This window comes from Gossypium raimondii, chromosome 10, assembly GCF_025698545.1.
Source record: "Gossypium raimondii isolate GPD5lz chromosome 10, ASM2569854v1, whole genome shotgun sequence".
Classification (NCBI taxonomy): domain Eukaryota; kingdom Viridiplantae; phylum Streptophyta; class Magnoliopsida; order Malvales; family Malvaceae; genus Gossypium; species Gossypium raimondii.
Genome location: NC_068574.1, coordinates 3,121,498 through 3,249,329, shown reverse-complemented (window position 1 = coordinate 3,249,329; position 127,832 = coordinate 3,121,498). Strand labels below are relative to the sequence as shown.

General features: G+C 32.2%; 12 protein-coding genes, 4 non-coding genes and 1 pseudogene across 23 annotated transcripts; 12 read left to right on the top strand and 5 right to left on the bottom strand.

Moving 5' to 3' along the window:
• Window positions 1–21,491: 21,491 nt before the first annotated feature.
• On the top strand, window positions 21,492–24,568 carry LOC105777040 (probable hexosyltransferase MUCI70). Of its 2 annotated transcripts, none has more exons than XM_012600086.2 (4): window positions 21,492–21,624; window positions 21,961–22,164; window positions 22,295–22,855; window positions 23,925–24,568. In XM_012600086.2, the coding sequence occupies exons 1-4, from the start codon at window positions 21,522–21,524 to the stop codon at window positions 24,278–24,280; spliced, it is 1,224 nt and encodes a 407-aa protein (XP_012455540.1). In that variant the 5' UTR covers window positions 21,492–21,521; the 3' UTR covers window positions 24,281–24,568. The 2 variants fall into 2 exon arrangements, with proteins under 2 accessions (XP_012455540.1, XP_012455539.1); XM_012600085.2 differs by having other exon boundaries at window positions 21,492–21,868.
• Window positions 24,569–33,003: 8,435 nt separating this feature from the next.
• Window positions 33,004–33,987, top strand: LOC105775137 (G-type lectin S-receptor-like serine/threonine-protein kinase SD2-5). Its single transcript, XM_012597668.2, has one exon. The coding sequence runs from the start codon at window positions 33,004–33,006 to the stop codon at window positions 33,985–33,987; it is 984 nt and encodes a 327-aa protein (XP_012453122.1).
• A 9,632-nt stretch (window positions 33,988–43,619) lies between these two features.
• LOC105777039 (potassium channel KAT1) lies at window positions 43,620–47,976 on the bottom strand. Its single transcript, XM_012600084.2, has 11 exons — window positions 47,304–47,976; window positions 47,008–47,223; window positions 46,747–46,902; window positions 46,596–46,653; window positions 46,176–46,493; window positions 45,573–45,812; window positions 45,276–45,374; window positions 45,149–45,181; window positions 44,866–45,051; window positions 44,149–44,782; window positions 43,620–43,930 (listed from the first exon to the last, which is right to left on the bottom strand). Exons 1-11 carry the CDS (start codon window positions 47,510–47,512, stop codon window positions 43,788–43,790), a joined length of 2,292 nt encoding a protein of 763 aa, XP_012455538.1. The 5' UTR covers window positions 47,513–47,976; the 3' UTR covers window positions 43,620–43,787.
• Window positions 47,977–71,300: 23,324 nt separating this feature from the next.
• Window positions 71,301–73,659, bottom strand: LOC105778060 (prefoldin subunit 6). The gene is made up of 5 exons (XM_012601640.2): window positions 73,390–73,659; window positions 73,229–73,299; window positions 72,998–73,122; window positions 72,395–72,455; window positions 71,301–71,657 (listed from the first exon to the last, which is right to left on the bottom strand). Exons 1-5 carry the CDS (start codon window positions 73,469–73,471, stop codon window positions 71,601–71,603), a joined length of 396 nt encoding a protein of 131 aa, XP_012457094.1. The 5' UTR covers window positions 73,472–73,659; the 3' UTR covers window positions 71,301–71,600.
• Window positions 73,660–76,344: 2,685 nt separating this feature from the next.
• LOC105777202 (protein DUF642 L-GALACTONO-1,4-LACTONE-RESPONSIVE GENE 2) lies at window positions 76,345–80,181 on the top strand. Of its 2 annotated transcripts, none has more exons than XM_012600320.2 (3): window positions 76,345–76,564; window positions 78,797–79,297; window positions 79,408–80,181. In XM_012600320.2, exons 1-3 carry the CDS (start codon window positions 76,471–76,473, stop codon window positions 79,998–80,000), a joined length of 1,188 nt encoding a protein of 395 aa, XP_012455774.1. In that variant the 5' UTR covers window positions 76,345–76,470; the 3' UTR covers window positions 80,001–80,181. The 2 variants fall into 2 exon arrangements, with proteins under 2 accessions (XP_012455774.1, XP_012455775.1); XM_012600321.2 differs by lacking the exon at window positions 76,345–76,564 and adding an exon at window positions 77,958–78,664.
• A 2,174-nt stretch (window positions 80,182–82,355) lies between these two features.
• On the top strand, window positions 82,356–86,694 carry LOC105777953 (la-related protein 6A). Of its 3 annotated transcripts, none has more exons than XM_052621963.1 (11): window positions 82,357–82,725; window positions 82,880–82,961; window positions 83,980–84,074; window positions 84,287–84,358; window positions 84,436–84,515; window positions 84,624–84,708; window positions 85,340–85,387; window positions 85,486–85,554; window positions 85,628–85,768; window positions 86,111–86,189; window positions 86,295–86,694. In XM_052621963.1, exons 1-11 carry the CDS (start codon window positions 82,477–82,479, stop codon window positions 86,420–86,422), a joined length of 1,128 nt encoding a protein of 375 aa, XP_052477923.1. In that variant the 5' UTR covers window positions 82,357–82,476; the 3' UTR covers window positions 86,423–86,694. The 3 variants fall into 3 exon arrangements, with proteins under 3 accessions (XP_052477924.1, XP_052477923.1, XP_012456941.1); XM_012601487.2 differs by having other exon boundaries at window positions 82,358–82,725; window positions 86,111–86,204; XM_052621964.1 differs by lacking the exons at window positions 86,111–86,189; window positions 86,295–86,694 and adding an exon at window positions 85,947–86,093 and having other exon boundaries at window positions 82,356–82,725.
• Window positions 86,695–87,739: 1,045 nt separating this feature from the next.
• On the bottom strand, window positions 87,740–88,546 carry LOC128033819 (photosystem I P700 chlorophyll a apoprotein A1-like; annotated as a pseudogene).
• LOC105778716 (phospho-N-acetylmuramoyl-pentapeptide-transferase homolog) lies at window positions 88,407–91,750 on the top strand. Of its 2 annotated transcripts, XM_012602471.2 has the most exons (8): window positions 88,407–88,525; window positions 88,653–88,882; window positions 88,953–89,146; window positions 89,473–89,923; window positions 90,038–90,102; window positions 90,498–90,691; window positions 91,055–91,263; window positions 91,481–91,750. In XM_012602471.2, exons 2-8 carry the CDS (start codon window positions 88,655–88,657, stop codon window positions 91,661–91,663), a joined length of 1,524 nt encoding a protein of 507 aa, XP_012457925.1. In that variant the 5' UTR covers window positions 88,407–88,525; window positions 88,653–88,654; the 3' UTR covers window positions 91,664–91,750. The 2 variants fall into 2 exon arrangements, with proteins under 2 accessions (XP_012457925.1, XP_012457924.1); XM_012602470.2 differs by lacking the exon at window positions 88,407–88,525 and having other exon boundaries at window positions 88,569–88,882.
• An 809-nt stretch (window positions 91,751–92,559) lies between these two features.
• On the top strand, window positions 92,560–98,561 carry LOC105776930 (60S ribosomal protein L18a). Of its 2 annotated transcripts, none has more exons than XM_052622151.1 (4): window positions 92,560–92,614; window positions 97,019–97,134; window positions 97,244–97,307; window positions 97,984–98,561. In XM_052622151.1, the coding sequence occupies exons 1-4, from the start codon at window positions 92,600–92,602 to the stop codon at window positions 98,323–98,325; spliced, it is 537 nt and encodes a 178-aa protein (XP_052478111.1). In that variant the 5' UTR covers window positions 92,560–92,599; the 3' UTR covers window positions 98,326–98,561. The 2 variants fall into 2 exon arrangements, with proteins under 2 accessions (XP_052478111.1, XP_012455353.1); XM_012599899.2 differs by lacking the exon at window positions 92,560–92,614 and adding an exon at window positions 96,636–96,745.
• A 2,536-nt stretch (window positions 98,562–101,097) lies between these two features.
• LOC105775004 (cytochrome b561 domain-containing protein At4g18260) lies at window positions 101,098–103,054 on the top strand. Of its 2 annotated transcripts, none has more exons than XM_012597553.2 (4): window positions 101,098–101,431; window positions 101,539–101,700; window positions 102,088–102,236; window positions 102,319–103,054. In XM_012597553.2, exons 1-4 carry the CDS (start codon window positions 101,288–101,290, stop codon window positions 102,683–102,685), a joined length of 822 nt encoding a protein of 273 aa, XP_012453007.1. In that variant the 5' UTR covers window positions 101,098–101,287; the 3' UTR covers window positions 102,686–103,054. The 2 variants fall into 2 exon arrangements, with proteins under 2 accessions (XP_012453007.1, XP_012453006.1); XM_012597552.2 differs by having other exon boundaries at window positions 101,536–101,700.
• Window positions 103,055–104,054: 1,000 nt separating this feature from the next.
• Window positions 104,055–106,289, top strand: LOC105777837 (urease accessory protein G). The gene is made up of 7 exons (XM_012601330.2): window positions 104,055–104,223; window positions 104,317–104,505; window positions 104,926–104,986; window positions 105,161–105,362; window positions 105,443–105,564; window positions 105,642–105,746; window positions 105,925–106,289. The coding sequence occupies exons 1-7, from the start codon at window positions 104,144–104,146 to the stop codon at window positions 106,006–106,008; spliced, it is 843 nt and encodes a 280-aa protein (XP_012456784.1). The 5' UTR covers window positions 104,055–104,143; the 3' UTR covers window positions 106,009–106,289.
• Window positions 106,290–106,585: 296 nt separating this feature from the next.
• TRNAR-ACG (transfer RNA arginine (anticodon ACG)) lies at window positions 106,586–106,658 on the bottom strand. The gene has a single exon. It is a non-coding gene; the product is annotated as a tRNA-Arg (tRNA).
• A 1,233-nt stretch (window positions 106,659–107,891) lies between these two features.
• On the bottom strand, window positions 107,892–112,673 carry LOC105777810 (DNA replication licensing factor MCM3). The gene is made up of 16 exons (XM_012601292.2): window positions 112,454–112,673; window positions 112,273–112,370; window positions 111,973–112,181; window positions 111,592–111,722; window positions 111,272–111,510; window positions 110,946–111,182; window positions 110,686–110,840; window positions 110,392–110,600; window positions 110,137–110,302; window positions 109,860–110,062; window positions 109,563–109,622; window positions 109,396–109,485; window positions 109,030–109,166; window positions 108,756–108,830; window positions 108,485–108,626; window positions 107,892–108,277 (listed from the first exon to the last, which is right to left on the bottom strand). Exons 1-16 carry the CDS (start codon window positions 112,517–112,519, stop codon window positions 108,218–108,220), a joined length of 2,277 nt encoding a protein of 758 aa, XP_012456746.1. The 5' UTR covers window positions 112,520–112,673; the 3' UTR covers window positions 107,892–108,217.
• A 2,038-nt stretch (window positions 112,674–114,711) lies between these two features.
• TRNAK-UUU (transfer RNA lysine (anticodon UUU)) lies at window positions 114,712–114,784 on the top strand. The gene has a single exon. It is a non-coding gene; the product is annotated as a tRNA-Lys (tRNA).
• Window positions 114,785–115,040: 256 nt separating this feature from the next.
• On the top strand, window positions 115,041–115,113 carry TRNAR-ACG (transfer RNA arginine (anticodon ACG)). The gene has a single exon. It is a non-coding gene; the product is annotated as a tRNA-Arg (tRNA).
• Window positions 115,114–115,229: 116 nt separating this feature from the next.
• On the top strand, window positions 115,230–115,302 carry TRNAR-ACG (transfer RNA arginine (anticodon ACG)). Its single transcript has one exon. It is a non-coding gene; the product is annotated as a tRNA-Arg (tRNA).
• Window positions 115,303–118,401: 3,099 nt separating this feature from the next.
• Window positions 118,402–120,600, top strand: LOC105778059 (high mobility group B protein 14). Its single transcript, XM_012601639.2, has 6 exons — window positions 118,402–118,698; window positions 118,830–119,009; window positions 119,408–119,465; window positions 119,563–119,607; window positions 120,155–120,235; window positions 120,335–120,600. The coding sequence occupies exons 1-6, from the start codon at window positions 118,610–118,612 to the stop codon at window positions 120,383–120,385; spliced, it is 504 nt and encodes a 167-aa protein (XP_012457093.1). The 5' UTR covers window positions 118,402–118,609; the 3' UTR covers window positions 120,386–120,600.
• The last annotated feature ends 7,232 nt before the right edge of the window (window positions 120,601–127,832 follow it).

Sequence of the window (127,832 nt, the reverse complement as noted above, 5' to 3'; positions counted from 1 at the left end):
CCAGTTTAATAATTTTTTTTATATTTTTATATTTTTAATTATTGTTGGTCTGACGGTCGAACTAATCAAACTGGAGGAATCGAGAATTGGTGGCTTGATCTGTTCAACCATCGATTCTGTTATTAAAATATTGAATGTGGCATTCTGAGATTGTACCACATCATCCTAGAGTATACAAGTACCAAAGTGAATCTAGTTGTCTATTTCAATTGTCAAACTGGATAAAAATGTATAAGTATTAAAATGAATCTAGTTGTGAAGTTTAGGATAAAAAATTATATTATCCCTACAACAAATCTTCAGGATAGTGAGATCCGAAGAAATTCAATCTAGTACGAATGCAAAATTGAAGAGGCCATTATTTTGGAATAATGGCATAAAAATTGACCTCCCATATTTCGGAATTGCAAGTCATTTTCTGTAAACGTCGGAATTTCTTTACAAATGAATGATATCACTAGAAGCATGCATACAGCTATTTCTTTATCATGGTACAGTCCAGGAAAAAAAAGATTGCATTTGGTCAAAGATCCCGATACCCCGCCAGCTAGCAATGCCAATTTCTGCCTAAAACTCAGCAATTCAGCACCGTTCATAATTGAAAAACAAAATAGAAGGAACCCGAAATTGTTGAAATTTGTGCTCTTCATGCTATTTTTTTGGACAAAGTTTTTCAATCGACGATGATGGTTAATATATATAAAGGTATAAATAATAAAATACTACTTAATTTATATATTTTTGAAGTTGATATTTAAATTCTTTTTATAAAAAATAGTTGATATTTAAAAAATTTCTAAACCAATTATTTTATAGTACGTAACACTTTTAAATTAAAATAATTAATTTAAAGTATAAATATCAAATTTAATTAAATTAAAACTTTTCAATATCTTTTTTACACTCTCTCCCTCCCTAGTCCCTACCACAATTCTTTCTTCTCTTTTAATGCAATTTTTTTTAACTGTTAGATAACTTTTATTTTTGCAATACTCTTCCTTTTTTTTTCTTCAGCTCTTTCCCATTATATGTGCTTTATGCTTCATCTAGGTTTTTTCTCTTAATTGTAGAGATTCGTCCGGCATTAATTATTCTATGCAAAGTTTATAGAAAAGAACGAAGAAAGTTATTTTCAAAAAAAATAATACATGAGTTTTGAATTGGGGTGAGAAATGAATTGAATTTAGGGTTAAAAATGGAAAAGAAGCGTAAGAATCTGGGTTTTTTTCATCGAAAACTAGGTTTGGATGAGTTTTCTGATAGGTTCTCAAAGTTTTCATCATCGAAGTTTTTCGGTGAAGCATAAAAGAGATGAATATGTTTATAAGGTTTTTTTTTTCAAAAAAGCTTAAAGAAATAATATTTAGGTTAAATTTTGCTATTAGACCCTATATTTTGTGTAAATTGTGGATTCAGTACCTGTACTTTAGTTTGATCAATTTAGTCCCTATACTTTTCAAAATTTGAAATTTTAGTCTTGACTCAATCGTAATAGTTAAATCTGTTTGGTTAAATTATGTTATTAGCCATGTATTATGTGTAAAGTTATAGATTTAATCCTCATTTACCAATTGGATCATTCTTAGTGGCTATATTTTTGAATTTCAAAATTTTAGTCTTAATGCAAATGACCGTCGTTAAATCTATTAATTGATTTTTGTGAGTAATATGTGAAAATAATAAACATACATAGCATTACACATGTGATAATATCTTTGACACATCAAATTTTAAAATAATGAACTTAATGTATTTAATAGTTATCATTTGGTTAGGATTAAAATTTTCAAATTCTAGAAGCATAGGGATTGAAAATGACAAAATTAAAGTACAAGTGCTAAATCCACAACTTACACAAAGTACAAGGTCTAATAGCGAACTTGACCTAATATTTAACTTTTTTCTTTTATTTTATTAGTTTTAAAAGTCCCACATGTCACAAAATGATTGGTTAAGATTTTTTTAATGGTTGGAATAATTTGGGCAATAGAGTATAATTTAGGTACAATTAGGGTAACAGAGTTAGTGTAGATATGATTGTGTCAAAAAAATCTAGGTACCAACTTGAGAAAAGAGTATAATTTAGATACTATTTTGTAATTTAAGCCTATAAAGAGATGGAGGGTGAATGCAATCTTAAAATGATAAAATTGTTTTTAAAGGGTTTTTTTAAAAATTATAAAATTAAAATTGAATATAATGATAAAATTACTTTTTAACCTTTCTAGAATCTATAATTTAATTTTGGTATCTTAAAATTTTAATAATTCTAATAAATATTTTAAAATTAGTTTTTGTAAAGTACAAAGATTAAATTCTAATGAATTAAAGTAAAAGCTTAACTTATTTTTTCATAAAATAAAAGGATGAAATTCATAATTAGACAAAAAAACCCTAAACACTACATTAGTGATGAGAATTCAACAATTAAAATTAGCAAAATAAAATGATTGAACCATCAATCGGTGGATGTATTTCCGGATTCTAATGAAGTTATTGATATCTAAGGATTGAACCACAACTCCTAGTATTAGAAGTGGAAATACACCACACATAATATTTTCTTATGTTTCTGTTAGAGGTTGTTCACTTTTAGCATTATTATGGTCATGTGCTTATTTTGTTCATATTAAACATTTATAAGAGAGATCACAACTCTTCTTGTTGAAATAGCACCACTTGTTATGTTTATTTAGGTAGAGTTCTTTTGATGTCTATATTGTTTTAAACATTTAAACAATAATTATTAATCTTAATTAAGAGTATTCAAACTCATCCTCTATACGCAATGGACTGCACTAGTCTCTACTAAACTGGTTTTAGAATGTGTTTTGCTAGTGCATTACAAACACATGACGATAAATTATTTCTCATTGAACTTTAAAATCAAAGGTTACTAATTATATCACTATGCGCTTTCATTCATCTTTTCATTATTTGGTGGATTTTTAATATTATTATCACATTATTAAGAGGCCTCCAACTATTTAACCATTTGATATTTTAAATTTATATTTTTTATAGTTGATTGAGTTTTAGCTCAATTGGCATGTGTATTATTGCCAATGCAAAAGGATGTGGGTTCGAGTGCGCTGAAGCGCATTATCTTCCTTGAGGAGGGGTTATGGATAGTTCTAGGTATTTTTATTTTTTGTTTAGCAATGTTCACATTACTTGTAACAATGATGACTAATACGTAAATGATCTATAAACAATAAATGCATAATTAAATAGCAAACTTACAAGATCATTTGATAAGAAATTAATCTTGATAGCTATCTACTTTTCATTGCCTAAATTCTTGGTAATGTAGAGAAATTCAAGTATTCCTTAGAGAAGATTTATTCTCTCTTACTTAAAACCATATTCTTGATCAAAATCAGATTAATAACTTTTTTAATGCCCCAACCATGATATCTTTGACCAATTACCACATACTTTGTCAATGAGCAAATGGCATTATTGGGCTACTGTCACCTATATATAAATGGTCAAATATTGCCATTTTTCTTTTGCCTCTAGTGGTTTTTTTTAATATTTTAATTACTGAAAGACATTCTTGGAAATCCTCATTTTATACATATATTAATTGCATAGCCATCCATTGATGTTGCATTGACAGAAAACTCATATAAACTAGCCATTGATTGTGCCTTCAAAAGAAAATTCATTTGGCCATTAAAAAAATTCATCCATTTCACTGCAACTCTCAGAATATATAAATTAGTAAATTGCATTCTAGATAACATAAAATAAGATACATGCAATAGAATGAAAGAAATAGTAGGCTTACTTGTGTTAGTAATCGAAGACCAAACATCTTTTGTTATTTCTAACCACAAATTAATTATTGCTTCAAACTCTAACTTAAAAGGATGCATTATGGTGGCAACTTGCTATTATTCTCCTGTCCACCATTACAGCCTTAAAGTGAATTCCCATATGAAATCGTATTAAAGTCTTAAAGATTGTTAAAAAATAAATAAGAAAGTTGAAACTAGAAAATAAAATAAAAGGTTTTATTATGTCTTCAAAATACAAATAAAGTCCTCAATACTCCAACGAGAATAATAAATAATAAATAGAAAAGTCCTTTATATAGATACAAAATAGATATATCTTTAAGTAAGATACCCATTTGTAAGAATGTATTTTTTTGCCTCGTTTGGTTACTAGTGTAATAACATAAGGAAAAAGTTTATTTATCACCTATGTATTGCAATAGTTAGACATAAAATAAACAATAGTTAATACAAATTTAAACTTAAAACTAGTAAGGTAAGTAAAAGCTCATTTAAGAAATAAGATCTCTTCAAACTAACCGAAAATTATTCCTTCTCTTTGTTAAAAATAAGTCATGTGAGTGGTTAAATATTACCAATTGAACTAATTTATTGTTAACTCTTATACTAAAACATGCGTAACAAATAATACTCCAACCAAATGAGCATTAATGAGGTATCCTTTTACAAGGTTGTGTTGGTTTATAAGTCACTTTATATAAAATTATGTCTTTATACGATAACTTAATGTATTAAATAATTATAACATGCTTAATTTTTTAGATAATAAAATATTATTACCTATCAACATTATAAACTACTAACACGGATGCGCATATCTTAGCTTCAACAATATATTATAGATATTAATTGTTTTTCAACTAATAGTTAGTTTGTTAATAATTGGTTAGTAGTTAGGTTGGCAGTTAGTTATCATGGCTATATATACGTTGTAAGTTGCATTCTTCAAGCTTAAGTTAATGAAAATTTCAGAAAATTCTCTCAATCTAAAAATATGTTATAAGTAGCGGCAAGTTCAAGAATTTTGCATTGAGGCTAAGACATAAAAAAAAATTTGTGTTAAATAGCATAAATTAAATTATTAATTTTTTGGATACATCAAAATGTTTTTTTTCATTTAACCAAGATGCTACCAAGGACTAATTTGATTATTATGTTTGAAGAGGAGCTAAAATGCAAAGCCTCTACTCGAGTTTTATTTTCATATTAAGTAAATTATATAAATTATCTCTAGATTTATTTTAACTTAAGTCTCATCATGTGTGGGTCATCTTCAAAACTATTTGTTTTTGACTACGGATATCAAACTAATTACACTTTGTAATGCTTAATTATGATTCTAATTGATTTAGATACGAATAGTTTTTAATCATAATTCCACTTGCAAACTTCAAAAAAATAGTAATAATAACATTTAATTATGAACTACCATATATAAACTTGTTATAACAATTAAGTTATGCATGATTGAGGGGATGACTATGGTGGTGGTTCACACTGTAAGTGATGCGTAGAGCTACTAAAATGATAGTGGTTCATAACGTACGTGGTGCAGAGAGTTATTGTGGTAGTGGTTTGAGAAGGTTGATAACTCTATGAAAAAGAGTTGCTTTACTCTTATTTTAGGTCGGATTTGAGTATTTTCTTTTTTAATTTAATTGTTTTAGTAATAAAAGTTAGTTTATTCCTATTTTTAGTTTAAGTTTAATTTTATCTTAAGTTTGTCTTTCTATGTTTATTTTCAAGCTAATCTTGCAAATAGTAGCTATTTAGGATTGTGATGGAGCTTGGCGATATCTTTTGGAGCAAGTAAAGTGGAAGCAAAACATGAAAAATCGTCCTTAATAGCCTACTCACCGCCTGGATGGCAATGCTTCCCACTTAGATGGCACGCCAAAGAAATGCCACTTGGGTAGCTTCTTTCCACCTAGAAAGCCAAAATGTTAAATTTTGATTAATGATAGTTTTCACCTTTTTTAAACTTAAATTTGGTCCACTTAAATTGGAAATAAGGGATAATTCGAGGAAGATTATCAAGGGGTGCCTCCATGGCCATTTGGGACAAGATTAAAGGATTTTAAAGGCAAAATTCAAGGGAGTGCAAGGAGGAAGATTATTACTCTAGCATTTCATCTTCTTTCTCTTTTGTTTTGGCACTCATGTTGATTTTCAATTTTTGTTATTATTTTGAGATGCTCTTTGCGATGAGGAACTAAACTCCTCTTTTTTTTCTAAGGAACTAATGAAACCATAAGTTTAATTTCTTTATTCTTATTCTTATGCTAATAAAAGTTGTTTATATTGATTTGCGTTTAATGCTGTTCATTGTTTAGCCAAATTTGAAATTGTTTTAGCATAATTTAAGTGAAACTTGGAGAAGGGAGCTTAGATTAGATCCAATCAATATAGTTTGTGATTGATCTTTGAGATATCAATATTTTTATATTACTTGTATGGTATGTGTGCTTCCATGTGATTGAAAATTCTGCAACAAAGGTACTTAAACAGAGTGTAAATTACATATTTTTTATAGAGAGAGGTTGGCTAAGCGTGGGTTTCAATCATTAAGTGCCCTACTCCTTAAGTGCTGGTGGTAGAGCGGCAAATGTGAATCTAGATTATTATTATTAGAGTCGACTTAAGGAGAATGATAGAATAACCGTCAAATCATTGATGTGACAAATCGATAGATATTGATAGAAATTTTTCTTTAAATATTATATATTCTGGATCAGGTGATACCACGAGTACATAAGTAATTACTTTTTAATGGTTGAAGAAATAGAAAGCAATCCTATCAACCAATAATTTCCCGGAAAAATGATCTCCTTCTCCAATTACTCTAACAGACGGATTTGCTATATATCTTATCACAATTATTGTCACAATCGATGGTACAGGGAATTGAATTTTCAATCCATCACAATTCAAGTCCTTTTCGTTTAATAGATAAATAAATTATAAATCTATAGCACACACCCCACAAGAATGGACCCACTGCTTGATTTTGCTTTACTCATTTTCTTTTGCATTCCATACAATACTGATAATTAAAATTTAATACAGTACAACTTAAAAAGTACAAAAAAAAATTACATACGAAGACTAATAAATAATTTCTTTGTCTGAAATCTCCATTATTTGATATTCATAATTGACTTTGGATTAAATTTGAAAATGGAATGAAAATGAACTTTAAATAAAATGGGATACATTACTTGAAGGGGAGGAAGAGAAAGGGTTGAAATTAGACATGATTGAGTGGCGGTCAATAGAAAGAGTGGGAGAGAGGTAGAGGGACTGTGACTGAAATAGACATAACTTTTTAAGTTTACAGGGCCTTTTTTATCCGCTAGAAGAGAGTGGGGGGACTGACCCCCACCACCTTTCTATGCTAACAGAAACTATACTGCAATTTCCATATTATTGACTGTCAATTCTCAGAACAAAAAGCTACTACATACCTGACTTCCCTGCTGCTTCACTAATGTATTATTAATCATTTTCTCAATCATCTAGCAATGTATTTGGGATTTTACTGATCAAAAGAATAAATAAACCTCCCAATTTTTTTTTAGAGAAAAATAACACTCCTATTAGCTAGGAATGAATAAAAACAGTGCTTCCTTCATATAAGGGATTACGAGTATCCTCTTCTAGCAACCGTATTACATACTATTGTGGAACTGGGAACAGAACTACTTGATTTAATTAGCTACCTTGTTACTTACTCGCAAGACATGTCTAAACTTCACTTTTCAATCCTTATTACACCATTCATGAATTAACCGAACTTCTGCAATGTTACTAATTGATGCGAACTCATTACAGATAGTATCTATAAGCATCACATTGTCACAATTAATCTCAACTTGTTTATACCCCTTCAACCAAGCCAGTTTCATCCCTTCAACAATCGCACGTGCTTCAATCCTGAATATCTCATCCATCCCTGTTACCATGTTAAAATCCGTCAACCACTCCCCATCTGAATTTCGCACAGCTCCTCTGATCGTTGCTTTGGTGTTGTTTTTTTGAAACAGAACCATCAACATTAATCTTGACCCAACCTGAATCGGGACGCTGCTATCTTTGTTCAGTTTTAGAAGAGCAAGCCAAATGAACCATCTTGGTACTATACCCACAAGACTTTGCCCAAGCAAGAGCTGATGCAATGAGTTCATGACTGCTGCTACTAGCATTTTAAAAAATGAAAGCATTGCGATTTTTTCAAATGAACCAAGTCACTATTGAAAAGAGGGTCGACCATTCACCACCATCAACATTAAACATCCCTTTATTCATGATATTCCAGTGTATCCATTCCCCAATATGAAAGTTAAAAAAAAAAAACATTCCAAGCATTCTAGGTAATAAGGACTTCCACACCAATTGGGCGAAATCACAATCTCTCATAGCATGGATCGCTGATTCAATTAACTTGCCACACTGTTCACAAAAAGGAAAAAAAGACATACCTTTTCGTGCGCGCTCCTCATTTGTCAAAATCTTATTTCGAACAAGAATCCACAAGAAAGTCCTAACTCTTTGAGGAATTTTCATTTTCCAAATGACTTCATCATCCCCGAGCTGATTAGATGAGATGGGGTGATGGGTGTCGAGTCCACCAATATAAACCTACGCCTAGTTTGCAATTTGAGCAGTATAGGGAGTAGGGTCGATCCCTCAGAGACTGGATTTACTTCAAATTGTTGCTCTCTTGACCAGAGTTATGTCGGGGCAGTTGTCGTGCCCAAGATATTAGGGGGGAGAATAAAATCGAAAACCTAGAACCTGAAATAAATAAATAAAATGCGTAAAAAATAAAAGTTGAAAATGAAATAATAAAATGCAGTTAAATAAGTTTGAAGAAGGATTTTTTCTCGTCTTTGAACCGATCCTCGAAATTAGATGAACCCCTCCTATCCAATAAGCTAGTTATAGCTACCAAGGACGCCTCGGACACCAACTCTTCCTTGTGTAAATTAGTTATGGAACGTCCAATAACTAACCCTTACCGATCGAACAACCACGAAACGTTCGTGATTTAGAACTCCGGCAGCTTTGCGTTCTAGAAGAGCCTAGCTCGAACCAATGTCCTCAACCGCGTGGGACATTTAAATCCGGTTACTACTTCCCTTGATGGAACCAAATAGCTATCTCCACTTGGCACGCCAATGTGTTCACAGAAAACCGATTAGAAACGTTCCTTTCGGAATTCCAACTGTACGTCTAACCACACTAAATCAAATGACGTCTTTTTGACTTAATGTTGATCTGACTTTGTGAGTTGACAAAATCATACTCTTAATCCGGAGAAATAATAAGTACTGGAATTTAGGAGTTAAATCGCTCGGGTTCGTAACTCACGGGTTTTGAAGAAGCTAATTCCGGCCTAAAGCTGAAAATGAGTTTAGTTGGCTAAGGTTTGAGGCATGTTGGTATTGGAATAATTAAATAAGGTAAAATGGATGAAAGGAATGGGAAGCGTGATTTAATTTGGGGGGGTTGAAATTTTGGTGGTGAAATAAAGTAATAAAGTGAATTAGCTACTGGAGATGGAAAGAAAGTTTGAAAAGGAAATTGAAAATGGTTTAAGTGGTAACAAGCTGGAAAAATAGGAATTGAAAGTAAAGGAAACTAAAGACAACAAATAAATTTGTGAGAAAAGAGAGAATGTATTGAAAGATGAATAATTGATATTTCAATTGATTATTAAAATGAACAAATGTAGCCTCTATTTATACTAGTGGCCTTGCTAAATTAAGAGCCAACTAGTATAGAAAATTAAGGAAAATATTTTATAATATAAAAAATATCCCAAAATAATCTCCCACTAAGTCAACAATTTCAGCTAATTATTCTTGGAAAAATTCTGCTTTGGCCCTCCTTCTTTGCTTCTTTCTTCAATCTAGCCCAACTATTTCTTTTTTCTTCTATTTAGCTCCTAATTGCATTCCTGCACAAAATTCAATAAATATGACAAAATTAGTGGTGCATTCTCATAAATTAACCAAATTAATTACATAAAATATGTAACTTTAGCATTTAATCATGGGGCAACAAATATGTTTGTATGACTCACGCATAGAAAATTTCCTGACAGCCATCCACTTCCAAGAGAGATGATCTGTTCTCGACTCCCATAGAGGAGTGTTGCAAGTTTGTATTCGGTTAACCACCTTTCTAAGGAGAACTGTTAAGAGCCAAGTGGAATTCCATTCCCTTTTAGCGTTTATTACATCACAAACGCGAATAGTTTCATCAAGAGTGCCACTACCATTGAAATGGAATTTTAGAGGCCCCAAATCATGTAGCCAAACATCATTCCAGAAATTAACCATCGTCCATCATGAATTATCCAAACAAGTCCCTTCTTCACCTCACTCCAAACATTTGCAATGGATCGCCAGACGTATAAACAATTACTGCGCTGCAAATCCTTAGGAATGATCCCATGAATATTATATTTGTTTCTAAGAATCCTTACCCATAGCGCATCCGTATTAGTCACCAAATTAGAGCCCAATTTAAAAAGAAATAACATATTCTGGTCATACAATCATCGAATACCAAGACCGTCTTCATTAACTGGTCTACAAACATCACTCCAACTTACTAGAGCCACCTTTCTCCTTTCATTATTAGAACCCCAGAGGAAAGTCCGAGCAACCTTTTCAATCTCCTTACAAATCGTAATTGGAATTCGGGCGATTGTCATAAAATAATTTGGGATCGACAAAAGAACAGACTTTACCAAGTGAGCCTTCCAGCAAAAGATAGCTTACGAGCGTCCCATCCATTTAAACAGTTCCGAATTTTATCCAGCACAAAGGAGAAAGTATTCCTCCTAACCCTACGATGAAAGAGAGGCATGCCAAGATATTTTCCCAAATCCTCCACTCTAGAGAAACCCAAATTGGCACTTAAGTCAGCAGCTACCTCCCTTGTCACGTTGGTTTGACTAACTGATTTTATTTTATTAACTATTTATTTTAAAGTGTTTAAGAAAATTTAGCTAATAGCTAAAAGTTGATGTGTGAAAAATGACAAATAAGGCATGACACATTTTATTGTTAAATATTTATTTGTTTACAATATTTTAGTTTTTATTGGATGAAATTACTAAAATAAAACACTATCACCAATGAAAAAAGTTATTCATCCTTATGTTTTTTGTTTTGGAGGTTTTAATTCAACAAGCTATTGCAAAATCTCAATTCACCAAACATTACAATTAGAGGGTTTGATTACCTAATTTTCTATTTGTGTTCAAATTAGCTAAAATAGCTCAAAACTCTATTTATCAAACACTTCACTCTATTTTTAATACGGTAAACCTAAATTTTCTATACAATAATTATATATATATATATATTTATTATTTTAAATATATTCTACGTCATATTCGAGTTCACATCTAAAATTTAATTTATTGATGAATTAATTGAGAGGCTTAATTCACACCATACGAATACTTTCTTAAAACATTTGAAATCTAGATCTTGGAAATCTGTAATGCAAGTAAGCTGAAAGAGATTGAAAATCCAGTGGCGGCAATGAAGAGAAGGACAATGAAACATTTCAATAATTAATTTAGAATGAAGAGGAAGAAAGGCTCCTTTCCAAGTCGTTTCTTTTAGTGGACCAATCGATAATTAATGACGGCGTTTATATGAAAGCAATGAGATACACAGTCCATAATTCAACGACACATGACATTCCACTGCCCTTTTCTCAGTTCTTTTTTCTTTTTCCAATAATTGTAATTAAAAAAAATCATGGAAAATCAATGTCGCTCGCCTGTCAATTGCTCTGCTACCCCTCTCTTTTTGTGATTCCATTTCCGGGCCCTTTAACATATGAAATTCTTTATTATTTAGTCATCCTATTTAACCTAACTAAATTTAGAACTGAGTTCCTATTATTCTAAAATAAGATAAAAATTATCTCGACTCTTACTTTTTCTTTATAAATTTAACTTAAAAATATTAAACTCGATTATCACTAAATTCAATCCATAAGAGCGAATAACAGCAACTCTCATAAAATTTTTACAAAAATTTAATCTCAAAATCCGCAACTAATAACACTCATATCTTTTTATAGACCAACATAAAACCGTGAAAATTTTCTACTATAACAAAGCCCACGTGCCATAATATTAAGCTCAGAATTCATTCCACCCCCAGTCGTTGTGCGCTTGACACGTGGATTGATAGGGAGAGTCCCTGTACTGATTACAAGTGGCAGCATTTCTTCCGTTAATCACATTATCGGTCATAGGACACGCAGCTATCTCTCTCACTGGCTGGCCTGGTTTCCCATTGCCTTAGCTTACATATGATATTGGCATACAGGTTGGCCTCGCCCAGCTGCCAAAAATGTACTCCTCCTACACTCTTACTTGCCTTTTTAACGACGATGAGATGCTTTCCCTTTTGTCGTCGTCGCTAATTATTCTATTCCGTCACTATTTTAGGTCCCAACCCCATTCTATCACTCTCCCAATTTTGTCCTTTAATCTTTCCCAATTCTATACATTAACACCCCCCAACAAGATTCCGTAACCTTAAATAGTTGAAATAAAAGTAAGAATTGAGAATAAACTATATATATAGTAAGCTAGCTATATATATATATATATCTAGTTCATTACTTAGCTGGACTAGATTCCTTTCCTAGGCAAAATAGATGTAATATGGGTTAGATGTAGCTTGGCCCTGGCTCTCCAATACTAATAAATCAACATAATCCATTTTGGACTTTTTATTTAGGGACTTTTCTCAAAAATAAAAATTTTAGGTAAATTATATAATGAGACATGAGTCACTAAACTATGGATAAGTTTTTGTTTTGTTCACTTAATCAAAAAGTTACAATTTTGGTCACTGAACTATTCAAAAGTTTTTATTTAAATTACTAGAATGTTAAAATCGATGCTATATGGCTTTCTCTGTTCGCATTGCTTGTACTAATCGAAAAATCTCTTTTTCTCCTTCTCTTCTACAGTTCATTTTTTCTCCTGAAACGATTTTGAACATCGCGAATTTGCGAACCAAAATTCAAATAATTTTTTTCTCCAACTTCAGCACTAACTGTCAAATCAACTAGGACCTAAAGTATGTTTTTCTTCTCACTGATGGATATTGATCCATCATACCGATCGTTGAATCGTTGCTTAGAACTCGCTGGCAAAAATTTAAAAAAAAACTTAGTAGCCTAATAATTTAAATAAAAACTTTTGAATAGTTTAGTGACCAAAACAAAAACTTACTTATAGTTTAGTGACTAATGGTGTAGTTTATTCAAAAAAATTAATTTTTGTCGAACCCTCACCATACAATTATTGACTTTCTCCCGTGAGCAGCAAGTAGCATTTGTGAAACATTAGTGGGGAGTAATAATAGAATCAAATGGGGAGTGGGGTTGACCATGAAATGTCGTCAGTATTTGATTCGTAAAAGTAAAAGAAAAGGTAGGGATGAATGAATGAATGAAGAAGAAACTATTGACATGTCACTTTCTTGATTCGCTTTAGTTAAAGTAGTTGTCAAAGTTGGATTAAAATGGTGGGATGCGAACATTCATGTAAAAAGGGACCACGGATGGAACGATCCACACGTGGTTTTCTCTTCGGAGGTGTTGGTGTTGACTGTCGACACGTAGGATACCCAAGGACACAGCGTGGTTCGTGTTTAGCAGCTGCACGGCGCTCTCTGCAAAAACAAAAGGGCCACACCCAGGAAAAAATATGAGAGTGGGAGACGGAGATAAGGTCTGGTCAGTTCATGCATTCATACGGTTTTACAGTATAGTTGAAAGAAAATGAAAAACAAAATGGCCCCATATAAAAAACACCTAATCTTTTTCAAACCAGTCACAAATATCTTCATGGTCATTTATTCTCCCCAAATTCTTTTATGTTAGAATGGAGATCAAAATTATTACATTATAAATGTTGACACCATTTTTTATGAAAAATGGGGTCGACTTGGGTTTTGAAAAATGAAAACAAAAACGGGAGTCGCCACCAATCCTTTTTTGATAAGGTGTGATCGGATCACCTTGAAAAGTGGTTGTTTTTAATAAACGATTTAATTTTATTAAAACAACGATTTTGGTCCACGAAATTCAGAAAAACGGGTTTGGAAGTCGATTACGCACGAGGAAGGATTAGCACCCTCGATACGCCCAAAATTGGTACCTAGTTGATTACTTAATGTTTTAGTGTCGAAAAACTGAAAACTTTAAAGAAATTTAAAATACGATCCTAAAAAACTCGAATAGCATAGATTAAAATTCAAGAGGATATTTGGCAATTTGGTTAAACGAGAAATCGAAACCCAGCACCTTAGGGCACGTTCCTCGAATTTCCAAACGCAAAATATTGCCTTATTTTGAAATTTTTGAAAGGATATTTAGCTATTTGGTTGAACGAGAAAAATCAACACCCAGCACCTTAGGGCATGTTTTCTCGAATTTCCAAACGCAAAACATTGCCTTATTTTAAAATTTTTGAAAGGATATTTAGCTATTTGGTTGAACGAGAAAAATCGACACCCAGCACCTTAGGGCATGTTTTCTCAAATTTCCAAACGCAAAACATTGCCTTATTTTGAAAAAAAATTTTAGAAAAAATTCTCATATCAGGAAAACAACGTGTCATATCCAATGCGTTAGGACATAACATATTGAATTCCCGATAATGAGCTTTTTATTATTTTTAAAAGAGTAATCTCGATTATTTAGATTCAACGAAGAAAATCGAAACCCAATACGTTAGGGCTCGATTCTTTCGAAGATTTAAAATACCGAATATTACTTATATTTTTAAAATTTCTTTCTTGAAATCAAAAATTGGGTGTAATGAAATGATGATGATAATGTAAGTAAAATAATCATGCAAAACAAAATATAAATAGGTAATAAGACTAATATAAAAACAATCAAAAGCATCATGACAAATGATAAACAGGCAAAAACTAAAGCAAGAAAAACAATAACAAAAATGTACATAAATAAACGAACAAGACTAACAAAATTATAAAAACAATAAAAGACATGTATACATGTATAAAACTATAAAATAAAAAGATATATATGTGTGTATATACATAAAATTATAGAAATATATAAAACATGTATATATAATAGTATGTATATGTATGTGTATTTTATATATTTACATAAAATATAAAACATATGTACATATAAATATATACTTATAAAAATTTAGAAAATATGTATGTCGATATAAGTATACGTATACAAATTATAAAATATATAAAATAGGAGTTTGTATATGTACCAATATATGCGTATAAAGTTAAAATATATAAAATATAAAGGTAGGTATATATATGTATATTTATAAAAATTAAAAGAACGTATATTGACATATATATGTATATATTAAAAGTATATGTATACATGCAAAATAAATTATAAAAATAGGTATCACAAAAGGTAAGTATGTAAGTATATTCAAAATATATATATAAAATATACATATATTAAAATAAAACTGAAATAAAATAAAACTAATTAATATATTAATATAATAATAGCAAATACATAAAAGGAAAATAAAGCTAACAATAATTAATATTAAAAATAATAAAATTGAAATAATTAACTAAAGTAATGAAAGTATTAAAATGCGGACTAAATCGAACTAATAATGAACATATTGGGCAAATTTAAAATAAAAAGGATTAGATTGCAACAAGAGCCAAAAGCAGAGGGACCAAAAGAGTAAATAAACTAAGACTCCCAAAACGCAAAGATCATGGTGGATTAAATTAATACAAAATAAAATTATGGGGCTAGATTAAAAATAAAAGAAAATAGCGAAAAGGGGCTTGATTGAAGCGTGCTGTAGAGTCGAAGGGCTGCGAGCGCAATTATACCCTTCAAAGAAACACGCGGATCCTCCCCCTGGGTCGGGTCACCGCGCGGGTCGAAGAGGCTAAAACGGCGCCGTTTTAAACTTAATATAAATACTAAAAAATAAACTAAAAAAACAGTATCAACATCATTTTTTTAAAACAGAGAAAAACTCTCTCTCCCTCACTCTCTCGGTCCAGTAACCGACCAACGTCCGGCCAAGGAACCGGCCGTTGGTCGCCGTCCGTTGGCCACCGCACACGGTGGTCGGATGCACAAAATCGGACCCTTTTTGGTCCCTTTTGAAGCCGGTCGCCTCTAAGACACGGATCCAAGGCCGAATCCCTCGAAAGGCAAAGCCAAAGGCCCGAAAACTAGGCGAAACCTTTCGCCTCCTCCTCCTCCGGCGTGGCGCAGGTAAAAAAAAGGTAAAAAGACTTCTCCTTTTTATTTTTTTTATGTTTTCGAGTTAAAGAAAAGAAAAAAAATAAACTTAAAAAAACAATAAAAACAGTAAGCAAAAGAAAAGAGAAAACTGAGCAAAAAAATGTTCAATCTTTTTTATTATTTCTGTTTTTTTTGAAATCGTGAAAAGAAAACCCCTTACAAGTATTAGATTCGACTTTTTATAGCTAATGTTACAAAAATTTCTTGTATTTTCCACTGTTGTGCTATTTTTTTTTTCTTGTGCTATTTTTTTTCTACTTTGCGTGTTTGGTTCCTTATTGCAGGTGGCAGGCGCAAGTGGGTGAGGGGACGTGAGGCGCGGCGGTGGCAGAGCAAGTGGCCGATGTGACGTATGGGGAAAACGGCGGTGGTAGCCAGGCATGATAAGGGCGTACGGCGCTAGGAGGCTTAGGAGGGCTAGGGTTTGCTGTGACTTTTTTAGTTTATGGGCTGTTGTTGTTGGGCTTAATTGGGTTGCTGATTTGGGCTTTAGTTTTGGTGTATTGGGTCTGTTAGGTAGGTTTAGGTTAATTGGGCCCAGTTTGGGTTAGGTCAAAATGGGCCTGTACAATAAACATCTATATAATTTTGATGTTTTAAGAGAATTTTAGGAGTAAAAAGAATAGGCTCTGTCTTGGAGTAGTTTGGGAGTGTGGCTATCCAGAATTCAGAGTTGAAAGGGATCCAAAAATAAAAATTTCAGTTTTTAATGTGAAAAAAAGAAAATCTTCAGCCTTTTAAATTTTTTGATCGATGGTTCATTTCAGGCAAGACAATAGAAAAGAAAAGGGCCCCCAATTTTTTTTTACTAATATATGTTTTTATTTTACCGTGTTACATTTTATAATTTTTTTTAAAAGGGGCTCTAATTTATTATTTTGCCTAGGATCCTAAAAATGTCAAGAATGGACATGTCAGATAATCATAGAGGTTGGTTAAGCTTTATCAACAAGGCTAAAATTAGAAAATTGTTTTAGAATTCAAGGATTAATCATAATTTTTTGAAATGTGAAAATGAAAATTTATTAATTATATTAATTTTAAAATTTTAAATTTTGAAGGAATTACAAGGTAATTTTATCTTTATGGGGATCGTCAAGGCCTTTGCCGCCCTTCAATATCTATCTCTAATTGATATTATTGTTGTTATAATTATTAGAAGGACATGATTCAAATTTACTTAAGTGTGTTTCATCTTTTGATTTAAGGATTCGAGAGATTTTGAGTTGTTTAAAACTTTTATAAAGAATGAATTATTTCTTTATCATTTTTAATACATTTTCTTACATTATTCCAAAGCAAAATTATATGGAAGTAAGTTACAACTCAAGTATATGAAGTATCAACATTTAGCTTAGTTCGTTCTTGACTAAAGAACTGGCTATATTGGGTGATACATAGCTATTAGTTACGTAGTAAGCACATTGAAGCCTGATTTAAAATTTTCAGTTTCTGCAAAAAAGTGTTTTTGAGTCAATTTTTAATTTAGGAAAGACATTTATTTGTATTCCAAATTCTTGTTTCCTAAACTGACTCTAACCTAAATAGTTGACTATCTAATGATAGTTTCTAAGTTAATGTATATACCGAGATACAACTCCTTTCTTATTCTCTACACTCTCGATTTTACTGTCAGTTTAAGCTATCTATGCTCAACTTTACTACCAATTTAAGCTATATCTCATTTCCTTACTCCTTTTCACCTGACTTAAATTTCTAGAAACACAAGTTCCAATGCTCCCAAACTCACATTCAAAAACCTCGAGTCTCCAAACCAAATCCGGCTACCTCAAATATAAACCTATCCATCATTAGGACTACATCAACATTTACTGAGCTCTTAAAAGCTAATGGGTTACAATTTTTTGCTATAAATTACGTGTTATTATTAACCATTTATTACCATTGTTATTTTCTGGATTAAAACCCATTGAGAAATGATAAAAGTAATGTTTGTTTGGGAAAGGTAAAAACCCTAGATATCAAATTAATCAAAGATCCGCACAATTAATATATATAGTATTGTCGATTGAGTTTCAGTTTGATTGGTATGAACATTATTGTCAATGCAGGAGGGTGTGTGTTCGAGTGCGCTGCAACGCTTATCCTCCTATTTATGGGTTGGGAGAGGCTATAGGTAGTTCTAAATATTGTGTAAAAAGAACCAAATATTTCAATTGGCATTGACATTGTTGCTAGTGTAGGAAAATATAATTTTAAAAAAGTAATTGAACAACTCTTAATCAACAATGCATACCCATTATTTCTTATCAAGTGATGGTGAGTAGATGCCTTTCAAAGCCTTTTTAGTAGGGGTCTTTAAATGGGTTTAATTTCCTTACCCAAATTCATTTTGTAGCCCAGATGTTGAAGTACCAAGAATTGCATCAATAAATATTGAATAAGCAATACTGCCATTCATTGGTATCAATTTGACCCTCTGTTTTCTCACAATTGTTGGAAGAGTGGGGGGTTTTCTGTTTAGTAGGTGTTGGAAAGTGAATTATACAATGCAACATAGTTGTATTTTATAAGATCAAACTTTGTTATATATTTACCGAGTGAGTCTTAGTTTGATTGGAATCGGTATTGTTACCAATGCAAGAGGATGTGAGTTCGAATACATTGAAGTGCATTATCCTCTCATAGTGCTATGGATAGTTCTGACCATTATATCAAAAAGAGCAAATATGACTCCTAACTTTGCACAATTCATAAAATAATTGAGTACTGATACCTAAACCTTAAACATATGAAACTTTTAAGAAAAATTGAATATATCTATGTTAGACATATTTACACTTTTAACACTCAAACACAAGTTCAAGAAGCATAGCATGAAGCTGTGTTCCTAAGTAGAAGTATTACTGGGTTGGGCCTGACCTATACATGGTCCACCCATATTATTTTGGTAAAATTCTGCTATCAGTCCCTGTATTTTATAAAAATTGTGAATTTTAGTCTTTATATTTAATTTTTATCAATTTTAGCACCTATACTTTTCGAATTGGTCAACTTTAGTCATTGTAATTTTTTAATTTTGAAAATTTAGCACAGACCTAAACAATAGTGGTTAAATCTGTTTGATTAGATTCAATTACTAATTGTGCACTATACGTACAATTATAGATTTAGTTTGTATTTTTCAATCCAATTATTTCAAGTCGAGATTTTTTAAATTTCGAACTTGTCGCAAATGGCGATCGTTAATATATTAACTGGATTTTTAGTGATTAATATGTGAAAATAACAAGCTGACATGGCATTATACATATGATAATATGTTTGGCACATCGATCTTTGAACTAACAAAACTTAAATTAATGGATTTAATAGTTCATTTGGTGAGGATTAGAATTTAAATTTTGAAAAGTATAAAGTTCTAAAATAACCAAATTAAAGAACATGGATTAAACCGAACTTTCACAAAGTATAGGGACTAATAGAAAATATAACTTTTATTTTTAAATATAATTATTTTATTTAATAAAATCTTAAATTCAATTTGCTTGTTGGTTTTATTGTTTTACTCAAAATTTGTTATATTTCATTCATTTGTGCATTGTTTCAAAATGTGCTAATTGATTCTTATTGTAATGATACGACTATATTATCATAATTTCAACTTAAAAGTTATTCTATCAATTTTTACATACGGTAATTCCGGGTAAAAAACTAGTATATATTATATATTATAAGATCCTTTAAGTTTTTAATTTATTCACGTTATAAAATTTTGACATGTGACAAGAAAAGAAAGTAAGCATTTTGAGGAGAAAATTGCAACATAAACCCTTCAACTTTTTATATAATTTTTAATGGTGTTCTGCAAGTTATATTTTCATAATAAGTCCTTCTAATTTGTTTATATTCAATAATTCAACTTTCAGTTTTACATAATAAGCCACTATAAGTTTTATGACAGTTTAAAAAAGTCTTTTAAGTTTATTACTATTTTTAAAAGTAAATAAACTATTAAAATTGAAATAGATATTGAAAATTTCAAAAATTTTTAGTGGTTACAATATTTAAATTTAATTAACAATCTTCATCCATTAATTAACAATTAAAATTAAGTTAGAAACTATATAAAAAAATTCACACCATCTTTTATTATAATATTTATATTTTACAAATAACTATAAAATATTACTTATTTAATTTTAGTCTAATATCAATTATTATATTTTTAAAATTAAACTTATATATTATTATGTTTTAATTTTATAACCATACTACAAAATTTATGAAAAAAGAAATAATTAAATGTTTATTTAGTTAATATAAATAAAAATTTAATTTAAAATTATTATGAATTTATAAAAATATTTTTCAATAAAAATATTTTCAATGTCAATTTTATTATAATCAATAATATAGCCCACCATTATACTAATAAGATATCTCTAGCAAAAAAAATTATCAACAAATTTAATGCCAATAATTAGTTAATTTATCTTATTATCTGAAAAGGTTGATTATCATCTTAATTAAATTAAAATAATAAGTATAATTTGATATGAATACAAATATAATTCAATTTGTTTTGGTTTTATTTAAAAATTTATTTTTTTAATGTTGATTTGTTTTCATCAATTTTAAAATTTCTCCAAACTCAAGTTTTATATATTATGCATGTATATGTATATAGAGGTGTTCATGGGCCGGATTGGGTCAGATTCGGGCCGGACTTAAGGATGATATTAATATACTTTATGCTTATTCAAGCCCGACCTAGCTCGAAATATGGGATTAAAAATGGCCCTCCATATTAATTTTTAATTTTTTTTAAAAAATATTTATATTATATTATTTTAATATTTAATAATTTTATACATTTTTTATATAGTCTTCTTCATATTATTTTAATGTTTACATTAGAGTAGTATTATATATTTAGTATAAGTTTATTTTTTTAATGTGTTCTAAATTACATGATATATAAAAATAACATAATATAAAATATTATAAACTTTAAAATGGGTCGGGTCGGGCCGGGCTCGGGCCTTAAATGTTCAAGCCCAAGCCTGACTTATATTTTAAGTGGGCCTAATTTTTTACTCAAGCCCATTTTTCGGGTATAATATTTTTACCGAAACCCTCCCAAATTTTGAAAGAGCAAAAGTAACCTAGCCCATGAACTGAACCAATGATCGAATCGATTAAACCATCAATTCGTCAATTCAACTACTCCATACTAATTTTTAAGTTAACTAGTTCAATGCTCTTCGATTTCTGATCAAATGTAGTTGAAACTCTTTGATGGATGTATCTGTATAACTGAATTCATATGGGATACCTCATTCACTTTATAAATAGCAAGTAAGGAGAATTTTTTAAGAAAATAGTTGAAAAAGCAAAAGAAGAAAGGAGAAATGAAAGATGAGGGATGATGACAACACAATATGGGAAAACGTTATAGAAGGAAGGCTCACACACACACTAAATGAAAAAATAATAATAGTGAAGCGCTTTTATGGGGAAGGTAACGGCCACGAGAACTCCTCTGTTCTTCCAATCAAAACTTCTCTGTATTTCTGTTTTGTACCTCTTCACCACTCTCTTCCTTGCTTTTTACCGCTCCGTCTCCCCCACCACTTGCCTCTTTCGATCCTCCCCTTCCGACCCTATTCAATCCCCTCTCTTTTATTACCCTTCTTCCTATGGAGAACACAAGTATGCCATCACCACTCACCGACATTCTTGTTCCTCCCCTGTTTTTTTCTCTGGTATTTCCTTCGATTTCCTTTTTGTTTAATGCTTCGGTTTTCATGATTGTTTTAGTGATTTTGGGCTAAAGGGTATTTTGTTTCGTGATCAGATTATGGAATGGTGGTGGGGGAGATCCATAATTTATGTACGAATTCTTCAGCATTTTTGCCGGCTCTGAGGTATTTACAAGGGAAAGCCGACACTTTTGGAGGAAATTTTGAAACCCAGAAGAGATTTTCTTATTTTAATTATTCCAATGATGAAATTAAAGTCCCTTGTGGATTTTTAAAGGAGTTTCCTGTTAGTGATTCTGGTTTGTTTCTTATTTTAATCTAAATTATTCTTGAAAATAATGCTATAATTATGATCTAACCATGTTTTGTTAATATCCATTGTTATGGTTGATTTCTCTTGTAACTTGTTTGTTTATGGTGTAAATTCAGATCGAATCGCCATGGAAAGCTGCAATGGAGTTGTTGTAGTATCTGCAATCTTCAACGATCATGACAAAATCCGGCAACCAGTAGGCCTCGGATCCCAAACCCTAGTCGACACATGTTTCTTCATGTTCATAGATGATATAACCCTTCAAGGACTCTACGACCATAAATTAATCCCACAAAACTCGCCCGATTATAAAGTCGGTGTTTGGAGAATCGTTAAAGTTTTCTCCGAGAAACTCTACGAAAATCCGGCAATGAACGGCGTGATACCGAAGTATCTAGTTCATAGACTTTTCCCACACTCGAAATTCAGCATTTGGATCGACGCGAAGCTTCAACTAATGGTCGATCCGTTGCTGCTGATACATTCTCTCGTTGTATCGAAGGACGTGGATATGGCGATATCGAAGCATCCATATTATGTTCATACGATGGAAGAAGCGATGGCCACGGCACGGTGGAAGAAATGGTCGGATATTGATGGCTTGACACAGCAAATGGAGACTTACTGTAAAAATGGATTGAAGCCATGGACTACTGATAAGCTACCTTACACCACAGGTAAATAAATTCGCTTTATCTTTCTTTCAAACTAAATTTAATTATTTCTTGATGATTTGTTTTACGAAGAGACAAAATTTTGCTTAGTAGATTCTCATCCTCACACTAAACTTAATTGGTCAATCTAGCTTTTTATTATACAAGCTGAGTTTTATTAGGTTTAGTTTTAATAACCCACCAACTTCGTTATTTTAATTTGTCCCAACCGAATGAAATGCATGAATTGTTATACAAGTGTGTTTTTTTTAATGTGCTTTAGGTCTCTGATCATTAGAAATGAACATTAATTAGCACTATGGTTCATTTTGACAATTTGGTACCTTCAAGATGCAAATCATGACTCCTTTGCGTAGCTGTGACGTTCCTTGTAACTCAATTCATAATCTTTTTGGCTTTAGCTGAGATAATACATGAATAACTTTATTAGAACTTGAGAAAGATACATGTTATCATTAGCATTTCCCTTGAGCTTTTTCTTGGGGATTTTGGCTGCAACTGAGGAAGGTGAATAACTATATATATATATATATGTCATATCATCATATGTTTTACGCTTATGGATAGAATTAACAGAAAACAGTTGACTTGAGGACTGAAGATACACATTTAAAAAGTAGGACTAGAAATGATGAAATAGTAATAAATGGAGTTTTTATAGAATTTAACCAAAAAGGAACTTGGGAAGGGTAGTTTCAACAACATATAGTAACCTCTCTTCATATACTTATATGTTTTTTAACCAAAGTTCTAACTTGGCGGCTAGCTACTACATCAAATACTTTCTAGTAGTCATATAGGAATATGATAGAAAGCCCCAACAGGGTGGTCACACAAAAGGAAAAGATACCCAACGGGGTGGTCACACAAGAAGAAAAGATACAAAAGAAACGTCTTAATCAATCAAAATAAACATGTTACATGCTTCCTTATCAAATACCATTTCAGATATGAGAGATTTTCAATAATGTTAATGTGTGTGGCTTTTGACATGCACACGTAAAACCCTGTCTTATTCATATATTATAACATAATATTTTTGTCTTAAATTTGATTGGTTTTGGGCTTGCAGATGTACCAGATAGTGCATTAATATTGAGAAAACATGGATGGGGAAGCAACCTTTTCTCTTGCCTTTTGTTCAATGAGTTGGAAGGTTTTAACCCTAGGGACCAACTGGGTTTTGCATTTGTAAGGGACAAGATGAACCCAAAGCTGAAGTTGAACATGTTTGAAGTGGAAGTGTTCGAGAAGATTGTTGTGGAATATAGGCACAACCTTAAAAAGACTGGGAACGTTAAAGCTGTTTCGAGTGGTGGGGGCGTATCTAAGAAGACCAAAAGGGAAAGAAGCCATGGGCATCTGGTTTTGACTGACAGTAGTTGTCAGAATTATCTTTTGAAAATGTGGGGTGAATCCCATAGTTGATTTTGTCTTCTTTTTAAGTATCAACACCAACAGTTATTAGTCTGTTCGAGAAAGACAAAAAAGAAAAAGCTAACCAACGAAGGGACAGTTCACAGGGAAAAGCTGACAAAGAGTACAGGTTGGCAGGGTATCGATGATCTTTTAATGTATGATATTTCGGCTGGGGCAGTTGTTTCATTCATTTATGGTGCTTTCTCTTAGGTGGTTCTGCCTTTGGGGTTTATATTATAGTTTGATTTAGGTCAAAATTATTACTCATTTTAAATCCCATTCAAAATATTCGAATTACATATTTAAATTATTGAATTATTAAAATTATTAAATAATATATAAATAATTTTAAAAGTAAAAGATAAAATAAAACATAAAAAAAAGTGGATGATAAAGTTTTTGTATAATTTTGAAAATTTTAAAATTAAGATTTTACATCATCCAATTTTGCAATATTTATTTTTAACTTTTCATTTTAAACTATGTCACATAAGATTTGGCATATCATTTAACCATTATATTAATAACTTTCGTAACAAAATGACATTATCAATATAACCTTGATAGGTTGGAGATATAATTAGAATGTTTTAAAGTTTGAAGACCAATTTAGAATGAAGGTTACAGTTTGGGGATGTATGGTGCAATTAACTCAAATAATTTTTTACATTTTAATGGTTAAATTTTGCTATTAGTCCTTATACATTGTGAAAGTAGTGGATTTAGTCCATGTACTTTAATTTGATCAATTTTAGTCCTTGTACTTTTGAATTGGTAAAATTTTGTCCCATGCTTTTCAAAAATTAAAATTTTAGTCCTAACCCAAATAGTAACAAATAAATAAATTTGTTTGGTTAAATTCAATTACTACTCTTGTACTATGCATATAGTTGTAGATTTAGTACATGTTCTACAATTAGATCATTCTAAGTCCATATACTTTTCGAATTTTAAAGTTTCAACCTTGATGTAAAATGACGGGTACTAATCCGCTAACTGGATTTTAAGTAAAATATGAAAATCACAAGGTAACATGACATGACATTACACATGTGATAGTATGTTTGTCGCATCAAATTTTAGAAATAACAAAAATTACCTGAATGAATTTAATAGTTATTGTTTGATGAGAATTGTAATTTTAAAATTTGAGAAGTATAGGGACTCAATCTACGACTTTCATAAAATATAAGGACTAATAACAAGATTTAACTTTTTTAATTGTTATACATAAATCTTTTAAGTCCCATCTATCACATCCCCCATTTCTTATAGCCATCCTATACATCGTAGGGTATCAGGGTGTGAGCCCACCAAAAGGTCCCCTATACCCTGTACATGCCCTTGAAGGGCCACAGAAATAGAGAATCTTCTTACACTTTTCTATCTTCTTCTCCCAGAGGAGAGCCTTTTGGGGATTTCATGAACACCAAGGAGGACTCATCACATTGGAAAAGCTTGTAGCTTCTCCCTTTCTTCCACCATACTTCTAACACCATTTGGTCTTATGGCTCTCTTCCAAACTATTGCTGCAATGAGTTTGGACTAACTCTGATCTCTAAAAATTAGTAAAAGTGGCTCCTCCCAATGAAAGCACCCCAAAATTGAGATCACTCGTGGATTTACGGTGAGTTTTAGATTTGAACCAGGTCAATTTCTTTTACTCATTCATCTAAAATTGGCATCGAATACTTCATTCCAAGGTATTATATATTGGCATTTTTGGCAAGACCATTGGTCGTAGCTTCAATGGCCAACAATTCATCCCATAGGAAGCCTTTCAACAATTCCTCAATAGAGATGGCTAGCTCCTTCTTGCGAGCTAAATATTAGCTACCAAAAAGAAAAAAAACCTCTCAAAAATGCCAGCTCTGACCTAAATACTAGCTCCCTCATGCTGAGTTACTTACAAAAAAAAGTATCTCAAATATGAGAGCTCCATGTGCGAACTAAATATTAGCTCCAACTTGTGAATTCATGTTGTTATGATTAAGCTTTTGGAACGTCATTTTCTACCAATTTAGAATTAAAATTAAAATAATAAATTTTGTAAACATTAAAAATTCAATTTGTTGAATTTTTTAGATTGAAGATTAAATAGATAAAATATGTAAATATTGGAGAGCTAACTTTGTTACTATAATAATAAGAAAGCCTAAATAGATAATGACAACTACCTAAGGAGAGTCACTAAAATATTTAATGATGAAAAGTTGAGTGATTATAATATTTAGGTGACGATAATAAAACCAAGTGCATAGTTTAGTTAATATTCTTGTAGTTTATTTTTCGGGGTAAACTACCTATTGTAGTTGGTCACTCAACTTTTCGGGCGCTTTCATTTGTGTCTCTCAAAATGAAATCTTTACAATTTCGTTACTCAACTTTTAGGATGTTTTCATTTTAGCCATTCAATCGTTGTATTAAATTAAAATAATGCATCAAAAATTGTCAAATTGCACTTGTTTATCACATTGCTGAAAATTCTAACTTTTTTCAATATTAAAATTTTAAATTTTAAAACATAAAAATCAATTAAATAAATTGTTGAAAATTTTTATCCCTTGATAATGTTAACCGATTTATTCTTGTAATATTGAAATTAATTAAATTAATCTCCTAAATTTTAAAATTCTATTTTATGTTTCCTATTATTTTTAATAATTGTCGTAAAACTTAAATTTCTTTTGATTAATTAAATTAATTGCTTATTCTTCGATTGGGTAAAGAAATGATGAAAAATTTTGGATTTTGTTTGACATGGAAGATAAAATTAATTATAAGAATTTTTCTTTGCTTTTAGCTTAGTATGAAAGATTCAAGATCATAAAATAAAAAGAAATTTGGGTTTTATGTACAATTATTAAAGATGATTTATTTAAGTTGATTTTAGTTTGGAAACATAAAATAAAATTTTTATATTTAAAAGGAGGTAAACAAGTACAATTTGATAAATTTTAAAGCATTATTTTAGTTTCTATCGTTTTTTCACTTTAATCTTTATTTTTTTTACCCCGATCAATATTTAAAAAAGGATTTTTTTTTAGGTAACCAAAATGAAAATGTGAACATGATGTGGCATGTACAAGTTAACTGACGTTAGAGATTTACTGGTTGGGTGGCTAAAATGAAAACACCCTAAAAATTGAATGACGAAATTGCAAAAATTTCATTTTGAATAACCAAAGTAAAAATGCCCCAAAAATTGGACCAACTAGATAATTTGCCTTATTTATTTTAACAAGTAAAACTCTCAAATTTGACATTCCATTTAAATCAAAAAATGATTCCTCAGTATAGCACTTGTTATTTGTACATTCAAATTTTAATTCAGTTGCTTATAAATTAAACCTCTTTAAAGGGGAAAAAAATGTATCTAATAATTTTGTCCTCAAATCTGATCAAATGCATCCTTTTCTTTAACAACGAATCCCTTGCTTTTTCTTATTTTCCTTCCTTTTATATGTATTTTTCTCTTTTTAATATCTAATTTAGGTAAAATTAGTGGAAAGCAAATGTTAAAACATTTGTAACATTTAAAATATTATTTTTGCCCTTGAAATTTGTATTCGACAAATTTTAATAGTAGATGTTTTCCGGTTAAGGTAAACTATATAATTGGTAATCTAATTATGCTAGTGTTTTTATTTTGGTCATGTAATTTTTATTTTTAATTTAGACACTAATATTTATATTCATTCCTATTTTGATCACCGCATTAAATTGATAATGGAAATAACGATGTAGCCTTTTTTAATTGATATAATAATATATTTAATCATTAATTCTTACATATTTTATCAATTTGATCCTAATTCTAAATAATTCGATAAATTTAACTTTTCACATTAGGAGTGAGTAAAACTCGACTCGATTCGAAAAAATCAAAAAAAATTTGAATTTTGAGTTATTCGAATTATTCGAGTTAACTCGAATAAGTAATTCAAGTTTCGAGTTTGGATCAAGATGAATTTTACAATTCGAATAAAAGATTATGTAAATACCCTTTTGGTCATTGTTAAGTTTGAAAATGAGTAAATTGGTCTCTCTTAACAAAAATTACAAAAATAAATTTACAATAATTTTTAAAATTTAAAATGTAACGCCCCAAAATTTGAGTTTTGATTACTAAGTCGTGTTAGTGAATATATGTCTGCTTTTGTGGTTACGTGCTCTGTTTGTTCACTTGAGATCCAAGGTTTGAGTTGTATAAATTTTGGAATTTTGTTAAGTTCCTTACTTGAACCCTTAGCTTAGGATTCTTTGGTTAAGTTGAATTTGGTGACTTTTTATTATAAGAATGAGCTTGTTGTTTCAATAGTTAAGCGTCTAACTAATCTTTGGTTTCGTGTTTGAGTCACTATGTATGTGACAAGGATGATATTTTTTGCACTTTTCTGCAAAAACTGGAATTTAAATGCTCCTTCCCTCTACTGTTAATTTAGAAGGTTTTTCTTTTTATTTCTTCCCAAAGAACTTGTTTTTCCTTTTTGTTGTTACGTTCTTAGTAAATTTTCTTTTTGGTCCTATTCGCCTTGTACAATTGCTACATCGGATTGTGTTATTGCTTGTTCTAGTGTGCTTTAAGGTAAGTTGAATCGTTAGTCTTCGTTATACTACATTATTGTGCAATTTGGGATTTTTCCAAAATTTTGAAGATTGATAATCTTGTTGTACGTTGTGTTCTGGTGCACTAGGGGAGACTCAAGAGATGTCTAACGCCTTCCGTTTTACTTAGAAATTGAATGTGTATTGGGATTCTGCAGTAAGTAGACTTTTGCTCGTTTCGTGTAGGAAGTTGAAGCTTTCGATGGAACTTGACTGTCAATGCTTGTGTTTTGCGAATGTAATGTTGAATTGAGTGTTTGGAACTTGTTTTAGGCTTGGAACCTGAAATTGAGTGCTTCTACAACGTCGGGTAATAGGTGGGTACCGAAACCCTTCCTTTTTCTGCGTTTTTTCGTCAAAAATGGGACTATCGACGACACACCAGCATGTGTACAAGCCGTGTGGTGGACAGTGTAACTCATTGAGCTTGAATTTGGGGTCATACGGGTAAGTCACACGAGCGTGTGTTAAACCATGTGTGAGAAGTGAAATGCTGAGGTCACACGGGCAAGACACACGGGTGTGTGTCCAAGCCGTGTAACTTCTTGAGTTCAGATTTGGAGTCACATGGGCATGTGCCGAGCCGTGTGAGGTACATAGGCTAGCACACGGTCGTGTGCCTAGGCCGTGTGAATCATTCATTTGATAAATAGGAGACAGGGGTTTAGGGATAGATGAGTATTATCTGATCTGGCAGTGAGATTGTAAACACTGCAATGTGCCATACCGACACTATGAGGTGTGTAGGGTGGATGGAGATGGTGCGTAGAGAATGAAATAGAAAATTGCATTTGTATCCGTAATGTGTGACATGTGCACCTAATCGTATTTGTTTATATGTGCATCTGTATTAATTTGCTATGCATCCGGATTGTTGTGTCTAGATTCATTTTAGGTTGTTGATCTGACTGAGGAGACCAAACTGTTATCTGAATAATCAATAATATATGAGTTCTTATACATAGGCTAGTCTATTTATGTTAAGTTTTACAATGTGACACACTAACTACTTAAATGAATTTCAGTGAACTCTCAGAAATAAGCAGTCGGCAGACGTGGAACTCGGCCATCTAGCGGATTTATATATGTGTGTAAACCTATGTTTTAATTTCGTATTTTTAAACTACTAGGATTTTATTATGTTTCGGATATTGGATGTTTTTTTTAAGTTAACAATGGTGAAAGGCTCGCTTTAAGTATGACTATGTTTTGGTAAAACAACGTGACATTTTAAACTTAGTCTTTCCGTCTAGGCCGGATTTAGGGTGTTACACAAAATATTTATAAAAATTTTAAAATTTATATTTTCTAAAAAAGTATAACAAAATCTAAAAAATATATAAAGAAAGTTAAAAAAATTAAAAAAATTAGAATAATAATTTTAGGGACTTAAACAAGTTAATTAATGATTCAAGTTTATCATACTGAAGTATTTTTTTATTATTTTGCTTTGAAAAAAATTTCAAATATATATGGTTTCAAATTTATTTGCTTTAACATGAAATTAGTTATACTGTAACAAGATTTTAATTTGGCATGTTTACTTTTTTAATTTAACTCAAACAATTTCACTCGATTCAACTTGACTCGAATTTCGTTTCACTCGACTCGGTTCGAAAAAATTTCAAATCGAATTAGGATAATAAAATAAGACTCGTCAACTTGATTTCGATCGAACACTCACCCTACTATACATTGCAAATTTTATCAATTTAATCTTCAAACACAATTTCTAATATTTAATACTATTAATACCAATAGGATCACGGCAACCGCCGTGGATATTGTCTTGTAAACAAGGCTTGGTGAAGATTTTCCATTAAAATAACAAAACCATAAATTATAAACCATATAGATAGTATATTCTAGGAAGAGGTCATCCCTGTTTATATATATTTTCTTTGACGTTACCAAAAAATTAAATTAAAGAAAGCGTGAACCCTAGCAATGGAATTGAGAATTGGGAAATGGTGGAGTGAGTACCTTAAAAAACCTTTTAAAAATAGTGTTTGAAAGAATGAATGAAACAAGAAAGAAAGGGACACATGGGGGTTGATTGGTTCGGTAGCTCAAACTCTGTATAGATAATTTTTTTTTTTTTAAACAATGAAAGGAACAGGATGCAAAGAGGAGGAAGGATAGCACCAAATGCAGGTCACGGGAGTCTGAGTGTTTGGTTCTCTAATCTTTTGTAGTTATTTGGTTTCAAAATCTGTGTGCTCAATCTAAGAACAACCAGGAATTAGAAAAACTCAGTTTTAAAAATTGAAAGTTTTGGTTAGGATGTTTAAAATTTTAATTAATAGAATTTATAAATACAAAGAGTTAAATTTATTGAATTATTTAGAATTAAAATCAATTCAATAGAATATGCAAGTATTAAGACTAAATGTGTTATTATACTAGTTAGAAAAAGATCACATCATTATTTACATTATCAATTTAACGGTGGGTGACCAAAATAAGAACTAATATAAACATTAGTGCCTAAATTGAAAATTTTTAAAATTAAGTCACCAAAACAGGAACACAAACATAGTCGAGTGACCATTTGAATAGTTTACTATCGATTTTAATAAGAATATTTTAATGTATTATGATTTTATTAAGTGTATTTGTTTTCTTTTACAATTTATAATTTAATTTTATCATATGTTGAACCCGAATTTTGGAGTGGAACTTATACTCAGATCGTCAAAACAGATGAGGGCACCTGTGGTTTATAAAAAAAAGAAAAGACCAAAGAGTCATTTTCAATAGGAGACACATTTTCAAGTCTTGGTGACGGCATTGTTAGAAGGAGCAGTCATGAACCCCGAATATAGATCATAAGAAAGACATAAAAATATAAAAAAGAGGTCGTTGACGAAGCCGCAAACTAAACCTTTTCCAAATCAAGGCTTAAGGGTTTTTTGGATGGATGACGAGATTAGTTATAGTTGAGTTTAAAACAATGGTGACAATAAGATAAATTATTGTAATAATGAAATTGATTATTGTAGCAATGAAAATGGTTAATATGACGGTAAAATTAAAAAAATGATGAGATGCATATTTTGATTCAAACACAATAGTGTGAGATAGAAAATATTAAAACTACTTGAAAACAATGAAATTTTTATTTAAAACAATAAAATAAAATTTATTATTATTAGAAAAGAAAATATCAAATTGCACAATAGATGAAAAGAAAAATCATTTCTTTGTGATAGTTTTATTTCCTGAGTGGATTAAAAAAGGATCAGTATTGAAGACCGGGATGAAACCAATGTAATTTATTGTATCTACCCAAACATATAAAGTAGTGTGACTCGAATTTTATTTGATTTAGTTTGAAAAGTTTGAGGTATAATTTATTTATTGAAGAAAAATAAAAATGTAAAATTGGAGATTTGTGGGGGTGAAGGTTCGAGAGCTGAAAACCGCATATAGTATTAAACTTATTGTATCGTTGTTTTTCTAACATTAGTAAATTTCTTTTTCTCTTCTGTGATTTGTTCAGATAAAAGTTTTTCACCTAAAATCTATATATATATATATATATATATTAGTTTATGATAATTCTTACTATTATTATCCACATATAATTTGACCATGGAAAATCTAAAAGGAATATTCTTGAAAACTCTTGCTAAACCCACATTATATTAAATTTGATTTATCTCGATTTGATCGTCACCAACAGGTATTACATGTTTTTTTCCGAAGAAATTGTTGTTATTCGCAAAACTCGTTTTGACTTACAGCTCTTTGTTGGTGATTTCTTATAAAGCAAAATATTCTTTTGCACCAACGGGATAGTATGAATTATTTATTTAGTTTAGTGAAGCTCGAAGCCATTCTTGCGGCTAATTTACTCTTCCCTAGAAAGCCATTACCAGTCTTTGATAGCAAGGATCATGAATAGGAGAGCCTGTATCGCCTTTCTACTGATCACAGTTTTGTTGATACTGATAGTTCTACTGATACTAGGAGTTATATTATATAATACCCCACTAATTATAGCCGCTTTGATTGTTCTACCTTTTTTTGTGGCTTACCTTTTTATAAGACTTAAAAATGGGTTCAAAGATGTACCAAAAGAAAATGGGTTCCTAGAAGTTGAGGAAGAGTGTCTGGAAAACATGTTGGGGATGCCAACAAGATTCTCTTATCAAGAGTTGAAAAAGGTTACCAACAATTTTAGCAACAAACTTGGTGAAGGTGGATTTGGGTCTGTTTTTCATGGAACACTGCCTTCGGGTTCTCAAGTTGCAGTGAAACATCTTGTTGGCTTTGGTCCAGTTAACAAGTCCTTCATAGCTGAAGTTCAGACGATTGGAAGCATCCACCATTTCAATTTGGTAAGTCTGGTTGGATTTTGTGCTGAAAGATTCAATAATCTTTTAGTTTACGAGTACCTGGTTAATGGATCACTAGACCGATGGATCTTCAACCAAAACCAAAAACTTGCTCTTGGTTGGCAAATTAGAAAGAAAATCATTCTAGATATAGCCAAAGGACTAGCCTATCTTCATGGAGATTGCCACCAAAAGATAATTCATTTCGACATCAAACCAGAAAATATCCTTTTAGACGAGAATTTCAATGCCAAAATTTCAGATTTTGGGTTATCTAAGCTAATTGGAAAAGATCAAAGTCAAGTCGTAACAACTATGAGGGGAACCCCTGGTTATATGGCTCCCGAATGGCTAACTTCAACCATAACTGAGAAAGTAGATGTCTATAGCTTTGGTATTGTGGTCCTAGAAATTCTGTGCGGGCGTCGAAACATCGATAGATCTCAACAGGAAGAAGATAGGCATTTATTGGAACTGTTTAGGAGAGAGCAAGAAGAAGGGCAACTCCTGGATTTAGTTGATAAGTGCAATAGTGATATGCAATCGAATGCAATTGAAGTTGTGGAGATGATGAAGGTCGTTGCATGGTGCTTACAAACTGAATATGTAAAGAGGCCTTCCATGTCCACCGTGGTGAAGCTTTTTGAGGGCTCAGCTGATGTTGTAAGTGATAACCTGAATGAAGATTTTTTAAATGGATTAATACTTGAAGCGACAGAGACCGACACTTCAACAATTTTACCTTCTATATTATCTGGGCCGAGGTGACGATTACAGGTATCTTCGTCAATTATAATTCTTAAAGATCCAAGCAATAGTTGACAATTCAATGTCAATTTACTTTTTCTTATTAATGAAGTGAGATGCAAAACGTATTTGAAGGGAAAATAATGACGTTGGTGGTTCAAATTGTGAACTAATATTTGCAAACAATTCACAAACACGAATAATTTGTAGAGTAAATTACATAAGTTAATAGAAAAAAATCATTTTCTTTTGGAAATTTAAGAATTTTTATTTCTTAGAATTTTATGAATATTTTAAATTTTCAAGAATTTTCCATAAAATTATGATTTTATAATTTTATAATTCCAAAATGTAAACTATGAATTTTTAGTTTTAAAGAATTTTTAATATTTTTTTAGAGTTTTATTGAATTTGTTTTGGATTTACCATTGAAAAACATAGAAGTACCAAATTGATATTTTAATTATAGTTTATGGACCAAATTAATTATTAAACCTATGAGTTAATGTACAATATTATTAGTTTGTTATTGAGTTAATGAGCGAGTGACAAATACGTTATAATTTTTAATTAGGTGATCAAAACAAAACTTACTATAATTAGGTGTCTAACAATGTATTTGATGAGTAGTGATTTAATGGCCCACATTGACGTTTGATAGCAAGATAACAAAGGGATGGCTTAAATGATCAATTTCAATTAGTTGAATGACTAAATTATAGTTTTTCAGAATTGAATGACGAAAGTATAAACTTACTAGTAATTAGTGACCATTAATATAGTTTACACTTCTTTTAATTACTCGTGAATTTTCAAATCTCAACTAATTATATTGAAGAATATTATTACTATAAATAATTGAAGGATATTATCTGTTTAAGCGTGCACGGACTCACAACTTTCAAGTAAATGTAATAGCACCACAGACGAACACACTATGTCCAAAGAAAGCTGCTCAAATAAAGGTCTACCACTTGTTCTTTCTGAAGCTCAAACCTAGGTGGGTTCTATGGGTGAACAAATATTAATTTTTATATATTTATATTTATATATATACTTATTAATAAAATCATTGATTGAGTTGATGTCACGAGTCAATCAGGCACCAACTCAATTAGGAAAATTACAAAAATGACCTTTCGTATTTAAAATAAGTAATATTGTTTGAGAGTATTTTGATCTTTTTAATTTAAAAATAAAAATAAAAATATGCATGCGTGTGATTTGAGTCTATGCAAATTTTATTGGAAAAACTTTAAATTTACCATTCAACTAATGTTTTATTTTGATTTACTTATACATTTTAATTTGGCTAAAGGGTCAAATAGCCCTAAAATTTTTTTAAAAAATCAATTGAGCTCTTATGAAAGAAGTGCACCCAATCAATTGGTCACTTTCATTAACGGAAATTGTTAGCTGAGTAGTTTGATCATTAATCATGTTGACGTGGTTGACGGAAGCCACCAAAAATTACCATATGGCAGTATATCGACATAGCATGCCACTTCAGCAAAGAATATTTTTTTAAAATAATTAATTAAAATGTACATATAGAATAAATTTGAATAATCAATGATCTAAATTCATTCGAATACAAAATTAAAAATTAAAAATATATAAATTTCAAAATTGTAAAAACTCGTGAAATATAATTTCAAATATGTAAAAGAAACAACATATATTTATTCTAAAATATATAAAAAATTCAAATCTTAAAAGAAACAACCTATATTTTTTATTACCCTTTAATATTTACTTGTATTCTTTTCTTGTTCTTATTTTCTAGTACCATATTTTACCTATTACATTAATTATTTTTCCCATATTTTATCGTTCCATATAAAAGTTACGAAATTATAATTTACCTCAAAGAATTACTAAATTATTTTATTAAAAAATTGTTATTGAAAATAATTATGAACTTATGATTAAGTTAATTTTAAGTCAAATAATTAAATAAAAGAGTGCTCTATATTCACATCATTTTCATTTTGTTTTAATAATTAAACTATGGATAATGTATTTGATTTCTCAATCAAATCTAAAAAATTATTATATTTTTAATTAATTTTTAAGAAAATATTTTATTTTATATGCACATTTTAATTAATTTTTAAGAAAATATTTTATTTTTGTAAAAAGTATTTCTTTTTAAAAAAGTTTTGCTAAGGTGGTATGCCACGTCAACATAGCCATGTTAGCATATTGTCATGTGGCAACTTTTGGTGGCTTTCATCAGCCATGTCAACACGGCTATCGATCAAACCAATCAACTAATGGTTTTTGTTGACAAAAGGTTCTAATTAATTTTTTTTGGGTCATCGAGGGCTCAATTGTTTTTTGTAATCACCGAGGGCATAATTGGGTGCACTTTGTTCATAATGACTCAATTGATTTTTTTTATTGAGGATTTTTTTGACCTTTTAATTTTATTATGTACATTTTTTTACCTCCGTCAATTGTACTATATGTAAAATGATGGACTAAGTTGGTGTCACGAGTCAACTCAACATCAACTTAGTTGTAAAATTACTAAAATACCCTTAATTTAAGGGGTAATTAATTTAATTATAATGATATTTTAATCTTTTCATACTTTTAGATAATCTTCAAATAAAATATTTAAAAACATTATTTGAGAATCGAATACATTACCAGCAAATTCATATGAAAATATCTCATGACTCCACCAATAAATAAATTATTGAAATAATTTTATAAAATATTTTCATTCACCCAGATTGGGTGGTAAAATCTAGTATATAATAAAATAGCAAAATACACTAACACAAGTATCAATAGTGACACAAGTGGTGTATTTCTCTTTTTGTATTTAATTTCTATAATTTTACTTCTTTTAAAGAGAATAAAATAAATAATTCATTTATACAAGTTAAATTCAATTGATAGATTAACTTTGTAAAATTTCATTTATTTAATTAAATGTTTATCTTAAACATAAAATTTTAAAATATTCACTTAACAAATTGTTATAGATAAAATATAATTAAATAAAGAAAATTAATTTTTTATATAATTAACTATTTATCTTAAATGTAAAATTTTTACGCATTATATAAAATTGGCTTAATATAACATTTGATATTTGAACTTTATATTTTTTCTTAATTTAGTACTTTAGATGTTTTTGTCAAATTTGGTACTGGACACTTTTTAAATTTGATATTTAATCTTTTTTATCGAATTTGATACCTAAATTTAACATTTTTTCTTAATTTGATACTTAAACTTGCCAAATGTTATACAAATTACTCCAACATAGTAACTATGAAGACACATTAGAACTCCTATAAATATTAGTTAAAATGCATTTGTTTGGTATACCAAAATGCGCTCTCCATATGTTTTATAAAAACTTGCTATAGCAATTGTTTATAAAATTGATATTCTCAGTGGTTAGTGGACTTCTTCTTTTAGTACAAAACTTAAACAGTAATTGAATTTCTTTCTTCAAGGTTTTAGATTTTTTTATTATTTGATTTTCCTGATTTATTATTTTTAAGGTGATGAATTGAATTTTGTTCATTTCAAGTTGAAATTGCTTTAGAGGCTTTGCGGATCTTTATCTTGATGTAGTTTTAACAATATTTTGGAAAGCGATCACTGTGAAACGAAGAAATAGAAGAATATCAGGAAGGAAATTAGAGCAGAAATCAGAGAGATTCCAAATCATTGGGGAAATATCGGCTCTGATTCAAGTCCTGTTAAGTTCCATACTGAATATAGTTTCGCGAGCTTTAAGATTTAGCATTTTGGTTAGAGTAATATGGTAGGCCGCATATTAAGTTCTACAATATCAGTTTCCACATCACTACTAATTGCTTGACATTTGCTTGCTGCTTGGAACATACTAATAGTTACTCTTAGTAGGTGTTGACCACTGAGAGTCTATTCGCTGTGTCACTTAATTCAAAGGTGTTTGTGGTAGAAAAATGGCTAAAATGTTGCTGTCTTAGCTTATTTCTTTCACTGTTAAGTAGTCTGCATTTTTTAGAAGTCTTACTTTTTTTTTTATGTTAAAGTTAGTAGGTGTTTGATTTGAGAATATTCTCTATTCTTCCATGTTCCATTCCAAATGATCACAGGCCGACCTACTAGTACCATGAGGTGCATATGTACATGTTTTAGTACAATGACGTTTCCTGAGGGTCTTTGGCTTAGCAGATCTCATGTTGAATATGGCAAACAGGCAATATTAGGAGAAATGAAGAATATAAGGATGTTATTGGTGTTGCATCAGGAACATGAAGCTTTGGAGAAGCGCACACCGGCTTCCTCCTTGATTATATCCAGATGTAAAGTTAGGGTAAGTTTATGTTAAGTTTAGTTCCCATGCAAAGGTGGCCATACACGACATGCAAAGGTGGTCATGCTCGAAGAAATAGCGACAAGCGGTGGTGCCATTGTGTGCGACAAGCTGAAGTTTGAAGTCGCCAATCCACTTGCTTTTTTTAGTTCCATTTTGATTGTTTTGTAATCTAGTTCATGTTGAACTAAGTAGGTAAATGTTTTGATATTGATTGGTGAAAAGTCGACAATGCAAGTTGTACAAGCTAATCTTGTAAGTTTCAATGCAAATTAGTGGAGTTAGGTAGTTGATTAGGTGATTACTTGTTTGTTTTACTTGTTGGTGAAATATGTAATGGCTTAATGCCTTGTTGTGGGTTAATAAAAATATCACTCAATTTTTCATTCAATCTTCTTCTCTCTTTTACATTATTCACTAGCTAGTTTCATTTTCATTTTTGCTTCGAGTTTGTTTCTTCTCCAAGGCTCGAGGCTTGCTATTCAAGCAAGATACAAAAGCGACTGTTATTGTCTCTTTGTTCCAACAATTGGTATCGAGCTTCATTCTTAGTGGACTGTTGTATTAAACTAAGAAAGTGAATGTCTTCCTCAAGTTTTCACCAGACCCCACCGGTCTTCAATGGAGATGGCTTCCACATATAGTGGTCAAGATGAAGACTTACCTGCGGGCCTTTGATCGTGGGAAGTTGTTAACACAGATCTTGAGCCAGCACCACCGAGGCTAATCCCACGAGAGCTCGAGATAAAGCGACATCTTGATGAGAGGACCAAAGGCATAAAGCCATGTCCTGCATCCGAATGTGTATCGATGTCATCTTCACGAATTATGGCTGTGAGACTCCAAAAGCAGGCTGGGATAAGCTCAAGGAGGAGTTTCAAGGCTTTGAGAGAACAAGGCAACAAAGACTATTAAATTTGAGAAGGATTTGAGAATCTAAAGATGAAGGAAGAAGAAAGCAGTGAAGCGATGCGAGCAGAATCATAGCGATGGTTAACGGTATAAGGCTCCTTGGTGAGCACTTTGATGAGGCAAGAATTGTGGAAAAGGTCCTCTCCACTTTGCACGAGAGATATGAGGCCAAGATATCCTCCTTAGAGGACTCAGAGACCTTGCTACCATCTCTTTGGTGAGCTAATCAACACTTTCTATGCTCAGAACAAAGGAGAGCTAGCAGAGTGAAGATCACCGGAAGGTGCATTCAATGCCAAGGCGGAGAAGCCTCGAGCTTCAAAGCTCCAAGAGGCAAAAGGCCTTGGAAAAACAGCCTAAGATCGTCATCAGCAGGAGTAATGACCAGCCCTGCAGACATTGCAAGAGGCCAGTCATCCAGAAGACGAGATCTTGGTTTAGGCGGATGCAGATGCCAACACCTGCAAGAAGAAGGGCCATGTTGAAAGGGTCGTAAAAGCAGGAGTAAGCCAAGGCGAATCAATTTCAGCAGATCAAAGGTTGAAGCTCGAGTAGGCGAGGACGGAGAGTGACCAAGAAGAACAGTCTTTCTTTGTTTCTGCTTAGGTGATGAGAAGAAATGCTCAAAAGGTGGTTGTTGGACGGTGGTTGCACTAACCACATGTCACCAGATGCCTCCTTGTTTAAAACCTTGGGCGAAGTTATAAAACCAAGGTCAAGGTTGGAAATGGTCATTTATAAGGATCGAAGGAAGAGGAGAAGTCTTGATATGTACTCCCACAGCAACAAGATCATTCCAAATGTCTTTGTTGGTGCGAGATTGATGAAACCTTCTCAAAGATAGCTCAACCGCCGAGAAAGGTTATTCATTGTGTTCAAGGACAAACAATGCCACATTCTCGATCCAAGTGGATCAAGCCTTATGATGATCACAATGGTGATAAATGCTTTGAGGTTCACTGGGCAAATGACTCAAACTCAAGATACATGACCTCTGTTGATGACTCCAAGCTTTGGCATCAAAGACTTGGACATGCCAACTTCGGATCAATGGCTCGAATGGCCAAAGAGGGTTTGGCAGAGAACTTCACCACTCGATGGAGCATGATGATGTATGTGAAGTTTGCGGATGGGGAAACAGCAAGACCGCCATTTCCTACAAATTCACTTGGAGAGCTCTTGAAAGGCTGCGGTGGTGCACTCGATGTATGTGGCGATGAGGATCGAATCACTCAAGCAAAAGCAGTATTTCATCCTCTTCATTGATGATCTTACAAGGTTTTGCTGGATTTTCTTCTTAAAACACAAGTCCGAGGTAGCTCAAGTGTTTGTGAAGTTTAAAAGCTACTGTAGAGAGTAAAGCAGGTTGCAAGTGAAATCGATAAGGATGGACAATGGCATCGAGTACACTTATTTCGGTTTCAAGCCATTTGCAATGATCTTTGGTATCAAACATCACTTACAAATGTCTACACACCTCAATGCAGAATGGGGTAGGTGAAAGAAAGAACGAAGCTTCGATGGATATGGCGGATGTCTCTGTTTGAAAAGAAGCGCCAAGACCATGTGAAATTTGAGGCAAGAACACTTCTTTATTTACCTTGAGCAGGCTTCCTACCAAAGCTCTTGCATCCGAGACACCTTTCGAGGCTTGGTTCGATTCAAGCCTTCCTTGGCACATCCGAAGGTGTTTGGTTGCTGTGTTATGCACAAATACCAGTGAGAAAGAGAGACAAGCTCTAAAAGGGCTCAACCAGTGTTCTAGTAGGCTACATTTCGGTCAAGAAGGGCTACTGAGGTTCGGATCCCTTGACAAACAAAGTCCAGTGAGCAGAGATGTCATCTTTGATGAAAAAGCTGCTGGAATTGGGAGAAAAATGAGCGAAGCGGTTTGAAGACCTAGTGCCTAATCAAGTTGAACTTGAGCAACTAGGACCGAAATGGATGTTGATGATGTGCTGTGAGAGGCACAAGGCCCTAGATGATATTTATGAAAGGGCACGAGTTGCAATAGCGAACCTAGCAGCTTTGAAGAGGTCGAGGCGGATGAAGGTGGAAACTAGCTATGGTCAATGAAATCAACATGATTAAGAAGAACCGGACATGGGAGCTAGTTGATAAACTCTTTGGAAAGAAGACCATTGGAGTAAAATGGGTCTATCGAGTAAAACAGAATGCGAGATGGCGGTCTGAACAAGCTAAAAGCCGGGCTTGTTGTCAAAGGATTTAGCCAAAGGTATGGTGCGGACTACACGGAAACATTTGCACCGAGCTGTGCTTGACACGATTAGAATGATAGTTGCCTTGGTCGCTCAACATCGATGGACCATTCATCGACTTGATGTTAAGTCGCATTTCTCAATGGTTTCACGGAAGAAGAGATCTACATCGAGCAACCTCAAGGATTTGTGATCACTGGCAAAGAACACATGGTGTACAGACTGAAAAAGGCTTTATATGGCCTGAAACAGGCTCCTCGAGCCTGGTATGCTCGAATTGACTCTTACTTGCTCAGTTTGGAATTTGAGAGAAGTCGGTGAACCAACACTGTATGTGAAGAAGAACCAAGCTGAAACTCAGCTTATCCTGTCACTCTATGTTGATGATTTATTGGTAACTAGAGGAGATAGAAGAATGCTCGAAGATTTCAAAAGAAAAATGATGGAAATGTTTGAAATGTCTGATTTAGGCAGAATGAACTACTTCCTTGGAATGGAAGTGAAGCAAACAGAAAAGGGAATCTTTCTTAGTCAGAGTTCTTTTACTATGAAGATCCTGGATAAGTTCTCTATGAAGAACTGCAAGCCAACAAGCACACCAATGGCTGTTGGAGTGAAGCTTTCGAGGCAAGGGAGTGGTGAACCAATTTGCGAGACTATGTACAAGAGTCTCATTGGTAGTCTGTTGTATTTGACTGCAACAAGACCCGATATCATGTTTGCTGTTAGTGTGCTATCGAGATACATGAATTGCTGCAATGATCAGCACTTTCAAGCAGCTAAAAGAGTGCTAAGATACATCAAAGGCACCATTGATCATGGTGTATTGTTCAAAAGGGCTGAAAACATGAAGCTGATAGGCTATGTTGATAGTGGTGAAATTTGGATCGAGTGATGACATGAGGAGCACATCCGGATATGCATTTAGTCTTGGCTCGGGCATGTTTTTTGGAGTTCTAAGAAACAAAGTCGGTGGCACAATCAAAGGAAGGTTGAATATGTTCTTCTTTGCATCTCATTGTGAATCAAGCCATATGGCTTAGAAAATCTTGGTGATTTAAACCAAAACCAAAAAGAGGCAACAGAGATTTATTGTGACAACAAATCTGCTGTTGCAATTGCAAAAAATCCCATTTTTCATGGTAGAACCAAGCACTTCAACATTAAGTTGCATGTTATAAGGGAGATGGAACAAGCTCATGAAATCGAGCTGATTCATTGCAATTCAGAAGTGCAAATTGCTGATATCTTCACAAAGGCACTCAATGTGTCTAAATTTGTTAAATTCAAAAGGGAATTAGGTGTTACTAGCATGGAAACTAAGGAGGAGTGTTAAGTTTAGTTCCCATGCAAAGGTGGCCATGCACGACATGCAAAGGTGGTCATGCTCGAAGAAATAGCAGCAAGCAGTGGTGCCATTGTGTGCAAAGAAGCTGAAGTTTGAAGTCGCCAATCCACTTGCTGTTTTTTAGTTCCATTTTGATTGTTTTGTAATCTAGTTCATGTTGAACTAAGTAGGTAAATGTTTTGATATTGATTGACTGAAAAGTCAGCAATGCAAGTTGTACAAGCTAATCTTGTAAGTTTCAATGCAAATTAGTGGAGTTAGGTAGTTGATTAGGTGATTACTTGTTTGTTTTACTTGTTGACTGAAATATGTAATGGCTTAATGCCTTGTTGTGGGTTAATAAAAAATATCAGCTCAATTTTTCATTCAATCTTCTTCTCTCTTTTTCTGTTATTCACTAGCTAGTTTCATTTTCTGTTTTTGCTTCTGAGTTTGTTTCTTCTCCAAGGCTCGAGGCTTGCTATTCAAGCAAGATACAAAACAGCCTGTTATTGTCTCTTTGTTCCAACAGTTTACTAGTAAACTAACCAAGTATCAAAAGCGAAACAACAAAACGAGAAGGAGGCTTTCACCATGCCTACTTGCAAGTACGTAGTTTTTCTGTACATTAATATCTTGTTATGAAAGCATTCCATGTTATTTGCCAAGGATCCAGTTTAATGAGGTGGTGGCTTAACTTTACATGTGTTCAACGTCCGGTGATTTGGTGTGCATTTGGTCGACTACAAAAGAAAAGTTATGTTGCCATTTACGTGGTCCACCTAATCATGACAGGATTGTAACATGTATTTGTTCTGATAGACAATTTTTGAGGTTATGTGAGGATAGGGTTTTGCAAACCAAAATATGAGTGAAATTGACCGGATGTAATTGACTTCTCTGATTTAACAACACAATTGCAATTGTGAGTCCCAAATCAACTGATCCTGTTATGTTCTTTTATTATTTCATTATCATTGGCACCGTCGCAAGGTTACAGACTGTGCATCTATTAACGAGTGGACATTTATTATCATCAGGTCGCATTGAAACCTACATTTTCATCTTCATCTTGAAGGAGATACAGATGATCGCCATCTCGAATGACATGTATATCATCTATTTCAGCATTCTCAGAATTAAGAACTTTTGTAAATGTGTAGCATCCAAACTTTTCACCTGCAGTTTCACAAGGTTATGGAATGAGAAATGAATAAAGCAACAGCAGGCAAATAAACAAAGGTGGTTTTCTGGTTCCTGTTCGTGGTTTGAAAAAATCCTTTTAGTTATTTCTTTACTTTAACCTATTTGGATTCTAGTCACCTATGAATTTGATTTTTAATTGTTTTTTCCCATATGTTCAGGTTATTTCAAGTGCTCTTTTCTGTCAAACTTACCAGCCACTCTGAGCAACTCTTGTATTGAATCAGGTAGGAGTATCAACTTTCCAAGTTGTCTACTTGATGTACTGCTGCTCTGGAACTGCATGTGAATTGTAACTCTTTTCTTGGTCGGTATTGTTACCTCTCTATAATTGCGCGAGTTGAAGAAATTTTGGGCCCCGCTTCTATGTTTGCTTTGATTATTCTTGGGGTCATCTGCTATTTCTGGCTCTATAATCTCTATCATATGTTCATCTTTCTTTCTTTTGTTTTCATAACTAAGTAAGAGCTCATATATGCTCTTGTTTCCCTGTTGCTCTGCCAACACTTTTGGTGTCCTTCCTCTTGCATCTAGCTTATTTACACTTGCTCCTCCTTCGAGCAAAATCTTAACCATTTCAATGTGCCCCTTGCGAACAGCATCATGGAGAGCTGTTTGGCCATCCTCAGCTGTTGGAATTCCATTATCTGTAATTCTACTTGTTTGACTCTTCTCTATAGCCTCTGATCCCAAGAAACTTATGTCTGTTGCTTCTTTCTTTGATGCATATCTCTGTGGTTGATCTTCAAATCCAGTTTCTGAACAACTTCCTCTCATTGTTCCTTCCTCGGGCTGGTCAAAGCTGCTGCTCTCTAGCCCATTCAATTTCTGCGAGAACAAACCATCACTTCATACTGTTTATAACAATAATAATGTTTCATTACTCTAGAAGTTACATAAGCAATATTTACCATGTAAAGATTATGCATAATAACACGTCCATCTTCCATATTTACTTGTATGCTGTTCATCAGTGAAGTTCCACTCAGTCGTAGTATTTGACAAAGCTCTTTGGTCCTAACTGTGTATGGCTGTGGCCTATAACATAGAACTCCAACCTCTCCAAACATATCCCCAGCTGCTACCTTTCCCATAACCTGTAAATCACATTTCGACATGTTAAATTTTTCGTAGTGTTTCTGATTTACCATAAAGAAAATACTATAGATTACAGATGTTAAAGTAATATCTTACCTGATCATGCCCATCAACATGGGAGATCAAGTTCTGCAATCAGGAATCAATCAGTCATCAAATTAATGTGAGAAATTGACATTGTTTGGTTTCTATAGTCTGCATACATCAGAATAAGCTTACTTACTGCTGCTCCCGAGACAAGTATATAAAGATCTGTTGGGGCTTCATACTGCAGAATGACATCTTCTTTGGGTGGGAAATACTCAGCATCCATTTCTGAAACCTTTCACAGAGTAATAAATTGCATTAGCATCTTGTGAAAATGAATAAAAGTCAAAATGATGTATGTGTAGTGATCACTGCATCAAAATACTCCAGAACTTGTAGATCTTTCCATAGTTCTGGTCTTTCTAATTAAAATACTATTTTAGCCTAAAAAGATTGTGGTATAGACAAATATAGTTAGCCTGAGAATTATTACCAACTGAAACAAGAAGTCATGAGAAACTCCTTGGAAGAGGTAGACTTTCTGCACAATGTGGAAGAAGAGATGCTGTGCAATGCTTGAGCGGATGGCTTTTGGCAAACTATTTAGGGTCTCTTGTTGTTTCAATCCTTCTGTTTTGAATCGCAAGCATATGTGTGACAACATTTGATCTTGTATGCGGGGGGGTAACTGATTGCGTGTCGCAAATTCCGAAGCAGCTCTAATTGTATCCCTCTGTAACACCACAAATGGTAAATATTTCTTGCATAAGCACTTCCAGGCTAGAGATTGCATCCTTCTCAAAAAGAAAACATGGTTGAACCTGAAGAAGGGACTCGAAGTTTGTAATGCTCAAATGAGCTAAAAAATACTAAGCATTCCTACTTGATTTTTTATGTCATAAAATATCAAGGACTCTTGGCATTACCTTTAACTGGGTTTTAAGCTTGAATTTTTTTCAATATAAAAAGGCCTTACAAAAACTAACTTTTATCCAGTGCAGTTGTGCGTGTCCTGATTGTGACTGTAGAACTTATTTTATATGTTAAGTTCTCCCGGCAGGTTAATGATGAATTTGGAAGGTGTCAGGGAACTTACAAAATTACGGGTCCGGCTTGTCCAGTGAACTACGAGGTTTGTCATGTTCCCAATGAGGTAAGCTGTTAATCCCAAATTAAACAGCATGTAAAAGATATCAAATAGCATCTCTCTTGGATTCTCAGCATGCAAGTCCCCATAACCAGTTGTAGTAAGCGTTGTAATGGACCAGTAAATTGAAGTTATATATCTGTCCCAGAGACTCTGCTCTTTGAAATTCGGGTAGACAGCACCAATCCAGGTTTTCGAAGGATCAGGGTATCTTTCTGCAATCAAATAGTTAAAACATCCCGCACAATGTACTGTAAACAGGGTCACCTGAAATCAATCCAAGAGGAAAACAACCCATATTTCAGTTGACTGAGGCAATATTTCTGATAGTGGTTAGACAAAAACAAAAAGGAAGTTTCAGTGCCTTACAGAAATGAGCTTGGTGCACCGAGTCCAGAAGTAGTTGAAGCGTATGTCTTTCTCAAGTCTGAAGTAAAGCAAACCTGTAAGTAAATATTGTAGTTTTCCCATTGTAATAGTTTAAGAATTTTGAAAGGCATGGATAGAATCTGGTTATTACCTTGCAAAAAGGGAGCTGACTCGTCTCAGACGCCAGAGTCTGAGCATGTTGAGTAGCCTAAGCCAGAGCTCACTACCATGGTTGGTGAACAAGAGGCTGAGAGACTGAAATGGGGCAGTGGAACAGACATCGAAAGCAAACCAGGTAGATATGTACCTGGATGTTGGATGGATCATATAAACTCAGTTTTTGCTCGAATAGTCAACATGGTTTTCTTAGTTGAAAAGGGCTTTTTGAACAATGCTGCAAAATCTTATTTACCTGATTGCAATCTTCTTGGGATCATCAACAAGGAGGTAAGAGTGGCTATCGAGGTATGCAACAAAGAAGGTGAGAACGATGTCAACAGCAAAGAAGCCATTGACAATGTTGTCAAAAATGAAAAGTCCATCTTTCTCATAAGTCAGGAATGCGAACTCGAATGGACAGATCCAGGCAGAGTAAATGACTAGAACAACCAGCCACATCTCCCATGCCCTGAAATAATGAATAGGATGTAAGCAGCAGTTTTAATATATTGAAAGAATATATGAGTAAACCACGGCTACGGTCATCACCTGTAGTAAGGGTTGAAAGGAGAAATGATGTATCTACGTAGCTTCGTCGTTTGGTTAATTCTGGCCCCAAGTGAAGGAAGGAGATCACTTGAGAAGAAATTGCCATGAATATCACTTCCCATTTGAAATTCATCATTACAAAACCGCTGGAAGAAGTTTTTGGTACAGGAAAATGACATTGAGTTGTTTGAATACTCAAGGCTACACATACAATAGGATGCTATTAAACTTCTGGCGGGGTTAAGTCTCAAAGGAATGGTTTATAAATAGCAAACATGTGAAGAGGGACACGGGTTTAGTTTTCCTTTTTAAAACCTTTACCTCAATTGTTTTCTGAAATATTTAAAAAAGAACATTCAAGCTCAAGCAACTAAGAAAGGAACCGAAAGTTGGACAAGGCTGAGACAAATTTTCCATCTTGTTTGGACAAAAATGATAAACAAGGAACAAGAAAAACTTGACGAGTGGAAGGAGAAAGACCATGAAAATGGAAAGCACTGGAAGTGGCAGACATGGGTGTGCAGCAATGCAGTTGCCAGTTGCAGCAATGAAATCTCAGAGAGAAAAAAAAAGGATGGGAGAGAAAAAGAGGAAGGGGAGAGAGAAGGAGAAACAGAGAGAGGTTTCAATGGCAACAGTAATGGTGCTTGGGGTGGTGAAATGGTGTAGCTGGTGGATGTGAGAGTTCCAACATCAAAGCATGTGCAGGTATGTTTGATATATAGACAACCCTTGTTGCTAGGACGGGTTATAATGAAAACCATTGTATTGGTGTTTTCATTTCAGAATCCAGCGGTGGACCAGACAGCCGTGGTAGAATGGGGGAGTATGTTTTGATTTATGGTTGCCAGGTGGTCCAATCAAATTGTTGGTTACAGGTATATGACATCTTTCTTTTGCTAAAATTCGTTTTCAATACAATCCCCTTGCCCTCTTCTCCTTCCTAATAACAGCTGAAGTTGTTTATTTTAGCCACGCAATTAGGATCATACTTGTGACCATGCATTCCCGCAATACAATTCAATCCCCCTCCCCCACCACCACCACCACCACCTGCCACCTCCCACATGCTTTGACCCTTTTTTCTGCATATTCAGCCGACGCGTTATCAATATTATTATTTCTTTGCCGACTTCTTTGCTCTGTTTCTGATGATTTGATGATAATTTCATCTTGCTTATTCCATCTGTATTCTGATATGGACAGTCCTTAATGATTGCGTTTAACGGCAGTTAGATAAAACTTAATTAGCTTTATAAAAAAGCAGAGCCGAAAAAGGGGAATGAAGGACTCGTAGAAGACAAATTCTTTAAGACTGTAACCGTATGCGATGCCGAAAAAGTAAAATAAAATATTAGTCGAAAAGTCTGTAGTAGAGTAATGATTGTATCAATTTTATGTTATAAAACTTGAGATGTTAAGGAAGTTTGGGACCCCCAAAGTGTATATCCCTTGAAGATTCTGTGTATGTTTGATGAGCTGTCAGGTCCAACCATCTATTTGCAAAGACCTTGATACCTTCCTCCTCTTTCGGTTTCCAAATATTAGTTCCGTTCTTAGGGTTTTACCTTCTTTTATAATTTATCAAAAAGCATTCTTGACATTTTTGCAATCTCTCTCTAATAGTGAATGTGATTATGCCATCTCATTCTCTTCTGGGTCTTGACCTCAACCTTACTCAGTTTTGGTAAGTCGGTCCCTCTTCTCTTACCATCACCTGCCTAAGTTTTTTCTTTTCTTTTCTTTTCTTCTTTTGAAAATTCCAATCTATTTGTAATCTCTCAAACAGCTAATTAATTATGTCCACTTAAAAAATGCATTACGTTTAATCCTAAAGTTACAATAATATCAATCCCACCCTAATATCAATGTCTATTTTAAACTGTCATTTTCAATAAATGTATGTTTGATTTTTATTCACAGTGCATGGAATTAATTCTTTTTAAAAATAATAACATTTAATTTTTAAATTTGACGAATTTTCTTTTATATTAATCTTGAACTTGAATTTTATCAAAAGTTTAATCATTTTTAAATAAAGTTAAAATTTTATCATATCTCACTCTTAAAGTGTCACATCATTTGATTATTTTAAATAATATAATATCTAAAAAATTACTAAAAGTACACGTTTAGAATGAATTTAGATAATTGACTTTTAAGTTCTTTTGAATTTGGACATTCACTTGCCCAGCGGCAAAGCTAAAAAATTTTTTTTGAGGGACCGGAATTAAATTGTATATTTTTATGAATAGTTTATATCTTTATCATTTTTAAATGATTAAATCAAAATTTTATCATATTTGAAGAGGTCAAAATGTAATTTTAGCATTACTAATTTAAAATTTTATAAATCATCTAAATAAAAAAATTTATTTTAGGAGCAAGGCACCTGCCACTGCACTTAGGTTTATTTTAAAAGTGGTTTTTAATCATTATTAACGGGATGAAGCTGGACATGCATTTGTCCAGGTATATTTGAAAAACACATTTGATGAAATCTAAATTAGAAATTAAAATGAGGAAATTTAGGGATTAAATAATGTTTGATTGTAGTTGAACTTGAGCAAAGGATGACACGTGGCAGATAAGGTTTATTTTAATCAACATTAAATAGTAATATTAAAAGCAAAGGGATAACGCGAATATAGATAAAGTAAAGTAGATTTCATTTTGGCACTGTGCACGTGAGTTTGAAGCAGTTGGGTGCTTAATTGATATTTGCTAGTTGCTCTTTTTTCTGTTTTGGAGCTCAGCCTTTGCTTTTGTTTCGGCTTATTTGCTACTCCAAATGAAATTTGGTAGGTCAACCTCACCATGACCCTCGTGACTAAATCCCACATTCTAGGAGACTTTGATGACGTGGATAATTTAGAAGCCACTTGGAAAAAGGGTTAGACTAACAACAATTTCTGGGTGTTCTCGAATAATCAAACTAAACTCTAAGCTTCTTTAATCTTCACCACCTTTCAACACTTATAAAGAGCTTTGAGGGGAAAAAGGAACGGTGTAGCCAATTTCATATTATACCAATTTTCAAGAGAGTAAAAATAGCTCCGTCATTAAAACAAAAAATTGAAATTAGAATCTGTATGTTAGTCTAATAGTTAGAGTATTCACCGCCTTAAGCCTGGTTTGAATTCGAGTCACGCTAATTGTGTTGCTGTTAAAACTTTATCTTTCTTTTATAATTCACCAAAACATAGGATCTAACCGAGATTTGTGGTGGAGGTTAGGGCATGGATCAAAGAATTACATAATATCAATTACTATACGTTTGTGCCTTTCCATTAGCAAATTAACCTTACTACCATTTCTTCCTGATTTAAGGCTGTCATTTATAGGTCCAATCTCTAAGGTATCTATCTTACCCTACAAAGAGTCACGGATATTCTATTTTTTCTATTATAAATTTTACTTTTTTATGAATAACATAGATAAATATATCATCATTTAGAGAAAAATGACTTGTATTTTTTTTTTAAATAACATGAATCAGTTGAATTAAATTGAATAAAAAAAAAAGGCATTCAAACGAGAATAAGATGATAAATAGACGGTAGTGTTCTGTCCCTTTTTTCCTCTCTAAGGTGGTTTGGCAGTTATGGCAAATTAATTAATCAACTACCAAGTTAGTTATTTACTTATTTCTAGAAAATCTCAAGTGGGAAAATCTTAATGGTTCATGACATGATAGCTCCAACTAATGGCTAGCAAAATTCGATTCATTTCGAAAAAATTGAAAAAAAATTGAATTTTAAGTTAATCGAGTCAACTCGAATAAGTAAGTCGAGTTTCGAGTTGAAGTCAAATTGAATTTCACAATTTGAATAACTCAAATAATTCGAATAATGGATTAGTGTAAATATCATTTTGGTCCCTATCAATTTTGAAATGAGTAAATTGGTCTCTCTCTTAACAAAAATTACAAAAAATTTAAAATAATTTTAAAATAAAGAAATATTTATAAAATTTCCAAAATTTATATTTTTAAAAATATATTATAAAATTTTCAAAAAATCTAAAAATTATATAAAGAAAGTTAAAATTTTCTAAAATAATAATCTTGGAAACTAAATAAGTTAATTAATGATTAAGTTATATCATACTAAAGTATCTCTCTCTTTTTGCTTTGGAAAAATTTTCAAATATATATGGTTTTAAATTTATGTGCTCTAACATGGAATTAGTTATACCGTAACAATATTTTAATTTGACATGTTTAATTTTTTTAATTTAACTTGAACAATTTTACTCGATTGATCAACTTGAATTTCATTTCACTCGAATCGATTCGAAAAAATTTAAAATCGATTTAGGATGATAAAATAAGATTTATTAACTCGACTAACTTAAAATTTTTTCACTCGATTCGATCGAATGCTCACCCCTACCCCCAATAATCACTCCGCGATAGGAAACACCAAAAACCTCACGTAACCATTAAAACTAACCTTGAAAATATTGGACAATGATAAGCATTACAATATGAAAAAACATATCAAAATATCAATACAATATAAATTATTAACATATTAAATCTTTTATATATAGTATATAAAAATATATAAATATGATACAAATGCACAAATAATCATATTTAACTGAAATGCCATTTTCAACCTCTTGCAACAGTTTTTCTTATATGTGCTAAATGCTAATCAATAGTAACTTGGAAAACAATTTAAATTAGGAATTTTGTTGATTGAGTCTTAGCTCGATTGATATCGGTATTGTTGTCAGTGTAGGAGGGGTTGAGTTGGGGGGAGCTATGGGTAGTTTTAAACATTATATCAAAAAGAGAGAATATGATAAGAAACTATAATGAGATTAATGTTCAAAAAAGAAAAAAAAATAGGAATATTAAGTGAGTAAATGAGAGCCAAGGAAAGAAAGAAAGAAGGAATTTAGAAAAGGAATATCAAATATATACGGCAGTGGTCCTATGGAATAATGGTCCAAGTATTAGTTAGTTAATACTTGTGCAACATGTGGTCATTCATTATTTTGTGATAATATTAGAAAAAGAAAAATATAAATATAGATTTTACTTGGGCAATGGTCACCACCAACAATAGGTCAATATATATTCCAGTCATACTGTGGTCCTTTAATTCGATCATTGAAATTTAATTATTTCAACTAATTTTACGTTTCAATGCAAATTGGAGTCCAAAAACGATGGATAGAAACTTGTAATGTGTCATTGGAATCTATGACCATAATCATTGTTGAATTCCTAGCATTATATATAGACAGTGTTAAACTTAGTGATATATAGACCTTTGGGACCGAATCAAAGTACTGCTAATGATTAATGGTGGTGATTATTGGTATTTGATTTTGGCTGTTATATAATAAGTATGACAAATATGTATGTCGGTACATGGTATCAACAGAAATAGAGAAGGAGGAGAAGGATGTTCAGGAGAAGAAGCAGATCAAAGGTATCGCCGGTGTAGTCGTCCTCCTTTAAAGGAGGGTTTGGGTCGGATTTCGGGTTGAGTTATAATATACTTTATTATAATTTTATAACAATTCTATCCGGACGGTACCTTTGATCTGTTTCTTCACCAGAACATCCTCCCCTCCTTCTTTACTCCCGTTGATATCGTATATCAACAATATATATATCATATTAATAATTTACTTAAATTTATAAACATATTTTGAAAAATATTATGATTTATATCAGTTATTAAACATTATATTTATAGAATATATCATTTACAAAGAATAGGGTTGAATTTTGAAATTATTATGCTTTCTTGATTATGCTTTCACTATACGATGGTGATTGTCACCTCTTCTAATCATGACAACAATGAAAAGATTTAGGATAATATTAAAATTTGAAGAATTATACGAAAAGAAAATATCGTAGTCCTCCAAAAGAAAATTTATGATTTGTACTTCGTCCAAGATTTGAAGTACAAATATATTAGAAAATAAATTGTATATATTCAAATTTTTAGACTTAATGTTTGATTTATTTTTAGATTCAAGTTTTATCATACGTCGATTTTCAATTTAATTATGTTTCGTACCTATATATTTGTAATGATTGATTAGTGATAAAATAAAAAAATATTTAAAAACTAGTAATTTATTTATTATAATTTCCATAGGATCAAAGATCCTTGAGGCTCTTATTACATCCGTTAACAATGGAAAGAAGAACATAAATTAGATTCTAGACTTGGAAATAAAGGTTTCCTTGGAGATGTCCATCCTTAGCATATATTAAATGGAATTCAGGAATATATGGAAACAGACCCATATATATTCGTTGGGTTTATCAAATTCTTTTAGCTTCACATATATCAGAATATAATTCCATTAATGCATGATTATCATGTAAAAAAATATGCCATTTAGAACAAATAATAATAATAAAATAAAGGTACTGGGATTTTGATGTAACATATCATCTTGGCCGGTGTTAATGTAAATGAGAAGCCAATTAATTAGATTTCTTTTCCACCTATTAATTTCTCAAATTTGAGTTCCTTTTTAGAGGATGTAAGAATATTGGACCCATCTATTTGTGGCATTACCTAGTTTCTAGGATCTAACCAGGTTGATTGAGTCTTAATTTGATATGGATATTGTTGTCAATGTAAATATGGAGGGTACGGATTTGAGTGCACTGAAATGCATTATTCTCCTATTTATGAGTTGAGGGTTCTAAATATTGCATCAAAATGAACATAAAAAAGAATAGTTTGCTTGAAGTTGGCAACTGCAAAGAGCTATCCAGAATCAAGAGAGTAGCTTAATGCCTCCACGGAATTTTTTTAGGAAATCAAAATTGCATACCAGAGAGTATGGCCAATTTTGTATAAAGGATAAAAACAAACTGCTATTCCAATTTCCAAGTCGATGTATATTAAAAAGAAACTATAATTACAAATAATTATAATTAAAATTATTCATTAGAACAAGCGAAATGTAATTGTTATTTCAGAAAATTCCCATCGAGAACAATACTATTCTCACTTTTTAAAGAGAAAGACAATAGTACGTCTTTCCTTTTTATTTTTTTCTACCTTACTTTATGAAAGAGAAATTATATACTCTTGGCAATTTTTCTAAAGAAAAGAGTGGCTTGTTATTCCTGATTTTTAAAGGAAAAACAATGATGTTCTCAAATTTTTTAGGAGAAAAATGTCATGCTATTGCCATTTTTAAAAAAAAAGAAATATTATTTTTTGTTACTCTATTAAATATGCATAAACAATTTTTAATTTATTCATCAAAGAAGTTTTCATATAAGGGACAACAAAATCAGAATTACACTCACATGTTTTACTTTAGCGAAACACAATTTAACATAGTTAGAAACACACCATGAATTCTTTTTGTCATGAGTTTATGATTGTTTTATCTTCTTTTTCTTTTTACCATGTTATATTATTTCTTATTTAGAAGCAAAATGTAGATATATTTTTTACAGAATTCTCATGCAGAGGTAAAATGTAGAATCTTTGTTGTTGGAAGCAATCATTGCGTTTGGGATAATTATCTTTTTGAGAACAAGTAATGCTCAAACAACTGAACAACCGTTATTCATAGCAACTTGTCTTTAGAGCAATTTTTTTTTTTTTAAGAATAACCATTGTTTAGACTAAGTTCTTTTCAAGAAAAGCATCACAACACAACTCTTATTCGAAACATTGTTTACCAACAACGACTATTTTGAGAAAACTTGATACTTAAACTAGGTTAGAATAACTCTTATTCAGGAATGGTTCTTGTTTAAGACCCAATAGATGTTTCGTAAAAGATGTTTCATAGAGTGTTACTTCCCCAAAGAAGTAGAAGCAGAAATAACTTCAACATATGAAAGGATTCTTTGGTTATTTTCACCACTAGAATATTCTAAAGAGCTTAGCTTGGTGAATTAGATATAGAGATAATTAAGAGATTTTCTCGTAACGTTTAGTGTTTTCTTTTCGTTTAGAAACATAATAAACTATCGGTCAATAGCCGTCATTACCAACAACTTAAACTCTTTATTACTAAAAAAAAACAATCACCAAGGCTTTTGTAACCTAAATTCATCTCATTAATCTTATTAAATGTTTGGATTTGTAACTCATACTCTTGAAATCAATGAATGGAAACCCACCACAACTTGTTCATTTGCTCAACCTTATTCTCAATCACATACAACTTATTTCACCAACTCTCCGCCTTAACAATTACCGCATGCTGTTGAGTTTAATATTACGGGACTGCTGACTGCTCTAGTCTTCCCCTCTGTCTTCTTTCTATGCATTTTGTTTTATTTGTCTGTAACACTTCCTTTTTTCACGAAAGAACTTCACTAATCTGCGCATGAAATTAAGGGTTTTGACTATTTTATGCCTTTTCATGATAATAATTTCTAGACCAAATAAAGAACAAGGAATACGAAATGTTGGGCAAGGATTGAACCTCCCAGAAAAAAGGCAATAGAGGCATAATCGTACCACTAAACTTTTCGAGATCATTCATCTAATTTCCTTTGCCGAAATTGAAATCGAAATACATTTTGACCAAATATGTAAGTGGGTTCGCCGTACTACTCTCCCTTTCTCTTCTCTGTGTTGGCCAAAAAATAATTCCTTTCCTTCCCTTGCCTGATTTAATGATATTATTTTCATCAAATTATAATTATATTTGAAATATTATATGTTATATATTTTGACACATTAATAATTTATATATTATAAAATTTAATTCATATATTTAATTATTTTTATAACGAAGGGATTATATGAAATTATGATTCCACCTCATTCTTATTCCTTTTAATAGGAGAATGACAAATCATTTTTTTCTCATGATTTTCAACTTTTTCATCCTAAAAAATTTAAATTCAACTAAAATGTTAAAAATTAAGAGTAAAAATCTGATTTATTAATTTCTTATTATAGGAACTTTTATTTATAGGTATTGTTGCGAAAGTAGCAAAAATATTTGATATGTGTGCATGAATTGGCTTTTGCCTTCTCCGAAGAGTTATTGACTTTATTTGGTATTTTATTTGTTCTATATATGCACATATACACATACATATATCCTAAAATTGACCCATTTGGGTGAAGGAGCGCATGGAAAAGAAAATCAAAAGTTCTCATCATTTCATTTCAATTAAGATTTCACCCAAATTGTCTGTCGTACCAACTGAAATTTTGTAGGTCCATTTCCACCTACTTAACCACCAACACACCCTCTCCCATTATAACTTATCTTAGTTTCTTCTTTTTGCAATCAAATTTTCTTTGAATGTCAATCTTCGTCTTGTTCCTCATTTATATTCAAAAGTCAACTCAATTCAATGAACAATTTAACTGATATATCCGTTCTCACTTTTATTGTATTTTTAAAAATTTTAAATTAAAATTTTCATTAAAAACTTGAAATATTATTTTTTGATAGGGTTAGGGTTTAGAGGTCACACGATTTGAACTCGTGTCAAATGGATGTCTAATAAGAACTTTAACCACCGCTCCATACAAGTCAAGATAAAATTTGAAATATTATTACACATTTCGGAAAGTGTTATTATTTAATGCTAATATGGGTTGGCTCAATTGGTTGAGTATTCATTAATAATTTGAATTTGACTTTTTTTTTTAATTTTGGTCCATATAGTGACATGCACTCTAATATTGTGCTACGCCATCACTTTCGAAAAAGGCCCAGGTAACTTGCTCAATTGGAATATGGCGAGTCACAGTTAGCCATCACTAGTAGGCTTCTTCTTTCAGTAGAGATATGATGCATATAACTCGTTTAGCCGGCTACATTCCAATTGATCAAACACACAACCAACTAATTCTATCCAATACTCAGCTGTTTCAGAATCCGTACCTTTCACGACTTTAAACTCAATGGCGTCATACTTTCGTAACTCTTTAATTGGAGCTTTTCAGGCTTTTGCTGAGGAAACGGATTGCGGTGCAACACCGGCAACCCTCTGGAGTACATCCGCTATAATCCGTAATAGCACCTCATCTCCTTGGCCTTGATGTCGAGGTCTCGGGTTCCCAATCATATGTCTAAAACCATGTCGATTTTCATTTGGTGCATTATGTTCATATCCGTCTCCTCTAGCTACTCGAAGAGGTTTCAACTTAAGCTCATTATCTCGTTTTCTAATTCATCAGACATCTTTTAACTATATCAAATCAAACATTAAGAATTTTAGTGCCCAAACTTAACTTGGAATTGGCACTATTTATGGCATGTACCTCTAGACTCAATCTCAGGGACGGTTCAGTTCGAGAATTGACTAAACAATAGCTCAAATACCACTAAATGTAACACCCAACACCTGACTCAATCGTCGGATTCGAATGTGTGATGTTACATTACCTTGCCGAAGCAACTCAGGCTAATTCATTTACTTAAACATAAATTTTAAATCATAATTATCATTCAAACCGATTTAAATCATCAATCATTCTCACACATGCATTCATAGTATTTAGGATTCAATTCATCATGTTACGAGGTTATGCAGGGTTAAAGTTAAAGTTAAAGTTAGAACTCGAATTTAAACTCAACTATCAAGTTTCAATGTTGTGTCTCAAGACAGAAGATTTCTTGTCTTGAGACAGGCGTCATTTTATTTTAGGTATTTTTGTTTCGATGTCAACATGTCTCGAGACACTAGAGGTGGTGTCTCGAGGCAAGGTTCTTTATATATTGAGACTAGGTCTAAAGATCAATCTCCCCTATTTCCTTAATTTAGCTTTGATGTTTGAATGTCTCAAGATAAAAGGTTCTTGTCTCAAGACCTGGAACAGGACAAAACTAATTTAGCTTTGAATTTTACTTGTCTCGAGACAAAGGCCACTTATCTCAAGACTTAAATAAAGTTGTCTCGTGATTAGCTTCCCAAGTCTCGAAACATTAAGCATGTAGGTCGTTATATAAGGTAAATTTTATTCTTATGGTCTCGAGACATGATCACATTGCCTCAAGACTCAATGGTCAAGTGGCCTTAAATGCACATTTTCAATTGTTCAAACTATACCAAATGGCACCTTAAGTATACCTGTAACACCCCTTAACCGTATCCAACACCGGAATAGGGTACGAGACATTACCAAAACACATACACTTGTAAACGTATTTAACCGAGTTATAAAATTTCATCAAAATTAAAACTTTCAAAATAATTAACATGTTTCTATAACTTTTCACAATATATGCTCAAAATATTATAATCATAATAATTAGGGCCTGCGAGACCCGATACATACTCATGCAATTTAATGCTTCATTTCCATTTCATTCAATTCGCAATTTCTCATGCTCATAATTTAAATCATATCACTAGAAATTTCCATTTAATTCACGTACAATTCAATGACATCAAATTCAAAACTAATACGTATTTACCATTTAACTCAATGTTTATTGATTATACCATTCAATAACACATTTATGAAATTCTCAATTTAGCAATGAAAATATCACTTTAGTTTGAATAACAACATCGTCCTGATATAAATACACTGCCACTTATCCATTTACTTTAATTCTTTCGGGCCCATTTGTCACTTACCATCCTTAATCAAATTAGGGAACGGTCACGGAAAATTGAGTACTTCACTTTCACTTTGCCATAGTATAACTATGGTCTTACGTATGATCACTTATCACTTGTCCCTGATCAGATAAGTGTAGCCACCTATCACTTTGTTTCTGATCAGATAAGTGTAGCCACTTATCACTTTGTTTCTTGATCAGATAAGTGTAGCCACTTATCACTTTGTTTCTTGATCAGATAAGTGTAGCCACTTATCACTTTGTTTCTTGATCAGATAAGTGTAGCCACTTATCACTTTGTCTCTTGATCAGATAAGTGTAGCTAAAGCTACCACTTATCACTTTGTCACTTGATCAGAAGTACTCAAATCCGGCGTTCCGCTCAATTTGATCATTTATTCATATATCAGGCTTACCAACATGTGTTAATTCATAAACCATTCATGGTATTATTTCATGCCAAATCATATACTGAATATACCATACACACATACTATGAAACTTTATTTTCACACATGAGCTTAAACCATGACCAATAATGCACAAAAATAAGCATCATTCATATTTCATCGTTTATGAGTTATAATCAAACATATGACCATTTATACACGAATCATTCATATATTTCCCAATTTTCCTCCTCCTCCTCTCCATTCCACATCCTTAATGTGTATAACACACTTAAACAACATTAACCATAATTTCAATATTCACTAACATGTATATTCAAAGCTGTTTATCCGAGTCAGAGTCACTAAATTATTTTTATCCGGAGCTACAGAGCTCCAAATTAAGATCCGATAATTTTCCTGAAACTAGACTCACATATCTTCATACCATAAAATTTTCATAATTTTGGTTCAGCCAAATAGTACAGTTTATTCTTTAAAGTTTCCCCTGTTTCGCTGTCTGACAGTTCCGACCACTCTTCACTAAAAATTAATTATCTCATTGTACAGAATTCGAATGATGTTTTAGCTTCTTTCTTCTAAAAATAGACTCGTTAAGGATTCTAACCATATAAACTATAACTCATAATCATTTTTTACAATTTTAATGATTTTCCAAAGTCAGAACAGGGAACCCGAATTCATTCTGACCTTGTCTCACAAAATCTATTATATCTCATGATTTACAATTCCATTGCTTACATCATTTCTTTTATAAGAAACTAGACTCAATAAGCTTTAGTTTCATATTTTATTCATCCTCTAATTCAATCTCTACAATTTTTGGTGATTTTCAAAGTTACACTACTGCTGCTGTCCAAAACTGCTTTAGTGCAAAATGTTGATTTCCATTTTGCCCCAAATTTCACAGTTTATACAATTCGGTCCTTTCTCAATTAACCCTCAATTAATCTAATTTTCTCAATTAGTACTTTACTAGACATTATAAGTTGTTACACAACTATTGAAATTCAGAATTTCCACATATAACTCTATCTTCAAACTCTTTTACTATTAGGTCCCAAACATTCACTTTCTATTCAATTCTTTCAATAAAATCAGCATATGAACAATTTAAAGCTCTAATTTCATGCTAAATCATCATATACTTCCAGCACATATTCATATCAACTTTCAACTTCTTTCATAAAATCAAAAACTAATTAATTTAACAAGTGGGCCTAGTTGTAAAAGTCATAAAAATACAAAATTTCAAGAAATAGTCAAGAATTGAACTTACTTGTAATAAAAATATGAAGAACCAGCTTGAAGAAGCCCTTCCATGGTGTTTTAGCTGATGAGAATTCAGAAAATGAAGAGAAATCTAGATAATTCCACTTGGGTCCTAACTTTATTAAGCAAATTTTGCAATTTTCCAATTTTGCCCTTAATTCTCCTTACTTTCTTGCTGATTTCATGCCTCTGCCGTCCAGCCCAAATAGACCTTGGGTCTATTTGTCTTTTAACCCTCTTCCTTTTATCATTTAAGCTATTTAATCATTTCCCAAAATTTTGCATTTGTTACAATTTAGTCCTTTTGTTCAATTAATTATCGAACTTTAAAATTTCTTAACGAAACTTTAATACTAACTTTTAACACTCCATAAATATTTATAAAAATATTTATGGCTCAGTTTAAAATCCCGAGGTCTTGATACCTCATTTCGATTCTAATTATTTTAATATTTATTTCTAGTGCACTATTCACTATTTCAAAATTTTCCTAACTTCATATTTAACTTATACTTACTAAATTAATAATATTTTCTACCCATTTTTCGAATTTAGTGATCTCGAATCACCGTTCCGACACCTCTGAAAATTCAAGCCATTACATTTTTTTTTCGTCGGATTTGTGGTCCCGAAACCACTGTTCCGACTAAGCCTAAAATCGGGCTATTACAATACCTAAACTTTACATCAAAGTAATACCATCAATCTAACACTTATAAACACAAACAAACATCATCAAATCTTAATCATCAATGCATCATCATTTAACCAACTACTTCTCAAAATCAAACTTGTACAAACTAACATAATTATCTACTAATTAAAGGTTAAAGTTCATCTTGTAAAATCTTATATGCCAAATACCAAATATACCAAAATGACCATTTAAAAAACATGCCCCAAATAACCTAGGTACATGTCATTCCAACTCAAACACATATATACATACAAAAATGGTAGCAAAATGATTCCTGGGCTAAGTTGTTGAGAATGGATGCTTTGACACTTCCAACCTACGAAAATCCTCATCCAAGACCTACGCACAGAAATAATAAATCGTACGTTTAGTATTGAAAACTCAGTGATGATAATATAATTCAAATACATTTCATTTTATTTTTAGAATAGATACTCGACGCTATATATCGAGTAAGTCCACACCCTCTGAAAACTAGGACTATATTATTTTATCATCCTTGGTTGCCCGACAACGATGACTTTTAGTAATTGTTTATTCTATCATCTTAGGTTTCCTGGCAACGATGATTTTCAATATTTATCCGCACTGTTTATTTAGCCATCCCGAATTGCCCGGGAATGATGGCTAGCAATTCACTATATTAGTGACCCTATGGCATGCCAACAATACTCGGGCTACATCTAAGGTCGTTTAATGGGCCATTAACATCATAATCACCATTTTTAACCTATATCATTGTAATATCAATGTTCAAATATTCATATTCACATCTGAAACATTCAAATATTCATATTCACATCTGAAACAATTTTAAATATTTATCACATAATTTGAATATTACCAATCGAATCCATTACTCAAAGTTTTTAGGGGAAAAATACCATTACCTCAAGGCATTGTCACATTAATTATAATGACTAATTAATCTACGAAAGTAAAATGAAATTGAATTATAGAAGCACAAACCAGAAAGGACTATTCGTTAATGACTTTAGCTTTTTCTTTGTCCCGAGATAGACCTACGTCGTCTTTAGCTATAAAAGTTAAATCCAAATACAAAAATTCATTATTCATGCAATTCAAATAATTTACAATAATTTAAACACGAATGCATTTATTACAATTTAGTCATTTGGACTGAATCTAAATATGACTTAATAATATAGTACAGGGACTCCCTAATTTCATTATTTATTTATAAACCACAAAGTTTTTACCTTTTACAAATAGGTCCTTAATAAAACATACTTTGTTAATAATCTAAGCTTAATTTCAACTTGTTCACGCCTAATTTAAACCAACCTAATTCACGCATGAACTTAATCTCTTGACATCAAATTTTTTACGTTTCTAATGATGAAAACTACATTTAAACTTGCTAAATCTCTAAATTAATATTACCTATCATCAATTAACCAAAATTCAACTAAAATTGAAGAAAGAACTCACCTATTGTCCTAAGGAATATGTGAAGGAAATGTTTTCTTTCTTTTGGTTTTGTTTGAACAATGGAAAAGAGAATAAAACTGTATTCTTTCTCCCACTAACTCCTAATATGTATATCATTTTAGTTTACCAAATTATTAACTTTAATTTACCTTTCTTTTTAAACCATTATATATATTATAATTATTATAATTAACATTAATAATAAGTGAATTTAATCATTCCATTCCAATAATCTATTATGCAATGGGTTAAATTATCTTATAGCCCCTAACTTAATTTCTAACCAAGTCCCTTCTCCATTTTCTAAATAAAAAATTCAATAGCGATTCTATTTTCACAATTTAACCCTTGTACTATAATTATTAATCAATTCATAGATGAAATGTAAATTTTTCATTTCCGAACTTAACCATCTCATTTTAACAATTCAACTCCAAAACCGGATTTTTTTGACACCACTGGAAATCGGCTTGTTACTGTGAGAATTGGAGAAATTGCGTCAGTAATTACAAACAATTTACACTCAAATCCAATTATTTCATGGCTTTCCAAACACACCCGTACATAATTTACTTTTAATAATAATATTTTGATTTTAATAAGTATATTTTATCTTCAAAATATAATTTTCTGTCATTTAAATAGTCTCGTTTAAATAATTGTAAAATTTTATCGACGAGAGATAACTTCTCATAATTTTGACCTAGTAAATGTTTAAATAAATCATGGTATTTATTATTAATTATATTTACTTGGCAAAGATCATCCAATGATGACAAGGAGTATATGTTTAATGCTAGAGGAAAAATAGCACAACAAATACGAAATGTTAGTTTAATCGAATAAAATTGCATAGGACATTTTGTTGTTAATTTTATTAAAAATTGTAGTGTTGAATATTTTCTTGGACTAACATATTACATGCGATGATTTAATTTTAAGTTTTATTAATTGTTTAGAGAATTTTTTTCTTAAGTATTATTGATAATTTTTTAATAATAAATAATATTTTTAGTATTGTGGATGTGTAATTATAATTTACTCTACTAAACATAACATAGGAAATTACGATATAATTGTACTTTTTCGCCAAATACATCTAGAATATTAGAATTTTTGTTATTACACATTCATCCAGTTACTTTACGGTATCCGAATGAACCCTTAATCTATATCAAATATTGCCTAGAGTAATTTAAAGAAAAATAGGGAAAAATGTTTTGGAAATGCTATTGATAACTTTGTTAATACATTAATTCATATAATCACTTTTGAACTATGTCTAACTAATCTAAAATTAATCTCAAAATTCAAAGAAAATTTTATTTAAATGGCATTGAAGCAATGGTTTTGGAGGAAACAAGCCCAATTTAAGTTGATGCATTATATTGTAAAGAAAACAGCCCAACCCTAAAAGAAGAAACATACATGCATACATACATACATACATTGTATATGGTATATGGAATCCTATTTTCCCTTAATAAAACTTCTTCTTTAGCCTTTTAAAATTAAGGAGATAATAATGAGGAAAGGAATATAGTTAAAAAGTGTTAATTCTTTAAGCATATAAACTGCTTTGATACGTTGTCTCTTGGGTGCTATTTCTTTTACCACAAGCTCGATCCGAGTAAATCCGAATCTTTTCAGTGTTGAATTCAAGGCAGAATGAAAGATACGCAAAGATATTCCAACAACAAATCAAGAGTTTGGAAAGCAAAGACCAATAACTCAAATTGAAGGACACAAGAAGAGGGGGACCAATTAATCAAAAATTGATGAGTCCCAAAGGCCAATCGCATCTTTTCACCATTGTCCTGCAAAACCAAAAGCTGATGCATCTGTTACAATGCATGGTGGTGCCATTGCCATTGCAATTGCAATTGGCATTGCAAAGAGACCATAGCTTTGCTGGCTTATAGCTTTGCATGTGTGTGTGCCATTTTAGTCTTCCTTTTCTTAGTCATCTCATGTGATGAGGAGCAATTTTTGATGGTCCACACTGTCTTTAGTGGTTGGCACTGCCATTTTATCTTTCCCTACTAAGGGACCAACCATTTGCCTTTATTTATTAGCCCATGTTATCATCTATTTCAGCATGTAAGCCCACTTTAACTGTCTAAACGCCCTATATTTCATGTCACTGCAAGTGCACCCTGCCGCCTAAATTATTGGCTTTTTCAACACCTTTTCGACCACCCATTCATGCACGTAAAAAGCTAGAATAGTTGTAATAGAATCTATCATTATAAACATCAAATCAAATAATTAATTCAACAATTAACTCAATTCAAACTAACTAACTAGAATAAATTTAAAAATAGCTCGCATATTTACATAAAGTGAGACTTGAACTTAAGACCTTAAAATTTTTAAAATCATGTTGATTATGCATTTATAGTTAATTAGCAAGAGAAATAACATTTTAGGATAATAATAAGATCACAAGTATTTATATATATAGCAAGATAATTAATTATTTGTCATACTTTTGACCTTAGGAAACCCTAATGAAATTGAAAGAAAACAAATATTTTCATGCTCGAATGTGCATGTATTATTGATAAACGAAAAGTTTATATATGCCAAAAACCCTAGATAATACATGTGAGTAAATCTCTGCAAATCTTGAACAGATGGATTTTTTTCCCTCTTTCTTCGCATGAAAGATTTAGGAAAGTTGAGAAGTCTTTTTCCCAGTGAAAACGCCAAACTTATATTGCTCCAAGGTGGTCCATTTAATCAGACAAATCATGCTCTAGGATTGGATCCGAAACATGAAAAACACACCGTATAAACTATAAGCTATTACTACTCTTATACACAATAATTTTAGTTGAAGCAACTTAATTATTGCTTTCTTCACGAGCCCACTAGTGCATGGAGTATTGTGGGCATAACTCCCCATGAGTTCTAAGTTTATAATAACAAACATGGCATAATTGAAAGAACGAAGGCACGAGCTTTTTTTTCTTCAAAACCCTACATGGACAAATGATGTTGGTCGCAAGGACAATTCAAGGAAAAAAAATAAGGGAAAAAGAATGAAAATTGTAGAGAAGAGAAACTGATCTTCTGTGCTTCAATAGCAAAAGTTCCATAACAGCTCCTAATGAAACTATAGAACTACCCAAACTAACTTTGACTTTGTTACAACCAATTTCATCTTACGTGAGCTAACTCAAATTCATTCAAGGCAAGTGTTTGAAGCAGCTGCTATGTGCCAATATTTCCATTACACTGCAATAAAGTGCTACCTACCATATTTGAAGTTGGCAATTTATTGAAATAAAATCTTTGAGCTTTGTTCGATGTTGATATTGTGGAATTATCCAAGCCCATCAATGAAAATCAATTCATTTGGAGGAACATATCTTAATGATCAAATAGAATTGGATTAATCATACCAAATCTCTTGGATCAAGGATGTTAGATCGGGACAAAACTTGAAGACTTATCTTCCAACAATCTACCTTACTTTGGTTGTTATTATTATATTGTATTTAACTATTTTAGTTGTTGTTTAGAGGGGATTGTAATTGATCTTTAGTATGTTAGCTAGTCTTGAAAACTTCTATATAATTTAATGGACTTGTATAGGTTTATGGGTTGATTACTGAGAGCACTTACCAATTCTTTAAGGAACATTAATGTGAAGAGTGCATTTGAGAAAGTAAAACCTTTTATTTGTGATTTTACTAAGTTCTTAGGGGGAGAATTTAAGGGTGAAAGATCTAATCCGAGTATAAGAGAGGATCCTATATTGGGGAGTGATAGAACTAGGATCACTGTCTGGATTAAGATTAAAGGTAGTGAATTTATCTCACTAAGCTAGGCTTCACGGACATAAGGAAACCGAACTACGCAAACAACTTCTTGTCCCTTGTTTTTCTATTATTTGTACCAACAAAAGGCGGATAAGAAAACTAGAGCAGATCTAGTAATGTTGAGCATAATGACAAGTGATGGTTGGTAAGGCGGAGAAAGAGAAATGTGGTTGACGATAAGACTAAACAAAGAAAGACTTTGAAAAAATTTTAAAGAGAATTTTGAGAGTCAAAGTGCCAAAAATCCCTTCACTAGTTGTGAAAGGCTCCTATTTATAGTGTCTGAAGAATGGGAGTTACAAAGCTAAATAATTAATGAGTAATGAAATTAATTTTCAATTACAATGATTAATGGTTAAAAGGGGGTGGTGAAGGGTTTTGTTGATGATGGTAATGGAGATAGTGAATAGTAAAGAAAAGTTCACTATGTTTCTGAAAGAAGTGAGAAGCACTCAATATTATAGAAGGTTAAGAGTAAACCTCCTAATTACCCCCATATCTGATCCATCAAGCCAAAATCTCTAGAACATCACAAGAGTCCTAATAACCTTGTCATATTCTCGGATTACTTCCACTTCTTCTACTTCAGTGAAGTAGCACCATGTGAAACATCTTCCATAGAACATCTCTTGAAATGCAAGACAAGGGTTTCTCCTGAAAGAGGATTATTCTAACTTTGTGAGTTGTTCTCAGCATAGAAATTGTTCCAAACAATAGTTGTGTTGTGGTAATGTTTTTCTAAAAAGCGCTTCTTCTGAATAATAACTTTTCTTAAGAACACTATTATTTTAAATAGAAATTGTTCCAAACGATGATTGTTTTGAACATAGTTGCTCATATAATGCAATATTCTAAACAAAAGCTAGTTCCAAACTTTAGTTGCTCTCTACAAGAGCTGTTCTTAATGAAAACTACACTAGGATGACAATTGTTATAAACCGAAATCTTGCTTTAAACATAATTATTCTAAACAATAGTTGCTTTTTTGAAAGAGATATCAAGTGAATTTATTATTTTACTTGTTCCATCCTTAGTAGAATAATTTCCTGAAATATAATATTATTAAGTTAATTATAATTCTAAAGGAAATAAATATTATTTTTTCAAAACTCCACATTATACATGAATTTAAAATTTTAATTTAATTTATATAATTAATGCAAGATCTCGAGAGGGAATTCTTAAAAAAATTTCTACTTTTAAGAGTTTCATGCTGACTTGGATAATTTAAAAGTGAAATTTTTTTCGAAGTCCTTAGTTGTTAAACGTGTAAAGTAATAATTAAAAGGTAGGTGTTGTGAAAGGGTTTTTCTTTCTTCTTTCTTTTTGTGTTTTGTGTGTTGGGAATAGTTGAAAATATGATCATGTCGTCGTTGAATGTAAAAATCAATTAATCAGCGTGGAAATTAGGTGTTTGCAACTGAGAATAATGGAAAATTGAGGCTACAATAATTTGATTAATATTGGGGAAGAGATTTGGGGAAGATTTTTCATTTTTACTAAAATTTAAAAATTTTCAAGAATAAAGCCATTTATTTGGATAAATACAATAAAAAAAATTTAAATGAGGTTTTGAGCCTATCCATATTAAAGAGTTTTTCAAAATCTTGCCGATTGAGTTTTAACTCGACTGGCATGGGTATTGTTGTCAGTGCAAGAGGATGTAGATTCAAATACGCTTAAGCGCATTATCCTCCTATTTAAGGGCTAAAGAGAGGCTATGGGTAGTTCTAAACATTGTGTTAAAAAGAGTCTATATGATCAGAATCTATAGCGAGATTGTTCAAAATATACATACGTGGACCTATAATAACATAAAATAAAAACATTAACTTTAAGATATAGTTTTATTTAATACCATTTTATACTTTTAGAAATTTAATCATATCCATATTATTTTAATGATTATGTTGAGAATTCAATCTAAATCATAATTTATTCATTTTAAAATTTTTTCAAGGTATAAACCGAAACGAGCTCAGTAATTAATTCTTTACATTCTGTAGGTCCATTAAAAGAGTATATATTGGTCACAAGTATAAAACTGCTTCATATCCAAGATAAGGATGGAACCCATTTTAAAACTTTTAAAACTTTTAGCTAGACGTAATTTCACTTATACAAATCAAATCACCTGTTTTCTTTTTACTTAAAAAATACCAATGTTTTTACTCAAAAATGTAGTGATTGATTAGTGGTTGAGCCACTTAAAAGAGGAAAGTGGGGACAAACAAGATTTCCAAAAACCATGGGAGTTGCTGTGGAAAATATTATTAAAAAAAAATCTAAAAGTTGTGTCCAAACTCTAAAGCACTGCTCCAAATATATTTATACAGTGCATGGCATAAAAATAAAATAGAATAAAAGAATTCAGAGTAAGGTGGGGCAACTTAGTACAAATTGAGAGGGAAAACTCAAGGTGACTGCACTTGCTTTGCTGGTCATGCAAATATGATTGAGCCAAGCAATCTGGATTTAGTGTTCCCCTTTGCCTCAATCATTCTCTCCTTTCCACTTCAATTTTTAATCACCATAATTCAGATTTAAGATCTCACATTTTATTCGTGTTTATCATTGAGGTTAAAATATGATTTTTTTTTTCAAATTAAATCACTTTGAAAAGTTTATTTTTAAGCCAAATCGAAAAATTAAATATAATAACTTTTTTACTTAATAACATTGTGCTCAATCTTGTTGGAATCGGACTGGATCTATTAGGTCAAAAACTAGTTGATATATCAATTTGAGCAAAAGCATTGAACAGACCTTTGAGTGAACAGTTCAAAACTGCTAAAAAATTGAAAATCGAGACAAAAAATTGTTTGTTGAATGAATTGAACCAATTTATAATTTTTATGAATTTTTTTAATTTTTTTAATTATTGTTAAACCAACAATCGAACTGGTTAAATAAAAAACAATTTTTTAAAATTTTAATTATGTCTTAAATTTTAAATTTTTTATCATTTGTAAGAAAATTATGGATAGAGCTTTTGTTTAGAGTACTTCACGTGTTAAAATTCAACTACTTTTGACGCCTTGTTTTTCTTTTTAGTGCTCTAAACACTATTATTAATTGAGAGAACAGTGATAGGTTTCTCAGTGCTCCTTGGCTAATTCCATCATGGTATAAAGGAACCCTCCTTATTATATTATTTATAGTTTCTATCAATTAAAAATAAATACACTATGTTTTTTTTTTCATATTATTCATGATCTCTTCTTATTAACTATACGTATAATATGAAAAAATATATATTTATTTTAAATTTTTAGTGACAATAAATAATATGATAAGAAAGATTCATAAAATAAATTTTCCCTTTTGTGAGTCCCCTCGCTCAATCCACCGGCTTACCTAGTCATCCACTTAATTTTTTCTTTGTACCATTAATGTTTGTTTTTCTAACATGAAATAAGTGTCCATCCATTCAATATAGCCATATTTATAGAAGAAAGAAAATATTGAAATTCGAATCTCAAATAATGTATAAAAAATTCAATCAACTTAAATTACATATTCATAGATGTAGCATAGATGTAGAAAATCAATACCAGAAAAGAAAAAAAAAGTGAAAATATCTTCTATTTAAGGAAATTCTCTTTAAAACTTGATGGAACTTTCTTCTATATGGATGAGAGGGGCATTATGGTGGCCCTGAGTGGGCAGGACAATGCCCTTGAAAAATAGTGTCTAGACAAAAATATAATGGTGGTTTGTGATCTGCATTCAATTGCCTTGTAGAATAGGAAATTGGGTCATAGAAATATCCTGGATCACTTAAGATAAGTGGCTGTTATCCCCAACCATGGGAGGCTAATGTCAAAGAACTTAGCCGAATATCATATTCATAGCTGAACCTTAATTTACATATATGGGTTGGATCCAATGCTCACAATTTTCATTTCTTTTTAGGTACTGGAAATTGGAAAAACCTGCTTGGCCAATGCTTGTCAATGGTGGCTAAAAAGATGACATTAGGCCGATTAATAATTACGTCAAGCGTCGAGGCCTCGACCGCCATTTTCGACTGCTGTTGATTTGGACATGGAGTGGGGTTGTGTTTTAATTATTTTGTATGGGAAAACACCAAATGAAACCACATCGATTCGGAACATGCCCACATGTTAGATTCGGGACCAAATGAAAGTCCATCTCATCTAAACTTTTTGTATGCCCTATCGACGTTTTACGGGCATGTAAAATTCAAAGTGGCATTTTATCAAACATGTGGAATGCCTGGAAATAATCCGTTCGTTGCCTTCACCAAAGTGTATGGCGACATGACATTCGAAAAATTGTTGTTAGTCGCCGTCACTAATTTTAGATCATCGATAAAGTTCTGCCACGTTATACACCCAAAAAAATCCAAAATAAAAAAGTATATGTGAAGGCATTTGAAATAGGATGAGAATTCTGTATAAATAAATAATTTGCAGATCAAATATTAAATTTATTACCGATTATGGATATGGGTATGTTTAGTTCTTTTTTATTTTGCTAATCACTTCACCGACTCAGTGATAAACTCGGATTTTAAGTTGATTGACATGACGTTTAAAACTCGATCCATATAATATTTCAAACATTTGAGGAAAAATACAAAAGTTAATAAAGGCTTAATTTATTTAAAATAAAAATGGGCTCAGTACTTCATAAGGCCCATCAATTCCTGCTGGATTTTAGTCCCTTAGTGCTATAAACAATATCAGATTTTGACTATCTTTATCTTCAATTGTTAAATCCAAAGAGCAGCAAGACTGAATTCCTTAAATTAAAAATATACAGAGAGTACAAAGACCAGGAGCATAATGCATAAACCATAAAAGCTTCAAAAGCCATCAAACTACATATTTAAGTAGCAATCAATTATCAGTCTCACCGAAAAGGGCAGTCCAAAATAGAAAAAGGCTGTGAGAAAATGTACTGGTTTGAATAGCTTACCATTCTGTCATACATAAACCATCATGGTTAAAGAAGCTAGTACACAAGGTAGCTACAAAACCCTGTTTCAATAACACTGAATTCAAGTTCCGACTAAGATAAACAACCATGGAATGCAACATTAAATAACATTCCACTTGAAGAAGTGCTAAGCCTTGGCTTTTCCAGCTTGAAGAGATTGAATCCTCTGCTGCACCTTCAATATCTAGAGGATGCAAAACCAAATGATCAGATTCAATTGTCACTTTGGCAGATAAATCTAGTTACAATCTATTATCCACACCGAGGTGCCTGGATTCTAGACTCTAGAGTTCGATATTAAGAGGACACAAACATTTTCCGGTGGTCTTACAATATAATTCAACACAATTTGATTTAATATCTAGAGGACATTAATAGAAACTCATACTGATGGTTGTTATTCCAGTTTAAGAGATACAAACTTCCATAAAACCCAAAAATCATATGGATTCATGTAAAAAGTGTATGGTAAATGCTAATGGTATTAAAAGAAAAAACTTAGTATAATCTCATATATTAGCACTCAAGTTAACTCAGAGATGCAAAAGATAAACCAACAAACTTGGTAAACAACAGAGATGTTCAAAATAATATATATAGCCATTAAGACTCGAAAAGAAATATAACCATGATTCATGATCAAACAAAGCAAATGTTCTATAAGCTTGGAATCCGGCTTAACTATTATGTGCAGCTTTAGTAGCAGGTTGAACCATACTAACAAACAATCTCAATCATAGCTCTTCCATGTGTCACAAATAGGCATTCTTTCTAATGATTGTCTAAAAGCTATTCAGTAGTATTAATTTGCAAAAAGCAGAACAGAAACATGCTGCACCACTGTTGTTTAACGTCATATAGAAATGACTTATATAGCATCAACGAGAACAATTAAGGCACATAAAAAAGAAGAACACCAACCGCTTCTCTCTTGCTGTGTTGTTTCTCTTCCAAATCTTGAAGAGATGAATCAAGCCGCTTCCTGAGGACAAAGAAACAAAGTTCTAAAGTTATACGTATGATAGTTACAATGTTGCATAAGACATTGTAGAGTAAAACACAACAGATAAAAGGTTATTGCCCAAACATGTGAAAAAGAGTAACAGAGGTGGTGCATTTGATTAGAAGTTTGTAAAGATAGGGGCGAGAAGCACCCTCTACTTCTTCTTTCAACTAAAAAAGAAAATGACCTTCAATATTATGGAGTGACTAACATCGCCGTAGATGGAAAGTTTACACATGAAACAAGATATTTAGTCAAGAAACCAGTGAGAAGGACAATGACATGTAAGTTAACATATTTGGCAGGTTGGTTTGCAAAACTCAGGCAGACAAAACCATAATTGAACACCACTCATAATTGAAAACTCATAATCCAAACACCACCTAAATCACAACGGCAAACATAGATACCACTAATGATTCTTAGACTAGATCAATAGAAACTGAAATAAGACAAATCATCCATAATATTGTTTTTTAGCAACAAAAAAAGCAGAGGTGAAAATGTAAAAGGAAGCGTACAATTCAGCAGAGATGTACTCAATTCTCTTGCGAACATTCGCATTGGCCTCCGCTAAATCTTGTTTCACAAGCACTGGACCAATCAACTTGTACACATTCGCATCCTCTTTTAATAAATCCAACTCCTATATATCACAAAAAAACGAAAGCAATCAACAGAGACTCATTTTAAAAGGCTAATTAAATAATCAATCATTTTATATCTGAAAAACAACGAAAACCCATTGACACCTTGAGGACTAACTCGTTTTCTCCTAACTGAATAGTGTACTTCTTCCGGACTTGATGGTTCTTAGCTATATCTGGTGGGAAAAGGTAACAAAATTGTTTCTCAATCGAAACTTTTGAAAGCAAATAGTGAATAAATAAAACAAGGGTTCGATTTGGCTTGCCTTTTTGGAGCTTGCTAAGATCGTTGGCTTTGTTCTCGAGGTCGCTCTGTAGGTCTCGAAGAGCTGTGGAGGAGGAACTCATTGTGTTTTCTTCTTGCTGCTGCTTTTGTTCTTCGAGTCTCTAATTTGATCGAGAGATGCTCGGCAAAATACTTGAATGACTTGTTTCTATTCTTTTGGGCCGGACAATGCCCTGCGCTGAAAGCCTGAGGAGATTTACACAGTGAAGTCCAGACACTGCCACCCGTCAAGATTTCAGTCTTAACCTTATTTGGGACATGAATTGGGTTTGGACATTAATTATTAACAATGTTTCCTTACAACCACCACCCTTGTAAATCAAAACTAAGAAAACTTAGACACGAGGCTTCAAACTTTTTTTTTAAGGGACAGAATTAAATTTTATATTTTTATAATAGTAATAATATAATTTTATTATTTTAATAATTTATATTTTTATAATTTTTGAAAAAGTAAATCAAAGTGTTATTATTTTAGAAGGTTAAATTGTAATTTTATCATTATTATTTTAAAATTTTATAAATTATAAAAAGATCTAAATAAAAAATTTTATATTTTAAGAAGGAGCGAGCCCTGGCAGCCCCCTTGCTACGCCACAGAGAAATCCTGATAAAAGGAATCTAAGTGGTTGACAAATCCATCAAATAATAAATTATTTTATGGACCCTTCCCACCACCTCACATTTGGTCCTATACAATTATTTTGTGCCACATCAACAACTTTTTCCAACTCAATTTAATAGAATAAAACAATTTTCATGTCAAATTTAATTTTGTTCAATTTATTCTTCTTTTTTTATGTGAATTTTTTCCTTCCTCTCACCGTCTTTTACTATTAGAAGGAAAAAATGTAGAGTTTTGGTGATTTTATTGATTTTTCCCATTCTTCATCATCTCTTCATTGTAATCCCTCTATTTTTTAAATTTGACGTGGAAATTATTTTAATTCTGTTAATTTGAGTTGGAAAAACCTATTGGTGTAACATTAAATAATTGAATAGAACTCAACAGCTACAGATGTTGAGCTCCCTTGAACACATTTATTAAAGTTGAATTTAGGAAATAGTTAAAAGTTGGTTGAGTTTTTTAACTCGACTGGCATGGGCATTGTTGTCAATGCAGGAAGACGTGGGTTCGAGTGCGCTAAAACGAATTATCCTCCTATTTATGGGCTGAGAATGAGCTATGAATAATTTTAAGTATTGTGTAAAAAAACAGATATGATAGTTTTCTTAAATAATCGTTTATGTTTTTTGTGAAGTAATAAATGATATTATATAAAAATATTTGTTTTGAAAAAGATATTAAAAGATATAAACACCGCCATAATAATCTTTTTCTAGAGTCGGTTTTTCAATATTTTTCTAGTTGAGTAGTGTGTGGCGCGAAATTTGGTTTTATAATTGTACTAATTCTTAATATCATATGTGTAGCACTATGTGATTATTTGTTTAATTTATTAATTACATGTTAAGTAAAATTATTCTAATTATTTAACTTAATTAAAATATAAAAGCATTTTGATAATTAAAATATTACAACAATAATACTGAAAATAATACCGAAATTCTAACATATTTAGAGATTTTAGCATGCATTGGTAAGTCTCATTTTATATTATTTAATTTAAAAGTAAATATATTTTGTTTATAATCACATATGTTTGTATTTATTTATGATTTAAGTCAAATTTTGTTTAAATTTAGGCGATATTTAAATGAAACCCTTCTAATAATTATGACTCCGTAATTTAAATTTAGCTCCAATATAATTTTTCTTGCAGGTGAAAATATATTATTAAAATATATACTTTTTTATTTATTTTAAAATATATTATTAAAATTTATGCCAACATTAGATGGGCTAAAATTGAAAGCCAATGAAATGAAGTCCAAAACTTGTGCAAGCGGATACAATATTACTACTGTTGTGGATATTTATCAAATTGTCCCCCCAATGGTGATTGGTTTGAACACTGTCAACATACGGCCATACGACAGTGGACCGACACGCCGAAAGACCACGCTTCTCAAAACACGGAATTAATCTCTACTATTTAATATTAGTGGCAAAAAAACACACATTATTATTAGTGGTGGGAAAGGGAAAGTGGGAAAATCTATTTGAATCCAAAGCATTTAAACGTTTTTTTTACTGGATTACAGAAAAGAAAAAGAAAACGTTTTTTAAAATATAAGATAATAAAAAGCACGATTTTCAAATTGAAAATATTTTATTTATAATTAATTTTAATTTTATAAAATAAAATATTTTTATATTTAAATTATAAAATAATAAGAAAATTAAATTCATTTCAAATAAACATAAAAGTTAGGGAGAAGATTGTATAATTATATCATTTTATATCATTTATCAATTATTTAATGTTATTTCGATATTTTATCCTTGTCATTCACACGTTATTTTTATAACTTTTTAACTTGAATCCTAAACAATAAAATTTGGACCCTAGACCTAAATTACGGACTCAAGATTCAAGGACTGTAATTTAAGATTTTAAATTTAAGGTTTAAGGTCTTGAATTTAGGGTCTAAATTTTAGGTTAAAAATATTAAAATAATATGTTAATCACGTAGAAAAAATACTAAAACGTGATTAAAGATATACAATCTTTCACGATTGATAAGTTATCATTGCACAAATAATTATTTTAGATATATTTGTGAAAAAAAGTTAAAATTTACATGAAAACTATAACTAATTTTATCCCCAAAAAGTACAAATAAAAGCAACAGATTTAGTATTAAGAGCTAAAAAAATCTTATAAAAATCAAACCCTAAAACAACGTGCATCTTTGTCTTTTATTCTCCGAATAGAAAAGGATGGAGAAAATGAAAGACCTTTTTTTTTTCCTGTCAAATTAATCATGCACAAAAGTAAATAAAATACAACTCTGCTTATCTCGATAAGCTAAACTGTAAAAGACCATATAGCACTTCAATTTTTGGATAAAAAGACCACTGCCCTCATCGTCACCATTACAGAGAGCGTGAGTGAGTGAGTGAGAGACACTGCAAGCCTTTACTTTACCAAACACCATGGATGCTGCTGAGAGCTGGTCGAGAACCAAATGGGTCTTCCATTTTATGCTTATATTCGCTCATTTCTCTCTTCTATCACTAGCTGAAGATGGTATGTACTATCTCTTCCCCTTATTCTTTTTGAAATACCCCTTTAGAGTTCTAATTGCATTGCTGGGGTTTTTTTTCCCCTTATGTTCGAGATCTGTTAATGCTTTAGCTACAGTTGCTTTTGTAAATCTGTTGAAATGAGTTTAAGCTGTTAAATTATTTGCCATTTCTTTAAAGAACAGTTAATAAACTCAGGGATTTTTAATGCCCCCATATATTTCAGTGACGACGCCTTTCCATTCAGTATTTCCTGCAATTCCCAGAATTTTTCTTTAACATTAAACTCGATAACCCCATTGGTTTTCTTTCATAAAACACACCGCCATTTTTGCTTGAATTTGTTTACCACTGAGCTTAGGTTATATGCTTAAATACAGTCAGTACTGAGATTTTTCGGTGCTTCGAAAGTCTTGGCAGTGGGGGCTTAAATATGGGACGTTGATCCTTTTTGTTTCTTTTATCTTTTCTAAATTCAAAGGGTTTAATCATACAGTTTAATGACTGTTCATAATTTGAAAATAGGCTTTAAATAGAGTCATCCATTCTTTGGATTGCCTGTCCCACCATAATTGAGTGTTTCTTGCAGATCCGTTCTCACTTTTTAAGTATGCAAGCTACAAGCCCTGTTATTTGCTCTAAATATTTCATCGATTAGTTAGTATACGCAATAATTCGATGCATTAGTTGAATTCATTTTTAGGTCATTGTCACCTACACTATTTGAGTTTTATTTTATAATTGGAATTTTGATGTAAAAAATTTAAAATTATTCGATTTTAATCGATTAAATTTGTTTATCATTCACAATTTAGCCCTAATGATCCACAAGTATGTTTGATTACCCAAGGTGTAACTATAAAATTAAATGCTTTAAACTTTGGAGTGTGAAATGTTGACAAACTAGGTGAAGTGCCATAAAAAAAAATAAAGAACATGAAAAACAGACCAATGAAAGTTGGGTTTTTTTTGGATGAAAAATAAATATTAAAAGTTCACTCTTTGTTTAGACTGGATTAGACTCCATAGTCAATTCTATAACTAGGGTTTAATTTGATTATAAAACACAAAAAAAAGGTAAGGGAGGTAGAATAATAATATCTATATATATTTGATATAATGTTTAGTATTATTTTTAGTCACTCTTTAATTTTTAAATAGTAAGATGTCAGTCGAGTTAAGACTTAATCAATTAAAATAATAATAGTTTTAAGTTGTGTTTTAAATTTAATTTTTATAATTATAAAAGTAAATTTAGAGGTCGGTGTGGCTCATTCTTATATTTAATCAAATTTTAATGTGAATTATGCAATTAGGGAAAAATATATTGAAAAAGAAAGGTATAAAAATTCTGAGAAATGGGTCCTTCATGTTTTTCCTTTTCCCCTCATTCTAAGGTGAGTGAAATGACGAAAGAGGGATATATTCCCGCCAAATAACACCCCCTCTCTCCCCCCCTAATTTTAACAAACGACAAGGGTTATTTTCGCGAATCCACGTCTTTTTAGGACATCATCCCCAATTACTAGCTCAGTTTTGTCCCATAAAAGTTTCACACACCTGGTAATAAGCACCAAAAATAATGAAAAAAATAAACAAAGCACGCATTTCAATTCTCCCCCCTTTTCTTTTGTTTAGTCAAATTAGGGAGTAGAAAAAAAAATGGGGGTGGAGTAGGACCCACACGGTTTTAACAAGGTTCAAGCTGGGTGGGACCAGTCTCACTGCGTTAGTGTGTGCTTTCACATCAAGCACCGTAAGTTATTTGTCCCTATGTGATTTAATAAGGAATTTAGGATTGATCATCCTCTGTTCATTCGTTTTGGATGAAGTTTCCTAATTGGATCTATTAGGGCATGAAGCCTCGTTCACATTGAGGCTAGTAACTTTTAGATAAGGTCATCCACAAGTAATTGTTTTCTTCCTTGTAGCTTTTGGTTGCCATCAAATTTATGTAAATATAATCATGTGGGCATAATTTTCAATCTTTTTCAGTTTGCTAGCAGATAATGGCAATACTAGATATGGGAAATTTTCTTGACAGTGAAACATAGGCTCATGTGCTGTACTTGTCTTTCTCTTGATGTCAACCGTATGCGCACGTGTACGGATAGACAAGCTTCCTTTTGGGATATTTCATTTTGTGTATTAAATGCGAATTTACGGAACATTAATTGAAAAAATGGTAAATTTTTATGTGATTTTCCTGATGTTAAATGGTAATTTACTTTTGTAGGTCTGGTGGCCAATGGTGATTTCGAGACGCCACCGTCCGGCGGCTTCCCAAGCGAGGCAATATCCGATGGAGCCCCCGAGATCCCCAGCTGGAGCACGAACGGTACGGTGAAGCTTGTGTCCGCCGGTGAAAAAGTGAGCGGCGGGATGCTACTCATCGTACCCCGAGGCAGGCACGCCGTCAGATTGGGCAACGACGCGGAGATCAGTCAGGAAGTGACGGTTGAGAAAGGATCGGCTTACGCGGTTACGTTCAGTGCGGCACGCACTTGCGCGCAGATGGAGTCACTGAACGTGTCCGTACCACCTGCATCGCAAACGGTGGACCTGCAAACATTGTACAACGTGCAAGGGTGGGACCCTTACACGATTTCTTTTGAGGCGGAGGAGGATAAAGGCCGGTTGATTTTTAGGAATCCGGGCATGGAAGATGACCCGGAATGTGGACCCATCATCGATGACATAGCCATCAAGAAACTTATCACCCCTGATAAACCCAAAGGTAAGAATTTATTTTTTAATTTATATATATTTATTAATTTATTTAATTAAATCAAATAAATCGATTGGTCCGATGGGATCGATTGAACTGAAGTTGGAATGTTTTTACAGACAATGCAGTAGTTAACAGTGGCTTCGAGTTCGGTCCATGGATGTTCCAAAACGTATCTCTTGGTGTCCTCCTTCCAACCAACCTCGACGAAGAGACATCGCCATTACCTGGATGGATGGTCGAATCGAACCGAGCGGTTCGATACATTGATTCCAATCACTATGCAGTCCCAGAAGGTAAACGTGCCGTGGAGTTAGTCTCGGGCAAGGAAGGCATCATTTCACAAATGGTCGAAACCACACCAAACAAGCTATACAGCTTGACCTTTTCATTGGGCCACGCTAGGGACAAATGCAAGGAACCACTAGCTGTCATGGCCTTTGCTGGAGACCAAGCACAAAATTTTCACTACACTCCGGACTCCAACTCTACCTTCCAAGTCGCTAGTGTCAACTTCACGGCCAAAGCGGAGAGAACACGAATCGCATTCTACAGCGTGTATTACAATACCCGAACCGACGACATGAGCTCATTATGCGGTCCGGTGGTGGATGATGTTCGTGTTTGGTTTTCGGGGTCCTGTAGAACTAAGGTTCAAACATTGTTAGGGATTGGACTTGCCTTTTCGGCTTACCTTTTGGTTTTGGTTTAGAGTTTGATAACTTAGGTAAAAAGGGTATAGTTATGCATTTTGGCTTAAATTTCAAGGCATTGTATTGTATTGTAATTGCCAGCAAAGGCAAAGTATGTATCGCCAAGTTTCTAATGTATCCTACCTTGTATTTGGAGCTTTGCTTTGAGCAAAGGAAATGGCCTAAGTTGAATATTTCATATTTTCTTAGCATTAAAGTAAAGATAGCCCAAGATTTCCTAGATTCCGATGCTATTCCGCAAGAAACATAAAAAGTAGTAGCATAGTTCATGATCCTCCTAAGAGGTAAAGTGTTGATATTTAGGGTAATTTCCATTATTGGCCACTAAACTAAGATAAGTTTTTATTTTGGTCACTTAATTAAAAATTATAATTTTGATACTGAACTATTTAAAATTTTTCATTTAATTCACTGATTGTTAAAATCTATACTATATGATTTTTTAAGCTCTTTCCCCTTTCTCTATAGTTCAATTTTTTTCATAAAACGTTACAAACCTACGAACTAAAATTTAAATAATTTTTTTTATCTTTGATACTGACTACCAGATCGAATTGGATCTAAGGCATATTTTTCTACTCATTGATGGGTACTGATTCACTGTACCAATCGTCAAATCGTCACTTGAAATTTGTTGGTGAAACTTTTTTTATAAAAAACGAAAAATTTTAATCCAGTAATTTAAATAAAAATATTTGAATAATTCATTAACTTAAATAAAAACTTTCAAATAGTTTAATAACTAAATTGTAAATTTTTTTTTTAAGATAACTTTACAAAATAGATTTGGTTGAGATTTGAGAATCATCTTTGTGCTTGAAAGCTAGTGAGGGATTATGACATCTCAATTTTCTTAACGATTCCATGCCCATCAAGTGAATGTCACAACACACAAGTGCCGGATCTTACCTTTGATATCGGAAGACAAATTTTAAGCATAAAATATTTTTTTGCTTTTAAATTATGCCCACTCTTTCTAAAAAATTCTAATTTATAATGACTGATGAAGCTACAATTTTATATTTGTAGGTCAAAATTAAATTATAGAATTATAAAAAAAGTTTAAATATAATTTTGTTTTTATTATTTTAAAATTTTAAAGTTCATCATTGAAAGATTAAAGTATATTTTACCATTAAATTAACTTATAATTTTAAAAACTATAAAAACTAAAATAAATATTTACCATTTTAGAGAGATATGGTAATATCCCTATTTATAAAGGTATTTAAAATACACTCGATTAATCAATTTAATCCAATAATATTAAATGTAAAGTTGACATGTATAATCTATTAAATGTATGACATGACATTTACAATTAATTAAACCATGAATTGCCGCGATACATGTGTTTTGAATTAAATATATTTATATAAATTCTCTAAAATTCTAAAAGAAAATCAAAATAAATTTTCATTAGAAATTTTAAATATAGGATATGGTGTTAGTTAAAGATTTGATTTCAAGGTAAGTCCTTTATCAATCCACTATTGGCTTAGTTAAAACTCATAAAAAATTTAAGTTAGTACAAATGATAAAAATAATATATAAGAGTGACACAAATGTATATTTTAAATTTTGTACTATTAAAGTATGGATTGTTTTAGGTTAAAATGTATTATAGTTTCTCTACTGTTTACAAATTTGAAATTTAATTTTCATAATTTTATTTTTAAAATTTAGTCTATTTATTTTTTCACTTTTATAATTCAAGTATAATTGTTAACACGGTTAATAATTAAACCTAAATTTAGAAATATAAAAATAGAGAGACAAAATTCTTAAAATAAAAATATAGACTAAATTCTATATTTGTGAAGAGTACAAGTCCTACGACACATTTTAACTAGTTTTTTATTTGTCAAAAAAAATTATGGCATAATGACTTTACAAGAAAAAGTCATTTTAGCTCCCTATTTAAATTTTAAGCTCTTTAAACTCTTAAACTTCGTTGTTTGTCAAATCACCTCCAAAATTAATGCGATGTGGATTGTCACGTGGATGCCACGTTAGTAAATTATTAGTTATCTTTAAATGTAAAAATATAATTAAATGCTAAATGATGTATGCATAAACTTCCATGTGAATATTACGTTAACAAAATTAACTTCTATCAATTTTGAGTGATTTAACAAATATTACAAGTTTAAAAATAGTTAAATAAATGAATAAAATAATTTTTTTTATAAAGTTTCAGAGTAAACCAAAACTTATAATTCAATAGTTATGATCCAATATTCATCCGAAATGACAAAAGCAGAATAGCACAAAGTTCATCCGAAATGACAGAAAACCCCTGTTGGCTTAAATGGAAAGTTCGGTTTCACTATAAAAGGGTCCCGCAGAGATCAAACAAAGATTTTCCAGAGAGTGGAGGAGAAAGGAAATAAAGAGAAAGGGCGGGGGTTTTTTGAATTAGTTGCCTCCGTTTAATAATTAACTTTTTCCTTGCCTCCCTACTCTCTCTCCAAGATGGACAGCCACGTGGAGCCTACCATCGCCACCGCTGGTCCTACCCCGCTCTCTCCGCCGCGCGATTCTCTTGATCTCATTCCCGTCGGATCCGTCGAGGCAGAGGAGGAGATTGAGACTTTATCTCCTCCGTCTGAGGAGGATCACGACCACGCTAACGGTCAAAATCGGGATCAAAAGCAGAATCAGGAGAACTCGTCGGCGACTGCTGTCCTTACTGATGATCTCAAAAATAAGATCATTAAGCAGGCAAGGGCACGAATTCCTCCTCACTTGCGTTCTTGAAATGATGATCCTACAATTTTTCATTCCCGTTTAATCTTTTATGTTTTCATTTGTGTTGTTGTTTACATGAAGTCTTTAATTCTCTATTCATATATCTGCATTTGTCCGTATTTCGTAGGTGGAATATTATTTCAGCGATGAAAATTTGCCGACGGATAAGTACATGATGAGTCTGACTAAGAAGAACAAAGAAGGTTTTGGTAAGTGACTAATATTCGCTGCCAAGCATTAAGAATACAGCGTGATTATACCATATGCACAATGCGTTGAAGGCTGATTTCACGTTTGGATAATGATATTATGTTTCGACTTGTAGCCATGATTAGTTTTGCTGTGTGGAAATGACCAGTGATCACTCTGATCACCAACAAGTTAATGTGCAATATCGTAAAAGGGATTAAGCAGATTCCCAATATGCATGGATTTCAATTTTTGGTTGCCTTCACTGTATGGGAAGTTTAAGAATGTGGAGTTGAATTTGGTTTTGAAGTAACTTATGGATAATGGTGTATAAAAATTTGTTTGTGATGATGAAATTGAGAAATAGCAAGTACGTATGTCAAACCCATGAATTTTGCGGTTTTGAGTGAAACCATGAGAAAGTTATCTTTTGAATTTTCCTCAAGCAGTGAAAAGAGTAGTTGATCATAGAATTCCCCTACAAGTGAGATGGGAAGGGCTTGGTAACTGTGTCCAAACTTCTCTCCTTAATAACTGAATGGGCAACGTACTGCTTATATATTATGTATCCTTGTAAGCAGCTTCAACAGTTAATGGTTGCCAAGATTGATCACATAAACCTACTAATTTGAGCTTATATATTTTCTATTCCTCCTGTGTTTTTAGTTCTGGTAATCAGGTTAGCAACACTTTAATTCGTCAATTTGGAACAAAATGGATATACACGTGTCCCTTTTTTGCATGCCTTCATGTCACTTTACCTGGAAAGTGACAGATGCATCCACTTTCAATTCTACTGTCTGTGCATTTTCATCTATGTTTGTTTCGTGGACAATTCCAGTGATCAGTTGAAAACCGTTGAAGGTGGATATAGAGTAGCCTCTTTAGTTTTCTAGCATTGTTGTATGACTAAGTTATTATTTACTTTATTGTTGTTGCAAGGTGAAGCCTTCCTTATGTCAGATTGAAATACCTATTCTTATAATCATGGTATCTTGTTATTTACATGCATATGTTTTATTTTTCTGTTCATTGCAGTTGCTATATCAGTAATTGCGTCTTTTAGGAGAATGAAAAGACTCAGCAGAAGTTATCCATCAATAGTCGCTGCGCTTAAAGAGTCTTCCCTACTTGTATGTTTCTAGACTCTCACTCCTCGTAAAGATAGCCATTTTTCTTATGCAATAACTGCAATATGGCCCTGACTTGCTGATGTAATACGGATTCAAAGGCTACAATTTCAATTCAAGAAGATTTAGAATTTTTTTTCAATTTCAATTTAAAAAGATTCAGAATTTGTTCTTTCTCTCAGCCATTAATTTTTAATTTCATTGAAATGTCCTAGGTTGTTAGTTCTGATGGGAAGATGGTGAAGCGTCGCAATTCTCTTCCATCTATTGAGGTCAGGGACCCTAAGGTATTTCTTTTATGGGAACTTAATGGTTTCATTCTCATATTTGTATCTTTAATTGACATCTAATTTGTGGACCCTAGTTATTCACTGTTTTGGTAGAAAATCTTCCAGAGGATCATTCAGTGGAGAACATTAGGAGGATATTTGGTGAAGTCGGAAAGTACGATTTTTCCCTTATAAAGGAAATGTGCTCATTCCTTCTTGCCGTTAAGTATGATGTTTGTGCTTCCTTCTTTAAATGATTGTAGATTTCCTTTTGGATTTTCAGCATCAAGAATATATCCCTCCGCGATCCACATGCTGTGGAAGAGTCAAAGAAGAGTGTTAGGGTAGATCTTTTGGTCAGCAGCAAGGTATGGAATTGGTTTCTAACTAGTCGGATTATTTTTTGTCTAACTAGTCAATCTTTTGTCCTTTACCCTTCTTTTTCTCTTCTCAATCCTTGTTCTAATAACCTAACCAGTTGTTGCATTTAGATCAGACATGCTTTCTTGAAAATATCATACAAAGTTTTGAACTGAATAATTACTGAAGAGCATTTTTGTGTTATTTGTGGTTTGTAATGAATTGGTTGGCATATTAGCATGCATTGTTATTGTGGTATTTAATTAAGTTTGTACGTAAAATTTATGATGTTTGGTGTCTGTGACCATCTTTGAGTTTGGCATAGATTTGTAAGCATGACAGGTTTTCTTTATAAGAGCTATCTAGAACAGGTTTCTTCCTATATTGTCGTTTAGTTTGAAAACCCCTTGGTTTTGTAACATCCAGTGTCAATGCAATTATGACCCTTTTTGAAATGGATTAGAGAGAAAGATTCCTGATTCTAGTTACAGTTCGTTCTGAAATAGATCCAGTGTTGTTTTGCTAGTTTTTCAAACTTTCAGGTTGGCTATTTTACTTGCTCACTGTTTGTAGCTATACTTTCTTTACATGTATATAGCCTTGTTTATGATCTGCTTAATTTCCTGGTTTTGGGTGTAGTTACATGCCCTAGTGGAGTATGAGACAGTGGAGGCTGCTGAAAAAGCTGTAAGTGTCGACAAAGTATTTTAATCAACTGTATTTTTCCTTTTGGGATATTATAATCATGATTAATTGATTTTGAGCTCCTCTGGTTATGGGACCAGGTGGCTACCTTGAATGATGAACGTGACTGGAGAAATGGCATGCATGTTAAGCTTCTTAAGCGAATAATGGTAATATTCCTGTTTCTTTTACATCTCAAACTTTGGGAATAAATTGGTATTAATGTTCTTCACCTTGTTATAGGGCAAACATGCTCAGCGAAGGCCAGCTTGGAGAGGACCTGACCCTGCTGAAAAGAACAGCAATGCTCGAGCATCTGATCAAACGGGAGATGATGAGAATAACGCCTCAAATCAGCATCATGAAGGTTTACCAGATGATGAGGTAGGCTCTAAATTCCACTAAAAAATGGCAACACTTCCTCTATAAGTGCAAGAATATGTGGTGAATTAGGAGGGCAGGCATACAACACTATTTATTTTATTTTGGAAGAAACGGATGAAATAAATTAAATGGATGTTGAATGGCTTGTTTCTTTTTATTTTTCTTGAATTTGGCATAGTGGAGTTTCCATATTTTACTCTGCAGACTGAGTTAGAACTAGGCATGCATTGGGAACCATTCTCGTAGGTAAGTAAAAGATTGTAGATAAGTAAAAGATTGTCTGGGTTTTTAAATATTTATATTGTCTGTGTTTTTAAATATTTATTTGCTTTCTAATCTTAGGATGGCGAGAATTTGTCCAAGGAGAAAAATGGGCATCGACCTAGAAACAGAGGACGAGCAAGGAAACCAAGAACTCGGGGTACAAATGGACTTGGTATCAGAATATCCCACAGTTCTAAGCTCTTTGTTTTCCCTTCATTCCCATATGATAATAATTTGCTTGATAATATATTATGTTATACAGGCCATGGAACGACATCCTCATCTCATGCCATTGAACCATCAAAGCCACCCCCAGGCCCTAGAATGCCTGATGGAACGAGGGGATTCACAATGGGACGCGGAAGACCACTGGTTTCTAGGCAAGGCTAGTGAGCTGTGCTTTTGCGTCTGGTATAATCTTGCCTAACGTGTTGGTTATTGTGACTGTGGAATTGTACAGATGTGGAAAGCTGGAAGCGGGTTTTCTATTATATTGTTTCAAAGGCTAAGTTTTGAAACCCAAATATGGATTATTTACTTAGTGATGCTGTTAGCTTATATTTAAGAACTGGCATCGTGATAAAAATACCAGCTACATGGTTCTTGTTTTTGGATTATGTTCATATCAATTAAATTTTTAGCGAAAATAATTTGGTTCTTTATCATTGGATGCACAATATAATTGATTGTTCACTTCCAAGCAGTGAGGATCAATTTTCTTGTTCATATATTAATAAAATATTAGAAATATATTTTATATAAATATTTATACATTTTTATAACTCAATTTGAATTGAAATGTATCTTATATTATTTAAATCAAACTTGGTTTGAGTCCGACTGTTTGTGATGAAAACTTTTCATGCCCAAATTCGGCTCACCAATGACAGGTTTACTTTCATCCAGGAGTTGTGGGAACTAGGAATGGGTTTTATTGATCTTTCGTCCTGGCATGCCATGTATGCCTTGATTTTGTTACATTATTTTGGGGTTTGTTCAATAGCAGACGGTTTTGTACTAATAACTCTAAAACTATGGGAAATGTTTTATCATAGTGAAGGATGATATATATATATATAGATTGAGATGGTGGTATAAATTAATTAGGTTTTAATTTAATTGAAAAATGATAAATTTTTTATAAGGTAATAAATAGGGATAAATATTAAAATTATACATGAATTTTGCTTCAATGTGCAATTTGATATATGAACTTTAATTTGGTATAATTATACACATAAAATTAACTAAATAGATTTGTCTGGTTCAATTTTTATTTGTTTTACTTTGATTTTATGCTTGTAATTATACTCTATTTATAATTGTAAATTTTTTTTAAAAATACATAGATTTCAACTAGATCGGTCATCTGTTCAAGTCTGAATACCCGTTCGAAAAATTGAAGGATTTGGGCAAAAATATAAATCTAAAAAATGGGTTTGGTTAAAAAATAAGACTCGTTTTCTAAACAGGTCAAGCATCAGATAGAATTTTTTACTTGAGCTTGGCCCGAATCACATGCGTATATTTTTTTGTATTTTTAATTTGTTAAGAAATATTTATTTTAATATTTTTAGTGTATTTAATATCTTATACTTTTTTAAATTAATTTTTATATATAAAATAATCTAAAAAAATTATAATTATCAGACTTAAATTTAACATTTTTAATATGGATTAAGCTTTAGTAAAATTTTAAATACTTTTTTAAGTCTGCCATGATGTTGTTAGGATTTCATATAGTCCTTTATGCCCTTAGCCTGTAAATGGACATTTATGAGCCTCTAAAATATCTTTTAGGCTATGCCCAATGCCCCTGTTGGTCTTATACATGTGACCCGCTATTAGGAAAAGAATTGCAATAGCTAAATGATGGTGTGCAATATCAGTCAACCATAGACCCCAGATCATTGGATCTAATCCTCCACGAAAAGTAAGAAATTCGCATATTTTGACCAATTCAAGGTAAAAATGGGGTTGCTCCTCAAAAGCGGGATAAAGTTGAGCCAAAGATCACGATTCAAGATAAATTCATGGGAAGTGGGATCTCTTTAGGGTCTACCCAAAGATTTAGAAATTGGTTTATCGGTAAAGATACATGTACTTGATGCCCCGCCCAAGAAAGGGACCCAAGCCCCAGTAACCCTGCTAAATGGTGATTCAACATAGATTCCACATATTGGAACCAAGCTAATATTGGGGCCGCTTTGTGATAATGGAACCAACCGGCAAAAAGCATCGAGGCCGCAAAGACCAATGCACCTATTGCGATACAATAGAGTTGTAATTCACTAATTATTCCAGGGACCTAAAAAAATGAAAATAGAATTCTGTATCAATCGGGACCAACCTATTATCAGGATGGATTATAATATTGGGGCTCAAACGTAAGCAACCCATAGATAATCAAATGTCCATAGATTCAAATGTCCCCACGCGAAGGGCGCGTCACGCTTTGAAACCCACAGTCTCCACGTTACCGGTGTTTACGAGGTATTTTTCCTTTTTAAACATGATCAGTTATTTTCTGTTGGTCTTTTTTTTTTTTTTTTTGCATCCACCATTTTTCAGTTAATTCTGTCGAATGGCCTCTAATCTCTCCTTCAAATGAAAACTTCAGTCATGCGATCTCATTCATCATCTTTAACTCTACACCATTTCTCTTATTCGGGACTCACTCCACCCCCAAAACGACGCACCTCCCTCCCCGTTTCATCTCCTCGGTTCTGCGTTCCCGTTACGTCGAGTTTCTACTCTCCTCTCAAGTTACAGATCAAGCGATCCAAAAATGTACAGGACCGAAGGCGGCGATCCGGAAACGATGTTGTTAGAGTCAACGCCACCGATGATGTAAGTAATGACACTTTTTTCAATGTGGTTTCTGAAATGATTTTTATTATTATTTTGGTTATTGTTTTAGGACTCGGTGGGAATTTCTTCGTTTGATGACTGGACCATTGAAGAGGATTCGGTGGCAGCTTATGTGCATTCGTCAGATAGCGATGGGGATTTGGTATTAAATTCTTTGTCTGATGAGGATTTGCCACTCGAAGAAGCTCTAGCCAAGGCTTCCCGTCGGATTGCTTTGCGTGGAAAAGGCCTAAAAAGACACAAGCAAGCTCCTTTTTTTTTATGAGTTTTCTGATACATAAACGGTCTAATTTCCCCCCCCCCCCCAGTTCCTTGTATTCTTCTGACTTTTGAATTTTAGTCCTAGTGCTTTTAATTTCATGAATTTACTCCTTCTACTTCTCTGGTTTAAAAATTAAAGTGTTATTGAATTGATTATGTGTTAATAGTGTTATGATTTGGACTTTAATTTTAAAACAGGACTAAATTTCAAAAGTTTGAAGACTGCAGGGACTGAAAACATAATTAAACTTACATGAATTTATACCCTTTTCAAGGCTTTTGTTGACGGATTGCTAAATTAATTGCAGGATATACCCTGGGATGATAATGAACTTGGCTCTTATAATCTTCCTGACAATGGTTCTTTTACTTGTGGATTGGTGTGGATGGAAAATTGTTAGGCTACCTTTAGCGCCATTCTACTTGACTTCCCCGTTTTTGATATCTTTGATCTTAGCTTTGTGTGCTGGTTATGTTGGTATCCCATTGCTTAGAATTTTTAAGTTTTACCAAATAGTTAAGAAAATAGGGCCAGAAAAATATTTGACAAAGAAGAGGACCCCAACGATGGGTGGACTTTTTTTTATACCGGTTGGTATAGCTGTTGCGAGATTTGCAACTGGTTTTTCTTCTGCTGAAGTTGGTGCTACTGCAGCAGCAACCTTGGCATTTGCTACAATTGGACTTCTTGATGACGCCTTAGGTTCCACCAAGCAAAAGAGCAATGGTATAGATCCATTGTTAAGGCTACTTTTGGAGGTAGCTACATTTTTCCTTTGCCTCTTTCTTTAATCATATAAGTTCCATCCTTGTCACTTTAGGCGTTGGTTTTAACCTTTTTTGGCTCTGATCTTGAACTGTTTGTCATTACAGGCAGCTGTTGGGATTTGGTTTTCATTTTGGTTGGATTCTACACGTTTATCGTCACCCTATGGCATGTATATCTTCTTGTACCTAATTTGAATCAGATTTATCTGATGGTGGTAACTCACATATCTAATCTTGTGCCAGAAAATTTATGACAAAATAATAAGTTTCCTTAACTTTTCTTTTGAGAAAAAAGAAAGAAAATAATTTGGTTAAACTTAGTGAAGGAGAGTTATCATACAAGAGCTGTTAGGGGGAATTGTAGCAGTTATATGAATATAAGAAAAGAGGTCTTTAATGGATGATTGCTCGAGTAAATAAACTACCATTTGGTCTTTCACATTTCTTCTCCCATTGCTTCTGTTTATGTGTTAGACTGTTGGTTGAAGACTATATTTCATGTTGTGTTTAATGCTCAAATGATGCATTTGGTTTTCTCTTAAACCATTTTTAACTTTTATTGCAGGAAAATGCTGGTTCCTCTACCTGCACCGTTGGGCCTGCTGTGCTTGGGAAAATTTTACCTATTGTTGACTCCACTTTGTTTTGTTTCCATGGGAAAGGGGGTTAACATAACAGATGGTCTTGATGGTCTTGCTGCTGGGACTGCTTCATTAGCTTTTATTGGAATGTCAATTGCGGTGCTTCCAATATGCCCAGGTTAGTATAGATTCCTTTGAACAAGCAAATATCGTTAGTTTGAGATGTCGCATGCATTTATCGTCTTTCACAGCTTATTCATTGGCTATTGCTGCAATAACATTTTTAAAGACACATGATTCCACTTTTGAGTTGCATCATCCAGATGACGTGCAAAACAATATTTTAAAGCCTACTCCTTGATTTGTTGAAGTTTTCTGACTTCTTCCATTGTTTTTCATCTTATCATATTTATTAATATTTTATTATTGCATCCAGCTTAGTGAAACACTAAAATATGATTGTAAATTTTAAGCTTCTCTTATGCTCTTTACAAGTATTTACCTTCTTCAAAACGAAATGTTATTTCTCCATCCCCATCAGAACTTAGTGTATTCGGGACAGCCATGGCTGGGGCCTGCATTGGTTTTCTTTTCCACAACCAGTACAAAGCAGGTGTAATTATGGGTGATACTGGATCATCGGCCCTCGGTGGCGCATTAGCTGCAATGGCCGCTTGTACTGGAATGTTCTTTCCCTTATTCATTGCATCTGGTTTGTTTGTTTTGGAAGCATCATCAGTTGTTATGCAGGTATGCTATTCAAGTTAAATGTCTGAATCTTGTGCTATTTTCCATTGCCTCTAATTATTAGTGCATGAATCAGTATTTGTTCTAAACATGTACTATGTAGTTGCTCTGAGTTACCCTCATTGATTGTGTTATCGGTTCAACTTTCCGACATTGCATAATACATCATTGCTGCAACTATGGATGAATGTCGATGATAATCGACTCTGTATTTTGTCAGGTGGTATACTTTAAAGCAACTAAACAGTATCATGGAAGCGGGAGTCGATTGTTTAAAATGGCACCTTTGCATCATCATCTAGAACTATGTGGACTCCAAGAGCCAATGATTGTTGCTGGTGCATATGCTGTTTCCTCTGTGTTGGCTTTATGTGCTGCTTACATAGGCCTTAAATCTGCATAATATCTTTACATCATTTTCACCCCATCTTCAAATTTTGTTCCCCTTAGTTATATTAGTCATAAAAAGGTGTTATTTTCTTCCTCTCAATATTTCTGAATCTTTTATTCAAAATTTCCAATTTTATGTTAACCCTAAATACAAAAGGCTAAAGATATCTGGATTTTTTTTAAGTCATAAATTAACTAAAATAAGATGTTATGTTTAACCGGCCACAACTTGTTGCTTTACCATAAATGCCCTTTTCTATAAAAGTAACACTTTTCTTCTTAATTTCTCGATACTTAATAGTCATATTAGATCTCAATTAAATTTGAAACCGAATAGAGTTGAATATTTAAATAGAACTAAAATTCTCCCAACATTATTTTTTTTCATCCATATGGTTAGAATCTCCTTTTTAATACAATCTTAGAACTACCCATAACTTCGTCCCAATCCTTAAATATAAGAATAATACATTTCAGCGCACTCGAACCCTCATCTTCCTGCACTAGTAATAATAACGATACCAATCGAACTAAGACTCAATCAATAAAATAAAATAATTTTAAATATCTCAGCTTTACCATTTCAACCAAAATATATTTAATTATCATATTAATTTTTAAAGTTTTATTACATATATTTATTTTAGTCAAGTCTACCATAATCTAATTTTATTTAAGAGATGACTCAAAATATTGTATTAATTTTGGGCCGAATAAGAATAATTCAAGATTCATATTGGGCTTATACTAATATAAGATCTTTAATTTATAACCATTTGGGTTGATGTTTAGAAATTTGTTAAACCCATTTAATAACAGGAACTCGTCTAAAAACACTATGCCCAATCCAATTTCTAAAAGCTAAGTAGTATATAAACGTTTTTGATAATGACAAAACCCTAATTGAGAGAGGGCCGTGACTTCTTCAGATACTATCTTTCCCTCAAAAATGGTTACTTTCAGGGTAAGTGGGCAACGCCTTCTCTTTTCTCAGATCAACGCCGCTACTCCCTCTATTTCCCTCTTTTAGCTTCACAAATTTGATAGCGATTTTAGTATGTGATGTTATGCTTGGTTTCGATCCGTTCGAAATTTTCTTTATTGCATTTTGGCTAGAAAGTTGTTAGTAAATATGGGATTAAAAACACTTGTCTTTTACTGGTTTAATGGGTTTGTCTCACTCATTAAAGGGAGGAGTGTTGCTTTAAGCTGTATTTGAATTAATATGAGAAATGAGAGAAAAAAAGAAGAAAAGTTTGATATTGGTTTTGGTTTTGGTTGCAGTTTCACCAGTACCAAGTTGTTGGAAGGGCTCACCCAGCAGAGAGCGATGAGCATCCCAAGATCTATAGGATGAAGCTCTGGGCCACCAATGAGGTTCGGGCCAAATCCAAGTTCTGGTTAGTGATTATTTTCATGGATTTTTTGGTTTACTTTATTTCCCATTTGCTTTATGTTGACGGGTTTCTGATTTTTGTGTCTCCTTTGATGTTCATTAGGTACTTCTTGAGGAAGCTGAAGAAGGTTAAGAAGAGCATTGGTCAAGTCCTTGCCATCAATGAGGTATATTCTCAGTGTTATTTCTTTGATAATCCACTCTGTATCAAGTGATTTATTGTGGGATAATGTGTGGAAATTTGAATAAGAAACGCATCCTTTGCATTATTTTTTATAGCTAGCGTATGTTGATTATTGTCTGAAGCTACTTTGTGTGGGATTGCCAATGTTTAGCTCATTACTCTTCAATTTACACTGGAGATTGTGTTCTTAAGCTCTTTAAATTTGTTTTGAGAGCAGCAGGGAGCATAGATATCCAAGAAATATCTGATTTTAAGGCTTTCTTACTGACTTCGTTTTAGAAAATTGTACTTTGTAGCTTATTCATCTTTGTTTTGCTGATTGTGATTGCATTAAATGATTTATTTGGTCACATAACTTTTTGGGGTTTCATATGTAAGACTGAATTCGAAAAGCAATTCCTGGAATTAAAATTGGATGATTTAGGTTTTCTTTTTTTTATCCCTATCTCTTTTCTTTTCTTGCTGACCAGAATTCATTTACTGGCCATGTGGTGGAATCCTTATCCAGGAAAAAATTGCTGTAGTTAGTGATTGTTTATTGATCATCTGTGCACCCAAGGCAACACAATTTCTGATGCATTCTTTGATATTCTTTCTAATGCCTAGTATCTAAATCAAATTTCTCTGCAGATATTTGAGAAGAACCCTACCAAGATCAAGAATTATGGTATATGGCTCCGGTACCAAAGCCGTACCGGTTATCATAACATGTACAAGGAATACCGTGACACTACTCTAAACGGAGCTGTTGAACAAATGTACACTGAGATGGCTTCTCGCCACAGAGTCCGGTTCCCATGTATCCAGATTATCAAGACTGCAACTATCCCAGCCAAGCTATGCAAGAGAGATAGCACCAAGCAATTCCACAACTCCAAAATCAAGTTCCCATTGGTGTTCAAGAAGGTAAGGCCGCCTACCAGGAAGCTGAAGACCACTTACAAGGCATCAAAACCTAACTTGTTTATGTAAGTTCTCTCATTGCAATGAAAAGAGAGTTGATGTGGTTTATAGTTCTAAAATTTTTGGTAGTGAACGTCTGTCAGTTTGTTGATTGGATATTGTTTTTCATTTGAGAAGCCTAGGCCACATCTGACTGGTTGAAGTTGAATTTTCTTTAATTTACTATCACATTTTGTTTACTTCGATGAGCTGGTTTGCAATGTTTGAACTTTATTGGCCAGGGTTTTTGTTTCTTGAAGGCAATTAGGATGCTTTAGTAAAAGAAATTGCTGGCTTTATTTCGCAAGTTTTCTAATAAATTTGATGGTGAATCATTTTTTGGGGACTTGAATTTGGTAAGTTAGGCAATTGTTCTTACATTTGGGTTTGAACCTAAGCAATTATTTTTGTTTTAAGGCTTGAATTTTTGTTTTGTCCAAGTTAAATCCCAAAACATGGGAATGGTTCATATAAAGGTTTAAAATTTTTTTGTCTAACTTTTTTAGAGTAAATGTAAGAACTTGGCAACTTGTACATGCTTGATAGTTGATATTAATTGGCACTTGATTAACTTTGTTAATTTTTTAAAATTTTAACCTATCATCTTCTGCCATGTGTTTGAAAATTTAATTTAATTTTTATACTTGTTAAATTAATTTTTTTTCATTTGAACTTTTAATTTTCATTTCAATAAATTCATTTTATATTTTTAGGTTTCTAAGGGGCGGCTTCAATTTTTTTTCCTATTCTTTTTTCTTTTTTCTCTCAACTCTCTGTTCTTTTCCTTCATTGACCGTTGTTGTGAGCCACTGTGCGTTGCTCCTCGCCGCTATCGTTCTCGACAAAAAAGACCGTCAGCGGGCTCCTTTCCCTTTCCCCTTTTCTAGCTTAGTGACTGACTTTCCCTAAAATCACATGCAATCTTATAATATTAAATCCAAATTTTTTTTAAAGATTTCTTCTATAAATAATTTCTTTATTATATGTTAATCTGGATATTCTGCGTTATCAACATTAGTTTTTGGTTGAAAATTGGAGAAGATATACTGGAAAAGAACATTGATTTTTTTACATACACGTGGCTTATTCTAATTGGTTGTTTTAGTAGATCTGATGAGATAATTTGTATCTAAAAGTTTTACCTAATTGGCCCACTTTAGCTTATTTAATGAACATATAAATTACATAAGTTAAAATTAAATATTTGAAAATAATTATAAAATCTAATAAATATAGAAATTACTTAATTTAAAACAGTGCTTTTTCTAAAAATGTTGTAATTGATTTTTTAATTATGTTAAAATCAAAATTTCAAATAGAAAAAATAATAAACGAATATTTAAGTTAAATCAAATGAATAAATTATCTAATTATTATTTTTATTTGATTAATTATTCATCAAAATTTTAAAAATTAAGATTATTAATTAAATATTTATATAATAATTATTTTAAATTTACTTAAAAATAAAGAAAAATCTAATGAATAGATGAATTATGTAATTTAAAAATACTTCTTTTAAATGTGTTTTGTAGTACCTGCAACATTTTGAAGGATCGAAAATATGAAAGCAAATTTGGTTCAAGTCTGGTCAACCAATCTTTATGCTATATTCAAGGAATAACACAATTTTTTTGAGTTTACAATAAACTAATTAAAAGGTTATGAATTCCTTTAATGTTGTAGTGAATGATGAATGGAAGTGGTCACTAGCGGTGTTTATTGAAGTGAATGATGATAGAATTTTAGGCATTCGCTCGGCCCGACTTAAAAGACGAGTATAAAATTTTGTCTAAATTTAATTCAAATAAAAACTTTAAAATTTGAGTTAGGTCTAGCACGCTCATATTAATTTTTATATTATTATTTCGATATAAAAATAAAATTTAAAAAATATAGATTAAATACATTAAAAATATTAAAATAAATGTTCTTCAATAAATTAGAAATAAATTAAAAAAATACTTATACTTAATAATACTAAATAGATTCAACTTAGCAAACAAATACTTTTAAAATAATAGAAAAATTAATAATAAAATAATAATTATACAATATTAAAACATTAACAGCACCAAAGCAGTTACAAAACAGCAATAAAAAGCAGTAGTTTTTTTTTTACAAAATTGGGCTGGGTTGGGCCCGGACAAAAAAGCTTACTTGAGACCCAATCTATTTAGAAAATGGGTCTCAACTTTTTACCAAAATCTATTTTTCAGTCCTATATATTTGCTAACCTCTTTTACTTTTTGGATAGATCTTCGGGCTAAACCGGATGTCCACCTAACACTAAGAAAGCTGATGAAAAGTCAGATGCTGAGACTCGTGAAACTGGTGAAAAGGAAGATTGTATTCATTTTGGGCCGAAAAATCAAGATTCATATTGGGTCAATACTAATAATAATTTGGGTCGAGATTGAGAAATATGTTAAACCCAATCTAAATACAGTATACCCGACCCAATTTCGAAAAGATAGTTGTATATATACGTTTTGATATGACAAAACCCTAATTGAGAGAGGGCCGCGACTCCTTCAGATACTTACTTTCCCTCAAAAATGGTTACTTTCAGGGTAAGTGGGCAACGCCGCTACTCCCTCTGTTTCCCTCATTTAGCTTCACAAATTTTATGGTGATTTTATTATGTTAAGTTATGCTTGGTTTCGGTCCATTCGAAATTTTCTTTATTTCATGTTGGCTAGAAAGTTGTCAGTAAATATGCAGGTTTATGGATCTTTTAAGTAATTAAAGGGAGGAGTGTTGCTTTAAGCTGTATTTGAATTAATATGAGAAATGGGGGAGGGGTAGACAGAAAAGTTTGATTTTGGTTTTGGTAATGGTTGCAGTTTCATCAGTACCAAGTTGTTGGAAGGGCTCACCCAACAGAGAGCGATGAGCATCCCAAGATCTATAGGATGAAGCTCTGGGCCACCAATGAGGTTCGGGCAAAATCCAAGTTCTGGTTAGTTATTTTTTTCATGCCCTTCTGTATCTTTTTTGGTTAACTTTAAATTCCCATTTGCTTGTTGTTGATGGGTTATGATTTTTGTGTCTCCTTTGATATTCATTAGGTACTTCTTGAGGAAGCTGAAGAAGGTTAAGAAGAGCAATGGTCAAGTCCTTGCCATCAATGAGGTTTATACTCAGTGTTTTCCGTTTGATAATTCACTCTGTACGAAGTGATTTATTGTGGGATGATGTGTGGAAATTTGAATAAGAAAAGCATCCTTTCCATTCAATTTTTATAGCTAGGGTTATGTTGATTAATGTCTGAAACTATTGTGTTAATTGCCAATGTTTTGCTTGTGTCTGTCCAATATACACTGGAACTCATGTTCATAAGCGAGCAGGGAACTTAGGTAGCTAAGAAATATCTGATTTTAGGCTTTCCAGCTAACTTTATTAACACTTTAAGAAGTTCATGCATATTGATCATTTAGCTTATTCATTCTTTGCTTTGCTGATTGTGATTGCATTGAATGATTTGTTTGGTCAAATTACTTTTTGATGCTTCGTAGTTCGTATGTAAGACGTTGAATTTGAAAAGTTTCTTGAAATTGAATGATTTAGGCTTTTTTTAATCCCCTAGCTCTTTCCTTGCTTGTTGACCAGAATTCATTTACTCTCTATATTGTGGAATCTTTATCAGAAAAAGGAAAAGCCGTAGTTAGTGCGGTGCATCTTGGTTTCCAATACACCGAAGGGAATGCGGTGCATCTTGGTTTCCAATACACCGAAGGGAACATGATTCGGGATACAACTTTTTGTTTTTCTTTTCAATGCCCTATATCTAACTGAAATCTCTCTGCAGATTTTTGAGAAGAACCCTACCAAGATTAAGAATTACGGTATCTGGCTCCGGTACCAAAGCCGAACTGGTTACCACAACATGTACAAAGAGTACCGTGACACTACTTTGAACGGAGCTGTTGAACAGATGTACACTGAGATGGCTTCTCGCCACAGAGTCCGTTTCCCTTGCATCCAGATTATCAAAACTGCAACAATCCCAGCCAAGCTATGCAAGAGAGATAGCACCAAGCAGTTCCACAACTCCAAAATCAAGTTCCCATTGGTGTTCAAGAAGGTAAGGCCACCTACCAGGAAGCTGAAGACAACCTACAAGGCATCAAAGCCTAACTTGTTTATGTAAGTTCTCTCATTTGATGAAATGAAAGTGAGTTGAAGTGATTGTAGTTCTACAATTTTTGTTAGTGAACATCTACAAGTTTGTTGATTGGATATTGATTTCATTTGAGAAGCCTAGGCCACATCAGAGAGGTTGAAGTTGAATTTTCTTTATTTTAATATCTCATTTTGTTTACTTGGAACTGGTTTGTTATGTTATTGTCATTGTCTTCAATATTAAGTATCATCCAATGTTTTGAACTCTTTTCGCCGTGGTTTTTGTTTTTCAAAGCCAACTAGGATGCTTTAGTAAAAGAAATTTACTGGCTTTATTTCACAAGTTTTGTAGTAAATTTGAGGGTTAGTCCTTTTTTAGGCCTATCTTAGTTAATTCTTGAACTTGGCAATTTTTCTTGTATTATAGCTTGAACTAGGCAATTGGTTCATATTAGGACTTAATTTTTTTTTAAACTTATTTTAAGGAAATATTTGAGACTAACTTGAACAAAATGTGTTTTTGGTCCAACATTATTTCAAGGAAATGAGGGGTTATTGATTGAGGTGTTTATTAGTTGGATCGGATTTAGGCTTGATATTAATATTTTTTATGCTTGCTCGTGCTTAGTTAGCTTGGCTTGAAATAGACTTAAAAATTTGCTCAAATCTGCATATATTTGTAGATAGCTAATTTGTATTTTTTTAAAATTAAAACTAAAATCTATTCATTTTAATTTTTAATTTAATATTTAATAATTATATATATTTTTATTAAAATTTTGTATATAGTTTTTTAACATTTTTAATGTTTACATTATTTTAGTATAAATCATTACAAGCTTAAAAAATGGGTTGGGTTTGGGTCTTGAATATTCAAACTCGAGCTTAGCTTATATTTTAAATGGGTTTATTTTTTTATTAAATTTATTTTTTGGGTTTGATATTTTTGTTCAAATTTTCTCAAAATTTTGTGGGCTTTTTTACTTTAGTAGATGGCCCAATTTATGAATAAGTTTACGAGATTAATATAAAAAATCAATCGTCAATTTGGGAACAATTGTCAAGTTTAAAAATAAATTCGGACAAAAAAAGTTCGAATCCTAATGTTGGAGTAATCATCAAGTTTAAAAATTAACTTGGACAAAAATATTTAGACTCTAACATGAGAGTAGAAGTGATCATGCAAAAATTTGGTCTGGGTGAAAATACTAAAACTCGAGCTCGGCCTGGTCTGTCTGTATTAAATTTTTATATTATTGTTTTTTATAAAAAAATTAAAAAGCATAATACATCAAATATAGTGACAAAACAACAAAAATAGTGAAAACAATAGTAAAAAGCAGTGGGAATCTTTTTTGTAAATTCGGGTCATGTTTGGGTCAAAAAAAATTTACCCGAGATTTTATCTGTTTTTTAAACGAGTTTTGATTTTTTATCTAAACTCATTTATCGAATTTATATTTTACTCAAATTTTTTTATTTTTCAAATGGTTACTCATGCCGGGCAGGTTAAACTAAGAATGTATTAAGCAAAGAACGTTGGTTATGGTTGTTCATGTATTGAATTGTAGAATTCGAATAGATGAGTTGAAATATATATAATTTTTCCCTTTTGAATCAAACCGATCAATTTGCAACTAATTTTAATTAATAGCTAATGACAATATTAATTCAGAATGCATCACCAACAAAAAAAAAAAAAAAAAACATAATCATATAAGCCAACAACGGCCACTGAATCCTTTCCAACCGATAATCATAGTTGGTAAAAGAAAATTTTAATGGAAATTTAGTACCACCTTTCTCATAAAAATCCATTGACAAATAATGTTATTTCGTTGTGTTGTGGTACGAGAAAAGCAGCTACTGGAAAAAATGGGTTTCGGGTGAAAATTTACCATAGATGGAGCAAAGGATAATGAAGATGACGTGATGCTGATTGCCCAAACAAATATGTAATTATCTTTGGTGGGTAATGATTACTATGCCTTTGCAAAAGATTTAAATCTCATTATGTAGTCGAGGAATTGGCGAAAAGATGTTTTACTACATAGCTTTTCTTATACGACGACAGTCTCAAGCCAGCACTCATTTTCTTAACAAAAAGATTGGTTTATATGTACAATTTACCTTCAAATTATATGAAAATATTAAACATTCTGATTTCAGGTTATTCATATTGATACTGCAAAATGAATAATCCCGGAAAAGTTTTAAAAGAGTTTAAATATAACATTGGTTTTAATCTAATTGAGCTTAACACAAATTTTGTTCCTTTTATCATAACTATTTTTATTTTCAGAATATTTTTAAAATTTAAATTAAATTTTGGCAATAATTTTGTTGTATTTTTAATGTTCAACGACCAATTATTATGTTGAAAATGAAAGCAAACACTTATACCTGTTATAAAAAAAGTGGCTATAATTCTAGACATACACATTTCTGTATTAAAGAATATTAATCCATTAATTACACAACCACCATATCAAATGAACTATATAAATAATTGAGTAATGAATATCTAGTATTACATAAGCTTTGTTTATCAACTGTGTAATCCACTCACACACACACCGCCCTTCTCCATCTTCCCATCCATTAAAATCTTGGCCATCATGTGGCCTTTGACCCCTCTTTGTTATATATATATATATAACAAGAATTTCCATATGCTTATCCGAATTCCAAATCTTTTACCCCATACTGAATGGTAGGTTTGCACCACCCCTTGTTTTGTCTTTTAGTAGTAATCATAGCACATTAGCTTCTTTATACTAAAAGATTTATAAAGTTAAGCAGTTTCTTGAAGAGCTGACACATTCACGCTGCTTTTTCTCTCTTCTTCAGTCCTCTCTATAGTGCTTTAATGGCCACTCAAATTAACTCTAGTCAAATTTAGATCTTTTGAGAGGAAACAAAAAGGAAAGAAGGGTTGTCTTTTAACCACTTCTACTTTTCTTTCCATTGCTTTGAATATACTGATAGAGATGCGAGTTTCTCACATGCTAAGCTCCTTCATCACCATTCTTGTACTACACTGTCTTCTTCTTTCAACATTTGTTTCTTGCTCATCCCATGGGGAGATTACTGGATCCACCAATCACAAAAACATGAAAGGAAATGCACATAAGGTATGCCAAAATTTCTTGTCCAAAGCCTTGTTTTAATTATAAAAAAAAACATTGTTGAATGTTAATATATCTGAATATGTTCATGCATTTGTGTATACCTATAGCAGCTTAGTTCTCAAATGATATCTTATGTGGCTGTTCATGGCCTTCTGCTATGGGGTTCCATGGGATTCTTATTGCCTGTAGGCATACTTACTGTTAGAATGGCCAACAAAGAAGAAGCTGGGAGAAGGGTTAAAGTTTTGTTCTATCTCCATGCCATATTGCAGGTACTATTCTCTTCTTGTTTCCTTTTCTGCAAATTATTTATATCTATATATAATCTACATACATACATACATATATGAATATGTTTATGTGTATATTTATCTAGATCATGAACCTTAACTTGGGTGCTAAATGAGATCACAAAGAGCTGGTTGTATGCTTTATTTTTCATAAAATATTATAATCCCACTTTCACTTTAATGATGCTGTCCACAGTTTTTAATTTCTTGAAACAGCCCCATTAACTGATCTAAACCAACTTAAATCATATTGATCATGAAGACTTCAATAACAAGAAAAGGGAGACCATGCACCATAATTTGTCCATATAATCATATCACCATGTGTCCTTTCTTATTATTATTACAATTTATGTTCCCAAACGGCAGATACTTGCAGTGCTTCTTGCAACAGTTGGAGCTGTCATGTCCATTAAAAACTTCGAGAATTCATTCAGTAACCATCACCAAAGATTAGGTTTAGCCCTTTATGCTGCCATTTGGATGCAAACCTTCATTGGGTTTTTCAGGCCCCCAAGGTTAATAATATTAATCATCATTAAACTCAAGATTCCACCATTTTTCCTTACATTAATTAACTCCATCTTCTTTTTTTCACAGAGGAACTAAAAGAAGAAACACATGGTACTTAACACACTGGATTATTGGAACAGTAACATCAATGATGGGGATTATTAACATCTACACTGGTTTAAAAGCTTACCATAAGAAAACATCAAGAAATACTGGTATTTGGACTATACTTTTCACTGCTGAAATCATTTTCATTGCGTTTTTTTACCTCTTCCAAGACAAATGGGAATATATACAAAAACAAGGGCTGATATTAGGCAATGATAATAATAATCCCCAGCAGCAGCCAGCTCCAGCTTCAGATCAAGACCAAGAGATCAATGTAAGCACCCAAAGGGACAACCAAAAGGCATGTACTGCCAAGCGTAATGCACTTAGGAATTTGTTTGACTAACTTTGGATTCTTTTATTTTTATTTTTATTGATTTGTTTACTTGTTTGATATAATTTCATGATTTTTATTAAGTGGTGAAAAAGGTTTCATACTCTACTTTTTGATGCTTTTCATGCTGATATAGATAGAAATATCATAAAACTCCTTCAAGTATGCTAATTTTGATGGAGTATTGAAAAGTGGAGTATGATCCATAACTTATCTCTTCCTTTTTTGGATAAAAATTTGGGTTTTAGGTAATTGTTTTGAAGGATATATTATTGAGATACTGGCATGTAAAGATTGTGATTATGTTTGAAGAGATGTAATCAAAGCTTGTAAACTTGTTTTATAGTTTATATTGAAAAGTTGTTTTAGGAGACAAGATAATGGTCAAATTGTTGTCTTGGTCCTTCTACTATTTTAAAATTTTAAAATTTAATTTCTATACTTATACTTTAATACGGTATAATTCAATCTTTCTATTTTATAATATTATTAATTAATCTTAATTGATTTTTTAAGATAGTTAGTCTTAAATGTTAATACGTTGTTAACCTCAATTTTTACAATAACATCTTGAAGCACTGGTATATAAGTTTTTTTTATGGAATCAAGGAAACTCTTTTCAAAATTTTCTAATCAACGTAGTTAGCTGCGTTAATAATTTAGATTAACTAATGATATTATATTTATAAAAAATTAAATCAAATTTTCGAAAAATCAAAATTTGATCCAAAATAATCAATAATCATCTGTAAGATTGCACTAGGTTGATCTTTTTGACCTAAACTACCAAAGATATCAGTAACACTTTTGATTAATTTGTGCAAAAAAAAGAAGGTTAACTCAACCCAGCCCAGCCCAGCCCAGCCCAATCTCTCTTTCCAGATCATAATCTCCATCTATCACTACAATTAAGATTGGTAAAAGTTTAAGAAAGGTCCTTGTACTATTCACTTTTATCCTATTTAGTCCATCTACTATATTTTGTTTATTTTAATCTTTCACTTTTCAAAATGTGTTTTTAATGTTAAGGCACAATTTTTTTTCTCAATTCTGTAAAATAATTTTTGAGAGTTTTAAATATACGATGTTGTGGCATATATATATATATATTGATATTTTTTACAATTAAATAAATATTATATATTTTAAAATGTACAAAATTTGTCCAACCGTACAAAAATATCTAAGTATATATGTCAAGTCATCACATACAAGAAAAAAAGCTGGTCATAAAACTAAAAATACACATTTAAAAAAAAATACATGATTGGCAATGACCCAATTACAGTGCAAGGATTAAATCCAACAAAAACGTATAGTACAGGGACTTGATATAAAATTTGACCGTTGAGATTACATCCTAATCCAATCCAACCACCATAGCCCTCGCTCCTCTCATCCAGTGCCCTTTGAACACAAACAACCCAAAGACTCTCTCCCACGGTAAAACCCTTTTCAGACAATAGTCAAATGGCTTCCAATAATCACCATGGCCATCACCATGACCATGGCCATGACCATCACCCCCACCACCACCATCATGACCATGAGTAAGTGTATTCTCATTTAAGTTTTGCAGTTTTAATGGATTGTGACTTTTTGCTGATTAGGTTTTTTAATTATATGTTTTTGGCATGCAACAGTAAATCAACAAAATCATCATGGGTGGGAGCTGATGGGAAGGTTTACCATAGCCATGATGGCCTAGCGCCTCACTCACATGAACCCATTTACTCACCTGGATACTTCAGCAGAAGAGCCCCACCGCTTGTCAACAGGGATTTCAATGAGAGGGCTTTCACTGTTGGAATTGGTGGCCCTGTTGGTACTGGGTATTTCCTTTTTATTTTCCTTCCATTTATTTTTCCTCTCAGTATCTAGTATCAACAATTAACTTGGTTTTTCACTTGCTCTGCATCTTCTATAATACAGTCAGTTCTTTCTTTGCTTATAAAAGATTAAAAATGGTAAATTTTATACGAATTTTCAACAAAGATGATGCTTTATTGTACCTGAATTAATGGAGTGTAGAATCCAGTAACCACATTACACTGATAATTGAGTAGTTTACTCTCCAAGCCCTTGGATTTTTATTTTTTATGTTTTAATTTTTTGTATTTCCTTTACAAGGTTTTTGTGTTCTATCATTGTTTTTCCCTACTTTATTTGTATGACTAAAATGCAATTCTTGGTGATATCGTAAAACATCCTAAGAAATGGTATCTGATTTAATGTTGCTTTCTGCCATACAGGAAAACAGCTTTAATGCTGGCACTGTGCACGTTCCTGCGGGATAAGTACAGTCTTGCCGCTGTAAGTATCATGCATCTCTATTCAAGCTATCAGCCTGCCATTTGAGTGTTTACCTTCAAACTTTTATGAATGTTATGTAGACTGTGAGAATAATAGATTCAGCTGTGCCACCATGGTCAGTCTTTTATGAAGTTGTGGTTGATTGGCTAAACCAAACTCAAATGATGCATTTAGGTGACAAATGACATATTCACGAAAGAGGATGGTGAGTTCTTGGTGAAACACCAGGCACTTCCTGCGGAAAGGATACGTGCTGTAGAAACGGGAGGCTGCCCACACGCCGCTATTCGTGAAGACATCAGTATCAATCTCGGCCCTCTCGAGGAGCTTTCTAACTTGTACAAAACAGATATACTTCTTTGCGAATCCGGGGGAGGTATGTACAATGTTCTCTTGAACTGATTTGGCACGAGAATATTACTTACCGATTATTTATGTGAACTTCTATGGATGCAGATAATTTAGCTGCCAACTTCAGCAGAGAACTCGCTGATTATATTATGTATATAATAGATGTATCTGGTGGTGATAAGATCCCTAGGAAAGGTGGCCCTGGCATAACCCAAGCTGATCTCCTGGTATTTGATTTTTGTTTATTGTGCCATTCCGTTGCTTTGAATGTACTTGATTTTTGTAACATCGGGAATTCTAACAGGTGATAAACAAGACGGACCTTGCACCTGCGGTTGGAGCTGACTTGGGAGTCATGGAACGCGATGCGCTTCGTATGCGTGATGGAGGGCCCTTCGTATTTGCTCAGGTTGGTTGAGTAGTTGACTGCATCCTTCACCATATACTGAAATAAAACCATTGGTATTATCCTCATTTGTTGCATCAATTAGTGCACATATCAACACAATTTTTATGATATTTAATATTTTGAAACTTATATCATCGCTTCAAACCCTTCTTTGATTGTGTAAATTATTCATTCACAGGTGAAGCACGGGCAAGGCGTGGAGGAAATAGTAAACCTCGTATTACAAGCATGGGAAGCCGCGACTGGGAAGAAGCGGAAATGAATTTCTCATTTGAAGAACCTGTGGAATTCCTTCATAGATTGTATTTCAAGTTATATTCTATGGTTCGACTATCAATAAATTCCCTTTTGTATCTCTGAACTTTCCCAGTCCCTAGTCCTCTGAACTGAAAACACTGAAATAAGTATCTCTGAACTTTGAAGTAGTTAAACTCATATTATGCCTGTTGAGAACATATGTTAGAAATTCTGAGTTTTACCCTGTTGAGGACATATGTTTAGGCAAGGGTTAATATAACATTTGGTATCTGAGTTTGATTTCAATGTTCAATTTGGTACTTGAAATTTTTTTGTCTCAATTTGACAACTCCATTTGATTTTAATGTTCAATTTAATACTCAAACCAAATTTTATTGTGGCCCGAATGAATGTTTGACATGTGTGTCCTAACAAAAAAAACATATGACATATGTGTCCTTGTAAAAGAAAAAACATAAGTATTTAACTGGAGAAAAAAGAATTCAAGTACCAACTTGATCATTGAAGCCAAATTCAGCTACTATATACCATAATTACCTTTTAGGCAGTCAACACGGTGCAAAAACTTAAACTAGAAGACACGACTCCGCTGGGGATCGAACCCAGAATCTCTGGTTCCGTAGACCAGCGCCTTATCCATTGGGCCACGGAGTCACTCTTTGTTGCTATCTTCTGATAAAAAGATCTAAATTAGTGTCTACATTATGCAACACATACATCCAAAAAATGGAAATTGAATATAACGGAAGAAAACAATGACAGCTAATGCTATTAACAGCAAGAAAATTACAATGAAAATGCTAACTAAACCCATAGCCAACTTAATTATTTTAAATAACGACATATTTTATACGTTTAGTCTACTAACCACGTTACTTGTATGTTAATTTATTCCTTAAAGTTCCTATACAAATGTGTATTTATAATTGCAAAGAATCTTCAAGGTGATTCTCTAACATGATGTTCCATTTTTATACTGAATTAAAGTTTTTGACATTCATTAAGGGAGATTAATAGCTATTGGAAGACTACAAAGATATAATATAATAGTCACAACATATCAAGATAAAGTTTCCATCAATTATTCCACCAAAACCCAATTATTTTATGTTGAAAATAACATATGATTGTAAACAATGTATAATTAATCTAGCTTTATAGTTTATATAGTCAGTCCAGGCTGGTGTAGAGTTTACAAGAGAGTGAGAGGCAAAAAACAATTAGCAGACAACACACAAATGCCTTAAAATGATTTGGTTAGTGGTTAAAACCAACAAAAAGCTGGCAAATACATGATTAGTAGCATAATCCTTCCCTTATAAAAACATTTGAAATCTCTACAATCCAAAGTCAAGCTCAAAAGCACACAACTTCAATAGCATCTCTCACTTTGATATCTTTAAAGGGTGCTTTGCTCAGTTGAGTTGCTTAGAACAATGGAGGGTAGCAAAATGGCCATGATTTTGATTGCCTACGTTACAGTTCTTGCCGTTTTCACCAATGGAGCCACAGCTTTGAGGGAAGATCAAGGGGCCGTCGCACCATCTCCGATGGAAAGTGCAGGAGCAGCTTTGGGTGTTCCAGCTGCAGTAGCTGCCTTAGCTTCTATGGCTGCATGGTTCTTTTGAATTTCATTCCTTGTTATTTATCTTTTCATTCCTTGGTGAATATGGTCTAAACCCTTTTTAATTTCTTTCTCAATATTTGTCCTGTTGGTTTATTTGAGTTTATTATTATTCCAAGCAACTGGTATTGTGGATGGAGACCGAAATTTTTATTCTTCTTTTCAAGTAATTATAATGTTAATAAAATCTTGATTTGTAGTGTATCTTTTGGTGTTTGCTTACCTTGTATAATACTACAAAAACAAGGAATTCAGGGTGCAGATGCTTAGAATTAGATCCACAGTATATTAACTATTGAAAACATAAAGTCCAAAAAAAAACAATACCTTCCAAGTAAATAATTAAAGCATTAGTGAATTATCATGTCATCCAAATTTTTGCATCTTCACTTGCAGAGCAAGAGGGGATCCATCCCCAGTTCACCTTTCATCTGCTACAGAGTACAGCCAACAGTCACTTTTAAGACAATTTTAGGATAAATCATGGAGCTGTACAAACCAAGAATTTCATGCCAATAGATCCATCCCCAATCCCACAATGCTGTAAAGTGATTGCATGAAAGAAGCCATCCAGGTCTTTCCTTACATCTCATACTATCATATGCACTGTTTCACCGGCTATCATCAATATATTATCATCTTGCAGCTTCTGACAATTGTGAAAGTAGTGACTGTTAGTACATAGCATCCTTAAATTTAGTAAGTTGGAACTGAAAAATATGTAAGTTTGTCATGTTAACCACAAGTGGATATGAGATTCAAAATGTTATACCAAAATGGAGGAAAAACAGGGACATTCATCTTTTAAGAATATGAAAACTTTATTCCTATCCAACAATCCATATACCAACATTACCTCTAATATAGCAACGATCTCTGCCCTTGAGTAATGGCCATCAGCTCCTTCATTGACAACATTCTCTACTTCAGAAATAGATATGGTATCCTTATGGTTCACACGCATATGCTGACCAAATATAGCTTTAAATGCTTCAATCCTGAAATTCATCAACAAATAGGTAGAAAAAATATTTTAAAGTGAACTTGTGCAACAATAGATTATAGCTATTGTTGAAGGAAAAAGCCATGTCTAAACTTGTAACTGAAGTGTTTGTTAGGACTCAGACCTTTCAAGAGAGCCAATGGCAGTAGGCTGCTGGGCCCTTGGAGGATCATCTACTTCCATAGCAGTGGTCGTTGGCCTAGTTAAAGCAAAAGAGAAGGTCAACAACATTAGAATAAATTTGATCATTTAGTAATTTTCTGATAAAGTTTATATAAAAAGATAAGCATCTATATTATAAAGATAAATCAATTGTTTATAAGCAATATTTATTTTTAAATTATAAGCAATAGGCACTTAAAATCCGTAAGTTGTTTAAAGGCATATCCCATGCTCACCCTTGACGATCCGCTCTGTGTGTCCTTGCTTCTTCTCTTTGCCGTTCTTGTTCACGATCCTCCATCTCTGTCAATTCTTTATGATAAATAGCAAAATTTAGAACTTTCAGAGCAGCTTCAACATCAACTTTTGTAACCTGCCATGATAAATCATCATGCAACAGAAGTATGAATAAAATGCATAAAAAAGGAAATATAATGAAGCAGTTACAAGCAAGGACCAAACATGCAATTTTAAGACATAAACATGAAATCTCTGTAACAATTTTGGTCACAATTGATCCCAAAGAATTAGATTATATTCAAAGAGTAATATAAGGTTTAGGGAAAAAAATCTACTGGGAACATGTCAGGAATCCCAAATACCTTTCTGCTTAACTTCAACTTTGCATGAGCAGTTGATAGACGAATTATGGTTTCCAAGGTTCTAGCTGTGATTGGAAGGGTTCCGCCAGTCTACAAAACCAATGACAGTATTAGCATAACTGAGGCAAGTATATCAAGGTATTTCTTTGCTGATTACAAAAGCAAACCTTTGCATTTGAACTGGCATTTCTGAGCTCTGCGTAAGCTGTAGCAATGTGTTCTGAAGCCTGCAGATGAGATACTTTAGAGTAAGCCCTGGATAAGTTAGTTGATGATCTTTGGGGAGAAAAGTTAGAGAGGTCATCAAGGTTTCTTCTAGAGAAGATATTGCAGCATAACAATGCAGAAATTTTGAATTGATTAAAACAGAGTAAAGGGGAAGAAGAAAGCATTGATTTAAACAGTGGGACGATATTAATAGATTACTGGATAAATAAATATAAAGGAAAAGGAATGGTCACAACCTCATCAGTCAGCTCAGGCTGAATCCTGTGTTTTGCATAATGGATATACTTTTTCAGAAACTTTATCGTAAGAGTATCACGCTTCCGACCTCTTTCTGTTTTTCTCCCATGTAACATACGGTTATACTTGACAAAAACAGATGAGTCAGCATCAGCTTCATCTTCTCTTCCATATCTTGAACTTCCATCAAGAGCTGCCTCGCCTACATTATTAATTACCTTAATAGGTATATGTCCAACCAGTCTATAAGCACCATAAGGAAACACTTTGCCTTACCTCCATCAATAGGAGAGCGAAACCGGTGCATTCTCAAGACATGCTCAGAGATATGACGATCAATATCAGCATCCATTTGGTCCAATACAATAAAGAGTAAATCAAAACGAGAAAGCAAAGAGTCTGGAAGTCCAATATTTTTTGTTGGAGTCAATGAACGATCATACTGCATTTTGACCAATAATTAGTATAAACTCAAAATTCACCACCTTGCTAGTGGAGTGAATCTGCATCTTACTAACCAATTGAACTTACAGTTCCATATATGGGATTGGCAGCAGCCACTACGCTGCACCGAGCGTTCAATGATGCATGGATACCAGCTTTGGCAATAGTTACAGTCTGCTGCTCCATGACTTCATGTATTGCAACACGATCTTGATCATTCATCTTGTCAAACTCATCAATGCAAACAACACCTCTATCACCAAGGACCATTGCACCTGCTTCCAGTCTTCTTTCTCCTGATCGCAGAGATATTTAATTTAGTCAAAATCAACAAAAACAAGACTTTAAACCGAAATGACAGAATCAATTGAAGTGCTTTACCTGTTTCTTGATCAGATGTGACAGCAGCAGTCAAACCAACACCAGAAGAACCTCGACCAGTGGTTGAAATGGCCAAGGGAGCAATGTTTATGATTGCTCTTAAAAGTTGGGATTTTGCAACAGATGGATCTCCAACCATCATCATGTTAATGTCCCTAAAAGATAGCAAGGATTTGGCTTATTTTAGGATCTAAATTATAGCAAATCTAACAAAGGCTGTATATAACAACAAAGACGCAGACAGTTGAAGTAGAACTAACCCTCGTAAATGAGTGCCGTTCTTCAAATTCTTTTCCACACCACCAAGCATCAGTAAAACCACAGCTTTCTTTATCCACGAATGCCCATATATGGAAGGTGCAAGGGAATTACCAAGCAGGTCAAATGTGTCATCTCTTTCTGCTATCTTCTTAATATTCTTAAGGTCCTCGGGACTATAGATTGGTGCATTGGCCTCTTTGTTGAGCAGAGAGACATTATTAGCTATGAGTACAGTCCTACAACAGAAAATTACTCATCCAACTGTAGACAGAAAAAAGACCAAAGAACAAAAGAAGATTTAAAAAATGCACTGCATAAGAGATACCTGAATACACCATTCACACTGCCCTTGCTTTTTCCTGGAAGAGCTTTATATAGCCCTACGATAGCCACACGATCTCCAGGCTTGCATGAATCAACCAGGTCATCCTCAACTATGACATCCACAGTTCGAGGAAGCTGACCAGGTGCAGCATTCTCCGGAACTTCTTGAATTGACAAGGTCTGGTGATCTTTGTATTGGCACAACCCATATTCAGTCACCAATAAGTTGCCATTTTCATCCTGAAAATAATATTACTCATGAGACAATGCTTAATCCAACAGCCATACTAATACTAGGAGATCCGATCAGTGGAAAGTTACCCTAGTAGGATACACAGATCCAGTTGGCAAACCATTATTGGAGGTGATGTCTCGATATTCCCGAACGGTGAAGTTCTCAGTGGCAGGGCAAAAATGAACACTTTTAACAACCTTTGGTCTTACCAGAGAACCTAAATGGAGGTTAAGTTCATGTTAGATACGTAAAGAGAAGACCACAACACAGAAAAAACACTGATAAACACTTTATTCAGTATGAACAAGTGCCCAAAAGCGTTAGGGATTTTTCAAAGCTCAAAGCAAGTACCCACTTTTTTACAAAAACCTAAATTCAATTTTTACCGCATTATATGAACAAACAGATACCCATTTATTATACTTCAAATTATAAAGAAAAAAAAAGAGAGGGGGGGGGGAACTTACATTTGGTGACAATACCCACGACGCATACCATGGAGCCAATGAATTCAGAGAGAAGATCTCTGGGAGTAACGCGACGAGAAACAAAAGGGCCTTCAAATCCCACATGAAGCGCTTCTCCTTCTTTCAAGTACTTTGGGTCGATACCTTTAGCAGCTTCCGTCACCGCATCGCAAAATGGTTGCATAAATTCACTCGGGTTCTTCAGAATCCTAAAACCCAGAACAATAAACAGAAACCCAAATGAGCTTTAATTCAATCAACGCTCAAAATAGAGGGAAAAAATAAGAAATTAGAGAGAACCTAGGAGCCAAGTTGTTGAAAGAGTGGAGATCGGAAATGTTGATGATGAGACGGCGGCGCTTGTGATTTATCATAGCCTTGATTTCATCTTGGTAAATCTGATCAATCAATTACAAAAAAAAAAGGTAAATTAACATTAACACATAGGAATATATATCATAGAATGGATGGATTAACAGACATCCTGAGACAAGAATTGGCTGATATCTTTCTTCCTATCAGCATAATCTTGAGCCCCCAACTCCATTTTTCTTTTCTCTTTCAGCCAGAACTCTACACTGTAAGTTTTGGAAGAAAACACCAAACGCTATTGTAAATGAAGGCCACTTTTTCGTCTTGTTTTAATTCTCTTCTGTTCTACTAGAAAGTGAGAATGGTTTTGGCGGGAAAAGGAGAGAAGATGACTGCTTTGGCGGGAATTAAGCATGGATAGATAGTCCTTTTATAATGAGTCTATGGCCCAATTTGTAAGGCTCTGGTAAACGGAAACTGATCCAGTTTCAGTCGGGCTTTTTTTCCTTTTTATCACAAATATCTATATTTTGGTCGAATTATATTTTGATCCTTGTACTGTATTAATTTTATGATTTAATTTATATCCTTTAATTTAGAAAAAATTAGGTCTCGTATTTTTATAATTTTGTTAATTAGTCCAAATTGTTACACTATTAATTACTATTAATTGTTTATGTGAAATCTTTAAAATAATTACATGTAAACCAAATTCTAATGGTGTTGTTTTGAGAAAAAAAAAGTCAATCAAATAACTTAAACCAAGTCCCTGTAATATAGGTATTAGATCAAATTAGTCCTATTATTAAATGGGTAAATTTTATTCTTGTACTATTAAAAAGAATTAAACTAGTTCCTCTATTATTAAATGTCAAGGGATTCTTTGTCCACTTATGTCATGTCATCGACATTCTCAGGCTGATGGTGAACGTGTGCTTAATATGATGACAAGTTGGTTATACATTAATTGTCGTCAAGTGTGGTACTTTCTCTAATATTCCTATTGTTGAGATAGTATGAGGTTGCCTAATATTCCTATTGTTGAGATAGTATGAGGTTGCCATACTCATAGTCCCTCTTAAAGATAAGTGTGTTAAAAGCGAGTGGTCTATCTTGATGGTGATCCACCCAGTCACCAGCCAAACAGTAAGAGGTGGAAAACCATATGTGAGTACTTCTCAAGTAGTTTTTCATGATGCCATGTGTTAACAAACACCTAATCTCCCAAGTTATACAAATATCAATATTTTACAGATTCCTTTGTATTCATTCTAGTGTTTGAAAATGAATTCGAACACCTTCCTTAATTTTTCCAAGCAACCCAGATTCGTTTCTCCACTGACCTTAAAAAAAACCTGTTGGTTCTTTCATTCCAAACCCAATATAAACGGGCATTCCATGCCAAATTAAGAATGATCATAAATAGAGTTTTACCTTTCAGCTTTGTAATTAGCCAACGCTGCTCCTGTTCCCAGATTTCAGGTTCCCTTTGAAGGCCACATAACTGTAGGACACACTTTCCAAACTCTCTCTGCATAAAAGCACTCCACGAATAAATGATCTTCAGTTTCCTACCCAATCTGGCATAACACGCAGCCAGCATAGTAATTCAATCCCCAGGCTCATAATTTGTCTTTAGCACCCAACCGATCACTCGTATCCAACCAAGTGATAAATGAATGTTTTAGGGTACAAACAGTGTAGTCGGTAATTCTACTCCTTGGTTCCAAACTTTACTGATATGATATATTGTGCCTTGCCCCATCCGATTTGCTCATCGAAAGATATGAAGAGCCTCACTTCGTATTCCTACTGGCTTCATCCAACTCCAACTACAACTACCATTGGCAGCTAGTTGATCCTGCAGAAAATATCGACCCTTTAAAATACAAGTGTTTATCTAAGCTATCCACAGAGAACCAACTTGAAACAATACCGACCAAATTTGTTGTATGACACAAGCCTTGTTCCAACTTTGCATGTCCGAGACCCCCTTCGCTCTTTGGTTTACAAACCTACCTTAGCACCTTGAACTTTTTCAGCATCGCCTTTCCACAAAAATTTCATACAAATTTGACTAACTCTTACAATCACAACGTTTGGCAGAATAAAATGCCTAGCCTAATAATTTCGTCTATGCAAGAGCATTGCTTGTACCAACTCGACTCAGCCAGCATAAGAAAGCATTCTTGCAATTCGCCCATTCACTCTCCCCACACTATTTTCAATCATGCGGGCACAATCTCTAATAGATAATTTCCTTGCAATCTAAGACATCCCTAAGTATTTGATAGGTAATTTTCCCACGATAATCATGAATTTCTTGCAACTTAAATTGCAAGATGTATACTAGCAGATAAAATTTCACTTTTACCGAAATTAAGCTTTAATACTCAAAAAGGGTACTCAAGAAACTATTAAACCGTAGCGGTCTTAGCTCAGCTGGTAGAGCGCGTGGCTTTTAACCACGTGGTCGTGGGTTTGATTCCCACAGACGGCGACAAGTTAGGATTTTTCTGTTACTTAAAATTGACTTTCATTTCCATTTTCATCTTTTAGGTTATTTCTTAGATTCCCTTCCTTTCACTTTGAAAAGAAGACCAAAGCCATGGCAATGATGCCGTCTTCCCCACCCCACCCCCCCTTTTTCCTTCATATCTACTAAGAGCGTGGTAATTGCGAGAACCAGGGAGAGAGAGGAAGATGACGGAAATTATGTATCAACAAATAATTTGAATATGATAACCTGATCGCGTGACTCCATGGCCCAATGGATAAGGCGCTGGTCTACGGAACCAGAGATTCTGGGTTCGATCCCCAGTGGAGTCGACTTTTCATTTTTTTAAGTTGCCGCTGCTAGGAAGAGCGCGGGAACCAGGCCAGGAGAGGAAGACGAGGAAAATTGCTTATCAAGAAAATAATAATATAAGAAATTTCGTACATACGACTCCATGACCCAATGGATAAGGCGCTGGTCTACGGAACCAGAGATTCTGGGTTCGATCCCCAGTGGAGTCGAATTTCTCTTTTTCCAATTTTTAAGTTGTGGTGGTCCTGAACCCTGAGGATTAGTTACCAAGTACAACCTGATTTATATGCAACATATTTTATTTATGTACACTATTATTTAATTTTTTGATTGGATTGGATCATTAATCAATGTGAGTTGAATTGAAAATTTACTAAAACTTATTATTTATAGAAAATAATATTTATTTTTAAATTTTTTCTTTTATATTTTATATAAATTTAGAAAATATATACTAGATTTCAACCCCTACACATCATAATTTTACCTTTTTAAATATTACCATTTCTGTCAAATCTATTTTTAAAGTTATGGTATATTTGTTAAATTATTGCACTTTTCAGCAACTCTCTAAGGTGTTGAAAGGTGAACCTTTATAATAACATTTTAGCTACAATTTTACTTCTTCTTCTTCTTTTTGTAATTACAAGTATCTTCATCCGTTTTATGGTTTAAATATAGTTTTATTCATGTCGAGATAATATTTAGATTCGAACTTGATCTAGATACTTAAAAAAAAATCTACTCCCACTTCTTCTAACCATTTATTTATTTGATTAATTACATGACTTAATTCAATCACAATTTACTTTCATTTTGCAATGAATTGGTATCCACTACCATATATATAAAATTAATAGGTGTAAGAGTTGGATATAACCGTTAATATTTATTTAATAAAATCTAGAAACAACACTAAATATTATATTTTCAAGTGTAACTTCATATAATGTATTTGTGTCTAATGTGCAATTACGCCAATAACGTCTTTGCCCAGTGACAAGAGCATTATATGTTGTAAACATGAAGCAATCTTATTCCTATTCCCCGATTATTAAGAAAATAAAATAAAAACTAGAGAAAAAAACTTGGAAGCAAGTGAGATGGAGAAAGGATTGTACATATTGTACCTTGGCATACTATGTTATTCCAATTTTTCATTCTCTCAAAATATATGGATCTTATACATTCCAACATGAAAAATTCGTAGGGGAAACATCATTATATTTGACTCTTATCACCGAGTTCGAGTCACGTTCAAGGAGATGGCTCTCTTAGAGTACATATTGTACAAGTTGTACCATACCCTATAGCTCTAGGGTTATGGAAAAGACTTTTACAGTGTTTAAATTTCAAAAGAAATAATGGTTAATAGGAATCGATTCTAAAGTAATGTTCAATGTTCAACAATGTACTTGATGAAAGCCAGTAGCTATGGTACTTTGTATAGACAAAAAGAACAAAAGCAAATTCTGTATTGTGTGTGATTATGGTAGCTAAGAGAGGGGTCTGTCCAGATCGATTGTTTTCATTGGTATTATGTAATTAGTCGGTTTATCAATTTAGATGAACGTATTTGATATTTGGAAATCATCGATTTTGAGTAAAACAGTGATTTTACTATCCGGATAACACCTAAAAATCACCAACTCGGTCACGATGCACGTGAAATGAAGAAACTCCCACATCGGTATAATAAATAGAACGACAAGTATTTAAAACCCAGGTTAAGATGATGTTAGTTCGCCGAGTCGGGTAACGCCAGCTTGTGACCCGCGTGGGGGCATTAAGGCGGTTGGACTATGGGTCCACTCATTGAGTCGGAACCGTAGTGACTGAATTCTGGCACGCCCATTCCAAGCAAGGAGTTGGGTTACGAGTCTTGAGCGAAATCTTTGGGTCTCGTTGCTCCTAGAGTGGAAGACAAAGCGTGAGGCTGGTTTCACAGAGCAGCGAAAACTTCCCTCCGCTTTTATTTTGTAAATTTAAACTAAAAGTTATTTTATCGTCACGTGTGTTTTTCTAATATTTTGGTGGACAATTTTCGATTCCTATATGGTCTAAAAATTTCATTAACAATATACCAAATATTTTCCTTTAAAAGTGATAGTTTTTATTCTACAAGTAGTCTTAAAAATTTGTTATTTTTTTTAAATATTTTATTGTACCCCATAGGACACTGGTTACCCCATTGACCTTACTTATGGAGTCTAAAATCTCCATTAACAGTGCATCAAATATTATTCTTATTTTAAAATATATTTAAAAAACAAAAAGTGTTGTATTATTATTTATTAAATAATTTATTTATTTATCACCTGCACCAATTAAATTACTTAAACATTATATTCATCACTCAACCAAAACTTCATTTTAATGTATTTTATATATTTTTGTTTTAATCTACACAAATTATTATTTACGTTAGTTGTATAATTAGTTTCAAACCATACGTTTCATTGTTTATTACTTTTAAACAAACATTTTTATTTTAAATCTATGGTTTCCACATACATACATAAGTGATAGAAATTTTAATATTAATAATATTGTTCATTAAGTTGGTGTTACAAGTCATTTCGACACTAACTCATAATTGATGACAAAATCATGTTAAATAACTGTACCTCATTTAGTATTGTTTATATGATGTATTTATGTGTTTAAATTTTGTTTTACTCATAATTTAATCTAATTTTTATTTTAATATCATACATATTTCATGTATTATTATGATCAATTAGATTCAAACTATATATTTCATTGTATACTGTATATTACTTTTAAATAGGCATTTGTATTTTAAATCTATAAATTTTCATACGATACGTATGTGATGAGATTTCTAATATATATTAAAAAACTTCATAATTGTATAAAAAATAACTCGATAAAACTATATGTTTTATTACTTTTGTCAATATTATAATTTAAGAAAATCATATGTTATTTTATTTCATAAAAATCTTAAATTTTGAACTTAAAATGATTATTTATTTTAATTATTATGATTATTCATATGATGTGGATATAATGAATATTTTAAATTTTAAAGTGCATTAAATTTATATTGATCTCAATAAATATTTATTTAATAATAAAATTAAATTTTATAAATTAACACATTAAATTAAAATTTATATATAATTTTGAGATTCATGGCTGTCATGAGTTGGATCATTGTATGAATTCTTCTTTTATCCTTGTATTTGTAGAATTTGAAGTAAGCAATGGGCTAATATAGTTATTGCATTGAGGTTGGGCTAGTCGTAGGGCTACCAAAAACCCAAGTAATTACCACTACTACAAGCCTTAATCTCTGAGAGCAATACATTAGCAATTTGGCACTGACCCTCACCCGTGGAAGTCCAAATCCCAGCTCCTTCCCACCGGAAACAGTCGAGTTGTGGTGGCAACTGCTTCACTGGTGAGAGCCAGCCAACACTAAGCAAAGCTCAAGCTGTGGGTCTTTGTCTCCATCTCCTACCCGTCTTATAAATAGAAAGGAGAAAAAAAATGGCGAAGAAAGCTTCAAAGTCGAAAAATGATCGTTCGTCTTCAACCTCCGTTACTTCCGCTAAGAACCCATCAACAGCCTCCAATCAGTATTTCTCTCTTACCCCTTTGTTTTATAGTATTTTTTGCAGAATAAATTATGGCTTTCTTAGTTTGTTTTGCTTGTAAGGAATTTTGGGGGTTAACAATAGACACTTTTGCTTGGAAAAAAAATTGTTAGTCAAATGGCGTTAAGGGTAAAATCAAGTGAGAAAATGAAGAAGACAGCTGAAGAGAGTGTTGTTAGCGAGAGAGAAAAGAGACCCAAGTCGAAGTCAAGACCCAAATCGAAGCTGAAGAAGAAAACAAAAATCGATGCTAAAATGCCTAAGAAACCCCCCACTGCTTTCTTTTACTTCTTGTGAGTATTGCTTATTAATAATTTTTTGTTCATAGTATTGGTTAACATTTTGTTGATTATAACATTCTCCTGTTTGGAAATTTCATGCTTTTATTCTTGTGCCCTTGTCGTGTAAGAGCTAAAATCTATCTGCTTATTTCTTGACTGTCTTTTTTATGCAAAATTTTGAGTTGGTTTTTTAGGCTTGCAAATGGATTGTGTTTCCTTGCCTGTAATGGAGCAAATGTATATGCAATATATATATACATATATATATGTATGTGTCTGTGTCTGTGTGTTCTGGAAAGTGAGCTTTGGTTCTTATATCAAAGGATTTTGCCTGCTAGTTTTGTTGCAGAAATTGAATGTCCTGTGAGAGACATTAAACTAACAGATTTTTTCATTTTCTTATACTCAAGGGAGGATTTTCGTAAGGATTTTCAAGAGCAGAATCCGGATATCAAGTCAATGCGCGATGTATGTTATGGTTTAAAAACACAAAATCTTATTTTAGAAAACGAATCTCTGTGTATTTAACGTATATGTTAACGAATCCTCCCTGATATTGTTTCAGATTGGGAAGGCATGTGGTGAGAAGTGGAAGACAATGACATACGAGGTTTGTGCCAATTCCGTGTTTCTTACGGATTCATATAATTAGCATATGCTATTGTTATGATAACTTGATTATATGCTTGTAAGATTTAGTTGGTCAAGACATGTTTATTTGAATCCGAGAGCCAAGGAATATCCATAATGATGTTTAGCCTCTTGTTAGCTAAAATCCTTGGCCGTGGTCATGGGTGACATTGGTTCATCAAAGCATACTTAAAGTTCTATTTATATACAAGGTGCACGTACATCATCTGTTCATGGATTTGCATAAGGATGAAGAAAATAGTTTTGATATCGAATATTATTATCATTTGGTGATAAAATTGTTCCAATTCTTGTTATTGGCTTATTAACTAGGGGTGCAGAAGTGGCATGTATAGAAATAATACGGCAATCAATATTAGTGCATGCCGAGGAAGCCGAATGTCTCAAGGGTTGATTCATCATATTCCCCCATTTGGACTTGAAGCCTATATATGATGCACATATAAATAGAAACTAAAGGACTTCATAAGTTGTCTGACATACTAATTTCAACTTGTCTTCAACAGGAGAAAGTTAAATATTACGATATCGCAACCGGGAAACGAGCAGAGTTTGACAGAGCCATGGCGGAATACATTAAAAGAAAGGTAAACTTGCTTGAAGTTTTTCTACTAAAATTTATCTCAGAAGGAAGTCTTCAATAGTGAAACAGCTGCAAATACATTAAAAGTTTTTCGATTTTGCAGGAAAGTGGCGAAGATGAAGAAACCGAAGATGATTCGGAGTTTGATGAATAAATATATATAAACCTTAGGCGTTGTTGTACCAGGAAATGCATAGATGTAGTGGTTTAATTATGACTTATATGAGTAGCATGTTAATGTAGGCAAATATGTTCATCCCTGTATCATTTTTGTGTAAATCACTGCTTGGAGATTGTTCTTACATATATATTATTGTCAAGCAGACTTGAATGTTAATCTGACTATTTATCAAGTAAATATTCATGAAATTTGATGCCTTTTTTTCTGTTTTTGTTTTCTTTATAGAATAAAAGTCAGATTGGCTCATTTTCTTTAATTTTAATACAGAAGACAAATGGCAAATTGCTATTTGGAAATTGGAAGGTTGCTAGCAGGCCAATTAAAACAAACCCTAAGTTCAAATCATAGTATGGTGATTGATGGCTACTTCAGGGCTAAGGCAAAAAGGGTTGTAAAATATCCTACTCTTTGCTGGCTTTTTTTTAAAGATACTTTGTTATTTTGAAAAACTAAAAATAAATAAATATTGAAATTTTTATTATTTCATTTTTAGTATTGAATTTATATTATAAAAATGTTTATAATATTAGTTTTTTAAAGTAAATGTTTATAATATTAGTAAATCTTCGTTTTCATATTTTTCGATAAAAATAAATATAATAATTTGAATAATTTATTTTAATAGAAATGAAGTGATAATTTATTTAGAATATTTAAAAATAATAATATTAACATTATCATTAAATGATAAGTGTTGTATGATGTAAAATTATGAAGATAAATATTAAATTTATACTATATTTAAAATTTTTATTAAATAATTTAAAACGCATTGTTTTTACAAAGAAAATTACTATATTATTATGTAAGTGTTTTCGTCTTTTCATTTTTATACAGAATCAATGTTGTAGCTCTAAATATATTGTTAGTCTCTATACTTGTATAGATTTTAAGATTTAATCCTTTACTTTAAATGTTGAAAATTATTTCCTTCTACTTTATTGATTTAAAATATCAGTCCATTCATTAAAATCGTAAGTATTTTTGTAAAAATTTATCAAAATGGAATTTCGGTTAGAGCTATTATCATATGACATGACAGAAATAAACATGTTTAGTAGGCAAATTTTGGTAGAAACTAACAACAACCACAAATTTTAAATTAGAAAAAAATTTAAATTTTTAACTTTTAAAGTATAAAGACTAACAACATATTTTAACCTATAATTTCTACACCTTTTAACTTTAAAATTCCAACTAAAATTTCATGTGGATTTTATATAAAATTTTAATAAATATATACATTTAAAAAAATTTCACCTATATGTCATAATCAGTTTGAATAAAACTTTTCAATGTTTTATCAAGATGAAACTCATCCTCATATTATGTTTATCTACAATTTTCCTTAAAAGATTTAAAAAAAAGAGAGGAAGAAATAATGGTGTAAATACAAGGGAAATTGTTTTGAAACATTGAAATATATATATATAATGCAGTATAGCTTAAATTATCAGTACAGTGGGAGAAATTATTGGCTAAATAAGTTAAATATGTCGAAATTTTCTCGATATTTAAAATATAGGTTAATTTCGAAGAGCGTATAAAAACATGTTTAACTAAACAAACTTTCATCAATTAACACGTTTTCTCACTTTCTTTCTAAAATCAACACGTTTAACTAATTAAAAAATATCAACATATATTTAGCCGAAATTATTAGTAAACATTCACTCTATTTATCCATTGCAGATGAAAATTTCTTGCATCATTGAACCCGAAAAAAGGAAAAAAAATCAAAGAAAATTTATTGTCTCTGTTGCCGTCTTAACATTACAGCTAACTCTGACTTGTCATATTAACTTGCTGAAACTGGTTATATATATAGAGAGAGGGTAAACTACATCAAATTACTAAATTATTAGTAAATTTATATTTTGGATACTAAATTTTAAAAATTACAAAATAGTCATAAAATTATTCGAAAATTTTGTTTAAGTTATTGGACTATTAAAATTATTGTTGTATGTCATTCTCTATTCACGAAAGCTTACTTTCCCATTCTCTTCTACAATTTAATTTTTTTATAAAATAATTTTAAACATCACGAATTCACTAACTAAAATCGTCATTAATGGGCATTGATCCATCGTACTAATCGTCAAATTGTCGCTTGGAGCTCACTAATCAAACTTTTAAACAAAAATTAACAATCCTGTGACTTAAATAAAAAGTTTCAAATAGTTTAATGACAAAATAAAAAGTTTATTTTATAATTTTTTAAAGTTAAATGACTAAAATGTGAACTTACTAATAGTTTAGTGATTTGAGTGAAATTTACCCATATATATTATCGTTTAGTAATTGAAAATAAAAAGAAAATATAATCACGACACACTAACTCCAAAAATCCAAATCAATACACTTCCTTCATCATCTTCACACGTTACCTCGAAGTCCCCCAAATCTTTCCTGAAAAATATAAAAGCTGCGACTGAATATCATAATTGGCTTTTGCTTTGCCTTCAATCACTGACTATTGGTCTTTTAACACGTAAAGCCTTACCTGCTCATATCCCTAAAAAGCAGAACTAGCTGTTTTTGGCTATCATCTTCAAGCTCAAAACAGTGGAAAGAACAAAAACAAAAACAAAGGCCACTTAATAGCAGCAGAGCAAAACAGTGTTCATTAATGATGTCTGTCATGTCGTATATTCAGTGGGGAAAATATTACCATCAGTGAAAGTGTTTAACCTTTGGGGCTGGCCTAAGAAGAGACTCAAAGCCACTTCATTGCACGTGCAAGAAGGCTTATTTATTTCCTGTTGCTGTTTCTATCTATATATCGAGCAAAAGTAGCTATATAGCTATACCAATTCCGTTCCTAGCCTTTGCCTTGTCCCATTTCTTTTGTCTTAATTTGGTTGGTATTGCCATTGATAACAACTAAGGATCTTTTGCTCTAACGCAGTCTGATATTTACTACATATATTTGAACTCCAGTCCTTTAACAAACACAAGAAATTTTGTTTAAGAATGTCCTACTCGATTCAACAACACACAATCATGTATGGGTGCCAAAGAGGAGAACCAAACTCATCAAACTTTAAACAACAAAATGAAGGGGAAAATGTAAACAAGAGAGCATATATGTTCAAATTAAAGCTAAGTTCAATTTTACTACCAACTTTATACATGAAGAAACTAAAGTTTGCCCTGTTTCTTCCCTACATTTTTACCACCCTTCAACAAAGTCCTGGAATTCAAAGCTTTTTCTTTTCGCCATGAAAAACACTTTCCCTTCTCAGAAACCCATGTTAGAACTCAGAATCCAGAATGTTTCTTACTACAACCCCAAAAGGAAAAATAAATAAATACATAGTACACACATAGATGTGGGGTTTGTCAAAAATGACAGCCGCAACAAAGATAGAAGAAACAGAGAGTGGAGACCAAGAAAATAGCCTCTAAAACAGAGGCAATCTTGAAAAGCACATCATCAATGAAAGAAAGGTGAATGTTTAGGGATGGCATCTTCTTCCACTTGAAAGCAGACCCCAAAAACTTCCATCTCCATAACTCTTTCTTCATCAGCCTCTTGAATAACATCCATCTCTTGGTTCTCGTAGTACACATCAATTTTGCTTCTTCTTTATAGGTATTTCTTTTGTTTTGGTTGGTCGGAGATGAAAGGGAGTAGAGAGGCAGTTATATATATATATATATATATATAAATGAAGAGGGAGGAGAAAGTGTAGTTGTTTAAACGGATAAAGGGAAACGAGGGGAGAGAGGGGATTCTAGCAGTTGGAGAGGGCTAACTTTGGCAATCTATTCACTGTTTATGACCAACTTCCCCGCGTTTTCCTCACTAAAAGTGAGATTCATATACTCTATATTATAATACATTCACAAAATTACAAGTAATTAGATTAAGTGATTTTTGTAAAAATAAGTGATTTTTGGTAATTTTACGATTAGGTTAATATTTGATTGACCGTGATACCAATTTAGTCTAACACATTATTAATGGTATAAAAATGATGTCTTGATTGAAATGGTAAATTTGAATATATTTTTTTGGTGAATAAAAAGTATTAATACAAAAAAATTTAGAAAAATACTAGAGGAGAATCTACATATAACTATACACCTTCCTCTCTATCAAAAGCCAACTTAGTAATTTGATCAGCTTCCATGTTATATTCTCTAGGAACCTAATCAATGGGCTATTTTGCCTCCTTTCTTAAGAGTTGAATAATGCGCCTTATCAAAGCAAAATTGGACCCCTTTAAAAAGGATTGTTTAATATCCCTAATGACTTCCATATTAACGGTTTGTATCAAATTGAATGTTTGATATTCATAGTGTAATTGGTTCAAATCTTATAATATGTAAATTTTTATTGATTTATGAAAATATAAAAAAGATAAAAAAAATATCTTCATAAAAATATAACTTACTTTGTACAGATATAAGTTTTAGTAATTTCTCAAAATTAAAATTGATTAATGGGTGACACTAACTCAATGAGAGACTTTATTATAATAAATAGATAGATAGATATACCAAGTGTGAGTTTTTTTTTTAGGATTTATTTTCGATTTAATTTTTTATAGAGTTTATATAAATAACATAAAAAGACAATATCATTTTATAGTGAGATCAAAATTACTTTTCAAGGAGTAATAGAAAACTTTACCTTTGGAGTCAAAAGAATTGTTAAAATGTTTTCCACTAAATATAAATATAAAAGTTAGGATTTAGATGATTAATATATCTTTAAAAGGTAATTAAAAATTTAAATTAATTATATTTAATACATCTTTATATTAAATTATTTAAATATGAATAAACTATGATAAAATGTGATTAATTTTTATATTGGTTTTATATACAATTAACATTATTACTGGCATGCCGATTAAGTTTTAGCTCGGTTGGTATCGGCATTGTTATTAGTGTAGGAAGACATGGATTCAAGCGCATTTATCTTCCTATTTAAAACATTGCATCAAAAGACATTATTGTTGACATGATATCATTTTTACATTCTTCTCAAAATAAAGATAACTGAATTTATTTAATGAATTTAATATATATTTGATTGAATTAAAATCAAAATTTTATTCGTAGAATTAAATAAAAATAAAAATTTGTGTATAAACTTAAAACCAAATTAAAATGATCTTTAATCTTATCATGTGCATGTATTTCTTTTTATTTTTCGTTCGTTGTAGTACTTGTATTCACCATGTCCGGTTTAGGCATGTATTGATACTAATCTATTTAATTACAAAAATTATATAAATGTTAATTTAAATATGTGTGATTTTATATCTTACTCTATTTATGTATTCGATTCAGTACCTCTTTGGATGAGCGGTGTGGTGTGTTTAACTTATTTCTTGTCACACACTACAGTATCGTCCTCACCATCACCGCTATTTTTACACTAACTATAAGTAAACACATCGACGCACTGTTTATTCAAACTCACACTTCGTGAATTAAAATTTAAAACCTAAGTAACCTAATAAATTGACGTGGTGGCACCGAAAGGGAAAAACAAAGGAACAAACTAGGGAGACATTAAAGAATCTATTCTTTTCATTTTTTTGCCTGTTTTGAGTTTCTTTTGATGAATGAAATTAATTTCTGGAAGTTTCAAATTTCCTCCTTAGGGGGGAAAAGTAACACAGTAATGAACATATTAAAAGGAAAAAGTAAAATTTGAATATGCCAATTGACAAGCACAAATTGTGTTACACCTATAGGTTGAAAAAAGAAGGGAGCAAATATTATTTATGGAGATTGAGATCTTACCGAAAGGAAAAAGGCAACAATGAGATTCAAAACTTTGAAATCAACTTCTTATTATTCTATTCAATTTGGTGGCATTAATGTTCTGTTTCCAATTCAATGGGGACAGGTGTGTAGTATTTTGATGTCTGGATATGACGAGATTCGAACTTAAATTTTAAATTTTGTAATTAGGTCAAGATCTTATTAATAATTCGATAATTATATTTTAACGAGTTTATATCATGATTATATGATACATGTCGCATTTTTATTGAATGTGAGTAATTTTTTAAATAAAATGAAATGAAAAATGATAGTTTAGATATTAAATTAAAACAAAAAAATAAATCGTGATTTAAATCTTTATTTAAATATATTTGGACTCAAATACTCAAATAATTCCATCCTATCCAACTTAATTTGAGTAACGATTTGTGTTATTTTTAAAAAAGAAAATATAAAACCGAACCGATTGAAGAATGGCCTAAGTTGCAAGGTTAGGATGGTGCATGATTTTGCTGAAATTAGAGGTAAAAGAAGAGTTGTGAACTAAAAGAGTGCAACTTTGAATCGAATCCTCCTCTCTAGCTAGGATTCTTTATGTCCATTAGCTGATGTTAATTGGTATTGTTATGGTGTTTCAACTAGGACCGATCCAATCCTTTTTGTTTCAATAGTGACAGTCTGTACATTTCACTTATATGAGTTCGCACATGATGGGTTTGCATAATCATACAAGCAAACACACACTTAGAGGGCACGTGTTGGCATGTATGAAGCTTATCTAATGCATCGCATCCGAAAACCGTGTCATATAAATAAAAAAATTTACCTCCATTATCTCCTTAACAAAACCAGTTAACTACTTAATGTTTTGTGATTGGACCATAAAGCATAATCTCATCTTCTTTTAATCCTTGTATAAAGGTTAATTATATATATAAATTATTGGACGATTAAATATAAATATTTAAACATCTCATATTAATATAAAATTTTAAAAAATAAAAACAAATATATATTTCTGTGATGTACGAAATTCAATCTTAGTTTGCAGATTCGATGCTTGGTCGGTTTAAACATATATCAATCCTTTGAAAAGTGCAGTTTTGAAGATTAATTGGGAATAACCTTTTTGTTTGCTTTTTTCTATAATCAGATCCTTTCCCTAAGATCCTCGGCTATTTGATAGTGATATTAATTCTCATTAAATTTAGGGTTAGTCGAATTAAAACTCTAAATGGGAGCCAAGTTTTTTCCGACATTAATTTTTTTTCCTTTCATAAAATAATTCATACCTGAAATCTTAAAAGAAATATTAAATTTCTCATAGTTAAATCTACTTCATATAATATTATATTTTAGAAAAATTATTTTATGGACCTTTCCCGCCATATTATTCATGACCTCTTTCTAATTATTTAGTGACGCTTTAACAATATTTTTCATGTCATTAGTATATAGTTTGAGTAATTTTCCCAGACCTTAAATCAAACCCTAAACCCAAAACTCCGAGTTTAGATTTGAGGTTCGATAATTTAGGGTTTGAGTCTAGGGTTCAAGGTTTGGATCTTGAGTTCGAGGTTGATGGTTCAAGATTCGAGATTTTGGATTCAGAGTTCAAGGTTCGAGATAAAAAATTACTGAAATGCCATTAAATTATTAGGAGATACCA

What these genes read in the sequence shown, in the direction of transcription:
- LOC105778059 (XM_012601639.2), top strand. Translation starts at nt 118,610, where the DNA reads ATGGCGAAGAAAGCTTCAAAGTCGAAAAATGATCGTTCGTCTTCAACC. An exon ending in CCATCAACAGCCTCCAATCA is followed by an intron (nt 118,699 to 118,829) that starts GTATTTCTCTCT and finishes AAAAATTGTTAG; the next exon opens with TCAAATGGCGTTAAGGGTAA. An exon ending in CGGAATACATTAAAAGAAAG is followed by an intron (nt 120,236 to 120,334) that starts GTAAACTTGCTT and finishes TCGATTTTGCAG; the next exon opens with GAAAGTGGCGAAGATGAAGA.
- LOC105778060 (XM_012601640.2), bottom strand. Translation starts at nt 73,471, where the DNA reads ATGAGTTCCTCCTCCACAGCTCTTCGAGACCTACAGAGCGACCTCGAG. An exon ending in TCTTAGCAAGCTCCAAAAAG is followed by an intron (nt 73,300 to 73,389) that starts GCAAGCCAAATC and finishes TTTTCCCACCAG; the next exon opens with ATATAGCTAAGAACCATCAA. An exon ending in AAAACGAGTTAGTCCTCAAG is followed by an intron (nt 73,123 to 73,228) that starts GTGTCAATGGGT and finishes TGTGATATATAG; the next exon opens with GAGTTGGATTTATTAAAAGA.
- LOC105775004 (XM_012597552.2), top strand. Translation starts at nt 101,288, where the DNA reads ATGCGAGTTTCTCACATGCTAAGCTCCTTCATCACCATTCTTGTACTA. An exon ending in TGAAAGGAAATGCACATAAG is followed by an intron (nt 101,432 to 101,535) that starts GTATGCCAAAAT and finishes GTATACCTATAG; the next exon opens with CAGCTTAGTTCTCAAATGAT. An exon ending in ATCTCCATGCCATATTGCAG is followed by an intron (nt 101,701 to 102,087) that starts GTACTATTCTCT and finishes CCCAAACGGCAG; the next exon opens with ATACTTGCAGTGCTTCTTGC.
- LOC105777810 (XM_012601292.2), bottom strand. Translation starts at nt 112,519, where the DNA reads ATGGAGTTGGGGGCTCAAGATTATGCTGATAGGAAGAAAGATATCAGC. An exon ending in AACGGCACTCATTTACGAGG is followed by an intron (nt 110,841 to 110,945) that starts GTTAGTTCTACT and finishes GCTATCTTTTAG; the next exon opens with GGACATTAACATGATGATGG. An exon ending in TCGCTCTCCTATTGATGGAG is followed by an intron (nt 110,063 to 110,136) that starts GTAAGGCAAAGT and finishes TTAATAATGTAG; the next exon opens with GCGAGGCAGCTCTTGATGGA.
- LOC105776930 (XM_052622151.1), top strand. An exon ending in CGGGCAAAATCCAAGTTCTG is followed by an intron (nt 97,135 to 97,243) that starts GTTAGTTATTTT and finishes GATATTCATTAG; the next exon opens with GTACTTCTTGAGGAAGCTGA. An exon ending in AAGTCCTTGCCATCAATGAG is followed by an intron (nt 97,308 to 97,983) that starts GTTTATACTCAG and finishes ATCTCTCTGCAG; the next exon opens with ATTTTTGAGAAGAACCCTAC.
- LOC105777837 (XM_012601330.2), top strand. Translation starts at nt 104,144, where the DNA reads ATGGCTTCCAATAATCACCATGGCCATCACCATGACCATGGCCATGAC. An exon ending in CACCACCATCATGACCATGA is followed by an intron (nt 104,224 to 104,316) that starts GTAAGTGTATTC and finishes GGCATGCAACAG; the next exon opens with TAAATCAACAAAATCATCAT. An exon ending in ATAAGTACAGTCTTGCCGCT is followed by an intron (nt 104,987 to 105,160) that starts GTAAGTATCATG and finishes TGATGCATTTAG; the next exon opens with GTGACAAATGACATATTCAC.
- LOC105777040 (XM_012600085.2), top strand. Translation starts at nt 21,616, where the DNA reads ATGGGGAAGGTAACGGCCACGAGAACTCCTCTGTTCTTCCAATCAAAA. An exon ending in GTTTCCTGTTAGTGATTCTG is followed by an intron (nt 22,165 to 22,294) that starts GTTTGTTTCTTA and finishes GTGTAAATTCAG; the next exon opens with ATCGAATCGCCATGGAAAGC. An exon ending in TAAGCTACCTTACACCACAG is followed by an intron (nt 22,856 to 23,924) that starts GTAAATAAATTC and finishes TTGGGCTTGCAG; the next exon opens with ATGTACCAGATAGTGCATTA.
- LOC105777039 (XM_012600084.2), bottom strand. Translation starts at nt 47,512, where the DNA reads ATGTGTAGCCTTGAGTATTCAAACAACTCAATGTCATTTTCCTGTACC. An exon ending in GGTGCACCAAGCTCATTTCT is followed by an intron (nt 46,494 to 46,595) that starts GTAAGGCACTGA and finishes GATTGATTTCAG; the next exon opens with GTGACCCTGTTTACAGTACA. An exon ending in ATGACTTCTTGTTTCAGTTG is followed by an intron (nt 45,375 to 45,572) that starts GTAATAATTCTC and finishes ACTCTGTGAAAG; the next exon opens with GTTTCAGAAATGGATGCTGA.
- LOC105777953 (XM_012601487.2), top strand. Translation starts at nt 82,477, where the DNA reads ATGGACAGCCACGTGGAGCCTACCATCGCCACCGCTGGTCCTACCCCG. An exon ending in ATCTTTTGGTCAGCAGCAAG is followed by an intron (nt 84,709 to 85,339) that starts GTATGGAATTGG and finishes TTTTGGGTGTAG; the next exon opens with TTACATGCCCTAGTGGAGTA. An exon ending in TCGGGGTACAAATGGACTTG is followed by an intron (nt 86,205 to 86,294) that starts GTATCAGAATAT and finishes TATGTTATACAG; the next exon opens with GCCATGGAACGACATCCTCA.
- LOC105778716 (XM_012602470.2), top strand. Translation starts at nt 88,640, where the DNA reads ATGAAAACTTCAGTCATGCGATCTCATTCATCATCTTTAACTCTACAC. An exon ending in GGTGCTTCCAATATGCCCAG is followed by an intron (nt 90,692 to 91,054) that starts GTTAGTATAGAT and finishes CATCCCCATCAG; the next exon opens with AACTTAGTGTATTCGGGACA. An exon ending in CATCATCAGTTGTTATGCAG is followed by an intron (nt 91,264 to 91,480) that starts GTATGCTATTCA and finishes GTATTTTGTCAG; the next exon opens with GTGGTATACTTTAAAGCAAC.
- LOC105777202 (XM_012600320.2), top strand. Translation starts at nt 76,471, where the DNA reads ATGGATGCTGCTGAGAGCTGGTCGAGAACCAAATGGGTCTTCCATTTT. An exon ending in TCTATCACTAGCTGAAGATG is followed by an intron (nt 76,565 to 78,796) that starts GTATGTACTATC and finishes TTACTTTTGTAG; the next exon opens with GTCTGGTGGCCAATGGTGAT. An exon ending in CACCCCTGATAAACCCAAAG is followed by an intron (nt 79,298 to 79,407) that starts GTAAGAATTTAT and finishes ATGTTTTTACAG; the next exon opens with ACAATGCAGTAGTTAACAGT.
- LOC105775137 (XM_012597668.2), top strand. Translation starts at nt 33,004, where the DNA reads ATGTTGGGGATGCCAACAAGATTCTCTTATCAAGAGTTGAAAAAGGTT.